Source organism: Equus asinus, chromosome X (assembly GCF_041296235.1).
Source record: "Equus asinus isolate D_3611 breed Donkey chromosome X, EquAss-T2T_v2, whole genome shotgun sequence".
Lineage (NCBI taxonomy): Eukaryota > Metazoa > Chordata > Mammalia > Perissodactyla > Equidae > Equus > Equus asinus.
In genome coordinates, this window is record NC_091820.1 from 121,868,923 (window position 1) to 122,013,101 (window position 144,179).

Sequence of the window (144,179 nt, forward strand, 5' to 3'; positions counted from 1 at the left end):
GTCAATGCTACGAAGCTGCTGAACTGTCTGGGCCAAGGAAAGAGCCATCGTTATTCCCCATTCCTCTGGATTCATGTGAGCACACCAAATACACCATCCTACTCTTGTTGTGTGAGGTGACACCAAGGGAAATGATCCCCTCCTCCCACAGGGACGACCAGGAATTCAGCTAGGCTTCTCCATACTGACTGGGAAGGAGCAATGTGGGGCCCACATCCAAAGACTATTTTCAAAGCTAACACCACAAGGCATTTCCTTAAAACATTTCCCCCCAAAATGTTAGTTATTAGGTTATGCTATGGTCTAACCTCTTGTTAAAATTTAAACCATTCAAACCAAAAAATGGGTTTGAATTATGAAAAATATCTAAAGATCTCAATGCAGACAAGCCAAAATTTTCCCAAAGTTATTTGGTTGTTTATTTTTTTAAGTATCTCTTGGCAACACATATGAATCTGCAAGGAAATTTTAGTTAGAAACATCTGAAAACTTCTATTTCCAGTGGAAACACTGACAGCAACTTCAAAGGCTCTGCCACCTAATCACTGAGCAAACAGTACATGTGTGTACACTTTGGAGTTGGCAGAAAACCATTTCTAATATTTAGAGCTTCCTGGAGATAGAACACCCTCATAAGTAGTGAGATCTCTGTCACAGGAGGTGTTCAAGCAGTGGCTGGGAAACCACTTGGCAGGACTGTGATAGAGGACAAGCAATCATCAAAGATTCAAGATTGACCTGGATGACCTTTAAGGGACCATGGGAATTCAGCTGAGCTGGTATATATCTAGAAGGTAATGAACTGATTTCTGTGTAGCTCTACATTTCAGAATCCCTGAAGCTCAAGGAAGTTTCCTGTCCCTGCCGAAGTTACTGATGGCTAATGCACTGATGTAGTGCTCCACTTCTCCATTTCAGATGCACCAAGTGTGCCCTGCTAGTGTTGCCCTCTGGTAGTACACAGGTGTAGCCAACCCAATTGTTTGCCTACCCAATAGCCATTCCTCCTTTCTTCCTTGTTAACCATCCCCTAATTTGTTCAGTGTCCATCCTGCTCTCTGAAGCCACATCTTTCACGTAGGACTGGCCTCAGCCCAGGGCATGAATCTTGGTTAGCTTTTATACTCAACAGCTTAGAGCATGTGAGCTGATTCTAGGCAACGAGAAGTGAGGAGATGTTTGCTGCAAGAGGGTACCTTCTAGGAAAGATTTCTTCGCTCTTCAAGAGACCTGAGGAAAAAAATAGTCTCTTATAGTTACCAACAGAAAGTGGTGTGTGAAGATGTATTATTACTACAACTATTAGAGCCGTCTTCTTTTTCAGCTTTATTGAGGTTTTACAGACATCTTTCAACCATGAGGGAAGCTATCCCACATGCTGACGTTGGCAGAGGTGCAAGATGGAAAGAATCTGGATCCTTGATAATAACATTGAGAAATAACCATCCCTGGAGCTTCCCTACATCATGATTTCTTGTTATATGAGATGATAAATCCCTTACTGTTTAAGTCATTTTGAGTTGGATTTATCCTTACTGGAGCCAAGAGCGTCTTGACTAATACCACAGTCTTTGATGGGATCTCGTGCTCTCAACATGTTACAGAGATGTGATGAAACCACTCTTTTAATCCATGTGGTCTGGGCCAGAAGATTACAGGAAAAACAGACCAGGGGAGTACCCAGAATTACCCTTTCGCTCCAACACTGGTCTATAAGCAACCCCAAACCAGTATCCTTCCTCAAGCTTCCCTTGTGGTGTGCTCAAGCTCAGGTAACTCCTTGATCCCTCATAAAATGAGACCTCTAGTGGGTCCACCTCACTGGTTTTCCACACTTGCCTGGCCTTTTCTGGAGTCTGGGGTATGGCAGACAGAGCTTGGGCTCCATTTAGGAATACTACAGTCTAACCTGTCAGTGAGGCAAGATGATTGCAGTGTAAGGCAATTCACCTCATTCCTTTCCTCCAAGTGTTTCTCTGGAGATGCCTCTGACTGGCTGCCCAGCAGGGCTGCATGTCCTGCATCAAAGGCCAGGCTCAAAATCCCTTTCCTTAAGGCCAGTGATTCTCAAAGTGTGGTCTCCAGACCAGCAGCATCAGCATTCCCTGGGAACTTGATAGAAATGCAAATTCTCGGGCCCACCCCAGATCTACTGAATCAGAAACTCTGGGGGCGGAGCCTGGCCATCTGTGGCTTGATCAATCCCTCCAGGAGATTCTGACACATGCTCAAGTTGGAGAACCACTGCCTTAGACTTGGCCCCTGCCGTGACTGGTAACTGGGGTGATGGTGCTTCCCATCTTGATTATTTTATACTGTGAGGGCCCCATCTCACTCTGTAATTATACTTCCATTGCTGCGACTATTTGATTGTCTGTCTCCCTCACTAGTGGTGAGCTCCACTAGAATGGACACTGAGTCTATTTTATTGTATCCCCAGTGCCTAGAACAATGCCTGGCACACAGTATGTACTCCATTTACATTTGTGGAATGGGTGGAGAAGGGCTCTCATTGGCCACATCAATTACTGGATGGCATAATTTTCTCCCTACTAAATTCAGCAAATTCCTAAGGTAATTATCTAGTTAAGACATTCAAATTGTACAATGTTTTTCTCTCTAAGCTGGGTACAACTGATAAATTGACCTTCACATTTTCTCAACTTGAAGTCAAGAACGAAGACAATTTCAGGGGGCTGGCCCCGTGGCTGAGTGGTTAAGATCACACGCTCCACTTTCGCGGCCCAGGGTTTTGCCGGTTCGGATCCTGGGCACGGACATGGCGCTGCTCATCAGCCCATGCTGAGGCGGCGTCCCACATGCCACAACTAGAAGGACCCACAACTAAAAGTACAACTATGTACTGGGGCTTTGGAAGGAAAAAGGAAAAACAAAATCTTGTTAAAAAAAAAAAATGAAGACAATTTCAAACTACTCCAGAATGTGACTTCCACTCAGCAAGCTGTCATGCTAAAGAGCCATAGGTATTGGCTACTGCCCATTACAGGATGTGTTTTGAAGGACACTTTCCTTTATCATTTTTGCCAAAGCCTTGACTCAGCAGAACACTAAAAACCCAGAGCCAGTCTAAAAGAAAACATGCAAAGTGTCTGAAAGGCCCAAGCGGGCCTTTTTTTGGCACCAGCCCACCACTACTCACTGCTTGCCCTTCCAAGACCACTTCGGACTCTTTGGGGAATACCAAAGGGAACTTGACACTGGGAAACACTTCTGCATAGATTTCTCCCTTCTCCCTGTCAACTCTGGAACCAGAGGAGCTGGTGCAGCCTCACTGTGTGACCAGGAGAGAACAGCTTCAATTTACAAAGGAGATGGCGATTCCACAGGAATTCAGAGTCTGGGGGGAAACCGGGGAGAGAGGTGTAGTAGGTGGGACAGGGGGATGGGCAATCAAGAGGATGGAGAGGTGCTCACCTGAGCGTCCTGCCTGCCTCCTAGGAAAGAACTTAGTGTGTGGAATTCTTCTCCCCTAGCAGCCACGGCAGAGAAGAGTGGAAAGAGGTGCGTTTTAGAGACGGAAGACAGTGAAAGGGCAGGGTAAAGGGACCATTTGGAGCTTCTCGTGTTTTGAACCCTTAAAACAGGATATGTCATTATTAGAGACTTAGAATCTTTTCTTGCCATGAAGAACCAGGCTTCAACTCCCATCTGTTCATTTTCTATAAAACCTCAGCCATTAGGCTTTGATCTAAATGCAGCCTTCCTGCTATCATTTGGCAATGGCAGGTGTACAGACATCGCCTTTGCAGAGCAGCTCCATTCTAAATGTGTACGGTGTGTAGCCCTCCGAGAGGGCGCCAAGATTGCAGATTGAGCAGGGGTCCATCTGAATCCCTGCAGCTGGAGCTCCTTCCTGCCCTGGCTCCAACCTGCACTCACTGCCGGAGGTGGGGCTCAGTGGCCAGGCCTCAGAAATGCAGTCATCCCTCATCCAGGAGCCTAAGTGGCCATGGAGCCTGGGAGCAAGGCATTGTAAAACAGTCAGCCACTCCTCTGGGCAAAGCCCTGTGATAGAGCAGCTCCTGGTGCCCTAGCCCCCTAGAAAGGCACTCCTTACCTTGGAACACCATTGTGTTTTCCAGCTCACAAAGTCCTGGTGTGTGCACCTTCCCAGTATTTCCTCATAATCGCCCTGTGTAGCAGACAGGGCAGGGCACCTCATTTAAGAGAAAAGCCCAGAAAGAATTCAAGCAGCCGCTATGTAGTTTTCAAACTGTGATCTAAGTCACCCAAGGGGTAACATGACATAAGCCATCTGGGATGGCAGGAGGAAAGCAGGTAGGGCTCTGCCCCTCCCACCCCCTCATCAGAGTAGCTCCTCCTTAACCTGATACAAATATATTTGGTCCCCTCATCCCACTAGCTGGCTTCCTAATGCTTGAAGAGGTTTTCCAACCTTCAAAGTGCCTGTAGGATGGTGTCTAGGGAATCAGACTCCAGGGATCCTTCTCTGAGGCCAGAGCAGAATGGAGTGGCCTAAGATGCCTGGGAGCTCTGGAATGCCAGTGGGGGCGGGGCTGTGTGGTTGAGCCGGAAGCAATGCTTGATAAAATGGAGAAGATACATGCATATGGCTGGCCAGAATTCAAGGACATGATGGGGTGGGAGACTGGAAGGACGACCTAAAGGTCTTACTGAATTTTGAGCCTGGATGTCTAAAACGTACCCCTTGTGTGAAACTAGGTTGTCTTCAACAGAAAGCTCCAAATCAAGATCGCCTGGGGGAGGCTAGAGTATATGGGATATAAAGGGAGCTGAACTCCTTCAGGTTGCATAGAACAGTGCTGAGCACACGGTCAAGGCCAAGGACAACCTCATACAATCCACGCCACATACTTCCTAGTTCATCTTCTTTATACAGCCTAGGCATCCTGTCAAGTCCTGTTCAAGAATTTGCATTAGATCATGCCCACTTGAATTTTAAATTGCCTTGCCTGGCCTTTGAGGGCTTCGCACTCTGACCTCATCCTTCCCTAGTCCTGTACTAGCAAACTCAGTGCCTCTGCTTTTTAGGCACATTTCCTTTCTGGCCCCTCACTACCCACACCTATCCCACGAGCATCCCCAGACGACACTGCATCCCACCTCCCGGCCCTTACTCCTGCTATTTCAAACCAGCCAGTACTTAACTGAGTGTGTGAGGCAGCCTATAGCACCCAAAGAGTACCAGGAACCAAGGACGGGTCCTGCCCACAAGGAGCTCACAAGAGATTTCCCTCTCCTCCCCTTCCATCAAACCCAGCTAGAGCCCTGCCTCCCCCAGGAAGACACCCTGACCACTTTGGTGTGCACTGTTCTCCTTTGACCTGCTGAACATCTAAGAGCTTACATAGTCACTGGCATGTCTCCTGGGTGAGCCTTGTCTCCCCAACGGAATTATGAGCTTCCCGAGGATGAGGACCTTAGCTTACTTACGTCCTCCCTTTTCCTCCCATGCAGAGACCAAGGTCACATGTGTCATAAATCATATTACTGTCTCAACTCCCATGTGGTTTTGGAGGATCACACATTCAGAGCCAGAGTGACTACCATTAGAGATCTCTGCTAACCAAGGACTGGCCTCTCTAGGTATTTCATCTTTGGAGTCTGTTTCAATACACAAGGGATCCTCAAATTGTTGGACATGAAGTACAGTCTCCAAAAAGGAATTTGTTTATGCAACGTGGGGGATATAAGGGTCCATCCAACGCAGACTTGTGTGTGGGCCAATGGCCCAAGAGACAGGTTAAGAAGAGTAATACCAATCTCTGACATCCACCTCAGATGCTGCCTCCCTCCCGGATACCACTCATCCACCTCCTGAGCCCAGGGATTTTGGTCACCATCAGCCTACAGCATCTTTGGTTTAACCAATTACCTAAGTCACTACTCACTGAGTAAGGCAGAACTCTTTGTTTAAAATGGATCGTTTACTCATTCTAAGGGGGCAGCCTGCCTTTAGTTCTAGGAATTCACCCTTCCTACAGCCCGATTCTATAGGTTTGAGTTACATTGTCTCTCAGCTCCTCTCTTTGTGGACTAGGAAGGCATCACGTGGCCTTCCTTTGGAGGCAGAGCTCTCAGTCCCTGTTGATTTTAGCCGTTTCTCTACGGACCTTATATCAAGGTTGAGGTCAAACGCTAGAGTCTGAGTGCTCCTCGATCAGGACCTTTCCAATTTTTTTCCACGTGTACTGTCTGACGGGCATGCTGGGATATGCGTTCAGGAAACAACCAACAAAAGCTCCCAGATTTCTTCCCTGGGTAGGAAATGGCAAGTCAAAATCTCTTGTCCCTAAAGGACAGGTTTTGTCTTTAGATATTGTCTTTTCTAATGTTAATGTGCATCAAGACCAGTCCAGCAGGAAAAACCTATTGTTATATTCCACGTCTTGAGCAGTGCCTGTTGTCTCAGCTCTGTGTGTCCAATCTCTGACCCACGTGTAACTTTTTTTCCTAAAGATTGGCACCTGAGCTAATATCTGTAGCCAATCCTTATTTTCTTCTTCTCCCCAAAGCCCCCCAGTACATCGTTGTATATTCTAGTTGCAGGTCCTTCTAGTTGTGCTATGTGGGACGTCACCTCAGCATGGCTTGATGAGTGGTGCCATGTCTGCGCCCAGGATCCAAACCAGTGAAACCCTGGGCCACCAAAGCAGAGTGAGGAAACAACTCAGCCACGGGGTCGGCCATACATGTAACTTTTAAGGTAGAATCTTGTTGAGGGCTCTTTAAGAAGCCAAGATTACATTCACTGGGTCCCATTTATCCAGATGCATTTACTCCTCACAAAGCTCTAGCTGATTAGTTAGGTATGAATTTTCCCTAGGCAAACCATGGTATTTTCCTCAAGAGTTTGTGTTTGCTTAAGTGTTCAGCGAGTTGACCCTTCCCAACAATACAGCTGCAGGGCAACCCCAGAGCCCTTTCACACAGGATCGTACGGGGCTGTCTTGGAGAGGATGGACAGGATCACTTGACTTAATGCCGGTTCTTCTAGAACTAGCACATAGGGGCCACCTGGTCCCTATGCATTATCATCCAAGCTCTTTCTGCTTTGAAGTTCGCTGAGCAAGGAGCCACTGTTGTGAGGTCAGAAAAGCTTTTCATCATCTAGATTTGTCTCCGGGTGGTCCTTGACTCCTTGACCTGTACTTAGATCCACCAAGTCACCAGTGTCTGTCATGACTTTTAACCTGGCCCTTCTGTAGGCCCAGGACAGCTCTGCTTGTAGCAAGCCTGACAAGGCCCAGCCCTTCCTGATGATTCAGACAAGGTGGAACAAGGGAAAAAGGGTAATCGAAGGAAAAGCAGCACTTGGAATAAACAGGCTCTGGTGACAGACCTCTGGTTCTTGCATTTCTTCCCTGTGACCCCTACAGACAAGTCACCTGACTTCTTTGAGTCTTTTCACTCATCTGTAAAATGGAGCAACTTCTACCCTGCGGGATTGTGTGGCATAATCAACATGGCCCAGGCTTAGTGCCAGGCACACAGGTTTGTCCTGCTTCCCTGCTCAGTTGGGACATTACAGGTGAATAAACAGCAAATAACGACTTTCTTTGCACAGTAAATGTGTCCAAATAACTGTTCATTGCCGCTGCCAGAGCTGGTTGCAAAGTATTCAGAACTACAACAGCAGAGTAACAACAATTTTTCATTACATTTTAAAAGAGAAGTGACAACAGGGGCACTAAAGAAGACCTTTAAAGGCAAATGCCGTGAAAGAGGGTTGACATCCTAATGCGTGTGTTCAGAAAATCACCCACTGACCATGTAATTTCTTTGGAGCCAACCTGGCACCAGTGCACTGTGCAGTGAGTGAATCACCAAGAACAGAGTCATAGTCAGCCTTGGGTTATCAACGGGGACGCAGAAAAGCAAATTCCAGGCTTCGGGAAATGTAAGAAAATCTACTTGGAATGCATTTTTTACGTACGTGTGTGTCTTTCTTTCTTGGCAGGAGACTTACCTTCCTAATTATGTTTCCCTTAGGCTTTTGTTAAAATTAGTCTGCATTCCCCAAGCACACACCACTGACAGCAGGGGAAAGAAGGCCCACAGTGGCAGGGTAAGCTCTACCTGGGATTAAGTGTTTGAAAATACACAAATAAATGTGTGTGTAGGTATGATTGTGCATACACACACAGGCGACATGACTGTCATGTGAGAAACACAATAACATGGAGTAGCAAGGAAGGTGTTGCAAAACTTCCCCAAAGCCCAGAACACTTAGACCATGAAACCCTTTCAAAAAGCACCGGGGGTCGTCACACACATGCTTTATCTTCAGTCTTTAACCACACCTGTCACCTTTCATCAGCTTTTACCTGGTAGCAATGATGCATTAAAATCTTTTCCTTTCCAACAACCTTGTGCTTTTTTCCAGAATTCCTAACATTTCTTGCAGAAATGTCAAAGTAGAGTAACATGCGCATTTAATTACACATGTGGACACCCGTGCGGAGAAATGGATTTCTGCAGATTTTGCTGATTAATGCTGAATTTAGAAGTCTCTTCAAACATTGATGACTGAAAATTCAACCTTGCATGAAAACTGGACTTGGACAACTATTCATACATTTTAATAATGACTCCTGGATCAATGGAAAGATAATTCATGCAGTAACCAAGAAGATCTAATTACATATTTTCCTAATACTCTCATGTCCATCCTGTGTGGGAGTTGATGCTGCTTCAAGGCATCTGGGCTTCAGAAAATGTTAAGAGTACTTTGTTCTACTAGAATATGAGCAAATTCCAGGGCACATTTCCTTTGAACCATTCCCAAGCATTAACAGTAGTATTCACGTGCTGTGTCCTAAGAGGATCTTCCCATTGCTTTGGCCAATGTCTTCTTCACTGGTGATGATATGGAAACAAACTACCAAAAATAAACCTTAACACAGAGAGTATCTTAATCATGCACTCAGGATTACAGCACCATAATGCCAAACTGCTCCTCATTCAATTCAATGTTTGTTTTTTAAAAAATTACCTAGATTAATCTTGGCCAAAATGCAGGAAACATCCAAAATATGGTACCACTGAGAAGCCATGCCCTTAGAATAGGAATCTGTATCTTTAGGACACCTCCTCTCAACACTGGTTTTTTTTGAGGAAGATTAGCCCTGAGCTAACATCTGCTGTCAATCCTCCTCTTTTTGCTGAGGAAGACTGGCCCTGAACTAACATCTGTGCCCATCTCCCACTACTTTATATGTGGGACGCCTGCCACAGCATGGCTTTCCAAGTTGTGCCATGTCCACACCTGGGATCTGAACTGGCGAACCCCGGGCCACCAAAGCAGAACATACGCGTTTAACTGCTGTGCCACCAGGCTGGGCCCTGGGATTTTTTGTGTATGTGTGAGGAAAATCGGCCCTGAGCTAACATCTGTTGCCAACCTTCCTCTTTTTGCTTGAGCAATCTTCTTCTATTTTGTATGTGGGATGCTGCCACAGCATGGCTTGATGAGCGGTATGTAGGTCCCATGCCTGGGATTCAAACCCATGAACCCCAGGCCACCCAAGCAAAGCGCACAAACTTAACCCCTACACTACTGGGCTGGCACCTCAATACTTTTTTAATTAACCTATGAAAACAGGACATAATAGGACATAATACATAAATACGAACACAAAGGTAAATATATATTTACCTTTCATGTGAAAGAAGGGTAAAAGAAAAATCTCTATTCCTATTTGCTTGTGTACATATAAAGAAACTTTGGAAGAAGATACATATATATATAAAACTACTAAGTTTATCTCAGGTGTGGGGGTAACCGTGCAGATGGAGGCAGGAACAAGAGGGAAACTTTCACTCTATACCTTTATATCTGTTTTGGTTTTTAAACCCTGTCATATATTACCTAATTAAAAACTAAATCACACAAGGGGTAAAGGGGCACACTTACATGGTGTCTGACAAATAATAATGTACAACTGAAATTTCACAATGTCACAAACGATTATGACCACGATAAAAAAATTAACTAAAAAAACCAACTAAATTAGAAAAGTAAATATTATATGGCATTTGCCTTACTGATGACTTGAATTCGTATACTACCATGTTATCTTTCAGATATTTTTCCCATATATAAAAAAAGATTTTTAGGAGACAATAATTAGGAGTTTCAAAGTAGAAATTGAATTTGTAAAGCTTATCACAGAACGTCGAGTTATATTTTTCCCCACTCAGTCCTAAGTTGAAAGAAGTTTCTTAGTGCTTTTTTTCTTATTTCAAAAAACACACGAAGTTGCACTTGGTAGTTTGGCATCTGCTCAAGAGTGACAACACGCAGACGCAGACTGCCTGTACTAGGTGGTTATTAATTTACCGCTCTTTAGCTATGCAAATAGACATATTCTGCCAACACAAAAGTGGAAGCAGAATTTTGTGTAGCACCGCCCATCCCGATTTTTATTCTGGTTCTGTAATCACAAATGAGAAATCTGACTTCATGTAAACTGTTAGGCTTCTAACATTCAGGAACTCGAGTTCAAGATGCAAGTTAATTCTTTGTACTTTTTCTTCTATCAGAATAACAGGTGCTAATTACTATTTTTGAAATAAAATATAAATCTAAGAGTCGTAAAATGTTTTTTCTTAAGGTAGAGAGTGGGCCAAGTGTTTGAAAGAAAAATAACTTATAAATGACTTTGTAAAACACGAACACTTCACAGGCTATTAACTGAATCTTTGGAAAAGTCAGGTCTCCCAACAAAGCTTTTATTCTACCTCATACGCTGAACTCTTATGGTTTTAAAATATTCAACTTGCCTTTACTCTTTTTTGGGGGGTAGAGGGGGTGAGCCTGCCAGCTGGTTAGAAGCCAAGAGTTATCCAGTCAGACCTGAATGGAAAAATCTACGATTTGTTTATTTCATAGTTCAAGTTCAAAAGCAAGAGACAATTTAAATAATAAAAGGGTAACAGGAAAAAATGCAAAGAAAGAAAACAAATCAGTAAGAGTCCAGAAGAACCTTCAAGAATATTTAATTCGGAAAATGTTATTGGTTTAGAGAACTTGACTGAAAGAAAACAGCTGGGCAGAGTTCAAGGTTCTAAATTAAAGACAATCTAACAAGGTCTATGGGGATAACTCTTTGAGCCACATTTTGGAGACCAGATTCATTTCTCCCAAGTAAAAGTAATAGCAGTCTAAGCTGAAAAGGAAATTCCTCACAACTGAGGTAGTTACTAAGTATCAGCACATTTTCCAAGTTCTCACAAGGCAGCTTAGCTATTTACAATCCATTTCTCCTCATACATAAATGGAGTGCCTTTTCAATTTTATGTCCTCGGATTTAAAAAAAAAAAAAAACACCACTTATACACACCAGCCAGAATATGCCTATTTTATTAACATCATGCTTTAATAAATAACTGGCTACTTCTAATAAAATTAAGCCTCTGTTTACAACAGCCCCCGATATTTCATTTTGACCATTCTGCAGAATTTGGTGTAAAAACTTGAATGAAATGTAGACCCTGAGCTATCAAGTACTTATGTTTCAATATAAAAATAGAGCATTACTCTTACAACTGAAGGTTGAACAATAACACAAACAACCTCTTTGCGCATTTCAGCTCCTGTAGAATTGGGATCTTAATGGCTGTCGAAAGCAGGAAGAGACTTGCAGAATCTTACTCTTTCTGAAGACTTCTGAGAACTCCTTTTAAAGTGATTTGTCACATTCTCATAGTTTTATGAGCTGTCATTTGGTAAAGACACAAGGAAAGGGTTCCTAAGGGGCCAAGGCAGTTGTTAGTCTTTGGCCTGGGACAATAGATATGGCTTTTGCCAGTTCACCCACGTGGCTAAGGGTCACTGCTAAGATGTAGTTTTCTCAGCTCCACCTGCCCTCCCCTCGAAAAACAACACCACATGAAAAACTCTGGACACCCAGATGTTCCCAAGTGAGCTTCTTGGCTGATGGGGTAGCACAGAGCTGTGAATGAACCACTGCAATTCCTTTGCCTTTCTGATCAGAGGGGGCTGGGCAAGAAAAACACTCAAATAAGACACCTCAGAATCGCTTTAAAACAACTGGGATCCCCAAACAAATGCAAATACACTTGCACAGACAAAAACTTTGCTCGAGTGTTGACAGCTATTCCCTGAGCCCAGGCTGTACCCCAATTCTGGCTAGTCCCCCGACAGCTCCCTCTCTACGGCTGGGTTTGAAATCTGGAACACTGTAACAAGGGAGACCAAATGAGATTGTTGGTCACTTATTTCTGTCGTTGGGATACCAAGTGAAAGAGGGTCAGTGCGGACACAAAGACCAGCACACAGTGGCTTGCTAATTTGCCTGGATAAAAAACAAAAAACAAAAAACAAAAAACCCCACCCCCAAACTAAGTATGAACATGTGATACATGGGACTTTCTGAATGCCTTCTATCTTTCTAGTGAGAATGTATTAAGAATCTTCTTCTAAATGGGTTACACTTTAAGTATAAGCGGGCTCAAGAAATGGACTGATCTTAGTTTATGCAATTCAACTCGACCAAAATGGGTAGTCTGCAGTCTCTTCCAGTCGCCAGCTATAAATGAAGTATAACCTTCTTCTTGTACTGATGCTTCCAGACAACCTGACAAGTGGCTCAGAAGCCCGCCTGTGCCTTCACATTCTGTCCTAACTTAATAATAATAATAAAAACAAAATCACCTCCACTTCTCTCCAGATGAGGCAACTAAAACAACAGGTATAAATGGAAATTTTACTGCTTGTTGGGCTTTTTCTTTTAATAAGATAACATGATAAATAAAACCTGCTTCTGTACAGCTATTTAATATTTCAGAAATACGTACATGTTACATGCCAAGAAAGGACCCTGGTTTTCTTGTAAGAAACAAGGTGAGCTCATAACTGAAGGAAAAAAACCCCACAAACAAAAAGAAAAACAACAAACAAACAAGAGTGATAAATCACAAATGCACAACTACCTACAGTTCTGTACCTACACTGTCAGCCACATTTAACATGATTCTGGGGGAGCAGGAACTGACTTTACGTACAAGTCCCCTTTTCCTGCAAAACTGAATGAGAAAACAAAGTCAGCATTTTTTAAACCAGTGGCCATATAGTAAAAACTGTACATCGTTGTCCATTCATTTAAAAAGCAAAGTCACTAGGATGGTATAAAAGTGATAACCGGTGCCTTTTTAACAGGTCAATGATGAACACGTTTTCTCTAAGATTGAGAATTATCTCCACTCTCTCTGCATAACCAGGAACAAGATGCAGAAGATAGTGAGGAGGTAGGGCTGTGCCCCAGGATGGGCACTAGCGCTGTTGGCTTTATCATTGGCATTCTTCCCAGAGTGGTCAGTTGCATTATACTCAAACTCCGAAGGACACTGCTGATACTCACATCCGCTTCCACTTCCTTCTCCACTGTTTTCATCACCTATTTTTAAAGAAATGGAGTAGAGATTTCATTCTGCCTGTTCTCATCACAAGGCATACAAGAACAACTTGTACTTTAGAACTACAAATGCTTACTGATATCAAAGAAGTCCACATCATTTCCATTGTAAGCATTCTTCATTTTACTGGTCATAACTCTTAGAGCCATGATTTGACGAAGGATCACTATGTCTGGTTTGCTGGTGTCAACCTGGACCTCTGGATTATTGCCCTGGTTGGCTAATCCATTTCCTGTCACTGCAAACAGGTATCTGAAATGAGAAACGACCCCAATAAGATGGTCAGTAAAACAAAAAGTTACAGAAGATCATCAAAGATTTCTGTCTAGATTCTAGTATTTCCACTGAGTGCAATAAGCTGGAAGCTCTTCCATTTCTAGTGAGCCTAATTTCTCCTTTTCCTGAGTATACGTCTTGTTTCTTCAACTTGACTGTGACCTTTTGGAAAGCTACCCCTTTTGCAGAGGATGGTGCGTCAGAGTAAAGTGCCGATAAAGTGGGTACTTATCTAAGTTACTGAGTGTGTGTGGGGATGAGGGGGCGGGGGCATCATCAAATAAGAGAATGAGACCTTTTGAGAAATGGTGCTTTATGAGGCCAGGCCACTAGGCAAAGAACCACAGGATATCAAACATCTGAAAAATGACACTATTGTAACAGCTTGATCCCTGGTTGTAGCCTTAATGCCAGAACATAACTACTATCACAAACTTTTGCCCCAGTACTCTTTACAAGTAGCTGGACGCCTTCCTAATACTTCTATTAGAAAGCCCATTCCTAAAGACGTCTAGAAGCCGTCCATGTTGTTGCCACCTACCGGGAATTGCTTCACAATGCCTCAGTTAACACCTGAGAAAACCCTCTCTGAAGGTTACCCAAGCATGTAGGAAGGGACAGACTGCAAATCTGCTCAGTGGAGGCTAACCTGCTTTTGCCTTTTCCATTCCAGCAGTCATCCTCATTGCCATTTCCTGCAGCCATCCTCTCATCATTGCAAACGTTGCTAGGAAGAGAGGACCAGAACTTCTTGGCCTGCTTCAGTTTCTCCTTGACATCAGTAACCTAATGAAAAGAAAAAGAAAAGACCTCTGTAAAACAATACAAAACCACCTTATAGATGTGCCTTTTGCTCATTTCTAAAGTATCTCCAGAGTGATATGCAATTCATTTTCAACTTCAGTCACAACAGAAAAATGCAGATCAAATTTATACTTAGAAATACAAAATCGCTCAAAGGAGTTAATAGTTGAAATGTTCTCAAGGAGCTGGCTAGATCCACTGTCCACTCTACCTCTTCATTATAACTACCATCTGAGGCCCACCAGGTTCGGTGTCCTAGAGATACAATGACAAGACACAGTCTCTTCTCATAGGGCTTTTATACTCAGGATCAAGCTTACATATTATCCACTCTGAAACTGGCCTGTCACTGTGCTTCCTCCCCACCCACCCCTGCGACCTCAGGCTCCCTCCTCTATGTTCCTCCTCCAACTATATTTGTAGCACGTTGTTGTGAATAAAGCAGTTTGCTTACATTTCTCCTTCTCCCATCCTGCCCCTTACTATACATCACCTAAGTTAGTAAGCTGGGGTATCTGCTTCTCTCTCTTGGTTGGGACTTTCTGAGAACAAAGACCTGTCTTATTCCTCTGAGCCTCGCTGTAACTAGCACAGTGATGCTTAGTAAATACATGGTGAAACAACAGGGAGGTTTTGAGCTAAGACTTACTACATCACGTTTCCTAGACTACGTAGGAACTTTCTGAGCTAGAAAATGAGAGAGGCAGATTCACTGACATCCACACGCAATTTGCTTGAAAAGTTTCACCTAAAGACCCACACTTGAAAGCCTTCCAACTAAAAATGCATTTTGAGCAAATGTTTTCAGTTCTTTGTCATTAAACATGGCCATTCCTGCCAAAGTGCTCACCAGTCGGTCCAAACTAGTGCCAGCTGCTGTGGTTGGGCGTTCCTCGGGGTGATACGGTCTGAAGCGAGCACTGAAGGCACTTTCAGAGAGGGAACGGGTAATTCGTCCAGCTGGGAGAGGCTTGGGGGGTCCGCATCCCTGGAAAACCTGCATTGGAGCAAGCGGGGTCACATTAGGGAAGTCACATCACGAGCTGAAGGGGGGGGTCCCAGCTCTCCTTTCCAGTATCCTGCCTTCATTACCTTCTGAGACACTTGCACACTATTCTCCTGCATGTTCATAATAGCGTCAGAAATCTTCACATCAATGGGATCCATGACCGATTCAATGTTGAAAGGACCCTCTAGCCTCTCCGCGACCATCAGCATAGCATCTAACAGGAGGTTTGGGGAAAAACAATACAGCGTAAAAAGGAAATCATTAGTTCAGCCTTAGATAATCAGTCTGATTATTTTACTGTCTTTGTTTCCCGTGGGGGGTGGGGGGTAGGAGGGATGGCATGCATCGTAATTAATTCATGTTTTCATGTCTATTTCTATTCCACCAAACTGCATTTAGTCACTATGCATTGCTAGCTCTCTAAAGTGTGAAGTGGCCAGATGAATGCTTTGTTCCACAGCAAGGAAACCCAATCAGGAATGTTCAATTATACTGATGATTCCTTCATATGTCAGTGGCTGTCACTGTAAGGCTCTGAGCTAGCTCCCAGCTGACAAACCTAAGGCTGGGGGCAGAATAACACGCCATTTCCCCCAGACTTCCTAGGATCTTTTCGTTTCAGGTTCCACTTACAAGAGTCAAAAACATAAATCAGCTAAAATCCCGGAATACCAATTCCTTTCTTTCATTTTTTAATGAAACCTTTTCAGATCCTTGAGTGCACAGTTGGAAAATACAAATGAAAGTGTGTTCTCCTAGGAATTCTAATGACTTTTCAAATAATGAAATTTTGAAAAATGCAATTTCTGTATTAAGATAAACTTCCCATTTCAAATACAAGGGCCTCAATTTATTTTAAAGCAAATAGACCTCTTTATTCTAGTGAAAAGACAACATAAGACACAGTACACAGGAACCATGTGCTCACAGTGTGTATCATCATTGATTACTTTGCAAGTCACTTTTAACATTTTGGAGGAGTCTAGAAATGTTTCGGTACACACTCAGTAGCAAACAAAATACAGATTTTTTTTGTTTGGGATTTGTTGGGATTATGAGATTTAGTACTTTTGCCTGAAAAATACTTATTGAGCGAAATTAGGAGAAATTGGAAATGTTATCTCCAAATGAGAAACAGGATGCTTCAATCGTGACAAGCAGTGAATTTTTCAACTTGTTCTCTCCCCTTTACACTCCAGTGCTTAAAGCACAGCAGGAAAAGGCTAGGCCCACATTCTCCACAGCCCTCAGGAAGTCCAAGGACAGCTGCTAGAATGAAGGGCTAGTTCCCAGAAGATGGTGTGTCCTTCTCAAAGAAGGCTGCAGGCCACAGCTGAACTTCTACCTCAACACTCTAGTGGAACGAAGTTTCAGCCCCAGCATACCAACGAAATCAAGTGTGGTCATCAACCTTTCACCTTCAACCTAGAACAAATGCAACGCAACATTTTCAAGCACGGGGTCATTTCTCTAAACTCCAACTGCGATGTCACAAACCACAAATAGATTTCCGTGAAATGAAATTTTTTTAAAATAACAAATGAAGTTTCAGATTGCATTGTAGTAAGCTCCAATAAAGTGATGCTTCCAACCTCTAAGTAAAAAGGCTGCCAGCATGAATATACGATTCTACTAGAGGAAAGAAAAAATGCTTTTGATGTGCTAGCAAAAGGAGACTTTTGTAAACAAGTGGAGCACAACTTAAATGTGTTCATCATTGTCAAAGCATCAGGGCTGCCACATACAGAAAGGACATGCCTTCATAGCTGAGAAGTCATCACTTGCTCCAACAAAAAATATTATGAATGGACAGAGGATAAACATCCAAAATGCAGAGGTTTAAACAAACAAACAAACAAACAAACAAAAAAACCCAGACATTTTGTAACTACTTATTCCCCTGGTGGCAGTAAGAGTCCAGATCACTGATGTGTTTGTGAAAGACTGAAAGGAAACATAAACCCCAATTCTTCTGGCTGTTTAGCGTCTTTGTAAACTCTGAGCCGGCTGGCCATACACAAGGGCCTGGGAATGGAGAGTGAAGCCGGGCCTTTGTTGGGGCCGGTGCCATGGCGTTGTGTGTTGCGCAGCTGAAGAATGTGAATGAGCCGCATTCTGCCTGTAGCCTGCAGCCTAGGAGCCCAAGCTGCCTCTAAACCCTGGAGGAAGTCATGATGGGCTATCAGTTGAGTTCTTCTGCAGAAGCAGCCAGTTCTGATTAGAGGCCCCAAGAGAAATCCAAAGATTGTTGGTTTGGTGTTTGGTTTTCTTCTGGTTGATCTAGGCCACAGGTCTCTTATTTATGGGATACATGACCACTTCCTGCCTCCTGCCAAGAACTGGCTGGTGTCCCTGCCAGCAATCCCAATACTCCAATACTAAATTCCTGCTGTCAGCAACATGTGACATTAATAAGGTTGGCTATGAGTCAAATGAATGTTAACACACCTACAGTATGTGATGGAGAATAAGTTGCACCTAAGCCTAATTTATGATTCTTCAGAAACTGACTTGGGGGGCATATTTGGTTTATTTTTCAAACTGAAGGTTTCATGTAACCAACCTCTTAGAAAACCAAGTTCAAGGTGTTTGCAACTATTTGGATCCACCTTGATGATAAAGGTTGATAACACATTAATAGACGCAGTTAAAGAGAGGAAGGGGAGGGCATGGCAGCAACAAGGCTGATTTGGAACTCATCCTTAGTTTCTTAAAGGGTCTAGTCCAACTGCAGGATTTCAGTGCTCAGGATGCTAGCACTGAGCACCCCCCGCCCCCTGCAACAAAGAATCCCCTTCTCACTAGAGAAAGCGATTCCTTTTGCACTGTGCCACCAATAATCAGAAACCCACATCTTCAGCTTCACAACTCGACTGGAAGGACAAAAGGCAGTTTCCCGACTTAACCCCAAGATCTGATTTAAAGAAGTGGGGGGAAAAGCCCTTGACCATTCCTTAACCGCAGCCATTTAAAGGAGAAAGAAAAATTCCCTGCTAAGAAAAAAAACTTCTAGCAGAGGCATGTAAATTAGGACTGAATTCTACAACCACAGAGCAAATTAATTAAAGCCCTGTGAAAATTCATGAGAAAGCACTGGAGATTAACAATGTCTATTACTCCTGGCCTCTTACAGCAGCTTGTTAGAAATAAAAATATAATACCCACTAAAAATGAAGTTTAGATACAATTATATACTTCATCTCTCCAAAAAGTATCATTTAAAATAATAGCAAAATTGATTCCGAAATCCTATCAATTCCCACTTGGGTTTACTTCTGTTTCTTGAAAGATAACAAATGTAATTCTTTAAACCCATACTAAGAGCAGTAACAGCAACTTAAGTTTTCCTTGTTTTAGAGTACCTGGTTGAAAACAGTCATTAAGCAAGCCAGAGTATGGTTTTAATTTAATATGGACTTGCAAGCTCTTGGAAAACTATGCAAAAGAATTTGTATTTTAATACAAGGATATGAGCTAAAGTTTCTGCCAGACATGTCAGAATAACAGAATAGTGCAGGAGACATGCCCCTCTGCACTTGGTTCTTGACTTGTCTGTAGAAAAGTCAGCAAAACTAGATCATTGTGTCATCACGCGTTTTCTGTGCTGTGTGGCCTTTGCCCAGAGAACTAGTGTGTTAGATATTATAGGGGAAAGTGAAAAGGCTAACCAGCTTCTTAAAAAAAAAAAAAAAAAAAAGAATTTAGCAAAACTGAATTACAAACTTGACATTTGGGTATCAGGATGAGAATGGGATTAAAAAAGAGAGAAAGCAAAAACATCAACTTTAGATCTGAAAGTGCCATGGGCTTTTATTTCCATGGGAAATATTTTAAAGCAACCATTTCTCCCGTGGCCTCATTCTCGACACGATGTGCCATTTGTGCGTGTGTGTCTTCACTGGTCTTATGCCTTCCCTTTCACGGCATTCTGCTTTTCTGTGTGTACAAGATTTTTTCAGGTCTTCTAGCTTTGAGCTATTTAGGCTACAATTGTGCTGAAGTGCTTAATATTCACATCTTTTTTTTTCCTCCTGTGTCAGTATTCTCACGAATCTGTTGGAGCCAATTTACTGATGCACTTTCAAAGAGAGTTAATATGGTAATTAGCTCTCATGCACACTAGAAAGTGTTCCCCAGCTCCAACCCCCCCACCAAAAAAGAAGCCAGCAGACTGCATCCATGTTCCCAGGATGCAAACAAACAACTGAAAAATAGGTGCTTATAAAGACACTCAAATTCTGCAATTATGCAAATGTGACTGGCAGATGGGCAAAAATCTGAGTTTCTTTGTGTGAGCTGTTAGTATGTGTGTGTGGCCCCATGAGCACTCAGCATTAGGAGATCCGACACTGGTCACTGAGGTTTCGGGACCAGCATATGCATTAAGTAGGCACCACGGGACTCAATGACAGGACATTTAAATTATCCTTAATTTGTCCTGTCCACAAATCATAATTAACCCTCTCCGAAACTGGTCACTTCACTTATATTGCTGTCTGGGTTCCAGTAATGGTTTTCTATGTTGAAGGTATATGCGAGAACACTTACCTCTAAAATTAGGGCAAAAGTCCTTCAATTCTTACTAGAGCAGTCTCTTGGTGTTAAATCCTCCACAGAAACAGAAGCCCTAATTTTCTAATTGGATCTCACCTGATCCAAATATCCAGCGAGTATGCAGCCAGTGTGCAGAAGATTAGGTTGCAGTGTAACACATATAACATTATTAAAACCACTGTGACAACTCAGCGATGGCTCTACGCCAGTATTTACACGGATACAAGCCTATGATGCATAACTAAAACTGACCTTTAGGGGAAAAATATCAAAAAGTCACTTTCTTGTTATGAAAACTTGGTATTCACCGTGTCTAACGTCTTCAGAAATGCCACCATTAGTTCAAGGGAACATTTACTTGTAAAATGGTCTGAACTTTGAGTACAGTTAGAACTCTGGCAAACACTAAATCATGAACAGAAATTTCATAGTTGACAATTCCAATATTCCTTGTGGCTGGAAGCTGAGCTATCTCCAGCGACACAAATACACTAATCGACTTGCTCACCTATGAAATTGTTCCACTCAAAATCAAGATCCCCTTGGTTGGCCAAACAGCCTCTCATGATGTTGGAGCAGTAGTTGTAACACGGCTTCACAGTCACGAGCCCCTGGCAGTGGGAGCAGTAGATCATCTTCAACAGAGCGTGGGTACACTGGGCTGTGGGATTTACCTGATTCGGGGGAAGAAAAAGACAATGGCAGGGTGAAGAGAGACACAGAATTTGCAAGCCCATCACGTTGACACTGAGGGCTTGGCCATGTATTTAACTTAAGAGTGAGTTGTGATGGATCATATTTAGCAGGCCTGGCCCGCTTCCTGAAGAGGTGAATTAGATTAAGATTAGAGACAGGAAAGGTATGTGCTGGGACAAGGGGGGTGTGGGGACAGGGATGAGCAGCGCATGACCTTAAATAACCAAGTTGTATATTTCTCCCACCCTGTAAACAACTCCCATTCCTCCTCCATCCCCCGTCCCTGTCTCTCAGTCTCTGTCTCTGTCTCTCTCACACACACGCTCTCACTCTTAGTCATTTTAAATGGCTCAATTATTTCACAGTCCTTTTACAAATAAATTTCCTGGATCAGCCATGAGACACACTAGCAGAGGCTACCTTTACCTGTCCATCACACAGGGCCTGCTATGGCCTCTACCATCACTGTGTTTGTCTTTGCCAGCTGGGAACGCAAGCACATCTTCTTTTCAAACACACTGACTACAAAACTGCCCTTTGAAATTTAACCCCCCATTCAACGTTAGAAGGGTACCTAGTGTGTAGTCCATTCTGTGCCAGCAGCTGTGCAGAAGGCAAAATTAGTGCATTTTACAGGGAAGAATATGAAAAAACTTAAATTGAGGGTTACATGAAGGTCTTCAAGGGCTTGGGAGCAGTAAAGCACAAAATGCTCAGGGAACACTTAACGGAAGAGGTGAGACTTCCGTTAAATTTTGAAGAGGTTGGATTTAAGTGGTTAAATGAAGGGAGAACATCCCAGGTGGGGAGAATGAAATGAACAAAAGCTCTGAGAGAATGTACCAAGCACATCATGGCATCTTAGAACGGGGTTGAGAAATTGTGGGAAATAAGGTTGGATGCATAGAGTGTGTGCGTGACCAGAATTTACAGGGGCTTAGACACCAGGCAGAAACCAAGACAAAATATGGTAGGACACAGGGGGCTACTAAAAGTTCATGAGGAAGGGAGGCAACAAGGATGAGAGCAGTACTGAATTCGGACTCGGCTGGCTGTCCTCTGCAGAGAAATTAGACTTAGTTTCATTTTTCTACTTCTAGGAGGTGAAACTGTCTGGGGCATAGAAAAGCTGATTCCATCCTGTCACTCATTTCCATCAATGCTTAGAAAGGATCATGGCCAGGTGTCACATGCTGGCAGCTAACCAACAGTTCCTGTCTTCTCAATCTCTCTGCTCCACCCTCCTCTTTTGGAGTCAATATCAGAGGATTAGTGCATTCCTCTCTATCACTACCAACCAGCGCTGCAAAGACAAGACTTTGGAAAGCAGATACCGCCACAGGGAACAGATGCTGAGAGGCAGGGCAGTCCAGCAGTGCACCTGCTCTCGGGTGCGACTTTGGATACACTTATCAACAGCACCCTTAGGAACAGGAACAGGGGATTAGTACTGTCAGGAGGAAAACCTAACACTATTAGGCTCCGACCTGATGTGTACACACACACACACACACACACACACACACACACACACACACACACATCCTCTTATCTCAAACAGAACTCCAGCCTAAAAGCGGGAGAATATCCAACAACAAGATGGTAATTGTATACACTAAAAATCAACATTCCCTATGAAGAATTAGGACTTTTCCACAGTTTTAACCAGTCCCAAATGTTTTTCTAGGCACTAAATTCATCCTTTTAACTATGTATTAATGTACAGTAAAATCTTGGCTAACCAATACCCTGGAGGAATGACCATTCTGGATAGCTAGATTTTCTGGATAGCTAAAGGTTCATTCCTTTAAAGTCACAGATGGTTAGGCTTTTGATACTTGTCTGCCCTCTCACTTTACAGATGAGCAAACAAGACTAGAGAGAGAAGGTGGCCAGAGAATTATAGGATCATAGAAGTCTTTAGAGTTGGGAGGGGCCTTAGAGATTACTGAGTACAGCTTTCACATTTAAGAGATAAAAAAACCAAAGCCAAAGAGATTAGTTGACTTGCTGACAGTCACCCTGCTACACTGGATTCTAGTACTGCACCTTATCGAACATTCGTGATGAAAAGATTTCCCACATCTATCATGTTTCCCTGCCTTCTTAAACAGAATACATGAAACTCTAATCTTACACATCAGTTGCTTTCTTCTCCATTTTTCTTTAGGTTCCACATCGGTGAGACTGCTAAATGGCTGGATTTTAGGGAAGTAAAGAGTTATTATGTAAATGCTTATGAAAAATCATGGACTACTAAGTGGCATTTGTTGAACATTAACGCTTAAGAAAAAACAATGCCCTAGTAAGAAGAGATGTAGAACACTAAAATGTCAACAAATAGTTACTGAGCACCTATTATGTGTCGGGGATTATTCTACAATGTACGTGATTAGGTAGAAAGGCAAGGAGAAATTTCTACGTTACAATATGGAAACTGTTCTAGAAAACACAAAGAAGTTCCAAAATGGTATATAGGCCATTTGGAAGTAAGCAAAAGTTTTAAACTCAGTAGTTATATTTGAGAAAAATTTTTTTTTTCCAAAGAAGTCCTTTCCTACTCTTTTTCATTTTTAACTCTAGGAAGTGGTCCACTGTAGTCTTAGTTCAATTGTAAGTCAAATCATTTGTGCAGTAGACCTTGCAGTACTCTCAAAATAAGTTGATGGAGGCTCAAATTTTAAAAACAGAGACCAAACTAAATGACAGTAGGGTTTTATTAGAGGGATTATGAAGCTGGGTTTCGTGGGGGGTTTTTTTCCGTTTCATTCTTTGGCTAAGTACTGGCTCAGGCTCTACACATGATTTGTTGTGTAACTACTAAAACTGATCACAAGGAACTCAACTATAACATACCTCAGCAACACTATATAGTACCAGAACTGAGAAGAGAGATGGGGAAGTTATAAGAAAACTGGAATGAGAAAGGACACATGAATACCAAAGTTAGAGAAAATCTGTCTTTCGTCTCATGACCGCTAATCAAGACCACTATGCAATATTTTACATCAAGGGAATTCAGAACCCCGGAAACAAACTCCTTGTGTGGGATGAGGCCCTAGTATAAAGAGAAGGGTGTTAAAACAGTCATGCACCCTAAAGAAACAGTGTTCATCACCCCAGAGGAAGGGCCAATAATGGGACTACTCCCCAGGTCTTGGGTCTCCACCCTCACCGACCTGACCAAGCTCAGGATGGTGAACCCAGAGTGCCAAGGACCAGTTCTAGCTTCTGACTTTGGACTCACCCAGTGGCTAAACAAAATGGCTGCCTCTCTTTCGGAATCTTCAAGGGGTTCATGGTAAGAAGTAATGGTAGGTGAGTAAAAGAGCCAAAGGGGTACCACTGCCACAGGGAAGAAAAAGGGAAACAGTATACAGTACTTCAATCTGAATTCCTTCATGGAGTTTCTGATGAAAGTCTAGCATCTCCTTGATCCAGTCATGGCTCTAGCTGTCGTGATATACTAGGCCCTGGTGAGTGCTCCTTCACAAGCTCTCAACGGCCTCTCCACCATAGCAGGGGCAAACCTTTCACCCATACACAAATGTAATAGTGGACTAAGTCATACTTTCTCCTGGGGAACTACTAATTTTGAAAGGAAATTCAAGTTCATTCACATTCTACTCCCTTGTAACACTCACAATCAATTACTTTTCTTGAGTCTCCAAAAAACTTATTTACTGAAGTAGATTTACTCCAGAAGACCCAAGATCAAGTGGTAGATGACGCCATATGGGGATTAACAAAAGGGGTAACCATACTCCAAGGTATTCCTTTAATCCTCAGTTATGTATTGATTCTCTATGATATGGCATGTCACTTACAATGATCAATCTGATCGCTTCTTTGGGTCACAGCTCTTGATCAACACTGATATGTTTTCCTTTTCTTTAGAAGGATCGTTGAGCCCAGATATAAATGACTTCCAGAATCCTGGGGGCTGAGGTAGGAGTTGGGGTGAGGGTTATGATTGTTCTTATAAAAGTCACATTTTTCAGACCTCTCACAGATTAAATAGTTAATTCTCAAAATGATTCTGAGAAAGAACAGGGAAAGGAAAACTGTACACTCCTCCCTTCCTCCTTTGAACCACTAACACAAGAATTGATTAATGGTCTCAAAGAAAATGCTTAGTTTCCATGGTTTCATGATCATGGATGTCTTGATGTCAAGATTCAAGAGAAAAATATCTTGTTATATGTCAGAATTACTTGTCTACTGATAGCTTTACTGGGATCTATTGATTGATATCATATAGTTACAGAGTACTATGTGCCAGGCTCCGTTCTAAGTACTTTATATGTATGAATTCATTTAAACCTCAAAATAATCATGAGATGAGTATTATCATTGCATTTCACAGATGAGAAGCAACGGCCCAAAGAAATTAAAGGATTCACACAAGACATTCCAGTAAATGGGCCAAGATTTGAATCCAGGCAGTTTGGTTCTAGAGCAGGTACACTTGACTTCCCTGATGTGTTAACAGACTGTAGGAACCTTCAAGGGCAGCACATGAGGCTGGTCCTTCTCCAGAGTGCCGAGACCTAGTACCAGGCATCCATACACAGTGAACACTAAGCGATGGGGCTGGATGTTCTCTAGTGAGAATTTGCAGTTTTCAAATTTATTGACCAAATGAACCTGTTTTTATGTTGGAGGGCAAGCTAGGATGCAACTGTTCTACATGGAACAATACTTGACTGGACACTTGGATGAGATGACACTGATTAATACACAATAATGACTTATTCAGCCAATGCTATACCCTTAGAACGGTTCAAGATGCTATAGGGGTGAGAAATATATAAATCACTCACCAGCCTCGGCTCACAAAGAACTCAAAGGCTCAAGTAAACACGGCTGGACATGAAGAGAAAAAGAGTTCACTTGAACAAAACAAAACAGAAAACAGTATGTATTTTACCAAAGTTTTAACACTTTGAAAGAATTGCAACTAAAGGTAGCAGAGATTATCAACTTCTAATAGAAAGCAGAACACTATTTATATAAGAAAAAGGTTTCGACATTATTTATGTAAGAATGAAGTGGTTTGTTTACTTTGAGGGGGCAGTATGATAGAAAGGGAACATCATCCAGACTTAATACCTTTCTGTTAAACCAAAATCAGAGTTAATGATCCATAATGACAATATATTAATAGCCAATTTCCAAGTCTTATAAAGTCCTTCGAGACTGACTAAGGTCTTTCTAAACGTTAAGGTAACCCCAGGGGGTACCTTAGAATGTAGATTTTAGCAGCCAGTCTGTTTCACGGTAAAACGTAGTGATTGGAAGAATCCTCATTTCCCTTTTATCTTATTAAGACTCTTTTTAAAATACTCATTCCTGCCTGCCTCATGATATATACTTAATATTACATCTGCATGTCATTTCTGCTAGAAAAAGCCTTTGCAGAAAAGTCTCCTTCGCTGCAAAGATTCTTTTAATATAGATTAAGATTTTCTACCAAATACCCTGTGTTTTCTAAACACCACATTAAAAACTACTGCAAGCAGCCTGAAAAATGAAAAAATGCTGGAGCAGAACTCCTCGTGCAGCCTGGATTTCATTTCAGTAATTCAGAATGAGCCTTAAGCCACATTACACAGTGATGGCAGTCAACATGCTGCACTGGAGTTAAAAACACATTTCCTTTTAGTTTATTCCAATTCCTTACATTCGCAGCAACATTTTTTTTCTCCTGCACAACCAATAGTACCAAACAAAGAGAAAAGGTCTAGATTTTATCTGTTGCTTGGTAACATAAGCACCCAATAAAAGTAACAGGAAATAGTTTCCAAAATTATGGTAAAAGAAAAAGATAGGGAACCCAAACATGTCGTGAGATGTGATGAGTTTATTCAACAACTTCCGAACTCGTCTTGAATTCAATGCACACACACAAAAGAAAGGAGCATGCGACGTTCCGATTTGCCTGATGATATAATTTTTAAGTCATAAGGAAATATATGGAATAAACTAGGATTCATTGAGGAATACTTGTAGATACACTGTAGATAAAATTGAAGCTGCATAAATATTTGAAAGTATGTCTTGTTTTGTTTTAAATTAATTATTAGACTCAGTTATGAGCTGTAGGTCGGAGCATCTTTGTATCAGTCCCCTTGTAGAGGGCTCAATTTTTGTTTTGAGAGCATGTGACCTCTATTCATTCAGTCCTTGACAGCCCCCCACTCCCAACATCCCCATCTCCACCCTCCACTATAGCTAGAGTCCCACCATCCTCTGCAATTCTAGTCTTTCAGGTTGTGAGTAAAAATAATATTAAGGGTTGAAGAAATGTCTACGTTTTGCTTCTTAAAAGCTTTCCATATTGGCCATTTTTAAATTTACATTTAAGATGATTCAGGGAAATGGTAAAATAATTTCTGTAGTACTCTTATAGGTGTTGGGGCATTAGGAACAGACAGAAATGAAGGGGAGAAATGGAAATTGTTTTCAAGGCAGGACAGTCATTTAGACATCACAATGGTAGGGCACTGACTCTTAATTATAGTCCCCGTCGTTTGGGGTGGGGGTGTAGATATAGTCCCATTATGTCAGTGTTAATTGAAACCATGAGAATGCAACTCTCTTTGGCATAGGAGCTATTAATTTTCATGGTGCATGTAACCACTTGCGCATTTTTGAAAGACCACAACTTCACCCTTCCAGGCAAAACTGCTGCTACAAGCAGGTAAATAAGAAATGTATCATGAACCGTGACAAGTAAAGATGGAATAAATGATACAAAGATGTGTAGCACCAGGGTATTCTTGAACCATCTGTTTCTAATTAAAGGGACTTCTCTGAAGTATGAATTATAAAGCTCAATGGAATAAGCTGAAATCACTGGGTGTGTGGGCCCAGAAAAATGGAAGCAAGGCATGTATACTTCAACCAACAAGCGACTTTCTCTTGAAGTAAGTTAAGCTTGCTGGTTGCTAATAGCCTTTAAAAGGCTTAGCAAAAATCAAATCATTGCTCAAGGTATAACCACAAGCCTTTTGTTGCAAAATAAACTGGGAAAGCAAGGCATCCACCCGTGGAGAGAAAGTGGGAACATCTCTGAGTTCAGTATGCAGTAACTAGCTCCAAGACCACGATGCTTTCTATACCTGACTTTAAAGACCTCTCTGTAGATGAAGTGAGTCAGGCGACTCTCTTTAATTAGCAACTACATTCTCCACTCTGAAAGGTCTTTTTCAGGCCAAAGGTAATTAATTCTATTGGACATCAAAAGAGGGAATTTTTATTTCTTGGGTTACTCTAGTTCCACCTGCAAACTGCACTTGGACAGTGGTTGGCAGGGGTGGGAACCCACATGAAAATCCATTGCTTGGGTACCCAGACTAGTAGAGAAACTTACATACTTTATTAATCAAATGTAGATTTTTTAACATGTTCAATTTGAAATAAGTTTTTAACAGCCAGATAATTTACTGTCTTCCCTATACCACTGTACCTTAAATTAAAAATCTGTTTAACTGGTAGTTTTACTTCCAAAACTAATGTAACGAATATTTTCTCAAATTTGCAAGTATTCCTTGCATGCTTCTAAACAGAAACATTACACAGATGATAGATTTTTACAGAATCTGTGTTTTAGCATCTTTAGAAAGTGATTTGATGCCTGAGTGTCTTCTTGTGGTGTAATTTAAATAATATAACCCAACTTAGTTGGAGGGTTTGATTTCAAATCAGTCCTCCAGTCTAGAAGCAGCTCAGCAGTGAAGCAAAACATTATTTAAAAAAGTTGCCAGTTATAAACATAACACTTTTTAAAGTATTTTCATAAAACAGTATTTTCAACTAAACAACTGGCAAGTAATGTTTACTCCAAGTAAATTAAACCCTATAGCTTGCATTCATTGTATTCTCACATAACTAGGCAAATATCTCAGGCAGATATGAGAATACGATGAATATAGAAAAGATATCAATTCTAAAAAAAATTTTAGGGTTATACCTAGAAAGTAACTTTCTCAAACAACAATACTAAGGTACACAGGAAATCTCTCTCCTACTTTGACAAAAGAAATCATACCAAAAGCAACATCAGAAATTGATTGTGACTATTTCATTTTGGGTCAAATACTTTATTGCATAGGTAAGGGTGTTTGAATCTTAAACACAAAAGCCAATCTTACTGATTTCCCACAGTTAATTCTGAGAACATGTCAAGACGAATGCAGCACAGGGAAGCCACACTTGCTTACTTCTCGCTACCCTGGGAGGGAGGGTGATGTGGACAATGCTAAGCCTTCTAGCCCTCAATCTTCTAACCTCCAATGAACCGTCTCTAAACGGCCTCCTTGTTTCATCCACTGCCCTCCACTCCAAGCTGGGGGTTCTGGAATCTCAGTTCTCTAAGGGGGCTCCAACCTCACAAAGTGAGGTTAACACCAAGGAAGGCTTGTGTCAGCCTGGTCCTTCTTCCCAAGAACCAACTCAAAAGAAGTGGGTATGGTTAATGGAAAGAAACCACTTTTCAAATGCTTGCAAAAGGCTTTCTACTCCTTGCCTTCCTCTTCAGCACGCACATGCACATAAGACATTAAAACCACACAGCAGTTCCTTCCTGCCTATTCAGCTTAGGATAAACACAGGGACTAGTTGAAGGAGGCCAAATGTGTTGGGTGAACTACAATGTAAATAACTTTGATCTGGATTAACTGTGCATTGTTTAGGGACTCTGACATGAGCACCTCCAAGATGAATAATGGCTGCTGAGGTTGGGAGAAGTTCAGGATCAGATTATGCCTTTAATTATAACCATCATCTCCCCACTTTCTCCTACCTACCCTCATATGCCCCAAGAGATTTTTGCAATTTACAATGAAAATATCAGGAGGAAAAGAAGTGAACAAAATCATGCTGGAAAGAAATGTATGACAGTTTATGGCCTGGAGATGAGAGAGAAAACAAACAAAACTGTAATAATGAATGCAACCAATCAACTAATTTTTATATCACCCAATTCTAATATGAAATATCCTATAAGCACCTAATTTTTCTAACACACAATTCTTCAGAATCTTTATCTTCACTCTGTTGAATGTAAGTTTTCTAACTACGGTGGCTATGAATCCTGGTCTGTCCAGGACAGTCCTGGTTGCTTATTAAAAATTAGTGACACGTTATCTGGGTATGATTGTTAATAAGCACCTCCCGGTTTAGACAATAAGCATCTCAGTTTGGACAATAAATTATATAGTCACCCTAACTCTAAAGGAACTCTCTGATAGGCAATCTGACTGGTATTTTAGTGTTTTGTATCACTGTCCAGTTTCCATTCTGACCACTCGTCCGGTCCTGAAAACAGCCAAATGGCCTAAGCAGAAGCTGCTGTCCCTACGTCTCCAGACTTTTTGGCAATGGACTAAAATTGGGCTTTTCCTTTGAGGGCTTAAAGTAACAACACTAAGATGAGTCTTTGTCCACAAATATTCTATTTCTTCACTGGTGCTGAGTCATGGAAGGGTAGAGATGGAAAGGCCTTCAAATTTCATCTTGGGGAGGGGGGGGCAGTGGTGGTGAAGGAGCCATAGAAACCTTTTCCCCCTTGAAATCTTGCTCAAAACTCCACTACACAAAACTGAGGAAAGCAAAGCTTCTCTGGTGTAGCCATGAAGTAAAGGCACAGATGCTGAGTCCCACCCACTAGAAGACCCCTTGCCTCTCCTCAAGGAGGCCCCTGAAGTACCTCCTCAGCTGGTTCTAAAGAAGATAGTCTGAAAAACATTGGCCTAGTCCAGTTCCGTTAATTTACAAATGAGGACAACGTGGCTCATTTCGTCTGCTCTTGCCCACATGTTATAATTTCATTCTCTCTTCTGGTAATTCTATAAACAGAGTCATAATGCAAGAGCAGGTGGTCCACATTAACTGTCATAGAAAGCTGTCTTCTGAAGAACTCTGAGTACACCTTACAACAAGAAAACATACAGTAATGGATGTTAAATACTTTTCTAGTCTGTAACTAGTAGGCTCAAAGATGGTCACTCAAAACAACCAAATGTGGAGCCTGTCTGTGTAAGTTTCCTTCTCTGGAGGGGAAGTAGAATAGGAGCTGAAAAAGAGTATGGAGGTATTAAACCTATTTTAAAATTAAGGTTCCAAAGTGAACATATATCTCACTTCTAAGAATAGCTACCAAGAAAACCACAGAAAAGAATACTGATCTACAAAGATACTCATCACAGTATTGTTTACAACTATATACTGCACATGTATCAAGACAAAGTGTAGGCGAGAAGAGGTAAGAGAAAGAACACAAAAGAAGACTGTTACTGAGGCAAGAGAATTATAATTATTTTTCTACCTCTCCCAAACTTTCTTTCAAAATGAAACAAAACAAAACAAAAACACAGAATGCAAACAGCACTTACCACGGAGACTTTGCTCACTACATCTCTTGCAACTGCTAAGCCTTGAGCAAAAGTACGGGCTGCTACAAATGCACGCGTGACCTGTAGCTTCAGTTTTCGAGGGACGTCTCCAAAGGGCTTTAGCTGCTCAGTGTACTTGCTCACGCATTCCAGATACTCATCCGTAAAGTGGTACTGGGAGTTCACCAGGCGGAACATCCGCTCCAGAAGGCGAGCCCAGAAGTCATTTAGCATTTCTTCCAAGTTCACGTTTCCCACCACATAGTAGCGCTTCAGCTCTTCGAAGAGATCTTTAAATAGCTCAGAATTTTGCATGTATAAGCGGCCATATGTCTTCACAAACATGTCATTCAGGGATTTCTCTGCATTTTCAAGTAGTTCTTTGAAGAATTCTAAAAGCAAAACAAAAAAAGAAAAAAAAGAAAAGAAAGAAAAGATTTTCAAATAATTAAAGAACTGAACACTTTTCAGGTAAACTTGAAAACTGAAAAATAATCATGAAATTAAATTGGAAAACATGCTTGTATATAGGGGAGATTTCTTTTGGGCAATCTGGCACGTCTGATCATTTCTCAATGAAAAGAAATCGACGGTACAAAGTCACTTACACATGTGTCTATGTCTAAGAGAGGAAAAATGAGATTTTTAAATCAAGAATTTCTCAGGAGTCAATATAAAACACAGTCTCTCTCTTTCTCTCTCTCTCTCTCACTTAGTCACAAGGTAAAGAAAGAAGAACTGGATAAAAACGGGTACATGAAGTCTAAAACACAAGATTTCCTAGAACTTTTTACTGAGCTACAGAGAGAGAAATGGAATGCATAACAGACTCAACCATAGATTTGGCATAGTTATAAGACAACGTGGAAAAATAACTGAAAAAATATGTAAGAATACCTGGTTATTTCAGATTTACTTTTTGGCCACCACATAGCCACAGCCTAAGTGTTAAAGATTTTACTCTCTTAAGTACAAATGGCAAACTAGTGTCTCCTGAAGCTTTTCTCAAGAAGTTCCATGAGCTAACAGTGTATCTGTAAAATTAATCATTCTTAAGGAAGCTATGTCTGTTATAAAAATAAACACTTCATGATATCAAATTTATAAGCAGGAAATGTAATAAATACCAAAGCAAAATACAAGGACCACATCAAAGAAGAAACTGCCTCCAAGTGAACATGGAACAGAAAAGAAAATATGATGCCTCCTTCAAAGCCAGAAGAACATTAGCAAGCTTATCAATATGCCATAGCCCTACAAAAACCTTCTCATGTTGGGTGGACAAACCAGACGCTGAAAACTAATTTCAAATAGTTTTTCAAAACCTGGACTGAAAACACTGAAGCCTTGTGGAGGGAATGTGTGTGACTTTCTGAGAGTCCATACCTGTGCCCTCACTCATCACCATGCGGTTTCTTGAGGCTTGGAGCCGAAGTCCACAGTCTTCTGGGTTCCCGCTTTTCAAATTGTATACGTGTGTCTGTGTTGGGGGTGGGGCCTCTCTCCTTTCCCTTTTGTCTAGTTTTTCTTTCCCCTACCGCTTGCCTTTTATATTTCCTGGGCCTTCTTCAGAGAGAGAAAGGAAAATGGATTCCCTCTGAAGAGTAAATAAAAGTGCAAGTCAACTCCTCGTGCCCATTACAAGTGTAGAGCCTGGCCTTTTTACCAAAGTTCTCTCCCTGGAAGAAGACCAGAACGTACACAAGAAGCTCGGGGAACCATATGAAAAGTGTTATTCCAATCAGGTACTGGGGATGGCCTCTGATCCTCTCCAAAATTCCAAGTGGTTCTCAAGTGTGACCCCAGGACAGCCATGCATCAGCATCGCCAGAGCACTTGTGAGGAATTAAGTTCTTGGGCCCCACCCTAAAGCTACTGGATCAGAAACCCTAGGGTTAGGGCCAAGCCATCTGAGACTCTCCTGAACCCTTAAGTTTGAGACCCACTGCCCTAGCCAATGAAACTTCTCCCATTTTACCTCTCACTAGCAATTACCGCCAGCTCGGGGACTGTGTTGAATGTGAAGCATTCAGGGTAAGCATTAATGTTTTAATTAAGGGAAAACGTCTTTTCAGTGAATTGGGTTTTTAAAATTTTTTGTTGCATTCTTGGGCGTGAGTTCTTTATGATGTTTTGGGGACAAATACTCTTGTGTGGAAGTGTCTCTCACCTAAGTGTCAAGATGCAGGCAGCACTTTTCTAGAATTCAAAGTTGTGGAGTTTTAGGGTGAGAAGAGACCTTAAACATCATCTGGTCCACTTTCCAAACCTTGCTTGAATGACCAGCATCCTTGCCAAGTAGTGCTGGCTCATCGGGGACATAAAAGAAGGCACACTGAGTTGGGTTACTACATGTCCAGTGTGTTGTACACTTAGCTCTCACGTATTGGAAAAATAAAGCCTGGCCATTGAGATCAATATGCAAGCCTTGTGTCAATCCAATGCTATTGATATTTCACAATCAAAAGATAAGATTCCGAAGGCAACCACTGGTCTTTCCCTACATTGGATTTTTATTATATGTGCTCATAAAATTGGCACACATCATTTAGTGTAGAAACGGGATGTTGAGAATTATTTGACTTGTGCTTTCACGACTCATTTAATAGGTAACTCTGAAAACTCACTTGCATTTTTAATGAATGGCAGCGACAGTTGCGCTGTTTCTAAGGATGAGGACAGAGTGGCATGTCAAGCTCAGTTTTAATTTAAAACTTTCATAAAATGTCAGAGTGCATCCTTCAGGCTTCAAAGTGCTCCAGGTCAAAGAAACGCTAACATTTTATGGAAAAAATAAAACATTCTTAGAGTTCCTCATTCAGGTCAAGAGCCTTCGGTGGTTGGTGTAGCTATATATAATGTAGCTACTGCGGAGGACAAGTGAAATGATCTCATGAAGAGGAAAACTGATTTCAAACCGACATGCCCTCTGTCTAACACCACAACGGAACTTACTTTGTTCCCTATGATCAAATTCTGTCTAGGGAGGTTGTGTTTGTGTGTTTGTGTGTGTGTATGTGTATGGACAGATGTATGTTAGTTCATACTTTAAGAGCATGGTGCTATGTACATACTAAATTCTAATTCATTTAATCATTCAGAAAATCAATTTCCTTTCCTTCACATTTTTAAAGACTGTTTAGTGTGGCCATATACATTACGAATATAAAGATCGTTTGAGTGGGCTATATATAGAAAGTCTATAAAACTGATATAACAAGTTAAAATCTGATAATTTAATCTCTCCAAATGGCTTCACAATTTGACAAGTATGTACTGAGTGGCTATTATGGACTCGAAGCACACAACTTTACCACGCATCTTAACCTTCCTGCCCAATCAGAGTGTAATGAAAATTTCTAGAAAGACAGATTTCCTCCATCCAATTCACCTTTACTGTATGGCCACTCTCCACACATGGTTTTATGAGTGCACAAGGGATTTTTAAAGCATCTATAAAATCCTTAATCCTTCAGTTCATACAGCAAGTTTTTAAATAGTCATCTATTTCACCTACGGAAGTCAAGAGAACAAACGTCAAGGGATCCAAAGGACCCAAACTCATTTCTCCTCACACTTACTCTTATTGGCCCTGTTAAAGGGCATTATTCTACCTATGCTTTTTGCTTCAAAGAGACTTTGTAAGGATGGCAGACATAATTTAAATTCTAAACTCCATACCAATTGGGTACAAAATCAACCAAAGCATAGTAATTTGCTGTAAGGAAAAAAGGGAAAAAAAACTTTTGCATCTGTTCCTCCTATCAAACTAGCAGCTCTCATACGTTCTTGTATAATTCTTTCACATCCCCATTCCCCCTTTTCTTCCTACGATATTTCCTTCTACAATGAGGAATAGAACACAAATTAGACATTCAGGTCCTGGTGCACAGCCATCAACAGCAACTTCATTAATTGCTGCAATGCTCATCGCCACTTTTTCCCCCGTTATTCAGAATTCAGGGTCAGAGTCCAATCTTAACTGCTGAAGAAGAACTGTGTAGGCCTGAGACCCCTCGTAATCATCTCTTCATAATCATTCTGCCTGAAGCCAATTATAAGACACTTGGTAGCTAAGAGGAACCAGCCAGGAGCAATGTAAACCAGAGTTCCACAATGATCAGAAGGTGAGTTCATTGGAAATTGGATCTTCCTTGCAGCAATTGCTCGTGTTCATGAAAAGTGCTGCTCAAGGAGTCTGTTTTAAGTGATGCTACTGGCATGTGAAAGAGAGTCAGAGAGGAGATAGTTTACAAGCATTTGAAATATGGTGTCTGTGATCAGTTTATTTCCCCTTCAATTTTCACATTGGAGGCTTAAGTATTTATGATCTAAGGATCAAGCAACTGCTACTCCTAGGGCTCATGAATGACCACTTAACATAGGAATGGAAATAAACACTGTGACGCGCTGCTTATCTAAAGCAGCATGACACAGTGGGAAAGGCATAGGATCTCTCATTTATGAGCTATATGACACTGATTGGAAAAAAGATCTAACCCCTCTGAGCCTCATCCATAAAATGGGGCCATTACTACTCTGACCTCATGTGGACAATGCGTCACACATACTAGATGCTCAATAAATGAACACTAGTCATAATATGTGAAGTGATGTTATTGTCACCTTTAGAGTTTCTTTGTAAGGTTTCTTTATATCTACAATCATTTAAAAACTCTTTTAAGGCTGGTTTTTATTTTTCCTGGCAGAGTCAAATATTATCCATCTGGGGTAACATGAAGCCAAAGCTGCTGGAGCTCAGTTAAGAAGACCCAAGGCCTTATAAAACTGGGAACAATTTAGCCAAAGGAAATGCTTAATGGCTCTAGCTTCCAATGCTGTGAAATGTCCCAGACATCTACAAGGGTGGGAGTGACTACTGAGTGAAAAACACGAAGTGAAGAAAACCTCAACCTAGGGAAGAGATTTTCCATTATGTTAAAAGAGAGGACAGCATACACGTCATGCATACATACAAAAAGATCAGGGCAAAGGATTAGGCAAAGAATTGGGGAAAGGAAAATAAAGAATTAAGCAGCAGATCAATCCCCAACCCTCCCCACGTATTTCATTTGCATACTACCTTCTTTGCCAGAAGTCAGCTCAGTGCAAGGGTTGAGCTAGAGAATTTTAAGTATTTTCCGGTTCTAAAATGTGATTACTCTTAATGTCAGTAGTACCAATTTAACATGGGAAAAACCAGAGTGAAAAGGCAAAACTTTTCCATATAAAAGTTTTCTATGTAAATATCCTGTCTTTTAAAAAAAGAAGAAGAACATCATGTACTTTTGGAACGTCTATCCCCAGCCACTTGTCTTGCATCAAATAAACATTCAGAATTCTTGAAACAGCTCAAAAAGCCCCCAGTTCTGCTATTACATGCCATTAGTTACTCCTTTATAAACAATTGACTGGCTATTGATTAATGAGCTAGAATGCATTCTAGAATTAACCCATGACCTTACGAGACTGGAAGGCCTTTCTATTCAATCCATTTGCTTGGTGCTATAAATTACCACCTTGTGTTTATATTATTAGGAAGCTGCCTTTTACATATAAGGATTCATTTCCTCTTTACTGTAAAGGCTGTATTTCACAGCTCTGGTGTGGCCTGCAAACGTGAAGTTACCACATCAACAAAATTCCTCAGGAAAAGAAGCCTCCTCGTAAATGCTACAAATCATACTTTTCACACTGTTAATAAAAAAAAAAAAAACTCAAGGAATTACATCCATCCATTCTTTCACCCAAGATCAAGTACTTAACGAAGAACAGCGAACACAGGCATCTATAAATATAAGAAAAAAAGGAAATTAAGCAAGCATTCTACTTGACTGAAACCAAACCAAAACTGTGGTTTATAACTATCTCCCCCTCTGTCTTGCTTTTTTTTGGTAAAGTGTGTACAAGTTTTTAACAGGCACTTTCCTCTATCTTGGCATAATCTCAATCCTTAAGAGTGCTTGCTAGGGCATGATGTACTAAAAAGACATGTGCTTGACTAATGTTCATCAACTGACAGCACATCAATAGACCTCTCTGAGGATGACAAAATTGCCGGCTGCAGCCTTTACTGGGGGCTGTGAACAGCCAAAGGGTGCTGGGGATCCTGCCAAAGTAGGAACAGTCTTTTCTTCCCAAGGTTAATTTTATTAGTTAATGGATTTTGAATGCTAAAGCTCCTAGTGAGTAAATACAATGTTTATCTCTCATGGCCCCTGTCTCTTGCTAATGTGGCCAGGGACACAGGCTCAGGACTATAAGGTCCCTTCCACTGGACCCCATTCCATTTTCAGTAAGAGTACTCTCAGCACTAGCTAGCCAGTTCACTTTAGCATATTCCTTCTCATTCAGAAGTGCCCAGAGAAGCCTGAGGGCAGGTTTAAGCAAGCTAGGCAGCTGAAGCAGCCATTCCGAGTGTTCCATACACTAACCTCTATGTGGCTCTACTATATAGCCTCATAGACAAACCTCATAACACAGTCTGTCTGCTCGTGACCTAATTATCAAAAGAAAAATCAGGACACAAAATAGCATAATCAGTTATGATTCTAATTTGCATGTATGTTTATGTATTGTAGACCTGCACAAAAACAAGATGAGGTAAATGCAATGGTGATGGTTGGGTGTTGGGGACCGGGGGTGACTTTTTCAATACGTTTCTCAATTTTGTTCACCCAAATTTTTCAGTGACATTTTATAATCAAGAAAATTATATACCTTCATGTTTTCAAAAATAACTTTATTTCTCTTTATTCTATTCATTCAACTTAACTGTTGGAGGCTTTGATACATTTTTCTACTTTTTCCAAATTGTCTAGAGCGAGCATTGTGATACTTAAGAAAAAAAACCCAGTTTTTTAAACACCACCAAAGCAGTTCTTGCATTTTTCATAAAAAATACATTTTTTCTATGAAGTATTCCTTTCAAAATTGTCGCAATTTAAAAAATATGGAAAGGTATGAAGAAAATATAAATTATCCATAATCCTGCCATTAAAAGGGCAACAACGGTTTACTGAATTTCCTCCCTAACTTTTTCTTAGGAAGATATGTATGGTCACATGGTTGAGATCATACATTTATACCCTGTTCTCATGCAACACTGTATGATTAGCATTTCCTATGTGATTAAAAATTCTTCAGAAGCATTATTTTTAACAACTACATACTATGACATTATATATGGACAGGTCATAATGTAATCATTATGAGACATTTAGGCTGATTTCCTATTTCTTCATTATTATAAATAATGCTGTGATAAACATCCTTGTACATAAATCTATATGCAGATATTTCTTTCCTTGAGATAAATACCTAGAAGTAGAATTACTGAATCCAACGGTATGAATGTATTCAAAACTTCTGACACATTGCCCAACTGACCTCCAGAAAAGGTGTGCTCGTGGGGCACCCTCCCTGTTTGAATCACATTTATTACAAGAGTTTCAACTGCTCTGCTAATTCTTTCAAGAGAGAGGGTGATGGAAATGGGCAGGGACAATACACAGAAAGGTCTGACTGGCTTGAGAATCCTCTCAGTCAATCAATTGGAGTCAGTGCTAGATCAAATAAGCCCTTCTTCTTTGGATAGACAGACGCATGGAAAGAGGGTGGGCAGAGAAGAACAACAATGTTCTAAACATCCAGGCTCAAAGTGCAAAGAACCAACGAAGTGGATAAAAGCAGTTCAGCTGAAGCTCTTCCATTTATTTACTTGCCTCCAAACAGATCAGCTGCTTCTTGCTGGTGCCATGCCTTCTTAAGAAGTTGAAGTTAATAGCAGAGGCCCAAACTGAAAGCGCTCAGGGCTCCCTGGAAGCTGCACAAGCATTTTCAATCCAAGGACATAGCCAATGCTGTGGCCACAATTGGTCACACTTCAGATAACAACTCAAAAGGCAGAAAACCTTTGTCAATACAAAGATGTGTGCGTTTTGTCTGAGCTCTTGATTTGATTACAGTAAGCTGGCAGTGGCTCATTCTCATCAAGTTTCACAGAGAGATCATAAAAGAATTAGCAAAAATACCCAGCATTTTAGTCTCCTTCACATAGAAGGAAAAGAAAATAGAATTGCAAAGAAAGAGTAGCAGTGCTTTCCAACTAAATCAAAGGCCATTAGCATGATGTGGAAAGAATACTGCATTTGCAGGAAGGCCAGAGGGCTTCACATGTCTTTCTCTGTAGTGTCGAACTTACTCATCCTGTGAAATGCTGCCTGCTGCACTGTAGCAGAGGTTTAAAAAAAGCAACAAATTTTTTTTTAAAAATGCCTTAATGAATGAAATCTGAGATGAGGATTAAAAGGCAATCCTATGTTGTATGTATGTCATACATTTCTACGACACATTTATTTTAAGGATGTTTAACACTTTTTTTTTAAATGTAAAAACCTCCCAGGAGGTCTTTAGTAAGCCAGTATGGCCATGCAATGCGCGGTAATAAAACCACGTAGTTAAAAAATAGTTAAGATCAGGGTCAGGAAAATTTCAGAAACTTCAGCTTAGCTAATGGCCATGAAGCTTAGCTGGATCTATTTGTCTTTTAAGGTGAGTGGCCAGCTCACTCCCAAACTGAGTTTGGGCACGTAAATTCTAACGCCTTCAACTCGCTGTGCCTCCACACTGGTTTTCCTACTGGCCTAATGAAGTAATGGCCAGCACGAATGATAGAAAATTTTCAGTCAGTGATTAAAACACAGATTTGGCTAAATCTGAAGAGTGCTTCATGTCCTGCCTTTGTGAAATGATAGAAAACAATGGGGCTTGAGAGCTTAGGGGAAGGCTGGCCACTCTGATTTACACTTGGCCCACGCAGATAGATGGGACAGACAATTATTTCTTTTATGTGCTTTTTAAGCTAATTCAGAAAATTTCTACTATTATTCGAGTTAACAAGCTTCAGGCTCATGGGAGGGTTTTCAAAGACCTGGTGAAAGTAGCGGAGAGTTCAGAAATGATAGGAGAAAAATAGAGGGTACCATACAGATGGCTAATTAACATCTTGTAAGACCTTTGACTAAAGCAGCTGGTCTAGTCACATGTTTAGAAGATTCACAGAATTTTTAAAATTGAAAGGGTCTTTAGAGAGTATCTAAGCTCAAGCCCCTCATTTTATGGACGGGAAAACTGAGACCCAGTTAATTGCTCCAGGTCACAGTGGGTTCACAGCAGAACCAGGCTGACAATTCAGTGTGCTCTGTCTGCCACCTGTGCAAAGTTGCTACATTTGCTCCTAAAATGACAACTTAAAGGAATTTTCCCAATAGACTAGCATCAGACAACATCTCTATTTCCTTAAGATTTCTTTTAACATGCAAAATATCTAGCAAACAATTTCATTCTGGGTTTTAAGCAATAATCTATCTTCTTAATTGTTACATCATTTTTACTATGTAGTTCAGAAATATATTAAACATGGCAGCTCTAATCTTCTTAACCTATTTGGGTTGTTTGATTTAACTATGCTCCTTTTAAAAAGAACTAGTCTCTCACAAAATATGGCATCTTGGGGTGGGTCTTTATGTTGTGGTCCCCAAACACAGATTATGCCCTACATCTATTATTTCTATTCCCTTTGCCAACAATTCTTTCAAAAGCTCCCTGAACTGAGTATCTGATTAGCATATTCACGAGACGATTGATTCACTTATGTTAATTAGCAGTTCTACTTCAAAAAAAAAAATTTCCCAGAACTGGCCAAGAGGGGGAGCAACTCACTCTGTTGCTACCATTTTCTAGCTCGCTCTCTAGCTTAGGATGGTAGATTTCTGGTACTGAACAGTCTAAGCTAAAGAGTAGACAAAAAAGATTACAGTGTAGGAAAATAAAAAGGTGAGTCCTTAAAAGAGGTACAGGTTGAAAATAAGGGAAACCTGAGAATGTTGTTGGGGGAGGGGAGGCATGCTGCCTAAGGAAGTGTTCTCTCGTACTTCATCCAGGTCTGAAAACACACAGACACACACACACACACACACACACACACACACACGCATGCAGTTTACAACTTAAAAACCGACTTATAGACTGTATAGTCCCTTTAGATGTGCAAACAATAGAAAATTAAATGTGTAGAACAAGAAAGGACTTAGAGATAAAGGGAACTGACTCCCAAACGCCAGGGCTGGCATTTGAACTCTGACTGGGGCAGAATGATGGGAAACTGGGATGAGGGGACGATTTCTGATTAAAGAAGGCTAATCCCCTGAAAACTCCCAAACTGTATTTTTATTGAGAAGTTTATGAAAAGTAACTGTTCCTGCCTTAGAAAGAAGTGGTATCTCATAAACATGACTGAAGTTTTGATGATAGAAGAAGTTGCCTGGGTTCAGGGGTCACCACTTTGGATTTATACTGTAAGCTTGGAGATGGCAAGAGATGTTCCTTTGAAGTTGTTTGATCCCACATGTTCCCATGTGTCCCTTTGCTATTTCCTCAGTCTTGTCTCCAGCCTTCTTCGTGTCACCTCACTGCCTCATCTTGGTTCTCCAGCTGCCATCTTGTTACTCTGCCCATCTTCCTCTCTTCCGTTCACATCAATAACCCAATCTTTGGCGTTTATAAAGGCTTGGACAATTCTTTGACCAAAGCACCCCACCCTTGGATTTCTGAGAGTCAAGATAGCCCCTATACAACTTCACTCAGCATCCTCTCGTAGGCCTTCAGATGTGTTGGCACGTCCTAACTGCCATCCTTAAAAATCAGTCAATCAATAAATGCGGCACCCACTTGAGGATTATGGTTTGTTGGATACGAGTCAACTGAGGTTGTACCACATAAAAGCATTTAATTTCTCAGCAAACCTAACTTGGAGGCAATATGAACAGGATCCTAGTTCTGTTCTGATCTCCAAATCAAACACATTTCAGCTACTACTCCTTCCAAAAAAAATTAATCTATGCTCACTACATTTATTGTCTATGCCATATTTTAATTTGAAGTCAGAAGAAACAAACTGGAGTTTCATAATCATTCTTCACGACCAGTTTTAAAACTGATACAGAAACAGTGTTAACACAGTTATTGAATGTGAAGCCTCGTAGGGAAGGGCAAGAGAAACAGTTTTTCTGTCCTTTTTTAAAAAACATATGTTAACACTTACTGATAAAGTTTCTCTATGGCTTTTTAAAAACTACACATTGGAATCATATGAGTAATGCTATAAAACCATGGGGAGCAAGAAGGGGAAAGAATAGCTAAACCAGCAGGCCCACAGACAGGAGAGGTCACTAATGTTTGTGGGCCCCACACCAGAAGGAAGCATGTCTAACGAGAAACTGGGAGGAGGGGACCTTGGAACTTGTGAACAGCTTTATCTCCACTCCATCTTGCTACCAACAGGTAGCCATTTCTAAAAAGTGGGATTTTCCCCTCTAAATTCCATTCTTAAACACCCTCAAGTGGTAATTTTTAAACACCAGCATCTCAAGTTTTCAAAGATGACCATCTGGTTATCTTTCTAAGTTTTCTCCTCAAAGTAAAAGAAAATGCTTTGGTTACTGTCTTGAGTGAGAAATGCCATAGTCAAGAGAACACCATTCTTTTCAACAATCCTACTAATAATTTAGTGACTAAGAGACAGAGGTGGTCTAATGAGGTCTTTTGCCAGTAACACCTATCTTTGTGTGGTGTTAACATATTGTTAAATACTCTTCACAGTTAGAGCATGGGTGTTGGGGGGTATGGGATAATAAAATAAACAGGGCCTACAGATATATAAATTATTTCTATCCATCCAAGGAAAGAAAGAGATAAAATTAAGACTAAACACAATTAAGCATATAGAGTGTTGGGAAAAAATGGTTATGATAAATGGTATGCTACACAGAAAAAATTTTAGTTCAACGACATTAAAAATTAAATATGCTTTCATGGTCTAGCCTGGGAACCTAACTAACACTTATTAAGTCAGTTATCCATTTCAAATAATGAATCTCAAAGCCAACATTTGAAATACAACCTGTTCCTTAGCTGGGGACTGCCTTATCAGCTATATCAAATCTAATTTAGCCCAACGTCTCACCATGGTAACGAGCCCTTCACAGAAATACTCAAAGACATTTCACATCTCGAAAATTTGCCTTGTACTTCTTCACCACACATAATGTCAAGAAAAGCATGCTTCAAAGGTATTATGTAATTAGAATGGCCTTTAAAACAGGCACAAAGGAAATCATTCCTATTAAAATTAAATCTTCTTCATAACAATCTTCAAACTGAGTGAGCAGCACCAGAGAAAATAATCCTGACGTGTTTTGGACCACATACTCTAGTTTTTGAAGTCTGTTATCTGTAACATTGCTTCAGATATGACTGAAGTGCCTCTTGTTTGGCTCATATTGCTATTTCTTCACTATTTAAAGAAAGTGTGCACGTGAGAATCCATGTTTGGCACAGGGTATTGAAATGAGTTTGGTCATGGCTTTACATGGATGACTAAGCCAGAGCCTCAGCTAAAATGAGGCCAGGGGTGGAGCCCAGCTTAATGAAGACTATAGTATAGTAGCTACTTCTGGGTCGTTGCTGCATGGAAACTTGAAAGCTGAGCTTTAATCCTGTCTGTTCCATGGAGCTTCTAGGATTCTAGTTGTCTTTGGAGTATCCATTTTGAAATTTAATTTGAAGCCCAGCATCTGCAGAATCTCTATGGTTATTCTGACTAAGTTTTTAGACGCCTGCTTTTTATTAGGAAGATTTTTTTTAGTGACTTGCGTCAACATCACTATTTTGTGTACACCCAAGAAAATAAATGAAAGCATTTAAATTAAACTACTTTAATCTATTTTTTGCTCCTTTGACCATATTTCCATAATGTCACCACACAGATTCCAGTGCATCCGGAAGCATTCTAGCAATAAAGCTGTGGGGCTAACTTGCCCCTGGGATCCAACAAGGAGAGCATCTAGGGAGAAAACTGAGAGAACAGAGTTCTGAAAATGCAACCACACAAACTTAAGTGTCAGCTCTTAAATGTGACTTGAAGACGTAAAACAAATTCAAGAACAAAGCAAATATCAATTATTTAGACCAACGTTTCAATACATACCATCAAACTTCTTGTAACGAGAAGCAAAGATGGCTTGCAAATTATTGCACTGCTCGCTGACCACACTTATGAAATCATCTTTACTTTGCAGGCTGTACCTCTCCTCCATCTCTTGAGAGCAGCAGGTATAACCCTGGGCACAGATCTTCAAATGATCACCTGGAAGGTAAAATGTAAGACCATCAATCTCCATCACCATTCACCAAGTCCAAGAGGGAAGACTTTAGTTTAGGTGCACGCACTCTGCTTCATTTCCACCTGTGAGCTTCCTGCAAAGGCTTGAACATCGTGTGTATTTGAAAAGTTTCATTAAACTAAAAACATTTATTCCCTTCTTGGAAAAATAAAATAATAAAGTCACCTCCAAAACATAAAAGAACTTTCCAATCAGGAAGACTGCTATCCAAGAGGAAAATCAGCGTGTCCAGTAAACAGACCATCATTCAATATCAACTCAAGTCTCCTTTACATTTCTTTGAGATTCTATGCAAAATACTGAACAAGCCACACAAATAAGACATAGCTTTTCTAGCTTTGAGAGTTAACACTCCAAGAGAGGGTACCCTTAATAAAGAACGATTTATAAAATATGTGACAACACCAAACACTGAGCAAATGTATGAGCACTAGTTATACTGTGGGGAAATAAAAGGGATAAGTGCATTTCAGAGTTGTCGCCCAAGAGGAAACAACAGTTCACGCTGGATAATTTGAGTTTGTGATAAGTCACAAGGGGTGTTATTAAACAATCCTCGATTTTAAGATTTTGTGTGGCGTCTTCTGTGCAGATGGTAGACAATGTATAGACCTTATGATTCTGTGCAATGTAGCCGCTCATCCCAATACAGACTAATGGCTTCCAATATATGTAATCTTTATGTAGTGACGTAGCCCTAAGAGTCAGGAAAAATCAAAGACATATCACCCCACAGCAGCTGAATCCACAAAGCATCTCCTTCCCCTACACCAACTGCATCCTGCTTGTGATTTGGACATGAGGGATTAGAGGGCTTCCTTTTTAGAGGGATCCCAAAGTTCACCCACGCCTTGTTCCTGCTGTCACAGAACAAATATTGTGCTTCAAAGAGACCATACCTCTCCCTCATAATGACCAAGAGATGTGGTGCCACTCAAACATAAACTTCACCAGGTACTATCACTTTAGGCAGTCACTCCAATATTAATCGGAGTGGTATAGGTATCCTAGCATAATCTTGTACAGATGTTTACAAGCATTCACTTTCACTCTTCCTTCTGCTATTGCTGTCCATGTTCCAAGCAAGACAAAAGCAAGACGTTGAAAAGAATCAATGTCTCAGGAACTCAGGACCGAGTATACTGAAGACATACGACCTGTTAACGGTAAGCATGTAAAATAAATAAAGGGGAGGAGAATGAAGAGCAAGTCTTTCTAACAAAACTAGGTATGGGAAATGACCTGGGCCATGAGCTAGCCATTGCTGCTTCTTGGCTGTGTGCTTAGAGGAAATAAGTCTTCACCTAAGATAGGTACCGCAGTGGCTTTGAGGAGGGCGGGTATTTCGGATAAAATTGAGTTGGCAACTTATTTGTACAACACGAGGATTATCAACTGTACATATGCAATAACTGCATAATCATATATATTCCCAATCATTCTTCCTTCCTGGCAATTAAAAAGTAGAGAGAGTGCTACTGCCAGACAAAAGGGACACGCAGCATTCAAGGACTATCTAAGGAAGAGGATAAGGGAAATAATCTTCAAATAACTTCATCATCCAGAAACTGCTAAAAGTTCCTTTTGGCATTTTTTAAACCCTTGGTCAACAGATAATTCTAACCAAAAAAGGGAGGGGGACGATTGTGTAAAACAGTTTAGGAGCTGTGAAGTTGCAGAATATCTTAGATCTCATTAGTGAAAGAAGACGGATTGCTAAGACTCAGTTTTCTGGAAACACCTTTGTTACAACCAAAAACAAAACTCCCTCTTCACTGGCTTAACAAGTTCACAGCAGGCCTTTGGTAAGTGGGACATATGATTAACAGAGAGATAGCCAGTTGTCTCCCGGTTTCAGGGTTGAGGGCTTCCCCCAGTACAGTCTTAACACTTCAAACAATACAAAGGACCCCAACCAGTACAGTGCTTGCTGTAGCTCTACTAAATAATCCATATCACATTCACACCCCACACAGAAAATTAATTGGAATGCTCAGAATGAGAACTTAAAACACGCAGGGCTATTTAAACAAATTCTAATCAGGGAGCAGCTACTTTTTAAGGTTGTCAGAAGCTCAAATTCATCACAGGCTGGTTTTCAAGCCCCTGCAAAGATTCCGTTGAGGTATGCACTGAATTCCCAAGGCAAAACAATTCACGAGTTTAGAAAATAATCTATGTTCACCTAATCTTAACAGACTTCACACATAATAAACTAAACGGTCACTTATTGCATCCTGTCAAAATAGGCTTCTAAGTCCAAGAAAAAGCACCCCCAATGCGCATGCGCACGGAAACACACAACCAGAAGCCTGAAAACTCGAACAGACAGCAGGAAAGAATAATTTTCTACATTTAAGAAGGTGCTAGATGTTGAGGGGTTTAAACTTACCCACAGGAATTTTACATCGAGGAGACACCCTTCAAAACTGGGTAACAGCAATAAAACTTTTACTGGCAACCTGCTGAAAGTAGACAGCACCGTTTCCACTGGCACGTATAAAAGGCCCAGCTCAGCCCGTGTTCTCCGCCCATTTCATGTCCACCAGGAGCCCTCAGCAGGACCTCACGGAGACCTGCTTATACCTGAACACTGGAGTACATCTTCGTTTTGGAGATAACTAATAAAAAAGAAGAGAGTCAACTTTCATTTCAGAGAGTTCTTTCCAGGAAGACTTTGTCTAATCGTAAAAGGCTTGCCTTGTGTAAAGGATGACAACAGGGTAGATACTTGACTAATGTTTCTGCTGGCAGAGTTGTCTTCCCTGCAGTGCAAAAAAGCCCACTCCAACATGTCAATTTTGCCCATAGAGCATTGAACGCACCACTTACTCTGCGTGTCTAAAAAGCACTGCTTAAAAATATAAGCTGACATTCTTGCCAAAAGCCCTGCCTGAGACACACGCGGTCCAAGACACCCTTGAGAGTTAAATCCTAAGACATACTCAGGCTACTGGGGATTCAGTGCCATAACCAGTTTCTGCTGATGACAAGCACAAGGAGGAAAAGGGGGACTGTCTTGGCGCATTTGAAAATGGAATTAGAGCTCTGCATTCTGGTTAAAACTCGAGCAACTTGATTTTTAAACTTCACTATTTCTACTTTAAGCACCAAAAATGGTTTATATTAAAAGCCAGGGCATATATATTATTTGAAAGACATTCTGTTTTGCCTGCTTGAAACTGCTTCTAAAATCTGGGTCCGCATGAGAAACGTCTTCTTTTCTGGAGATCTCCTTTCTAAACCTGGTGATCCCATATACTTCTCATTTAAGAAAGATGTCACAATTTTTTCTTTAGACTGAGAGTTGAGCACAAGGACAACAGAGTCCAATATGGGACAGGTAGACAGCCAGCGCAGGGGGGGCACTGGGCATGTAAATTTATTTTAAAGGGCCCTAGGTGATTCTGATACATATCCTCCCTTAAGAATTATTACTTGATGTGACCTCAATAAAAAAATAATTAAGAATTATTATTTGAGGGGCCAGCCCCGTGGCCGAGTGCTTAAGCTCGTGTGCTCCACTTCAGCAGTCCAGGGTTTTGCCGGTTCAGATCCCAGGTGAGGACATGGCACCGCTCATCAAGCCACGCTGAGGCGGCATCCCACATAGCACAACCAGAAGGACCCACAACTACAAACACACAACAATGTACTGGGGGGCTTTGGGGAGAAAAAGGAAAAAATTAAATCTTTAAAAATAATAATTATTATTATTTGAAAGGCTTAAGCATTAGAGCTGGGAATAGCAGTTAACCAGCTAATCCAATCGTTCAAGTCAACAGTGAGTTACGATTCACAATATGATTGGTCTCCTCTATCTCCCCAACTCAAAGGCCTGCTTCCCAAACCCTTGCTATGGATAGGTGCTTCTCCATGTATCTCTCCTAGTCCCTTAAAACTCTCTCGTCTGCTTTCCACTCTCTTTTACTCTGCCCATACTGTTCTTTCTTACCCCACTCCACCTCTTTTAATTGTACATAATATGAAACCAAATAATTTTTTTTATTTGTTGTACTTGTTGAGAGTTCCCTGTTCTTAATTTAAAAAGCAGGTGAATTGAATGCTTTACGGTTTTCTAAGGAAGCACCTAAATTAAGTTGCTTTTTGTACATGGCCCTTGATTAGTTTTTTTCTTTGTGGGTCAGTGGCCCTCAAAGGAAAAAAGGTCCCCTAGCCCTGTCCTAGGAGGCTTGGATGAGATTCGATGAAGCGTGCTTTTAAAGCTTAACTCTATGGCATTAAAAACAAAAAAGTCACTCCAAAGAGCCAAACTTTTTTCAATCACACCAGCTCCATCTAATTTTTTTTTTAGTCTTAATATCAATGCCTTAGTTTTCAAAGCTAAACAAAGACAATCACAATAAATTACTACTCAATCCTGCCGAGTGTGTATTAGTTCTTTTTTGTTTGAAGCACTTCAAATCAATGGTTAAAGAAGTAGGCACTGAACATGAGGAATCTATTCCATCCGGCTCCCTGGCGAACAATCTGTGTAAGTGTGCTCTCTCAGTTTATCTCTTACTCCTCTCATCAAAGGCTGGCTCTGATGTATGTACGGGGTGCAGCTAATGTCCATTTAGTTCCAGTTGCTCATCATCCACCTTCCCATAGAAAAATGTTATAAATGGTGGTGAGGTACTCAGGCCAGCCCTGAGCTTATTTACTATCACCTTGACTATTTTTAACTATATCTTACAACCATTTTCTACATTCCTCTTGGAAAGTTCATTGTGAAGTCTAACTAGATGCCAAGAAAATGTCTCTCAGATTCTCACACATTTTTAGGGAGATGGTGAGAAAGGAATACTTACACTTACCACCAAGGTGGCAGCTTTCTGTATGTGTAGGAGATAAAGCAAATCTCTAGTGATTAGTCCCTCAGAGTCCTAAATGGAGGAAACAGCAGCCAGAAACCTTTATGGGACACAGCGACAGAGAACCCAGGCTTGCCTGTACCAGCATGCTTTGTAAGGCAGACAGTCTCTGTACCCCAGCTGATTTTACCAATAAAGCAACCAAATGCCTTTGTTAGATAAAAGAGATACAAACCGCACCCTGAGGGCAACAAGGGCTGCAGTGAGGAACATTTGAGAAGAACAGACTGGAAAGCACTTGGTAAACTGCAAATGCAAGCGGCTACAATTTTGCATTGGCCTTTTTTTACAGAAACAGTGTCTCACTTGGGTTTGGAAGACAACTTGGCTCTTTGCCAGCGGTTTTGAAGAAGTGAATTTAAAATGTTCCAAACACTTAGCACGATTTGGATCTTTCATTCTGCAGGGCTAATGATAGTCCAGGGAGAAGAAGACTCATCCGCGGAGTCAGGAGTATGGGTTGGAGTCGCAGCTCTACATGACTCACTGTAGGCTCTTGGGAAAGTCACTTATGCACTGGAGCCTAAAAAAGCCCTTTGTAAACAAGGAAACATTATGTAAATGTAAAACAGCGCAAAAACAAAGGCAGAAATGAAGAACATCTACTATACTCTGATAAGCTACTGAAGTTCTCCATGAAGAGACTTTTCTGACACTTGGGCTAGGTGAGGGAGAGGGGCCGAGAGCAGCACCTCCTCTCTTGCAGCTAGTTCAGAAAACTTTCTTATTGGAGGTAGAATTGAGGGGAGTAAAGATAGTCAGAAAAGAGAGTTATTATCAATCAGGAGTTGAGTGGCATGCATAAGTGATGGTACACTGATGACAATTAAGCACAGACAATTATCTAAGAGGCCATCAAAGCAAAGCCTTGGGGGCCAAAGGAGGTATGATGACGAAATATAATGTGATATCCTGGATGGGATGCTGGAACAGAAAAAGACATTGGGGAAAACTAAGGAAATAACACAAAACCTTACATGCCAATGTTCATAGCAGCATTATTTATAATAGCCAGATGTCCATCAACAGATGGATAAACAGAATGTGGTCTATATCACACAATGGAATATTATTCAGCCATACGAAGGAATACAGTTCTGATATGTATTACAACATGGCTGGATGTCAAAAACACTGTTAAGTGAAAGAGATAGTCACGAAAGTCCATATATTGTATGATTCCATTTATAGAAAATATCTAGCATATGTCAATCTATAGAGACAGAAACTAAATTAGTGGTTGACTGGGGATGAGGAGGTTGGCGAAATGGGAAGCAAGAAGGGTTACAGCTAAAAGGTATGGGATTTCTTTCTGGAATGATGAAAATGTTCTAAAATTGATTTTGGTAATGGATGCACAAACCTGTGAGTGTATTAAAAACAACCGTATACTTTAAATGGGTGAATTGTTTGGGAAATTATATCTCAATAAAACTGTTAGTTAAAAAAAATAAGGAAATCAGAGTAAGGTACGGACTTTAATAACAATGCATCAATACTGGTCTATCAATGGTGACAAAGTACCACACTAATGTAATATGTTAATAATAGGGAAAACTGGGTGTAGGGTATAGGAAAAATCTCTGTGCTATCCTCCCAACTTCTCTAACTCTAACTCTTCTGGGATAAAGTTTTATTTTTTTAAAAAAAGCAAGCTTCAGTTTTCAAAGTAAAAAGGATAAATAACGTGTGCATGGGGGGAGGCGTTCATCAGGCTTTTGATGTAATTCTAATATCGAGGAGCTACATTAAGCTATTATTTGCTGGGGTAATTTTCCTAATCCCTCAATTGCTACTTCAATCTTTTTCTAATTTTTATTTGTTCTGAAAGTAAAACAATTCCTTGCCATTAGTCCAAAGAGTTACCAAAATAGTCTCTGTTCACTTTCTAAATCTAAATTCACGGAGCCACAAAGTGAGCTAAAATGCAGGTGGCTGTCTAACTCCAGAGCTACCTAAGAACCCCAGGAGGAATACACAATGCTCCGCTTCATGGGAACAAAGAAAGAAAATCTCTAAAGGTTTTTAATAATCCCAGGGGGGTGAGGGAACGTATACATTTATCCATCCTCCCCCCTTACAAAAAGGAGTGAAATTACTGCACAGAATGTGTTATGCACATCGAAAGCCTGAAGTCATCTGACCTAAACCTTAATAATAAAGCACATAAATTACAGTCATTATGCAGACTTGAGATCACCTACCAATCAGTAGGAGAAATGCAGCTAGTTAGCATTTTGCAAAACCTTGCCAAAATATAGCTCTGGAGGGCTTAAGACTGCCAATTATTTTTAGGTCCACTAATCCTGCAAGGTAGGACAGAGAAGGCCAATCAGAAACACGTACATTTCAAAAATCAGTTTTATTATATTTTCCTAAGAATGCCTTCGTGTAAGTGTAGTTGGAAGAGTTAGGGTTGCTACTTGAAAACTCCACACTTCATTTCAGTAAGCTTGCAACAGCTTTAAAATCTACTCCAGATAGAAACTAAACAGGGCTTTTTATTGCTTTCTAAATGATAAGCAAATTACGAAGCAAAGTTTCTATATAGCAATCTTAGAACCCCATTTAACCGCACCAAAGGTTTACTAAAGCAAGACACATCAACCAAACCGAGCCAATGGCCTGAAATGCACACTTTGACCTTATGTTACCACCACTTTAGAGCAGCTGGAGCACCTGCATATGTTTTGTACATTTACAACCACTGCATCCAGTTCCAGGACTCAACAGGAATAATAATACTGGTGATCAACCCCAAACTCTTCAACAATTCTAAGGATCCAATAAATACAGTAGTCCCCGTTTATCTGTGGGGGAATACTATACTATACTATGTTTTATCCCATGCATAGATACCTATAATAACATTTAATTTATAAATTAAGCACAGTAAGAGATTAACAATAACTAATAATAAAATAGAACAATTCTAACAATATATTGTAATAAAAGTTACCATAGATTTTAGCAAACAGCGTATGATTTTTTTCTTTCCTTGTTAAGTCGAGAACTTTCACCTTTTCACTTAAAGGAAGCACTTTATGGCTTCTCTTCGGCATATCCGCGTTGCCAACATCACTTTCCTGTGTTCTGGGGACATCATTAAGTAAAATAAGGGTGACTTGAACACAAGCACTGTGATACCGCAACAGTCGATCTGCTAACCAAGATGGCTATTAAGCGACTAACGGGCAGGCAGTGCATATAGTGTGGATACCCCGGACAAGGGGATGATTCACATCCCAGGCAAGACAGAGCAGGATTGTGCGAGAGTTCATCAGGCTACTCAGAACGGTGCACAATTTAAAAGTTATGAATTGCTTATTTCTGGAATTTTGCATTTAATATTTTCAGACTGTGGTTGATTGTGGGTAACTGAAACCATGGATAAGAGAGGAATTACGATACTACCTAAGCAGTCAGTGCTAATAAAAGGCTCAAGGAAATGTGTTCGGGGGTCCTTGGGAGGTAGCTAGAGGCAGGCGGGAAAAGATGGAGCTCTCTTGTTTTACAACTAACAAAAGAGAAGCTCCTTTCTGTCAATGATTCAAGGGTCCATACCTTGGGTAGCATCATTTGCCAGTTTCTCTCAAATACTAATTTATGATTTTCATTGGGCTCATAATTTAATAGAATGCCTGGAGATAAACAAATGATTCCAAATGCCTCAGTTACACATTTACTACAAATAAAAAGTAGCCTAGAGAGGAAACACCATTGGCTAGGACGTTTTTTTCTTTGGTGCCCAATAATATTTCTGGAACCTACATACCCAAGCCATGTGTAGACCAAGGCTTTGGTAGGGCCATCTCTAAGACAGCTAGCTAACAGACGAGGCTCAGAGGCTCATAGGGATTCCCAGGGTAGGGGAATGCTGGCCACCAGCATCTTGCCCTTTCTCTGCACCCCGAGTGTGCTAGTCTTATGATTCCCTCTGTGAGCAGTCTCCTGTGGGCAATCACATAAGATCTCAGAGAAAGCAACCGGAGGAAGCTATCCTCAGAAAAATATTGGAGACTCACTCCTTTCCTCCTTCCCCCCAGGAGGCTGACTGAACACCAGACTTCCAACAGGCAGTGATTTTCCTTATTATTTCCAAATAATTCCTAACAAACCCCCAAGGACCCCCATTGTCAGATAACCTGCCACAGCCATTTAGGGTTCACAGCAAAATCAGAAAGGGTCAGCAGCTGAGCACAGAGTTTATCCCAAGTGTATAAGAAAAGGCATCGGTGGGTAGGGAGGCTCACAGATATCGGGCGCTTGCTCTAATACAAATATTAATACCTTTCACTTTCTATACATTTCACAGGTTCTGTGGGTCACAAACATTTTTAACACTATTTTATCTTTTTTCCATAATACTTCTCTTTACTCTCCCTTTCACGACATACCTAAAATTCTTCCCTCCAAAATACAGTGTGAGAATGAGTAGGTTTTCAGTAAATCTACTATCTAGGAAAAACATACCTGAAGAACAACATATTCATTCATCATGAATTCTCCCTAAGATGTTTCTCCAAATGGCTATCTAGAAAGCCTTTACACTGATAGCAAAGTCTGCTGCTTCACGTAAAGAAAAATGATTCTCTAACAGATTAGTGGTTCCAAGAGGAGAAGGGGGTGGGGGGGGTGGGTGAAAGGGGTAAAGGGCCACATCTGTACAGTGACAGATAAAAATTAGACTATTGGTGGTGAGCACGATGCAGTCTACACAGAAACTGATATATAATAATGTACACCTGAAATTACACAGTGTCATAAACCAATATGACCTCAGTAAAATAATTGGGGAAAAAAAAGAGATTCTCTAATATCAGATTTCAAGCCATTACATACCATTCTTTAAATCTAGCCAGGCATCAATGAAATGGCGAAGGGGAAAGAAACATTTACATTTTCAATATTTGTACTTAATTACATCCTTTACAATCTACTTTCACAAAGATCTTGTTAAAGGTCACAGTAACTTACAGGTTACTCTAATACTAATCTGCACCGAAGGACTCCTAATTAGTCTCAGTTTCCAAGGACATGGACATGAGCCACAGTTGAACAGGGGTTAATTTTTATAACATGAGAGAAAAACTGTTCTGAACCTTAGCACAGGCAGACGGAGGAGGGGCAGAGTCCTCGTTTTGCAAGGCTGTTTCACCAACCCTGAAAAAGTCCCTCCTCACCACTATCTAGTACCACCCTTGGGTGTATACGGTGTAAGGCATACACCTGAATTTATTCCCATTCAGTGGGCTCTTTGCTACTTAGAAAACTTCTGTTGCCATTAAAAAGTAAAGTTTTCAATGTATGCTTCCTCTTCTAGGTCATCTACTGGAGCTTTAAGTAAAATTTGTCTGAATCCTGATTTTGGAGAGAATGCCACACTGTTGATGTTGCCAGCCAGAGAATGATCTATTTAACCCCACCCTTTGCTTCCTGCCTTAAAGTCAATCTTAATATTTGATGGAATAGTCCCACATTTCTGTGATGACGTCAATTATTTTAAGTTTCCTTGGCTTGGTGTGCAATCCCATGAAGAACTTTTTGAAAGCCTAAACAGATCATATTCACTGGTTTTCCTTTGTCCACATATGCTTTAGTCCCTTGAAAAGCACAAGGTCATTAGCCAAGAACAGATTCCCCTGATAGAAATGATATTGCCTTTCCCAGAAGATTGATTTTGCTTAAGTTTTCAGTGTTCCCACTTTATTATAGATTCTACCAGCCTGCCTTTATGAATGAGGCATCTCAGGTCTCATTGAGATTTATCCTAATGGCAATCACGTCTACTAGCTCCTCGGCACCATTCAATTCCCCAATCTCACCCTTCAGAATCTTTTTTTTCCAGTAATTTCATTGGATCATAATGGTTTACAACATTGTGTGACTTTGGGTATACATTATTAGAATCTTTTCTTTAGGATCAGATTTGTTGATTAATTACATTTGATTTGTTCACTAGGATTAGAAAATCCAGCATATTTACCACTTCTTGACCTAGTTACTTCAACCAGTCCACCTCAAGGGATTATCTGGGAATGGAACCCTGCCCTAAAATTGTCCCCAAGTCTAAATCAAAGAATTGATTCACTTCTCCCAAACTAACTTTTGACTCAATTTGGCAACATAAAAACCTTGTTGGTGCTTAATGCACTATTTATCAAGTGCCTCTTACGTGCCAGATGCCATCCACCAGTGCATAAAATACAAAAGGCTGGATCTCTGCATTCTTGAAAAAGTTACAAGATGAGCAGACATGGATTTTATTATTGTTCTATAGGCTTTTTCTCTCCCCCTCTTACTCTATAATCTGAATTCCTCACCCCCTCAAAGATCTCTGAGGTCCTCTGATCTCATCTTGGAACAACTCAAGTTCAAAAGACAGGAGGAGAGGTGATACTATGCCAGGCAAATCCACTCAACTCACGCTTCTCACATTGGCACTTCAACAGATGCGCCTTAGGAGGTGCCTTTGGCACCAATGGGGAGAGATTCACACATTCAAATATAATCTATTCATTGCCAGCTATGCTGTGTCCATTTTTTGAGTCATCCAAAACTACAGAAGGTATTAGCTTGGACTCAAAGTAGAATCTTGCAATGAGGGGAATAAGAAAACTCCTCAAGGACCTACTTCTGCTGCCTTTCTTGGTCAACAAAGCAAAATCCACAAAACAAAAACTTCTCACACAAATGCTATTTAATTATTTGGCTTGACAAATCAGGTCACTAAACGTTCAAACCAATTTTAAAAAACCACCTTTCAGATGATGTTAATGCTTTGTGTTTTGCGTTTTTTTTTTTAAGACATCTGTGGTCATGGTTTGTTTTATTTTATTTATTTTTTAAAGATTTTATTTTTCCTTTTTCTCCCAAAGCCCCCCAGTACATAGTTGTGTATTTTTATTTGTGGGTCCTTCTAGTTGTGGCATGTGGGATGCCACCTCAGCATGGCTTGATGAGTGGTGGCATGTCCGCACCCAGGATTCAAACTGGTGAAACCCTGGGCCACCGAAGCAGAGCACATGAACTTAATCACTCAGCCACGGGGTTGGCCCCCTATTTATTTATTTTTGAGGAAGATTAGCCCTGAGCTAACATCTATTGCCAATCCTCCTCTTTTTTTTTGCTGAGGAAGACTGGCCCTGAGCTAACATCCATGCTCATCTTCCTCTACTTTATATGTGGGTCGCCTGCCACAGCATGGCTTGACAAGTGATGCGTAGGTCTACACCCGGGATCTGAACCAGCGAACCCCAGGCTGCCCAAGCAGCACATGCAAACTTCACCACTGCGCCACTGGGCTGGCCTCAATGCTGTGATTTTTTTTAAAGTCTAAATCTGGTCACTTGATGACGAGTTTCCCCAAACTTATATTCACTGTCATGTCTCCATTCAATTTTTGCAGCTGAGGTCTCAGGAGAACATCTTCTATGTCCTCAAGTGACTGACACACAAAACAGTGAAGGAACTGAGATACTACATAGTTCCTCTCTACCACACTAGGAATAATCCTGTTTGTTCTGGGCTCTGAAACTTGGATAAAGAGATGCTTCAAGTCAAATGTAAGGTATCAATTAGGAAATTGTTCAGCTGGGCTATCATGCCAGCCACCTACCGTTTTCCTCTGGTTTCCTGAGTATCACAGAGGGAATAATAAAGGCAGATCTTGGGGACTAAATTAAAATATTAATGTGATTACATATTTATGACACAAAAAAATTTCCTCCTTACACAAGATGGAAAAGTGATTGTTTCTTTGCCAGCAAGTGACAAGGCAAAGAGACAAACCAGTCATTTGCTCTTCATTCAAGTCCCTACAGGCCTATGCAATTTCTGATCATCCTCAGATACAGGCCTGCCAGATCAGAGGCCTCTTAGTCACCCCAAGGCCACAGAGATAGATAGGAATGTCCCAGAAAGCAACTAGTGCATCGGAGGTGCCCTGGCACTCTTTACTGCAGAACTGTCAGATAATCAAGAACGATGAGGCTGCCTGTTTCCATTTTTGCTTTGGGAGGGAATGAAAGGAGAGAGGCCATTCTAACTTGAGCCTCTAAGAAGAAATGAAGGTTGCTTCCATAGGACTGACATTAGATTCACTGTAGAATGGTGTTGTCTGTCAAGGGCCCGAGAGAGGCACCAGATCTTCAGAAATCCGGCCAATAGACAAGCTTGAGACCTGATGTTCACAAATTCAAAGTATCACACAGCTTCCTATGGCCTGGAACAACTGGGTAGGTGGGTGCTTGTTCTATTATTTCAATATCCAACTTGCCTTCCATAAATCTTTTGGGTTATGGACCAACTGTTCACTCATAAAGCAATTAATTTGATCAAATATCTGATCTCAAGGAAGTTCCAATTATTCCTCCAGTCCTGGAATGTAAGCCAGCATCAGACTCATCAGCTACCTTAGGATGCGAAACCACCATGGTGGGAGGGAGGAGTTTCAAGACTGCAGCTATTAAGGGGCAGGAATGAGAAAGAAGTTAAGAGATATGGGCCAAGGGAGAAAGAAGGATAAGGAACATAGTATATGATCCAAGGCTGAGGAGTGAGAGGGCCACCTAAAACTGATGCAGGTGGCCAGCTGGCAGCAGGGCCTCAGGTTCCACGGTAACTCCCATCAAGCAGAGGGATATGTTTTTTTCTCTAGTTTCCATTACACAGAGCCTGCAGATGGCACACAGCATTACTACTGCAATTATTGACTATAATTATCATGAAAAGTCTTTGATGTGATAGCAAAAATTATTAAAATGGCCCTTCTTAGAAAAGAAGGGCAATAAATACAGCCTCCTTTGGAAAATTCAAGGACCCAATTTCATACCAGGACCTTCTGGAGAAAAGAATAAGTCACTTTAACATGCTTGTTTTCAGCTCCTCTCCTGGAAGATGTTCTATCCTATGTGGAAAACGAATAATGGTATGTGGTTCAGGATAGATTTTAAGAATATACTTAAAGGTACTTCAAAGGAAATAAAAAATAAAGTAACCTTCTCTTTGCAGACACACGTATATTTGCACAAGCTCCTAGTTTTTCCTGATCCCACAGTAACCAACAAGAAGCAATTTTTCAAACTGTCTTGAAGAATGAGAACAAATGACAAGCGACATTAAAGGTCGGTCTTGTTTTAAAGATAACACTTGGCAGTTTTGTGCTTATCTGTTCGAATTAGTAAACATCTTAGTGTACTTCAATGAGTACTGGTAACCAGAAATATGAAAGAACAGAAAATAGCTCACTTTCTTCTCTTTTTCTTTCATAGGATCATAAACCATGCAAGGTCACATTTTATTTTTTTTAACCTACCTAATCTTATGTTTTAACTCTGAGTCAAGATGGCACAATCTTGAATTACATCCAATGTTGCAGGAGCACATATATTACCACAGCATAAGATCTTAAATGATATTCTGGAATCAGTTTCAATGTGGGGGGAAAAGTGCATTTCAAAAGCTGAAGCAAAACTAAATGTCCAGGATTATAAGCCCTGAGTTTTGCAAATGAACTGCCTAAGTCAGAATGAGTCCAACCAGGCTATCTGGAAAAAATACTTACGTTTCTGCCCATGGTGTTTCTATTTTTAATATGTGACAATGAACACAGTTCTATACAAAAAGACCAACTAACCTAACCCAAGCTTAACTCTACTATGATAAGTTCAATCATATGGAATGACAGTACTACAATTAAATAAGCTTGGGAAAAAACCATAGTTCAACCTCAAGTTTCATAAACATACACTCCAAGTGCTGCTCAGTGGCACAAGTCAGAGCTTCCATTTGGCCTAATGACTGGGTGGGTATGGGTAAGTGTGGGGCATACTCTTATAAAAAGACATTGTTTCATTATTGTGAGATGAACCTTCATGAATCCATGATTTGTGGCCGCAAACATAAACAGAAATTATGTCAGGGAGTATTACAAAACGAGCCTATGTTAAGAAAAAAAATCATGATGCATTTTGCTTGTTGGCTAAAATTCCTATAATAGCACTGACAAATTCGGTTGCCCTGGGATAGCATACAGAACCCAAGCTTCTTCTTATCCCACCAGTGAAAACTCAGAATAGGAAAGGTCACACTCTTCAAGAATCAAGAGCCTCAGCTTATTCAGCACCCCCAAGGTTCCTCAGTCAGACCAGCTCAGTACAAAACAAATGAATAAAGTCACAACAAGCAGGAAACTCAAAAAAGAGAACAGACAAGCTTACTACAGACAGTACTTGTTCTGAGTCTTTGGGGCAGGGAGGCACCATGTTACATGGAAAGCATAAGGGATTTGGAGCTAAATAGGCCTGAATTTGAAGTGAATTCTATTGTTTACTGGCTGTGCAAGTCTGGGTCAGTCTCTCCACTTCTGAGACTACTTTGGCTTCTGTAAAATGGGCACAAAACCAGAATCGACCTCATACAGTCAGTGGAAGCATTAAATGCATATCCTGCCTCACTCAAATAGTAGCTATTATTATGAATACTGACATCAGAAGATGCTATGCATTCCTCAGAAGGGGGATCCTTTCTATGCTTCTGGGTTTAGCTACATTTAATCAAAGGAAAAGTTTTATTTTCTCGTGGTTGTTACTACTACTACTATTAGTCTTGGGGAGGATTTATTTCTAAAAAGTACACACCAAATGGCAATTTAGCCAAACCACAAACTGTCCTTTGGTAAAAATTCAGGCAATAGCAATATCACTCTGGGATTACAGGCTAGAGAATCTTTTCTTTAGTTTTGAAACAGCTCTGTTATGACTTTGGAGATTAATGGGAAACAAAATAGTAAAAGTTGATTCACATGAAACTGGCATTATTTTAGTGCAAAAAGGTCAAATATTAGCAATTTCACATAGCCCAGACTAGTATTTTGAGGAATCAATTTTGCCATCGACATCCAAATATTTCTACAGATAAACTATGAATTCTTTGCGCTCTAGAATTCCTGCATTCACTAATACAATTCAAGGCTGAAATGAGATGCTCCTATTTATTTACATATGCATCTTACTTTTTAAAAAATGTGAGTGCCTAGAGTCTAGGTTATGTCAATTGCACTATCCCGACAAATGATTAGCTCCTTCCTGATAGCCAATCATTGTGTTCAAAGGACACAATGCTCTATAAAATGAAGGTGGATGACTGGGAAATTTAGAATATCTAAGGATAAACGCATGTCGAATAAAACAAAACCCACCCTGAGATGAAGGGAATTTGTTCCCTATCACATCAAAGGAAGGAAGAACAAAGATGGAAATGATAGCTCCCTGCACAATTGTGATGCATTTAAGTGCAGATTTTTTGATGTAGCTGATGACAGTGTATCAACCTCAGAGCATCTGAGTGTCTGTTAGCTTATCACCTGATCATCTCCTGATACTCTCTTTAGTTCTTAAATATGTCTATCAAATAGGTCTTCCTTTAGTGTGTTTCAGACTGGTATCTCAGATTTCCCTCCATTACCCCCTTACGATTGTGCATAAGATTCACAGGCATGAATGAGAAAAAGAAAATTCATCAGCACAATACTTATCTGCCAAGATGTGTAGGCAAGGTTTGGAAAGATGAAACATGACTGCTTCCTGAACAAGGGGGGGGGGGGGCAAGGAGGGAGGGAGGAAGAGATGCCTGGGAGATACCCTGGCCTTGGTCCTGAGTAGTATATAGGACTTAGAGCACCAAGTAACTGGGTAAACATGTATGTAATGGTGATCACAGCGCTATTAAATTCAACAACATGATGGGAGAGGAAAAGAAAAGTTCAAAACACATTACATGTGTTTTTCCTATTTTAAAGTAGGAAGCTCTGACAAAACCAGGCATTATTGAGGGGGAAAGAAAAAGTTCAAAAAGTAAACAACATGCAAGATGCCTGGAGACTGGTTTAAAAATAGAGAGAGAGAGAAAAGAAAAACCCTACCTATTGTTACCCCAGAGTAAGTGCTCCCAAGTACTTAGATTTTGAAGAGAGGGCTGGAAAGAGAGAAGAGAACCTTCAGTGTGGCTAAAAGGCATAGTGAAAAGAAGTGAAGTCATCTTTGATGAAATAAAAAGCTAGTCCAGACTGGGAAGAGAGAAAAGCCCATAAGGCATAGCAGGTTAGACACAAAATAAAAACTGGGCAGGAGCAACTTGCAAGAGATTGCAAAGCCAACAGAGTAAGAGGCTCTTTCACTCTATCAAAGGAAGGAAGCCATTTAGAGCATCCAAGGACCCACTTAATCACAGTCACAGGGCTAAAAAGGAGATAGTGGATAGACTGAATGAATTCTCTGTCTTGTAAGGAGATTCGCATTCCCAAACCAGAACACTGAACTCGGCAGGTCAGAGGTACTAGATCAAATAGTGGTAAAGATGATGCTCTGCATCTAATCAACAAACCAGGAGTAGATAAATCACTGGGACCAGATGGTATCCACCAGCTAGTTCTGAAGTAACTCAAGGATGAAATTGTTTTGGCAAACATGTGTAGGCCGTCTTTACAAACAGCCACTGTGCTGGAGAGACTGGTGCTTGTCAAGGCAAGTTCTATTCATAACAAGGGTTCCAGAAGGGACCCTGGGAAGTAGAAACCAGTAAAGACTCATTTCCATACCAAGTAGGCTGGCCAACTCTACAACAAAGGTGAAATCACCGCACATTTACAAAAATAAAGCCTACAGGGGAGCGAGAAACCAAATATTTTGGCAAAGCAGAAAAATCATGTTCACCTAATAAACCAAGGCTAATGGAGTGGGTGGTACACGGAGAATATGCATTTGAATACAGGGCACCCTGAAGATACAATTCATGGAGGGTGCTAAAAACACAACAGAAAAGTATCATCATGTATCTACGCTTCTGTGTACTGGCATTGAATCTTAAAAGATACAAAGGAGATAAGCACAATTCTGAAGTTAGAGAAAAAGACTGAACAATTACTTAAGGGAGGTGGGGGAAATGAAAGAAAATAAATTAAGGTTCAGTGTGGAAAGATGGGAATATTTATTTTAATCAATGGAGAAGCTTTAATTAAAAGTGTTCTTTTCACAGCCTCTTGATATACTAAACTTGTGCAATAAACAACCTTAAAAGTACAGCAGTGGCTCATTTATACACTCCTTCAACTTTGGGGACAATCCAATAAGCGAGGGAAGCCATGGTTTAACAGCAAAAAAAAAAAAAAAAAAAAGAAACATTCAAAGTCTGTGAATTTACTATAGAATATTGGAGCCACCTTCTGGGACATAGCCTTTATTTCGCATACAAATACTCCAGTTGCATATTTAACCAACTCTGCTGTCTGATTTCTAGACATTCAGTTCTGCCCTGGGTTAAAAAGGACAAAGAGTGAACCCAAATCAATGACAGCAGAAGTGACAGCTGAAAAGGGAGGCAGAAGCAACAGTCTGGGGCCATTTAGCTTAGGGGCAAATAGTTCCTCATACTTCAAAGAGCCCTAAGGACATTACTGCGTTACAGCACCATTTATTAAATGATTTTCATGATGATGACCCTGGGTCTTCTTTAACTAATTAATTGTGGGTTTTATCCTTCTGTTTAGTAAGGCAGGGGAACAAATATTTTGGAAATATTTTCATTGAAATGTTTAGAACATTTTTAGAAGTTTGATATACAAAAGGACAATTATCTAGAAAAATCTCTTCCTCAAAATATTTCCTTTTCAGATGAAGCAAGATAACTAAGATGTTATTTTAAAGCTGCAAGTGTAAGGTCAACAGTTGTCACAGGTTGCAACTCAAGAGCTTCAGAGAAGTTCTAGATGTATTCAGAGAGCGCCGATCAATGGTGTGATTTATTAGGGAAAACTGCCTTGTTTTGTGTACATTTAGATCCTTTGAATTTGTGTTTCAAAAAAGAACATTCATTTCCCTTCCACCTGAGTGTAGTGTCCTTGCCAGAGACACAAGTGACCCATGCAGCGAGGGCTGTTTCCCTTTCAAAGGACATCAAACAGCTGATTCATATCACCAAAAATACTAATCCCAGAAGATTCAGAAGAAAGGATTTAAGTAAACGTGAAAATAAGGTTTATTTCTTAGAATGGGCTTATTTATTTTCTCAAACACATATGTTCTCATTTGGGAAGAGAGACTCCGGTAACTGCAATTCACACCACTCTATTTCTCTCAAGACAACTTGGGCTGGGTCAAGGAAATAGATCTGAAACATCCAAGGAGAAAGCAAAAATAAGACCTTAAGAAGAGGCAACTCTCAAGCCACATGCCTTAGAACAAGCCACTGCACGCACCAGAAAAGCACCATTGCTGGCCTTAAGTGCTCCAGAGAAAGGAAATGGAACAAAACCTGGGTAACATCGAAGGGCAAAATAACAAAGTTTTCAGGAAAACAAAATTGCATAACTTCTATCATTCATTCTCCTGTATATCAGAGTACCCAAATGCAAAAGCTGTTCATCCCTCACAAAAGAGAAAAAGTGACAAGGCAGGATTCTAAGTAAGGAAAAGATCCTAAAACAAATTTAATAATGGAAACAAACAGAGAAGGGTAGAGAAGACACGTGAAAAACCAGTAGCTTACTCATTTTCATTCTAAAATGCCCGACTACCAAATGTCACATGCCATATCTGTACCCTACATGTAACACAGACACAATACAAATGTTCTACATTTAAAAGAACAAACTAAGAATGGCATTACAATTTTAAATGGTCTTGATTTGGAGATTGAACTTTGACATAAACCCATCACTGCACCCAGTCTCGTGGGACATTTTATAAATAGACATGCGTGTGGTCATAGATGGCACTTAGCACTGATATTAGGAGATCATTTCTTTAGAACAATACCCTCTTAACATTTCCTACTTCTTAGCAGGATCAGACACTAAAAGCGCCAGAGTAATGCCTTGCTAAAGAAGGGATGGAAAGCTGACAATATTGCCAGCATTTGAGAGGAACAAACATCCTCTGTGAGGGCTGTCCTGAAAACAGCCCACTGTGAGGCCCACACCATCTTTATTTCATGAAAACCTAGACAATGATGACTTTTCAGCAAAAGCTTGTAAACTCCTTGTTTCCTCTCAGAGTGATGAATGAGTGCTGCTGTGGTTCTGGACTCCCTCAAGCTCCCATCCATTGCACAGCTGTCTCCCATTACAAAGAACAGGTAAGTCAAGTCAGGACAGCCAGACTGAAGGCAGAAAGGAGGGGGAGGGGGGTGTTCCTTTTGGTAAAACAAATGGTGGTGACTGTTTGCGATTCTGACAGAAGGCCAGGGCAGGACCAAGAGTTGGGAATGCCACGGCAGACAGGCCAAGGGGGCCCTGGGTAAGTCATCGTCAATACCTGGCCTGATTCAGTAACAGGAATTAACCACACATGCATGCCTTCACCCAATGATCTGAGAAATAATATTTGTTTTTAAACATATAGCTCTGTTACAGACTGAAAGTTTGTGTAGTTCCCCCCAAATTCCTATGTTGGAACCTAATCCCCACTGTGATGGTATTTGGAGGTAGGACTTTTGGGAAGTGATTAGATCATGAGGGTGGAGCCCTCATCAATAGGATGAGTGACCTTATAAAAGAGGCAGCAGAGAGCTCTCACCAGACACTGAATCTGCCTGCACCTTGATCTTGGACTTCCCAGCCTCTAGAATTGGGAGAAATAAATTTCTGTTGTTTAAGCAACACAGTCTATGATATGTTTGTTATAGCAGCCTAAACTAGGACAAGCTCCTTTTTCTCTCACCCTCCCCCAAATATCCCCAATCCTTTTATTATGAAAAGGATATGCCATTTTTCCCACTCCTCACCTCCCAACATCACCCTTCATTCTCTGGGGGTGGAAAACAGTGAAATAAGGTTGCATGTAAGTAAATGCTATCTCATTTTCCAACCACTAAGAACTGGAAGGAACTAATGATCTTTGAAATCCATAATTTCCTCAGTCTGTAGAAGAGACGAAGTTCCCTGCAAACGGGGCTGAACTCGTCCAAGGTGGCACAGAAGTAACATATTCAGTCAGGACTATAACCCTGGGCTCCCATGGTCCAGCCTGTGATTTTTCTATCCCTTATTAGTCAAGTAAACCGTGACATTAGCCATAAATGAGACTTACATGCTGCTAGACGTTCTGCTTCTCACCCCCATCCTGCAGAGACATTTTCCCCAATTATTTTTATAATCAGAATATAATTCACCTACCAAACAGCCCATTTCAAGTGTACAATTCATTGGGTTTTACTATATTCAGAGTTGTACAACCATCACCACTAGCTAATTCTAGAACATTTCTATCATCCCCAAAAGAAATTTCTTATCTATTAGCAGTCACCATCACTCCCTCCCCTCCACCTGCCCGCACACATCAGCCCTAGGCAACCAGTAATCTATTTTCTGTCTCTATGGATTTGCCTATTCTGGACACTTCATATAAAAATAGTCATACAATATGTAGTCTTTCTGTACTGTTTTTTTTTTCATGAAGTATAAAGTTTCCATGGTTCATCCATGTTGTAGCATGTTAGCCTTTCATTCCTCTTTACGGCTGTATAATTTTTGATTGTATGGATATACCATGTTTTATTTATCCATTCATCAGCTGATGGACATTTAGGTTGTTTCCGCCTTTTGGCAACTGTGAATCATGCTGCTACAAACATACTTAAATTATGTTATTTATTATACTATCTGATTTTTATTTTGATGATGGATACAAACACTGATAGGAAACCCTCTTTACAATACTAAAATTTTATTAATTTCCAAATTCACAGTTTTGTTTTTCTTTTTTTTTTTTTTTGCCCAAAGGGTTTTAATTCTCTTAGGCATATACCTAGGAGTGGAATTGCAGAGCCACATAGGCCAAAAAGTCTATGTTGAGCTTTTTGAGAATCTGCCACCCACAGACATTTTGGAGTTAAGAATTCCACTGCACTGGCCTCAGATATGAGCTTAACACAAGTTACTGGTCACCACAAGCTGCTCTGGCCACCAGAAACAACAATGACATTTAAATTGGGAGTGATGACCAAAACAAACCCAACTCGAAAACATGGGTTTTAATCCCTCAAATAAGAAAACACTTAAATTTAGTCACTACTTCCTGTTTTCATGCTAAAACTTAGACAAGGCATTCTGAACTTCAATCCACACACATAATTATAAAAGTAGAATGAAATAGTAAACAAGAATCAGATAAGCCCCTTTTCTTTAATAACTCTCCCATGAATTACATCTTTCAGAAATGGTAAAAAGAATACATAATCAACTCTCTGGATCAGAACACAACAAATTATCCCAAAGACATCTAGGTATGAATGCTCCTGAAAAATCTAAGAATATCCACTGTTCCTAACACTGCCAAAAAAATGTGCTTCCTAGAGTAACTGGGAAATTTAACACCGTCTCATTCTCTATCAAGAGATCCTACTAATGCAAACATTATCAACTCATTTTAGGAGCATGGCTTGAATGGGTAAAATGTCATTCTTGTCAAAGATGGTGGGAGGCAGCAATTGGCCTTTCTGTGGAGAGTGACAGAGCTTGTTGATTTCTTTTCATTCTGAAAACACTTTTTATTCATTACTGAGGCTGCTGGGCAGAGCATTTTCCCTGCTCACAGCTGCAAAATTTTAGCCCCAAAGCCAAATAAGTAATTTTTTTTTACAACTTCTCCAATTTCTTTTTTTATTTCAACTGTAGTTTTGCTGGCTGCCTATAGATAATCCCTGTGGTTTCTACCTAATTTTTAAAACTTCATCTTTTTATCCCAATTTCATTAACCTTTCACCACTACCATGCCTGCTCTACCTATATCCCTACCATCCATCTTTTCTTTCTCTAGTCTAACTCAACAACCATTTATTGGGTACCCAGTATATGTCGGGCATAGTGCCAAACGCTGAGGATAATAAATAAGCACACTTTCTACCCTCAAGGAACATGGAGTCTAGTATGGATTAACCACTAACCCATCCCTTCCCATTTCCATTTCCATCCCAGTTATGACAATATCTTACCAAGCTTCCTTGTCAAAACTATCTTTTTGAGAGGCTGTGTTGAGTTTTAGATCTGGCTATCTTGACCTTCCCTGTTCGTAGGAAACCCTATGACTAGCAGCCTCTGTCATACCTCAAATTATTCAATTTTTATTCTGATGCCGGATACAAACATTGATAGGGACATCTCTTCAGAATATGAAAATCTTAAAAATCTCCACCCTCATTTAATAAACCAAACTTAGACCGATTTGATTTTCAAAGGTCTTTCAAACCTACAGACCGATTTTTTCTTTTATTTTTTGGTAGAAGAGGAAATAAGCCTTTTAAAACCTGCAAATATGCACTATTTTCTGCATTACTCATCTTTCCTAAGTAGTTGCAGCTGTTTCACATGCTTTATGCTGCAAAAAGATGGAGCAACATCCTATACAGTGCTGGACGTTAGGTTAGAGGGCACACTTTTCTGACACTAAGATCAGAAACGGCAAATGACTGAATAATGAAACGTCAATAAGCAATCCCTCAAGAACTGGACAGAAAGGATATAATACTACAGGAGGACATTCATCAGCTCTCCAAGTGCTTACACGCTATCAGAGCAGCCTTCTCAAGTCCTTATCAGTTTCATGGATTTCAGGTCAAAAGTATGTAATGAGGCACGAATCAGGTATGCACTGAGATGACTCAAGTTTAAAAGCATTTCAGATCATAGTATCAAGTTTCAAGACCAAAGCTCCAAATGTTATCATTACATAAAAGCACACACATATGTTTTCAATGGTTCAGTTCAGTGGTTCCCAGCCTGTGAGTCTTAGAGATGTTTCCAAAAGCCTATGGATTTATAAGCCTGCCAAGTACTTTCTGCACACTGAATACTGTGTCACTCATAGAGCAGGCCACAGTTTCCTCACACTACAAAATACTGGGATCCACTGCAGCCAACACTAAGCACAACTATGCATGGACTCATTAGCGAATAGAGCACAGGCCAGTTCATGAAACTGTCTGAGCAAATAAAGTGGCACGTAGACCTCAATGAGCTGGAGTACTTAAGACAAGTTATCAAAATGGTTTATAAAAGGATGGTGAAAAACCTTCTCACTTATGCACTGAGCAAATGGTCACCATAGATGACACCAAACCAATACTCTGTTGGGGCCAAAAAGAGAGTACAACGCTGCACACTATCATTTAAAGAGCAATGCTGAAGATTAGAAACCTTGGTCCTCAAGGTAATTCAGCCACAAAGCAGCTGGGTGATTTGGGGAGAGCATCCCACTCTCTGGGTCTCAATGATCTCATCTCAGAAGTAAAGTGACTTCTGAGCTCTCCTCTGGCTCCAACATTCAGAGGGGCTCTAAGATCCTACATTCCCATGATTCTGTTTCCTGTAGGAGGGCAAAGCTGACAAACATCAGCCCCCAAACTAGCTCCTAGACAGGGCGTTCCTCCGGTAGCCATGTTTATCTTAATCACCTGAGCATCCTCAGAGCCATAGTACCTGGCTGAGTCGCTCTCAGTAAATACTTGTCAGATGAATGTGTTTTCAGATGAATTTGAAGGCTGGAAAGGGCCTTCAGAGCAAGAGATGTAGGCCGACTTAATTTCTTAGTCAACTGAGGTCCTCAGAGGTTCTTAGGAAGATCTTCTGATCATTTGTGATTGCTTCTATACTGCACATTCTCTTCACTAACTCTGCCTCTCTGAATTCAGTGGCGATTCCTACATTCTGTGTTCAGTAGCAGGCCAAACAGGGTAGCTGTATTTTTATAAATTCTGAGACTAAGGCTGTCTACCTCTGCAGGGTGGTTTGGTTTGTGCATTCCAATCTATGAATGATGAAAGCTGGGACACAGCAGAGTTTTCAGTCTATTACGTCTGCAGAGCTGGAGGCCTGCCAAGGCTAATGGAAGAACATTTCTAGAGATAATAAACGGGGCCCCTTTGCAGTCTCTGGCTTTGGAAGCCAATTTCAGCTTATACCACTGACAGAATATGATTTTCATTCTATCAAAGGGTGAAGAACTGAAAAGCAGTAACGAATTAAAGCAAAATATTCTTCCCAGGGCCACTGCCAGACTAACCAACCCTCAGCACAAGCGTGGCAGGAAAGAAGTAAGTCCATAGAACCAACTTCATAAACTGTACCCAAGCAAAGCACTGACCTTTTGGGGTCTCCGTCTCCCCTATCAAACTGGATGTCTTGTAGGCCACTCCCAGCTCTAATGTACCATGGTCTTTCCCTATTTAATTTTTCATTTAAAAGAATCCAGGGGAAATCACTTGCAATTGATTAAGGTAATAAAGTCCTAAGCAATAACTTCTAATAGCCACTGAAACTTAAAGTCAGCAAGACTAACATAACCTGTTCACATTGCCATAAATGTCCACACTTGAAGCCCTCTGACCACGGACTGCAGGACCACAGGGGTCCATGGAGAGCATGTTGAGATGGTCCAGAAACTTCAAGGTACCAAATCTAGACTTCATAAGCTAAGGTACTTTCAAAACATGGGGATCTGTGGTTCCATCCTTGCTACTTGCCCTATTCTCCTCTCTATCGTGGTCTCTCTGAACCAGATTGCTTAAGAAGCACTTAAGAACTGCTACAAAGTAATGCAGTTATCTCAGCTCAGATATTCTCCTGGTAAGTAACTTTTAACTGTCCTACCACTAGTGCCCAAATAACTAATTTTTTATCATCAGCCAGGGTTGGACTGGGACCCGATCCTGGCCCAATTTAAAGCTTCACCAGAGGGGCCCGCCACTTAAGGCTCCAGTTTAACACACTGCCCTCAAAAGGGGGCTGACCCACCATAGTGCCCCCGGAACTAAAAAGAATGCTGCAGGCCTGCAGGCTGGCCAGGCCCAGCCAGGAGCAGCAAGTGTTCAGGCCTTCTTACGTCCCCCTACACTTAGGCTGCACATTCTTGTGAGAAACTCTCCTCCACATTCTAAATCTCATTATGCTCAGGGCAAGGGCTGGAGCTGAAGGCACTTAGAAAGTCCTCCATGACCTCTCCTATATTAGCAAGTGAGACACAGGGCTGAGTGAATGAATACATCTCCTGGAAGCAAGCAATTCACTTCTTTAACCCCAGAAGAGGATTTCCGTAGCTTTGTTAAGCCTCATAAAGTAGAAAAGGGAACTAAGGCACAGAGGGATTAAGTGACTTATCCAAGGTCATCCACTATAGCCCAGGATTCAGTCTCCTCGCTCCAAGTCCACTAAACCACAGGCCATAATAATAAACACATAAATCTGATTCCAAAACACTCATTCTACACTATTTGGACAGTTCTGTACAACTCGAGTATTATAGTGTTCCCTAGGCTGATGATATTTGATCACTGGGCATAAAACCATAATTCGTACTTTAGCCTATAGCACTGTGACCAGTTTAAAAAAACAAAATGCACAAATAAAACAGAAAAGAGCACTTCTTTGCTCCTCTTTGTTGCTCCCTGGGAAGAGGTTCATAAAGAATAAAAGATGCGCTTTATCGGTCATGTCAAAAACAAAAACACTGACAGGCCCAGGAAGAACACAGTTGCGTATTCTGCATTCAACTTCCATGCAGCAGCTATGCGGAGGAAGGCAGATATCTGAGTTAGTCCATAAAACTCCTCCTAGGGTGTTGAGCCCTATCTCTTACCACGCCTGCGCATGTAGCCAGGGCAATGAGGAGTGATACGCATAAATGATGGCCCTGAGGTGCCATCAGAATCAGACTCACTTCTATTCTGTGAGATTCTTTTTATGCCTCAGTTTACATGGCTTTCTTGCCTCTTTGAAAAGTGCTCTTCCAGTATATGCATAACCTGCTTAGTCAGAAGATCAACCTGATGGTGCCTCATTCCCCAACCCTAGGCCAGGTAATATCTAGCAAAGAATTTAAAGTCCGCTTAACCTTTTTTTGAAGCAGAACTATTTTAAATCACTTTTAATTATCAAGTTCTTTTTGTGAGCATACTGTTTCCTGTCCTTAGGGTGACCATAAATTATAGTCCACACCAGGACACATCTGAGAGTGAAAGGAGGAGCTATTAACAATTATGCTGGGACAACAGGTGTGAACCTGAACTGTGTTGGGCAAACTGGAACCATGAACCCCATCTTTACCTATAATCTTTCAAGTATTTGCTGAGATTTTCAAATAAAAGGGTAAAAAAGATGTGTAATTGTTCAACTCCACACCATTTATCTTCCAACTATGAATCATCTTTAAACAGTACCGGAGATGAATTGGATCTGCTATTTTTTTTTCCTGGCAGCATATGAAGTCTTAATTTAATTTCAGTTATCTGGATGGCCAATCTAGCCCTTCAACAAAGATGCAGGCCTCCCTGAACAAGACACCCTGGAGATGTCAACGCAACACATTTTACAGTACTCCAAACTGACTGGAGACCTCATTCTTTCCATCCTCCACACCAAAGTCTAAGGCGAAGTTTTCAATCCAGAAAAGCACTGTTAATAAAATTAACCATCTTTCAACATGCTTTGTACGCTCATGACATATCATCTAAAAGATTTTATTGATTCATTTACAGCTCCACTCTCTCAAGATTTTTAAGAGCATGGTAATTTTTCCATCTAAGGAAATATTGAGAAAATTACTTCAATATAAAGTAACGTAATACTGGGTGAGTGACACATCTTTATACTTTGAAATGGCTTCTTGATTTTGTTCATATATCCAAGCGTAGATCCTACCTTATACATAGATGTAAATGAGAAAGACGTCAAATTACGACATGCAAAACCAGGAAATTTTATCCTACTTCAACTAAATAATTTTATACAAAACCACATCCTTTAACTCCCCTCTCAAAGCAGGACTTACGATTAATTTAATCTTTATTAGTGCTATATGTTTGCTTTCAATCTTGTTACTGCGTTCTTTCATGCAATCAAGTGCTCTTTAAAAACTAGTATATCAGTTAAGTCTGCATCCTCTGAAAGGTTATGACCCTTTTATACCCTCTGTGGCTTTTGACCCTAGTTCCCGTTTTTCTTATATTTCTGCTAAGTTATAGTTCTCACAGAATCACTGTCACTTATATGAGATAACTAGAGTACGTCTTAAATGATATTAAACTTGTACCCACTAGACAGTATATTAGGTTTCTTCACTTAGTTCACACTATTTTGATGCACTTGATAAAGAATGACATGAACACCTAGTCAAGAATGGCAAAATATTTTTTAAATGCTTTGCTTGAACGGTGAATTATAACGCAGTCACTCAATCCATGGTACTATTCTCTTCAAAATGAATTTAAATTGAATTAAGCACCCCAGTATTTACAAAGCTTTCTTTTCAGGATAAATTAATTCTTTCTGCATATGACAGGAGCATTTAAATGAGGATTCTTGAACAGTACGTAACTAGTAAGAGGTACTGTACTGGGCATTTAATTATCCTAAGCGATTGAGGAAAGACAGAGGTCGAGAATTAAGGTTCAAATAAATCATTTTCATTAGAAAATTGTTTAGTGACCTATGAAACATTCAACCAAGGAATCTGGAGTCAAGCGCTCACAGGCCAGCTGTGACTAATATCACTATTAACAACCCACCATTCAAGAGGCAGATCCAAATAATTAACACTCAACTTGATAAAAAAAAAAAACCGGTTAAATTACTCCCATATGATTGCTTTTAAAATAAGCCAGTTATGTCAACTAGTTGATTACTTAGGTAAAAATGAAAGTTGACAAGGTAGATTGAGTGGAGGTGGGAGGTCAGGTCTCTCAAGCCAGTATATATGAAAATAAAATTTCAAAGTCAAGTGTCTTCTTACCAAATGCTCTAAAACAAAAACAGAAGAGCTCCTCAAAACCCACCCACAGGGCTCCAAAAATAAGCTTTTGCCCTGAGAATAGAGGACATGCAATCTGAGGTTTTTGTTCACCTCAGCAGTCAGGGCAGCAAAATCTGTCCCCAAAATTTTCTGGTAAAGTCAATAATCTGTTTTGTCTCTCACTGCTGACCCAAAGCAAAACATGGTTGGAAAGGAGGTGGGGAGGCTATTTCATAAGAGTTGGTTAAGAGTTCCGGGGTTGTTTTATTTGATGGAGGAAAAGCAATTTTCTAAAGAACCACTCAAAATGAAGCCAACAACTCGCCATGGAGCACTGGGAAAGCTCACCATGTGAGGTGGCCTGCATCAATGGACAGTTCCTATCCCTATAAAGTTCTTCAGGGTTTTTGTCATTTCGGGATTATTTTTTCACACCTTCATTGTCCCAGGGGGACAGTTGTATCATCTCTACTTTTCTTTTTTTTTTTTAAGATTTTATTTTTCCTTTTTCTCCTGAAAGCCCCCCAGTACATAGTTGTGTATTCTTCATTGTGGGTCCTTCTAGTTGTGGCATGTGGGACGCTGCCTCAGCGTGGTTTGATGAGCAGTGCCATGTCCTCACCCAGGATTCAAACCAACGAAACACTGGGACGCCTGCAGCAGAGCACACGAACTTAACCACTCAGCCACGGGGCCAGCCCCTCATCTCTACTTTTCAACGTGGATCGCATTTCCAGGTTTCCCCAAGAGATGCTCTAAATGTTCCAGTTGGAATAAGCCGTTTTTCTCCTTGGATGTTCTTCAGCCTCCAGAAGCCACTTGCAGATTTCACTAATTTCTCTTCCAAGGATTGAATGACCACTGGCTCAATAACTATTTGAAAATCTAGTTCTACATTCAGAAAAATTCCACAGAATTGCTACCGAAAAGAGAGATTCTTTTAAGACTGTAGCTCTTGGGGGGGGGGGGGGGATAAAAGCTCGAAGCAGAAAGGAAGTTTCAATTACTTTGTGAAGTGAAGCAGAAAAATTAAGTGAGATCCAAGCAAACTTTATTAGCTATGACAAGCAATCCTTAATGCTTTTGTTTCGTGAGTGCTCTGAAACCTTTGCTAAAATATGTGAAAAATTCATCAAATTATGGCATCCCAATTTAGTTGCAGTGTCTGGATGTGTGTGTGTCTGTGCATACAGACATAGGAAATTCGTCTTTAAGCAGATTTTCATTCAGTGTGTTTTATGAGCACCATTAGGAACTTAAGGAAAGTCCTAAGCCTTCTTTTTGGTCAAATATAAATTAATTGGACACTATGGCCAATTGAAAAACTGTTCATTAGAAGCCTACTTTAATTGTTGAGTTATAGGCCTAGGCTCGACTCGATCTCTCTTCTCTCAAAGTCTGTCATGACCACCGGAACAAACAAGACAGGGTCTAACTCCAAATTGCTAGGAAGCAACTCAGACTCAGTTGTATTCCTAAGGCAAATATACAGTCCTTTGAATCATGGTGTTCATTATTTTAAATTACTTTCAGTTTCAGGGCTACAAACACACATACACATATTCCCATAAACTCTGGTTTTACTCGAATGACTGCTGTCTCTAGGAAGTCAGCAGCCTCCCTGCCACAATGCTGAAATACGCTCAGGTTTTGTAATCTAGGCAAACTCATCAAATAAAAGGCTGCAGCCGCCATTTATCAATATAAATAAAGCCACCTTTATACATGAAGCTTGTCCGTAACGGATATACCACTTCTTGGACAGAAAACAAATACGCTTGAGTTGATTTCTCTTTTTCCGAATTGGTTAATATAAATCCAAGAAATTTTAGGCCATTATACCAGTCACAATGTTTCTCACAGGGAGAGGCAATTACCTTACCCAACAGCAACTGAGGGCCCAAGATAAGCAGTTTACTTGCCAGGATGTTCTAAAAACCATTCTAAAATTGAGCCCAGGCTGGCTGCAGGTGATTTCATAGAAATGAGTGCTGCTCCCACCCTAATGAGCAGATTCATTCCTTCATCACCTAGCCCAAACACCAAGCCACTCCACCCAGACCCTGGCTCAACAGCTTGAAAGAGCTTACACGAAACCCAAATTTTGCTTTTAAACTTCAGAAAATCTTCTGGGGGGCCGGCCCCGTGGCCGAGTGGTTGAGTTTGCGCGCTCCGCTTAGGCAGCCCCGGGTTTTGCCGGTTCAAATCCTGGGCACAGACATTGTGCCACTCATCGAGCCATGCTGATGCAGCATCCCACATGCCACAACTGGAAGGACCCACAACTAAAAACACACAACTATGTACTGGGGGGCTTTGGGAGAAAAAGGAAAAATAAAATCTTAAAAAAAAAATCTTTTTGTTTTGTAAGGAAGTCCAAACGGCATAAGTTAAGGGTAATCACAACATGCTGGTGTTCATTTTCTAGAAGGAAATCTCCTGACACATTCTAAAGCTTAGCACTTAGAGCCCTCTCTCCAGAGTCAGCTACACCTGCTTGTGACCAAGGACCGTCCCCCCTCACCCAGTCAATCAGCTTCAGGGTTACTCCTGACAACCACAACTCTAGCCATTCAGAGAAAACACCAGAAAATGTAGTTTCTGGTTCAATATGAACATCTACTTACTAGATCCTTCAGAATGTTCCAATTTCTTACATTTTCTGGAAATGATTAAAAATCGAGACACAGGACATAAAGGACAATGTGTTCTCTCTCGCTATCCCTCTCCCTCTCTCACTCACAAACACACATACACACAAACAGCCTCCCTCCTAAAAAGTAAATGATAACAGTTTTCCTAAACACCAAAATATACTAAAGATTTTTACTCCATTCCCACATGTTGAAGAAAAACAGCTGTAGTTTCCATTTACTGATAAAGAAACCACTATCCCTTCATCTTTCTTGAGGAAGATTGCATTATTTAAAAATTGTGGTTGCCAACAGTTATCTTTACAAAGTTAGATACTTTGCATCTCCTAAAATACCCCTCTGACCTTCTCTTTTACAATCTACTTAAAAACTTCTCAAGAAATACAGATCCTAATTCCAGGAAAATGAGTTATTACTTATAGGTCACAGACACCCAGGTATGTGTCACTTATTTTCCTAACACGGAGTTTGTCTTCTGGACTGTTAAAAAGTCTTTGATATGGGGGGGCCGGCCCAGTGGCGTAGCAGTTAAGTTCGCACATTCTGCTTTTCGGCGGCGCAGGGTTCGCCGGTTCGGATCCTGGGTGCGGACATGACACCACTTGGCATGCCAATGCTGTGGTAGGCATCCCACATATAAAGTAGCATGGATGTTAGCTCAGGGACAGGCTTCCTCAGCAAGAAAAGAGGAGGACTGTCAGTAGTTAGCACAGGGCTAATCTTCCTCAAAAAAATAAAAATTAAAATAAAGTCTTTGCTAAAAATTAACAATGAGGGGCCGGCCCTGTGGCCGAATGGTTAAGTTCGTGGGCTCTGCTTCAGCGGCCCATGGTTTCACCAACCAGTTTGAATCCTGGGCGCGGACATGGCACCACTCATTAAGCCATGCTAAAGTGTGCTGCATGCCATAACTAGAAGGACCCACAACTAAAAATACACAACTATGTACCGGGGGGCTTTGGGAGAAAAATGAAAAAAAAATCTTAAAAAAAAAACTAACAATGAAAGCAATTTTTTAAAAAGGCTTGATTCCTAGTTGTATCATAGCTAAATGGGGCCTCAGGGTGGGAGTGGCCAAAGTCCAAAGCTTAACAGGAAGCCAGTTTTCACTGATGGGATTAACATTTTTTATCACAAGCTCTCCTGTCTACAGTGCACAGGAGGGACAGTGGTCTTGAAGAGAAACTTGTGCCAGCTCCGAAAAGAGGATCCTCTCAAATCCCCTCTCTTTTCTTATCAGTTCCTTTTCCACTAGCCCCACTGTCTGCTGTTAGAAAGGTCCACCTGCCTTGATAGCTGAAAGTAGAATGAAATGATAATTCCCCACTCCCCACCCTATGACTCAGAGGTTAAGCTCAACTAATACTCATAATTGCCAAACTGGAAGTTTTGCAAAGCCCTTTGATAAGGCCTCTGGTACAAATTAGGAGCATTTGAGGCATTTGCTTAAGAGTGAGCACATGTCTTACAAACTGCTGCCCTTCCTGCCTATCGCTTTTTTGAAAGCTGCCAGGATATTTTAGATAGCAAGCTTTGAAAGTTCAATATGGAAAGTTTTAATATTCTGATCCTTAATGCGTAGCTTTTATTTATTTATTTTTTTAAGATTTTATTTTTTTCCTTTTTCTCCCCAAAGGTCCCCAGTACATAGTTGTATATTCTTCGTTGTGGGTCCTTCTAGTTGTGGCATGTGGGACACTGCCTCAGCGTGGTTTGATGAGCAGTGACATGTCCGCGCTCAGGATTCAAACCAATGTAACACTGGGCCGCCTGCAGGGGAGTGCGTGAACTTAACCACTCGGCCACAGGGCCAGCCCCAGTGCATAGCTTTTAATATCCTACTGTTGGACAACATTAAAACCAAATGACCCTACAGGTGTCACTTTTGAATTTTTGCTCACACCAGAGGGATGTGAACAAGTACTGTGCCTCAGAATGCCATAGCTCCTTGGGCATCCCCATGAACACTATGTTGACACTTTCTCAACTTCTACACCAGGCCCTCTGCTATGGCAATCAGAGGAATTTGAGATAGAATCTCTTTACTCCCACTTATTTTCTGACTGCACAACAAGGTGTACTCGATTGCAAGTAAAAGCATTCCTTACCAGATGCTCATCCTCAGATAAGAAGAGAGAGCTGAAAAGAATCAGAGCAGCTACCTGGAGTACTGATTTCTATAGCATTAGTAGGAAAGAATAAACATAACTGTGCCCTCTAAACCTTTTTTTTTCCCCCTTAAAACAAACGGAGCATCATCATGTTGTTTTCTCCTGGATCGGAATCAGACTCACAAGACAAGAAACAAAAGGTAAAGAGAAAAGCATGCATTTCTAATTAGTATACAAAGTGAGACACACCCAGAATTTATTCTGACATCAGCTTTATGTGCTATTTTTAAAATGATACTATAGCTGGGTTATTTAAATAAAAGAATAACACAACAGCATAAATGAGCTCTATTAATTAACAGTGACAGGTATGTGTCAAAAACCCAGGGTAATTTAACCGTCATTAATATCAGCGCGTAAATTCACTCATTCAATGAACACTGAATGTCTACTATGCGGCAGGCAGGCACTGGGTTCGGAACTGAGGTTACAAAGTCCCTGCCTTGAGGAAGCTTCCAGTCTTGGGATTTCCCATCACCAGGGCTCAGGAGCAAAGGATACATGATCACCTGACAAAAAGGAAGTTGCAGGAGGTCAGAGAGCAGAAAGGGAGCTCACACAGACGTTCTTCAAGGTCCCACTCTGGAGTCTACAGAATAGGAAGGGGAATGTAGAGTACACCCATCTCTAAGTTTACTCGACTCTATAGCAGTTACTGCTATGTCAAGCTAATGAGGGAAAACTGGCAAAAATCAGGAAGGCCACCATCAAGGCAGGTGAGTGAGCAGGCACATGACTCCTCTTATCATAGGGAAGTGACTGTAGCCTGGGCCCTCAAGACATCAATCTGTACACCGAAAGCAGACTGGTGGTTGCCTAGGGGTAGGGGTGGAGGATGAGGGGATACTGACTGCTAAAAGGTACAGGGTTTCTTTTAGGGTGACAAAAATATCTCAAACAGATGGTGGTGACGGCGGCACAACTCTGAATATAAATATACTAAAAACAACTGGATTATACACTTTAACAGGGTCAATTTCATAGTATATGACTTACATCTCAAGAAAGCCGGGGAAAAAAGACTCCAATCCATGATACTGCTATGGCTGCAAGTGTCTGGCATCATGGGGAAGGAATTGAGAAACCAAAACAAACACCGCCCCCCCCCCCCATAGCCACCAAAGGAAAAAAAGCTCTACTCTTTATACAAAAGGGTAATTCAGTTGTGCCTAGAATATCATATGCTATTGTAAATCTCATGAACACTACGAAGAGACTTTCTGGGGAAGGGAAGCAAAAAGAGGGAAAGGAACAGGACGGGAGAAGCCCAGGGGTAGAAACAGACTAAAGGTGGAAGGTAGGTGGGAGAGAGAAAAGGGAAACGCACAAAGTCACAAAGAGTATGGCCAGGGTGAACCAGGAACCTCTTTGATTACGGAAACCTTTAAAAGCCTAAAAGTATCCAATGGGGGGTTGCGGGGAGGGCAAAAGCAGCCTACAGTCTGTTACACATGTTGAGAGGAAACAAGGCCTAGTGAGTCAATCTGCCTCTATGACCTTGAGAACAAATCAGTGACCCTTCTTGGGCTTCCACTTCCAGTCTTCAAACACAATGTGATTCCTAATTATGCTCAAATCCTCTCTCATTAATCAAGTGGAGCCCTTCAAGAACCATGAGTGCCTCATAGCAGGGCGATCACATTCCGCTCTGAGTCCACAATACAGAAACTTACTAAGAAAGTCATTCAACAGGTATGTGGATGACATATAAATGGACTAGCAGTTCACACGAGATATCAAAACCCTCCGAGTATCCATAGGCCTTTAAGACCTTGGCAAACCCTTTGACAAAACTTTGTTGGTTTAGGCTGTAAAAACTCCCCAGGAACCCTCAGGTTTGTTATGAAATTTTTGCAGCCTATTATGAGACTGTATATTTTTTGCTGCCTGGTTGGGTAATGCAGTCTAAAACAAGTAATATAAACACTTCCACTTCCACATACTGCATAATAAAGCATCCTCAAAGCTTCTGACCATTTCAGACCTCAATTTGTAAATATCATCTATCATCCATGACAAAGTATCTCACAGGATTAATACAATCACTGAAATTCTGCCAACATTTCTGTATTGTGGGATTACAGAAACTGAACTGTGCACCCCTGGTATGTGTATATGTAGTCGTCTACAGTTTTTTGATTTGTTAATGTGTCCTCAAGGAAATAATTCTAATGGAAGCAGTTCACAGTAAGGTTCTCCCCAAGTACCCAAAAAAATACGGTAACAAGATGGATAGATACATTTTTGTAGATTTACACCAAAGGGCAGTTTATGGAAAATGTAAAAATCTGCCCACCTATTGTAATAATCAGATTCTCAAAAACAATTTATTCGTAATCATGGAATCAATCTTTTTAAAGGTAAAAGCCACTGACACACTAAAAAAAGCAAGCTTAATAGGAAACCACTTTACAACTGAGGCAATTTCCATTTCTTAAGAATATTAAACTGGAGAAACTACAAGTCATCACACATTCTTGAAATGGCTCACTTGTACTTGGGAATACCATAGCCCTTGGCCGTTTTAGCAATCTAATTCTCAAGCTCTGTTCAGGAGAGCAAAGACTCCCTTCTTTCTTTTTCTTTCCAGTCACTGAAAAGTAGACTTTTTTTTCCCCCAAATGAGAAATGCTAACCCAGGAAAGCAAATAGTGGCTCTAACTGGTGCAACTATGAAAAACAAGCACCTATATTTGAACTTTGCTTCATATTGTCCATTTCAACGGTCCTTAAAATATTTTATTGGTCCAGATACTGGTCTAATCCCCTCTATAGCTGCAGAATCACAAAAAGTACACTAGGGGATTATGCCGTAGGGTTTGCAACAGTAAAAACTCATTTAGGAAGGGAGAGAAGAATGTAACTTGAAATAAGACAGAGAGAAATGGCCCCTCTTCAAATTTCCCAGCACAGCTTTGAGAGCTGTCCTTTAGCCAGGTCTCCCCAGGGTTCTCCTAATCCTCGGCAGCCACTGAAGAGAGCCAGGATGAAACTTTTTTCTGAACAAAGAGAACTGAAAAGGGCCAAGTCTCAAAGTCATAGGCTCCCAGCTCGCCACTGGCTCGAAGCCAAGAAGCAGCCCGTGTGCTCAAGGCCAAAGCCCTGCAGCTGATGGACAGACAGCAGAGGCTGGGGAGGGGCAGGGAGGGGCAGGGAGAAGCCACAAATCTGACCCCAGGCTGTCTCCTGCTAGCCAGAAAAACCTCCCCAGGGCAACGGGGCTGCCCACTCCGGCCCCCAGTCCTTGCCAATGGCATTTCACACTCGCCGAACTTCTGGCAATGAAATCCCCATATCTGACATGATGGCCCAGGCATGTGCTCAGGCACGGTGTGTGCGTGTGCAGCTTCAGCTGACACAAGCATTCCTACCTCCATGATAGAATCCAACACAAACACCCTCGCAGAAGCAGATATCAATGCTGAATGTTCTCTCAATGACAAATTACTTAACATGTTGGTAGCTCAGGGTTTTCCTAGCTGTAAAACAGAATCAGTTCACACACTACACTAGGTTATTGAACGGAGGCACAGAGATGGCAGAAAAGCACTCTGTGAAAATAAACCATGAACTATATTGCCTCGGCACTTTACACACTTGGTTTACAGCCTGTCCTCTTGCACTTGCAAGCTTGTGGTCTTCAGTCCCTTCACATGTTTGCCTTGGGTCTGTCTCCTGAAGTAGCTGGGGGAAGGGAGACTGACTATCTGTGCTTTTGTCTGCCTCTCACAGAGGACGTTGACTGGGAGGTGCCGGGCAGATGCTCAATGCCTGGAGCCCACAACTATGAACACAGATAACAGTGGGGACGCTTTTTCTGGAGGGCCTTCAACCTGAGAGCAACCAGGCAAGCGGAGCGGCTCAGTGTTTTGGCCTTTCTTTTCACTTATAGATCTGTGTCTTTTAGACTCCTGCCTTCCATCCCATTCCAGATTTTTCCTCCTTTTCCCTTGAAAAGCTGCTGGTTTCTTTACTAGTATGAGCACCTACCTCCAGGTTCCTAGAGACCCTGGGGATGGGAGGAATTAGGGAAAGAGAGAGGAAAACATACCCGAGGAAGCTAATCTACACCAGGACTCTTCCAACTGTGGGATCATGACCTCCAAAGGAACCGGAGAGAATTTCAAGGGGGTCAGAAGCCCTGGAGCCCAGAGTCCAAGACCTCCCAACATCTGTTGTCAGTGAGAGCAGAGCAGCCTTTTTAATACAATTTCCTCTCCCACATCAGCACCAATATTCTTTTTCTAGCCCCTAGGTCTACCCAACACCCCCTGCCACATGACCTCATCTCCCATTACTACCCCAATTATTGCCTCATTACATTGTCCGGTATCGCTCATTTCCCTCAGCAACAGCGTTGAACCGAGAATTTAAATTTTAAGTGGAATTCTACCTATTTCCCATCTTCATTGCCCTATCATGAACACCATCTATGAGTTGCATCTTCAAAAACTATTTTCTGATGCTAATATTAATACTTAACAACATGCACTGAGTACTTGTTCTGTGGCAGGCACCATGCCAAGCGCTAGAGTATGCATATCGGCTCCTTTGATCTTCACAACTCTATGAGGTAGGCACAGAAGTACCACTTTACCCCCTTTTGCATATACGAACACTGGAGCAGAGTCACTAAGGAACTCGTCCAATATCAGAGCTAATAAGTGGCAGTAAGGCTCCAGAGCCAACACTGTTTTTAATATTTTAGTGAGATATAATTCACAGCCCATACAACTCACCCACACAAAGTGTACCACACCATGGTTTTCAGTATATTCAGAGTTGTGCCATCACAACCAATAATAGAACATTTTCATTACCCCCAAAGAAACCCCATACCTTAGTCAGCACACCTTAAGTCCTAGACGGTCACTGATCCTACTCTCTCTAGGAATTTGCCCATTCTGGATATTTCATAGAATTGGAATCATACAATTTGTGGTTCCAGAGCCCATACTCTTAACCTGACACTGAGGAAGAGGAAGATGCCCACTGACAAATCTCAAACACTTGTTCTTTCCCCAAGCCAAAGTCATTATTACCAACAACTTCCCCTCACAACATGAGATACCCTGCAATGGGCTTCTCTTGCTGGCTGGAGGGCTGCTGGAGCCTTTGGGGATTTATTAGGAGGCAATATGGCCTAAGAAAATAAGCACAGCCTCTGGAGTCAGAAAGACCTGTGTTCACCTCACACACTGCTGATGGTAGTTGTAAAATGATGCAGCCACCGTGGAACATGGTTTGGCAGTTCCTCAAAAGCTTAAACATAGAATTACCATATGACGCAGCAACTCCACTCTTAGATATACATATACTCAAGAAAATTGAGGAGCCGGCCCAGGGCACAACAGTTAAGTTCACACGTTCCGCTTCTCAGCGGCCCGGGGTTCACCAGTTCGGATCCCAGGTGCAGACATGGCACCGCTTGGCAAAAGCCACGCTGTGGTAGGCATCCCACGTATAAAGTAGAGGAAGATGGGCATGGATGTGAGCTCAGGACCAGTCTTCCTCAACAAAAAAGAGGAGGATTGGCAGTAGTTAGCTCAACGCTAATCTTCCTCAAAAAAAAAAAAAAAAAGAAAATTGAAAATAGGGGTTCAGACAAAAACTTGTACATGAATGTTCATAGCAGCACTATTCACTACTGCCAAAAGGTAGAAACCCAAACGTCCATCAAATGACAAACAGATTAAAAATATGTGGTATGTCCATAGAATGGAATATTACTCAGCCATGAAAAAATAAAGTGCCAAACAGACACAACAATGGGCATAAACCTTGGAAACATCATGCTAAGTCAAAGAAGCTAGACACCAAAAATCAGATATTCTATGATTCCATGTATATGAAATATCCAGAATAGGCAAAATCCATAGAGATAGAAATCAGATTAATGATTGCCAAGGGCTGAGGGGCAGGGGGAGATGAGGAGTGGTGGCTTAATGGATAGCGGATTTTATTTTGAGACGGTGAAAATGTTTTAGGAGTAGAGTGCTGATGGTTGCACAATGTTCTGAGTATACTAAATGCCAATGAATTGCACATTTTTTGTTCAGGTGTACATCACTATATTTCTTCTTCTATAAAGACTATATCATGTTGGCCACCCAAAGTCTAGTTTCCATCTGTCACTGTACACATGTACCCCTTTACCCCTCGCCCTGATCCCCCTTCTCCTCTGGTAACCACCAACCTGTTCTCTATCTATGTGTGTGTTTCTTTATCTTCCACATGAGTTAAATCATACAGTAATTGTCTATCTCCATCTGACTTATTTCGCTTAGAATAATATCCTCAAGGTCCATCCATGTTGTTGCAAATAGCAAGATTTCATCTTTTTATGGCTGAGTAGTATTCCAGTGTATGTATGTATGTTTGTCTGTATGTGTGTGTGTGTGTGTGTGTGTGTACACACCACATCTTCTTTATCCATTCATTGATCAATGGGCACTTAGGTTGTTCCAAGCCTTGGCTATTGTGATCAATGCTGCAATGAATATAGCGGTGCATATATCTTTCTGAATTAGTGTTTTCATGTTCTTTGGATAAATATCCAGAAGTAGACGAGCTGGATCATATGGTAGTTCTATTTTTTAATTTTTTAAGGACTCTCCATACTGTTCTCCACAGTGGCTGCACCAATTTACATTCCCAGTAGCAACAATTATTTTTTAAATGGTTAAAATGGTGAATTTTCTCTTATGTGAAATTTACCTCAGCAAAATAAAAGAGCTATATATATATATAAAAAAGACCTAGGTTCAAATCGCATGCTGCTTGATCCTGTGCAAGTGACTAAGAGAAGTCTCAGTTCCCTTAAGTGGAAAATGGGGGTGGGGTGAGTAATCTGATAATGTTTTGCGAGGATTAAAGGAGATAACACACGAAAATCAGTGCTGGCACATAGCAAGTTCTCAAGTAAGAGACACAATCAGTGAGCCAAGGATCGAAACCACTGCTCTCACTCTCTAAGCAAGGATATCAATTCCTGTTCTCCACCTGAGACAGTGACATTACTGTAGACAATAGACTGGTCCTAAATAGCAAATAATAACAGAGAAATCTGGGGCTCCACAAAAACTGGACTCCTTTGACCCAGAGATAGAGTCCTGAATTTTCTTTACAAAACCTTTTTAAAATGTCAGATCCTAACTCCAAGGATCCATTCCCAATCAAGCACAGCAGCCCCATAAATTTGATGTAGCTCCTGAATGGCAATAAGTTTTAAAGTTGAGGCTCTGTCTCAGCCAATCTACAGAATAACCCAAAGCTTTCCAAGAATAACAGAGCCACTGAGTCCAAAGCATCTTCAGTGAGGGGGATTATAGGCAATGATAGACACAGAGCAGAGCATTTATATTTTGTAAAGAATCCCTCGCTCCAAGCTTAAAATAAGGCATTTATTTCCCAGAACAGAAGGGCAGCATTTTGTTGTTGCTGGAGCACTTGTCTGTATATTTATATGCAATGTGAATGTCTATTTTTGAAAATAAATTCCTCTCTAAGGTGTTGTTTTCCCTTTGAAAACAAGCCTTTAACTAGATCGAAAGTTTCCCCAGCAAGAGACGGTTTTTCTAATGTATAAGGGAAAACGTGCAGAAAAAGAGATGCAGACACAACTGAACACAGTCCTGTTAAGATCCCTGCCAGAGAATGGAAAGAAGACCTGCTTCCAAGACGCTTTTAATTACTCTATGAAGACAGTCCATTTCAAGGCTCAAATATGCAGGCAGCCCCAGTTAGACTGGCTCCAGGCAAGCCTTCTGGCCACTCAGCACTGGCCAATGCTTCATTCATACCTGCTGTTTTGAATAAGCAATAGGTCTGAAACAACCCAGCACTCTCCCCTCAATATAAAACCACATGTTCACTCTTTGCATGCTAACTGGCCCTCCCAAGCAGCACAAGAGGCCCCTGGTGGAGGGACAGACTACTGGTAAGAGCCCTGGTCAGTGGACCCTCAACGGCAGCAGTGCTGGGCAGCACGTCCGAAGGAGGTCATATGTGAGCAGCTACTATGAGAATGAAAGGAACCCACATTCAAGAATGCAACGAAGGATATTAATGACAGTCTTCTATGCTATAATACTTACTTTGAAAATGTGAATTTGTCCCAATGCGATTGACATATTAGGAAACAATTTGACATTAAGGTGAATTTCACATTCTCTTACTTGTGGTTTCTTCTTCAAGAAACACTAGGTGAAAGCAGAAAACTGCAACCAGCTGAAACAAATCACGTAGGAACACACAAAACACACCCCCCCTCCCCCCGCCAAAACATCCACCAGCTCCCTCAGTTCACTGTGCTATGTGCCACATCCATCCACATTTAGTATTAACAATTTTCCATTTGATTCAGATAACCTTCTTTCCATCACTTCACAATAACTCACAAACTGCAACCCTTCTGACCCCCATGTCCACAAACTTCAGGTGTTTTTCAAGGTAAAGTGTCATATTTATTGTACTATTTATGTATTTCTTAACCATTAAGCACAGTATTATTGTTTTTATTAGGTTCCTTACTTTTTTAATGCGCCACTGGTTAAGGTTTTTAGTTTTGTGCCCTAACCCCAATTTTCCCACAAGGCATGTGGTTTTACTGCACGATTTTGCATAGTACAGTGATTTTTTAGGAATAAGTAGCCTGTGTTATAGCAGAACTGACCGTACTTTCCTGCAAGGTTTATACATTCAACAGGTTAATCGGCAGCTACATATTTAGTTGATCACTAACTTTAACTTGCCCTTTCACCAGACTCATGTTAATAGAAGTAAATCCTCAGCAAGCCCAGGGGGACATATACCAGGCATGATCTGCCTTAAACCCAAGTAGCTGAGTGGAATACGTAACCAAAATCAAAATGTCCAGCTGCTAGTTAGAAGAGACCAAATTAACATCTACCATAGGGTGAAAACATATTAATAATAAGAAGAAAGCAAACAACTCGATTAAAATATGGGGCAAAGACTTGAGTAGACATCTCACCAAAAGAAAATATACAGATGGCAAATAAGCACATGAATAAATGCTCCACATCATATGCCACTGGGGAATTGCAAATTAAAAACAACGAGCTATAACTACACACGTATTAGAATGGCCAAAATCCAAAACACTGACAACATCAAATGCTGGTGAGGATGTGGAACAATAGCAACTGTCATTTGTTGCTGGTGGGGCGCAAAATGGCACAGCCACTTTGGAAGACAGTTTTGAAGTTTGTTACAAAACTAAATAAACTCATGCTCCTTGGTATTTATCCAAACGAGCTGAAAACTTATGTCCATACCAAAACCCGCACACAGATGTTTACAGAAGCTTTATTCATAATTACCAAACCCTGGAAGCAGCCAAGACATCCTTCGGTAGGTGAACAGATACAGAAACTGTGGCACATCCAGACAATGGAATATTATTCAGTGCTAAAAAGAAATGAGCTATCAAACCATGAAAAGGCATGGAAGAAGCTTAAATGGATATTACTAAGTGAAAGAAGCCAATCTGAAAAGGCCACACGCTGTATGATTCAAACTATATGACATTCTGGAAAAGGCAAAACTATAGAGACAGAAAGATCAGTGGTTGCCAGGAGTTAGGGGAGGGAGGGATGAATAGGCAGAGAGCACACAAGATTTTTAGGACAGTGAAAATACTCTGTATGATACCATAATGGTGAATATATGTCATTATACATGTGTCAAAACCCACAGAATGTACAACACCAAGAGTGAACCCTAATATAAACGATGGTCTTTGGGTGATAATGATGTGTCAATGTAGGTCCATTGACTGTAACAAATGTACCACTCTGGTGCAGGATATTGATAATGGGGGAGGCTGTGTGTGGGGGGGGGCAGGAGGTATATGGAAACTCTTTGTACTTTCTGCTCAAATTTGCTGTGAACCTAAAATTGCTCTAAAAAATAAAGTCTATTACAAATACTAAGAGTAGTTCTTAAATTTAAAAGCCATTTCAAAAACCTTTTTGCTTATTACTGTACCAGTGCAACATGGGAATTTTCTTCAGAAAACTAAAAATGCACAAAGGATTGCATGTACTTTAATGTGTCCAAATTAACCCATTACCCAGAGCAAATGGCCATGCACAAGATAAAAATGTAAAAGGCCTAACTAATTGTCACAATTTTGACTCCTTTATAAAAAGGAGCCATACAATCTTTCCTCCTCTTTTTCCTGGAAGGAATAGTGCTATCAAGTTTTTAAAAGCTATTACGTCTCAAGGATCTCTGTCAAACAAAGCTACGTCCTTCAGCTGAAGACGGGAGCAGGCCAGACCTTGTTGTTAAATGTGCAGTGAATTAGTCATTTCTTTAAAGAAAAGAAGGGCTTTTCTTCTGAGGATCTCAAAGTTCAAACTTTGAAAGAGGAAATAAAGAGCAGATGAGAGGAACTTTAGGGTTGCTATAAATGTCTCAGTGTTCAGTTTGAAAGGTTACATAAGGATGCACAATTACCTGAGTAGGAGTGAGAGCCCAAGCCAAAAGCAGACTCTGGGCATTGTCTTTGGCACGTGTAAAGCATTTCGAGAAGGCTTCGGACCTTGGGCTACAGAACTACCCATACAAGCAGGGACCTTGAAAGGTCCAGGTCAGGCAGCACTCCCCAAGGATATCACAGACCTCAAGAGTAAACAGGAGCCCTAAGAAGCTATCACCACAGATGTCAGATCTCAGGCACACCCATCCCCACCACCCCTGCAAATCTCTTACTAGCCAGCATTACCCTTTCTGACCTGCCACCAGCTCAAAACAAAACAAAACAAACAAAACAAAAGAATATCTGGACTCAGCTTGAGAATATAAGGCCCTCTCTGCATAGGGTCTAACCCTGCTGGGAAGCTCTGCCCTTCAGGATCCCCCCAGGAGCCCTTAAGAACTCAGAGAAGCCTCTGATCAGGGTCAGAGGACCCTAAGCCAGGATTCATAATAAATGCACATCCGTTTGCATAAAAACATTAAAATGCATCTTAATACAGGTAATTGATGCCTCCAAGAGCCTACTATTACCTCCTTACCACTTCCTTGCATCTTTCCAACTTGTGAGTGAATAAAGGAAATGTATGTATGGGCAACACAGCCTCTCCTCACAGGAACATGTCCTTTTTGACTTCGTAGGAGAGCGTTTACTTCAAGGACTCGGTACTACTTGCAAACAGGGTGACCTGCAGTGATGTTTGTAAATCAATTTTTATGGGGTGGCAGGTCATGGGAAAAGGAGCAAAACCAGATTTGTAATCAAGATGGTCTTACGAGAAATGTCAGAAACACTAAAGAATTCAGTTATTAAACATCAGGAACAGTCAAAAGATTGGGCTCATTTGGTTTTGATTTTCACTTGAAAGTATTTATAATCAGAAGTAACTGTCTTAATAATGGCAACACCTTACATTCCATATGGTGCTTAAAGCATCCTCCATATGTATTATTATATTTTGTCCTCACCAAAAGCCCTGAAGGTATCGTCCTATTTAACAATTACAGAAACTGAGGCTCAGATTCTGATCAGAAAAGTGAAGATAAAAATCCTCTTCCAAGATGCTTGCGAAGTTGATAAAAGATTCATTGAGATAAATGCTTGAAGTGCCTGGCCCCAAGCCTATCCCGGAAGAGACCCTCTAGTACTAGTTAAAATGCAGGGCATCTAACTGCTGAACTCTTTCTGCTGTCCCACATCTACATCCCGAAAAGCAAGGTGGCCAAAACTGACGTTTGATTTGTGGATGGATTATATATGTGTACATACTATTAAGCTAATGCTAAAATTAAAGAACATCCCCGGGGCCAGCCCAGTGGCGCAGCGGTTAAGTGTGCACATTCCGCTTCGGTGGCCCAGGGTTTGCCAGTTCAGATCCCAGGTGCGGACATGGCACTGCTTGACAAGCCATGCTGTGGCAGGCATCCCACATATCAAGTGGAGGAAGATGGGCACGGATGTTAGCTCAGGGCCAGTCTTCCTCAGCAAAAAGAGAAGGATTGGCAGCAGATGTTAGCTTAGGGCTAATCGTCCTCAAAAAAAAAAAAATCCCTAAAAGAACAGCAGTTTGGCAGAGGGCTAGGACTGGGATTTCAGCTTTGTTGAGGGCTGATACTTGGTCTTTGTGCGGCAGCTTTTCTACATGGGGGCCTTGCAGGGAGAAGGGGAGGCTGCTAAACAGCAGTAAGGGCACTGGAGTCCATTTTACTTGGGTTTTGTTTTTTTTTTTTTCAAATCTAAGCAGCTCTTTCAGAGGATTCTATCAGGGACACAAATGGAATTGAAAAATGTTTAAACAAAGAATACATATTTGCCTGTTTAAATTAAAATTACTTCTAGGCACATTATCAAGAAACTTTATCTGGAAAGTAATTGGGCAAAGCACAAGGCCTCTTAATTTTCACATGTAATGTTTTAGAGAGAATGAAAGGGACATGATTTTATTCCCTTTCAAAGAACAGCAATAAAGACCCTGATGATCCTGTATTACACACGATATGCAGCTCTTAATGACATTAATGGAAATGGGAGGCAGGTGCATATACTCAGAGACTAAAGAACAACCTGAGAAGTGGCTATTAAGTCAGAGATCTGTCTATTCAGATCCCCCTTCGCCTCCCTTGTTTTAAGGACCAGCTCAATAACTAGCAGAGTTGTTAAACCATTAATAGTCCTAATTCGCTCTGACACACTTGAAGTAAAAGTACCTATTCTCTGAGTACAAAGGACACCCCCCTCCAGTTTCTAGTCCGTTTAGTTTATGTTTTTGAGACTAGAGCTAATTTGATGCAGAATTAATTTTAGAAAGAATAACTCACATGTTAACCCACCCATGCTTCTGGACCCCAAGCTAATTCTCATGGCCATTAGAGACCAGATTCTGTCTTAATACTTGAGGGCAGCAGCAGCCAGAATACGCCAATCCCTACCCCTGAGAGTTCAATAAGGGAGTTTCCTGCAACGCAGCATGCTGGTGGTAGAAGGAGGAATCTGCAGTACATAAAGGAGAAATACCCAAACAGGCTGGTTAAATTGTGCTATGACTTCTGATCAGATGTATCCTGACAGGATCCTGTTTTCACATATGTCCACTAAATCTTACTTGGCCATAACACTTAGCAGCCTCAGTTCACAAGAGCAAAGTGGGTTTATGGACGAAGGCCTACGGTTATCCTTGGGGTAAACTTAAAGTCTCTCCTTTGGTCTCCCAGTATTTCCTGTTATTGTAGTAATGCTGCATGAAAGACAGCAGTAGGTTTCAATTATATGCTGCAAATAATTGTCCCGAAGCATTCTGTAGTGATATTAATTCCTTGTTATTTATAGTTGTCTGCCAGAGTGGAAACAGCAGCGAACTGGAAGCAATCCTGGTGAGCAAAGGTTAATTTCGGAACATCAAATAAATAAATAAATAAAACTGCACAGAAGGCTAAATGAGATTTCCACCTTGTTAGTGGATTATAGCTTATGGGTTTAAAAATATTCTCAAATTCTTTCCTGACAGGTTTAGGAACAATTATATAGTACTTAAAGGACAGGCATTGCCAGATAAACCTTAAGAAGTCCATAATTTGTATTAGAGGCAGGGTTTCCCGTAAATGAGAGCTGGATTTAATTTTTATCATTGAACTTCAAAATGTTTGTTGATTATTAATCACATGGTCGGCGAGACCTGTGAGGTTGCAGCCCTTCATTTTCCTAACTCCAGCGCAGCACTGATACACAAGGGCTCAAATGCTTAAACTGAGTTCCCCCACTAAGTTCTTCGATTTCTAACTTTGAACGTCCATTTACACACAGTATAAATTATCGCTAGCTATACTATTTTCATGTTAGACTTAAGCTCAAGAACTAGATGATCAGAAGTTGTTTTCCCCGACACCTCTGTGTACTCTTAAAGCCTTATTCTTTCTGGAATGATTCTTCTACTGGGCTCCTCCCTAGAGCTGAGTAGATGGCATCAAATCTTTTCAATAGATACACAGGTTTATAGCTAAAGGCACTTTAGCAACTCTGGGCATAACAAGATAGGTGGCAGGCTGGAATGTGCACTTATCCAGGAGCACAAATGGGCATGAGTTCTTACTTTTGAGGCTTCACAGTGAAAAGACCCTTCCTGTACGTGGAAGGGACCAGTCTTAACCCTCTGTGTTTTTAGTCCACTTGATGTTGAGGAAGAATGTGCTTCAAAGTCTAACATCCCCACTGTTGCTAGATCAAAGCACTATGCCAAAGACAACGCTTCAGAAAGGCTTCTGGGAATGTATGCCCTTTTTTTTCCACGGGAAAGAAGCTGGTTGTTTTTCAAATCAAGCTAATAAACATTTATTGAGCCCCTGTACTGTGTGCAAGGCATGATGGGGGATTATAAAACCTAGGTAGACATGATGCCTAACATCAGGGAGCTTACAACCTTGTAGAGGTAATAAAACCAATAGCCAATTTTAATATAAGGTATTATTTCTTTGAGGTCGGAGACTGTGGCTGTCTTATTCATTTTTATATCCCTAGAAACTGACACTTAGCCGGGCACACAGAAGATATTTAATAAATAGTTACAGAATAAATGAATGAACAATTTGCTATTCCAGTGTCCATTCATTCATCCATTCATTCATTCATAGAAAACTGCTACGGGCAAGAAAGGGAGATGTCCAACCATGGGTATCAGAGAAAATGGATACAAAGGTCTATGAGATGAGCAGAATTTTTAAGCAGCACAAGTAGGGAGGGACAAATTTGGGCATAAGAAGAACACATGTGCAAGGGAGGGGGGCGGTAGGACATGACCGTCCTGGTTGTTCTTGGGGAATGAGTAGTCTGATTTGGCTACAGATAGAGAGGGTACAGGGTGTGGAAAGAGGAGGACATAAAACCAAGAAGGTAGAAAGATGGGGGGTGCGTAAAGGGCCTCTAGCCCAGATGACAATGTTGTGACCACAAAATACATATGTGGTCAGCACCATGGATTGTGGGTACGTACTGCTACTGGTCTGATGGAAAGAGAGACTACTCTGAACGTGATTGATCATTTGAGTTATATTTCGTGCAGGAGCAATTTAAAGAAAATTTGGAATAAGGAAGCATATCTGGATGTCAATGCCTTGCCGTTTAACTTTCTGAAGGAAGAACAGCTTGGTTCCAATTCCCACTGTGGGACTATGCACTGAGACAAGGGGAGCAGGGTCTCCGTGGCCTTTCAGAAGTTCATGTGCAACATTCCGGGCATCAGCCAGACAAGCAAACCATAAACATACACACACTGGCTGAGTGTGGCTGCTTGTACTTCCCAGCACCCTACTTCAAGCAGAAAGGCACACCCAAGCCAGGCTTCCATTTAGAATCCAAGCTACAAGTGTGACTCCAACTTCTCAAACAGCTCCTTACCCTAGCTCTTCACCTCAAACTTCTTTTTTAGACCTTTTACGAAACGAGGTCTCTTCTGACGCATGTCTAGCTGTTTAGCTGGACTCTGGGATAAATACTGTCTCCCCAGCCCCCTCCCCAGTCTAAGTGCGTCCTTGACTCCTCTCATCCACCTACTCCTCTTTCTTAATTAATTAGCACAGAAAAGAAATGTGCTTATTAACCACACTGACGCTTAGCCTAAGACAAACGGGGATACAGCAACACATTGCCTATGTGGACCCTAAAAATAAGCCCCAAAAGGCTCTGATCAGCCAAAGATCACGAGCTGGAGTCATAGGAGAGGCCCTCCCCTCACAACGTATGCATGCTCACTTGGCGTTGAGTTCTGATGAGCTTAATGCTACGGTTTCAAAGACCACAAGGGAAGCAGCCAAGAAGGAGGGAGAGGAGTTGCTAAAAGCGGGCATGCTGACAGCAGCACAGAATGACAGCTGACAGCAAGGAAGGAGACAAAAACCATTCAGAAAGTTCAGTTACCCAGAACTGCTCATTTCAAGGTTTTATTGTATTCAAGAATACATATGCAATGAGGAAAGGGCTTTCCTCGTATTTCCCCTATCTTTCCAGATCATCTCATCAGCTCTCAACACATTTGCAGTGAAACATAGACTATCAGAGCTGGAAAGGATCTTAGTGATAATCTAGTTCAATGCTCTCATTTTATGAACACCAGAAACAAGGCCTTGATATGATGACTTATTGAATGCCCATCACCCAGCTGGTCAGTGGTAGAGAGGGAGCAGCCTCCTGGCTTCCTGACTCACAGTCCAAGGCTCTCTCTCCTGCCTCGCAGTGATATGTTTATGTGCTTCTATTATAGCTGTGTTCACTTAAAGAACAGAACAAATGAAACAAAACAAGTCGGCTTAGAGTCTAATGTAAATATTGAAATCTAATAACATCAAACTGGAAAGAAAGTAGCTTAGAACTTCTGAAAATGTCGGTAACAAAGAATAAAAATTAAGTATACTCTCAAGTTTTTAGAAACCCCTCCATAATCAAATTTTTATTGTTATTATAGTTGTCACTGCTATCATCTGCCTTCACATACGAGACCAAGACATCTTTAATATTGGGGCTCTAAGAGAGTGAATTCCTCAAACGCCATGCAACAAGCATCCCTTCATGATGGAAAGCTTCCTCTGCTCAGCAGATGGCCCATTCCAAGCCGTCTTTGTTACAACAGAGTTCTAGTACAAAAAGGCAATGTGGACTGCTTTCTGCTCCCTCCTCTCACCCTTACTGACCACTCTGCTTCCTCCCAAGAGGCCACTTGTAAGCCAGGACTGGGAAAGAACAAGATAAGAGGCTCTGGAGAGAGAGGAACTGCCTGGAACCCAAAGCCTTTTAGTTCTGTACTATTTGAGCTTTGGTTCTTTCTACTGGTTGATTCTTTAAATCAGTTTGAATCTCACATCTTGTTGTTAATTAACAGGCTTTAGTCTGCTAAACGTACTGTAGTCAACAATACCCCCCCAAAAATTGTTCACATACAGAGGGAGGGCAAGGGAACCAGAAACACTCTCCCACCTTTCTTCAAACCAACTGGAGTATTGTTGTATCATTCTGGGTTGTGCACACGAAGCAAAACATAAACTGCACTGAAGGCTCAGGAGAGGGCAGCTGAAATTATGGAGAGTCAGGAGGTAGGGTGGGATGAGTGAACGGAGTCTGGTACAGGAGAGAAGATCTAAAGGGATATATACTTAGTTCTAACGCTCAGGACATCATACAGGCCCATTAACCCTAGAAGTGACAATCTCAGGAAGCTACCAACAACCAAAGGTTAAAAGAGGTGGGGAGTTATTTCAGTTATAATACAGAAGCACTAGCTTGTCCAGTAGACAGTCAATAGTCAATGTGCTATCCCCAGTAGTCGTGTAAAGTACAGAAAGCATGGCTAAAGCCAATCAAGGCTATTTGGAGATATCCCTGATCACCAAGGTCCCTGGGACCATCTGAGACACCATTCTGGCCTGGACTCTGGCTGTTCCAAGGGACAGCTCCTCCTGATGATACCTAGCTTTTGAATGATTTATCACTCCTGTTCATTACAGAAAATTAATCTACACAATTGCATCTTCTATATCCTAATTCTGTCTCCATAGAAGTTGCCTCAGTAAAAGGCAAAGACCCAGAAATGGTCCTAGAAAGAGTACAGCTGTCTTCCAACTGCAGGCCTTGTTGGCAAACTCCTCTTTCAAGGCCCCATTGAGGAAAAAGAGCATAATAATCACTTGCCATTTGTCAGCCCCCAAAAGAAACGGGTAACCTCGCTCGTCTCCCTGCACGGTATATACCCCACACCCTTTAAGCACCTCTTTCACCAGCCACCTGTCAAAATAAAGCAAGCCACGGATCTTTCAAAAACTGACACTGGAAAGAAGCCGTTGGATGATTTCTTCCCAGGACCTGTTGAAAGATAAAAGATGAAGCAGACAATTTAAAAGGCGAGACTGTACCCTCCCAACCACAAAGCTGAAAGCAGACAAACCATGGAAGCCAATGACACAGGAAACGCCCTTTGACCAGACAGACATTAGGCATAGCAGAGTTATTTTCCATAAAGAATAAGAAGCTGAATTAAGCCATTTCACAACAGTCATAAAATCATTTCATTGTAAAAAAAAAAAAAAAAAAGTGGGAAAGGAGGGAGAATGGAGGGTTATTATGAGCCCCTCCTTTTAGAAACAATGAGACTGCTTTCTAGGAAGCTCTGTTCAGATGACAAATGTTTTAGGAAGGGTTTTGTTTGGGGTTTTTTCCCTTTGTTTTTTAAAGTGAGACATACAGACATGTGGGAAACTATCCTCCAATCAAAGGGCAGAAGAACCAAAGAAAAAGGCACCGCCCTAACTAATTTGTACAGCCTTCAGGTTTAACCCCCTCACCACCAGTCAACATTTTAGCTGTTTCTGGAAATATAGCTGAACTAGGTTTTTAGGAATCAAAGTAGACGCAGGTTCCTGGCAAGAGCTCAGAGAGGGTGTTACTGGAAAATGCTGGGAAAAACACTGGACCGTTAGAGCTGACCAGCTCCCTAGGCTAATTTCCTCAGATTGCCTCTCCTTTCCCTTCCCTGCATACCTGGAAGGGAGGAGCTTGGCATGTGCTGCAGTCAGCCTAGGCTTTAGGCACGGGGAGAACGTTTCCTTCTTTTAAATCTTCTAAAGGTTAAAAAACCAAAAACCAAGAAACTTATAAAGTTTAACTGAAGGTAAGTTATTCAACACAAGCCAAACACATAGGAATGAAGATGATCATTGTTGTACTCAATATAAAACCAAACACAGGAACCCTTGTGCACTGTTCGTGGGAATGTAAATTGGTGCAGCCACTATGGAAAACGGTACGGAGGTTCCTCAAAAAATTAAAAATAGAACCACCATGTGATCCAGCAATCCTTTGTGGGTATATATCCAAGAAAATAAAAACACTAATTCGAAAAGATATCTGCATCCCTATGTTCACTGCAGCATTATTTACAACAGCTAAGATATGGAAGCAACCCAAGTGTCCATCGATAGATGAATGGATAAAGACGTGGTATATGTATACAGTGGAATATTACTTAGCTATAAAGAAGCTAAGCTATGAAATCTTGCCACTTGTGACAACACTGATGGACCTAGAGGGTATTATACTAAATGAAATAAGTCAGATGGAGAAAGACAAATACTGCATGATTTCACTTATATGTGGAAGATTTAAAAAAAAAAAACAACGAACAAAACAGAAACAGACTCACAGATACTGAGAACAAACTAGTGGTCATCAGAGGGGAGGGGGTAGAGGGATAGGTGAAATAGGTGAAGGGTATTAAGAGACATAAACTTTCACTCATAAAATAAATAAGTCACGAGGATGTCACGTACAGCATAGGGACTATAGTCAACAATAATGTAATGACTCTGTATGGTGACAGATGGTAACTAGACATATCGTGGTAATCATTTCGTAATATATAAAAATATTGAATCATGTTGTACACCCGAAACTAATATTGTATGTCAATTATACTTCAATAAAAAAAATAAATTAAAAAATCAAACACGCACACCTACAAACCACCAAAGATAACGTAAACATCCATATGGGGTACATATAATAGATTATATTACATCAACTTCAGGGAATGTTACGCAGCCATTTGAAAATTTTAACTGTACAGAACTACAGAAGCATTTTTATAATATCATGTTATAATAAAAATAGCAGACATACCATGTAGTAGTATGTACTACAATTTAAACCATGTAAAAACATATACATGTGAATAGGGATTGGACGGTATGTATCATATGCAAATGATAGAGGTTACTCTTCATTACTGTTGCTACATCATCTTTTCAATTGGAACAAATTTAACCTACCATAAACCATAATCTCTGGAGGCCAAATAACAACGTGACAATCCTGAGTGCCAGGTACAAAGTCCTGAGAACAGAGTTAGGCAGGGCAGGTAGAAGAAAAATGCCTTAAGAAGCACAGAAGATGCTGTCTAGATGCCCGACGCAGTTTCAATTCCTAGATCTAAAGTGGGAAAGTGGCTTCAGCCCGCAGGCTCACTTCCCCTGGTGTGTAGCTCATTGTGGTTTCCTGGCTACTGCAGATGGCTCTATTTGCTGTTATCACGGTATTATTAGCTACTGATCAGGAGAGCTCTGACTCAGAGACAGAGATATGAATTTATACACAAAAAGGAAGCAGTTGCCAATAAAGATAGGAAGAGTTTGATTCTTTAGTCTGAAGACAACACCATGGACTTGAAAGCCTGACTAAATTGCTCGAATGTTGTTTCTTTGGGGTTTTTGGGAGATCAGTACAAGCAAAGAAATCATGTTAACAGCACCGATTATTACACCGTGTAATGTCTTTTTACATAAGAACCTACATAATATACTCTTTCTAGATTTAGCAATAAGAAAGTGTCTTGCCTGAAGAACTATGTTTCTTTTTATCAGATAAAGGAAAAATGTATAACCAGTTTGGGCGTCCTGTTCTACTTCAGCTACCTGGAAGCCTATTGGTCAAATGACGATGGCTCAGTCACTGTAATAGCCTTGCTTTCAAAATTCTTTATTCCATCCTCCTTCCATGTGCCCTTTTATTTTCTGTTTATATAAAGTGAGTTAATCTACATGATGCGTTCAAAGACCCATAGTGAGTGCTCAGTAAATGCTATCTATTGTTATTAAAATAATTAATAACAATTACCACTAGGATTGTAGTAATCCTATTGAATATGGATTTAAGTGGGTAATGTTTATATTAAAATTAAATTTTAAAAACCTTGGAAGAAACTGATGTGACTTCTTACAGTTTTAGGCCCTACCAGATTTTTAAAAATTAAAGACATATGGTTGAAGAATGGGTCCCAAGTTGCTTTTAAAACTTCGTCCTTGATGTTTAAGGACCCACCAGATTTCCATTAGGAAAGCAATTAGAGGGCTGATGAAATCATGTTAGTCTCTTCTTAGTTGTTTTTTTAAAATGGAAAAAAAATTATCAATATTGACTGATTAAACAAAACAAGTATTAGGAAAGGAAGAGGAGAGAAGATGAGAAAGGCCCGGTGGAGGTTACAATAAATTGTTTAGAAAGGAACATGAGCACAAAGTCAAGTGTTTCAGTGGACAAAATTCAATACAACTAAGAAACATACCTAAGCTATGTGGGATTTGAAGAAATCTCCAACATTTTACATTTACCTCGAGTAAAATGCCCTGCTAGTCTTCCTTATTGAAATTAATGATCAAAATTTTCCTTAATTTCAAAGAATGACTATCACAATTGAAATACTTTAAGTATATTTTAACAGTCCCTTGGGAACTGCCTGCAGCTGAGGTTATACTTTCTTCAACAAGAGCATACACTACTAAATATACAATATTATAAAAATTTAAGGTTTGACATAACTCTCTGATCACACATCAAGTAACTGTTGAAAATGGTGAAAAATTCCCTTACAACCAATTTTTCTTAAGAAAAATACTTAATACTTGAGGCAATTTATATTTGGCAAATTGTAGGATCTAAATCTACATTTCTTAAATGTCACCCCAGGAAGCCACAAAGCATTGGCATAATACTCAAGCATACAGCACAGATTCAAAGACATTTCTGAAATTAATAACTGCGCCAAATGCAATCATTTCCCTTTATTCTTAGTGATCAGCTTGTATTCCTCTCACATTAAAAACACATCTCAATTTTTTGTGGTTGTTTTTCCTTTCTGCAAAATATGACGATACAACAGCTGCTGCGACTTCAAGAAGGAAAACAAATATTCTGTCCTAACAGCAGAGCTGCCATTAGTCTCTCATGTTAATATGGTCAATTACAGAAATGCCTTCTATAAATTTGACTAATTGGAGGGAATATGGGCTGAATTATACAATAATTTTAAAGAAACGCAGACTTACCATTTTTAAACACAAAGTGACCTTCCCCCCACAGGAAGTATTGGAAGCTAAAGCGACTTAGAGATCTACTTTAATAGAGATATATTTGCAATTAACACAATGTTTTCAATTAAAATGGCTGTTCCTGAGGTGTTTAGAAATACTCTCTTCCCCTGTGTAGGTGTTAAACATCTCCTAGTATCTTAGTGACACCACTCATTCGCTTAGCAAATCCTTTTAGGACAGACTCAGCAGAGATAAACAAGCTCTGCCTCAGCCTCCATTATCCCAGAAGCTCACTGTATTTTACTTCATTCTTGAGCTTAGAAGCAACCAAGAAAATCTCAGGGCTCCAAGAGAAACACTAAGAGGTTATTGGTAAAAATGGTACATGCTTTGTCTATTTTAAAAATAAAAAAAGAAACAATCACTTCTCCCTAAACAGAAAGCTATGTTTAGATAGCTATGGATTGCTTCGCCCTATCATGAACTCACACATCTCAGCCCACACCATGAGTACTTCATAGCATACAGACCAGTTGATCGATTAGACAGCAAGAAACAAAATGCTTATTTCTATTCTTTTTATGTTATTTTCTATTTTATTGAGGTAACATTATATAAATTTCAGGTGTACATCATTATATTTCGGCTTCTGTATAGACTGCATCATGTTCACCACCCAAAGTCTAGCTGCCATCCGTCACCGTACATATGTGCCCCTTTAACCCTTTTGCTCTCAGATAACTTTTCCTTATAAGGGGCAACTTTTCCTTATAATAATAGCAAGCCTATAGTATTTGAAATAGGGCATATGCCATAATCTTCATATTTAAAATCATATTTAAAAGTGGGCACACTTTAATCTGCATATCTAACCAAGACTTGGCCCTTGCATGTAAATATATACACCCAATTTACTACAATGCAGCCAGTTCACTGAGTTAAATGGGGAGCTTGAGGCTTCAGCCTTAGTCATTGCAAGGTAGTCTGCCCGTTATGACAGGAGGGGTCTGGATTAGAAGATGGTGAAAAACACCGGCTTGTAACCAGGAAACACTGGGAATACTGGGATCTCATGGCTACCTGGGGCCCTCTAGGTAAAACTCCCAGGCACATTAGGTCGTACCTATATAAACTCCAAGCCTCAGAGTTCCTCATTAAGACTTTGTATTTCTGAACAAACTAACAAAAACAGGGCCCTATTTTATCCACACTATTCATCTAAAATTCTGAAAACTATCAATTATATTTCAATTTTAAAAAAGAAGATGATCTGAAAAACAATCTTTCTTGAAATGGAGAAAATCCTGTTCGCAGAGCCAGTGTATGGCAGAGATGCTCCTTCCCATCCTGTTAGGATAACTGCTAGAACACTTATCATTGCGGCTGCATTTGCTTACAATCCTGCCTCCCTGGCCAGCCTCTACACAGGCTCCCCACAGGCAGGGTCCTCCTCTCTTCCTGGGAACCTGCACACTTGGTTGCCACTAATAAAGGCTTGGGGAGGGAAGGAATCCTGCTACTAACTGGCAGGTGCATCTGGGCCATATTTTGCTGAACCAGAGTTCCACTGTAACAATCATTTCTAGGTCAGAGGGCTTTGCTCTGAGCCACTCTCCCTTCAAAAACAACAGCATTTCTGTGGTCTCTATGGAAATAAAAGTAGACACTGACCTTTCACAGAAACCTGCAGGCTTTAGTACTCACAGTACTGGGGTGATTCCTCTGCAGACCACTCCGAGAACAGAAAACAGCAGCGCAGTGACGCAAGAGTTACTTTGCATTTTCCAGTGCCCATGTAAAATCAACCCCTAAAATGATGGCCAAGGTGGGTCTGGCCCTGTAGCCGAGTGGTTAAGTTTGCGCGCTCCGCTGCAGGCGGCCCAGTGTTTCGTTGGGTCGAATCCTGGGCGCGGACATGGCACTGCTCATCAAACCACGGTGAGGCAGCATCCTACATGCCACAACTAGAAGGACCCACAATGAAGAATATACAACTATGTACCAGGGGGCTTTGGGGAGAAAAAGGAAAAAATAAAATCTTCAAAAAAAATAAATAAATAAAAAAATAAAAATGATGGCCAAGGTATATAACCAGAGAAGACTGCTCCATGTAAGCCTTGCTAACTCAGGCCCATCTCCCCTGCACTGCTCTACCAAGTACTCCAGAATTTTCCTCAGGACCCACGGAGGGAAAGAGACCCTGGCCATTCAAGTACTTAGAGGTGCCCTTACGTAAAAGGCACTACTTTTGGAAAATGAGAAGAGCCCCATGGGCCTGAATGCAGAGTCTAAACGTTGAAGAAAATTATGCTTCATCCTCATCACACTTCACCCAAGACCAAGGGCTTCTCCTTGGAAGCAGTAATCACAACTGTAACTCAGTACTGATTTGTCGAATTCCCCAGTCGATATCTGTGCCACCATTTGGACTGTGAGCTCCAAGAGTGCAAGGCCTAGCCTATATCATTTTTTTTCTTTTAGATTTTATTTTTTCCTTTTTCTCCCCAGAGGCTCCTGGTTCATAGTTGTATATTCTTCGTTGTGGGTCCTTCTAGTTGTGGCATGTGGGACGCTGCCCCAGCGTGGTTTGATGAGCAGTGCCATGTCCACGCCCAGGATTCGACCCAACGAAACACTGGGCCACCTGCAGCAGAGCGCGCGAACTTAACCACTCGGCCACCGGGCCAGCCCCATATCCTTTTTGTTCACTGCATTATTCCTAGTGCCTAGCACAATGCCTGTCAATTACTAGGCACTCAGTAGAAAGCTGCTGAATGAATCAATCTTCAACCTAGGCACTCCCTTTCTACAGATGGGAGTTCAAATGTGCTGCCTCACGCTCACAAGTCCTGAAGAGTCAACTATGCCCCTGAAAGCTTTTTCCTAACCAAGAGCATCCTATTTGCAAGGAATACTCATTCATGCATTCATTCAACAAACATTTTTGAGTGGCAGGCAATGCAGAGGCAAAGTTCCTGCCCTCAGGTCAGATGGTGAGAACTGCAAAGACGAGTAAAGCAGAGAGGAAGAGAGACAAAGTGTACATGTGAGGTGTTCAACTTTACACAGATGTCAGCAAAGTCTTCTCCATTAAGGTGATAGGTAAGCAAAGCCCTGAAACACGTGGAGAAGTGAGCCATGCTGCTATCTGGGATCAAAGTGTTCTAGGTCAAGTACAAAGGCCCCTCTGCTTGTGCCTGGTGAGCTTGCAGAAGAACAGAGACCAATATGTGGGGTGGACGAGGAGGAGAATGACAGAAGAGAAGATGGTATGGGCTGGCATGGGAAGAGACAATAGGCAGATCCTATAAGGGCTCGTAAGCTTTGGCTTCCACTCTGTATGCCAAGGAGAGCCATTGGAGAATTTTGAGCAGAGAAGTGAGATGATCTGAGTTAAGTTTATCAGAAGAGGATTGCACTGGCTGATGTGCTCAGAACAGACTGGTTGAGAGGCGGAGAAGCCAGAGCAGAGACTAGTTAGAAGCAACTGCAATAACCCAGGTAAGAGGTGATGGGGGACGAGACCAGAGCAGTAGTTGTCAAGGTGGTAAGAGGAAGACAGATTCTGGATCTATCCTGAAAGCAGAGCCCAAAGGTAGAGACCATGAAGAGCATATAAACAGAAACATTTCCCAGCAAGTCACCCAAATCTTTGTTCACATCACAAGAAAACTGACAGAGACCTCTTATTTTGGAAGGTTGTGATTTGTTCATTTGCCCTCCAACTTGAAAGATACAAGACCATCTTCTAAGACTGCCACACTGCTTAATGATCAATCGACCTCCCACCAGTAGAACCTTCTTCCCAGACTGTGTCCAGGTCCACTGGACCTGAAGGGGCAGGGGAAAAAAAGAGTTAGTTCCAAACTAGGGATAAACAAGGCAGAATATTAACCAACTACCCAGCTGGGGGCATTTAATTCAAATTCAGTTTAAAGTGAACCCACTGTACTCCTCCTCTTAAAAAAAATTTCTCCCCATAAACACAAAAAACTATTCCTCATCACAGCCTCCAACACCCTAGTCAGGGAGCGATTTTGAAGGACTATTTCTAAAGTACACCACTGAAAAGTTGTCTTGTTTTGCTTTTTAAAATCTTAGCATGGGGAAATATTCTATAATTAAGGCAATTTTAACAATAGTAGATAATAATTTGACTATAAATTGTAAGGAATGTAATGACTGCTTATTCTGGCACCAAAGAAACAGGACTTTCTGTGAAGTGACTGCCAAGAAAAATGATACTCCCACTTAGACTGGACCATTGCAAGTAGTAACTGTTAACCACATGCTTTACACTGCAGTTTGCAAGGACACAGAGCTTTGTTTTCATCTCTAACCAAACACCAGACTGAAAACTCAATGGAGACAAACCCTGTGGTGGAACAGAAACAATAACTGAAGGGAAAAATATTCTGTGGCTTAATGCTTGCTGGGATGCTGACGTTCAAGGGTTTGGAGAACTAAGGAAATCTCTGCAATCCAAAAGAAACCACTTCCAGTTTGCTCCTGTAGACTGAAGCCCAACATGTAAGAAAAGAAGCCAGGCTTGAAGAGGCTCGTGAAAGCCAACCGACAAAGTAGCTGTGAGAAGAAAGGACTAGCATGAAAAGAATGGCCGGGATGAAGCCAGAGACCAGGCGACCTTGAGCTAAACCAGACAAAGACAGCAATCCTGCCAGGGGCAGGACCTGGGTGGGATTCCTGAGGAAGAAGAGGGAAGTGAGCACCTGGTAGAAAAGCTGAAGCAAGGAACAGGAGCAAAGGTAGCCTCTCTTTTCCAAAAGCACCTCTGCAGGCACAGCTGAGTTCCTGTTAATGTCTGGAAGAGACAATGTAAGAAGCAACCATTTGTCTATCAGGATTAAAACAAACCCATGAAAGACTCAGCTCCCACCTCCAAGCAAGCCAAGAAATAACACTACATTCTACATTAAAAATATATTTTATATATATATACACATATTCTTTTTTTTCCCCTTTCTTAGGCATCTAGGAGTGAATGTATTAGAAATTTTAAAATAAATTATCTTAAAATGAATTAATTAAAAAGGGATGAACAGAAATATTCATTCCTAGAAAGAAGACAAAAATCAAAAATCCCACGAGGGACTGGTGCCATGGCATAGTGGTTGGGTTCGGTGCACTCTCCTTCAGCAGCCCAGGTTTGCAGGTTGGGATCCTGGGTGCAGACCTACACCACCCATCAGCAGCCACACTGTGGTCGTGACCCACATACAAAATAGAGGAAGACTTGAACAGATGTTAGCTCAGGGCAAATCTTCCTCAGGAAAAAAAAAAATCACGCTTGAACTTATTTTTGAATGACAAACATTTCTTGAACACCTACCATGTGCCATGCAGTACGACAGAAACTGGAGAAACATGGTCTCTCAGATCAGGCATGATCAGGCAAGAAGGGCTTCTTTATTTTTAAGGTTCAAATAGCCACACGGTCAGAGATATGGACCATCAAATGTGTCCTCACTCTTAATACAGTACTCCTATCCTTAACTTCTAGTGTTTCTTTAATTATGATTAGACATTTACTTAGTTTGGTAAATGTTTAAAAGGGAAACCAGTATTCAAATATTTGAACCTGTCACCTCTAACTAAAAACCAACTCTTGTCTTTTGTGACTTCAGGTCAGAATGTCAGTTTCCCAAGCTGAGCACAGCAGGGGGTAACAGTATTAGGAACCAAATCTAACTTGAATGTTCTACAGGGCTTAGAAGAGGAGGTGCAGAGGCACAAAATCATCAATCAAAAGCTCTGAGGTGAATAAACCACTGAATTAATATATAGTCTTTAACCTATTTTTTTAAGAAAAAGACAAAGTGACACACAGAATTGACTCCATATTGATCCAGCACTGTTGGAAAACTAGGTGCTCTGAAAAGGTAAACGTGTAAGTTAACTGAACTTTCCTCTCTTTTTAAGTTGAATAGTTGACATACAATATCCTATTAGTTTTAGGTGTACATCATAGTGATTCGATATTTATATACATTGCAAAATGATCACCACAAGCCTAGCTACTGTCTGTCACTATACAAAGTTATTAAAATATTATTGACCATATTCCCTAGGCTGTACATTACATCCCCATGACTTATTTATAACTGGAAGTTTGGACCCCATAATCCCCTTCATCTATTTTGCCTCTCCCCAACACCAAACTTTCCGTTTTCAAGAGGAATTTTTGTATTTTGAATATGTCCACTCTTTCTAAAATATACTTTCTGAACGTTTAAATCAGAATATTCCAATTTATCGCCGTGAAATACACTAGTGCCCTCAAGGGTTCCAAAGATGCCTCTGAGCATTCACTCCATCCTAAAAGGTCTCCAACTGCCAAGATCAGCAAGTGCCGGGTCTCCTGTTCAGATTCTGGCCTCCCCACCCTGTTTCACACTGTCATCTCTCACTTCTCCCAGATGTTAAGTCTTGCCTGCCTCTAAAGCCATCCCTTCCTCTGATCCTTCTACTTCCCAACCAGCACCACTTGCTACTTCTAATCAGCCATGGACTGAGAAGCCAGATAACCAAGGCATCTCACATCTAAACCCTATCTATCCATAATTTGGGTTAAGCGCCTCAAAAGCTTGATTCCTGTTTTAAACCTCTTTGAATCCCCAACACCTAGCATTCTGCTCTTGATAGGAAAGCTATTCAATCAATGATTGCTGATGATAAATTTCGGAAGGCCTTTTCTCTAGGTAGAATGCATGGGCTTTATGACAGCTGTTTCTATCATTTAGCTTTTCTGCTTACTTCCACATTCCCAGCTGTGTTCTGGATAGTTGTGCCGGCCAGAAGCCTAGGGATTTACTGTACTTCTATTTCTTGATAAGATACTTGAAGAGAATAAACACATGGCAAAAGGGACATTAAAGTAAGGGATAAAGTTTTTTTTATCAATAGAGAAAGGGAAGAAATATCACCTAACACACTGACACTTAATCAATAAATGACACCAAGTCTGGACTCCTTTCTAATTCTCTCCCAAATACTCTCAATGTCCTAGTATCATTTCTCTACCCTCAGCAAAGCATCACTGGTTATGGCATATGCTTGCATCTTGATTAAAAAATATTTTTCCCAGTTTCACAGACCTTCCTCAAATTCAAGTTAGCCAAAATTAAAACAAGCATGCACTGAGTCTAAATTAAAGCTCTCTACTGAGACAACACTTTGTGATGAATTTCCTTGGAAAATTTAGAATCATAGTATCTCAGAGATGGAAGGGACCTCAGAGATCATCTAGGCGGTGGTTCTCAACCATGGCTGCTCATTAGAACCACTGAGGAGCTTTTGAAAACTTACCATGACCTAGCTCCACTGCCAGAAAGTATGATTTAATTGGTCTGGGGTGGTGTCCAGGTATTAGATTTTAAAAGCTCTCCAGGTGGTTCTAATGTATAGCCAGGGTTGAGAATCCCTGATAGAATCCAGCATTCTAACACCCCCCACTCCCATTTTTCAGACAAAAGAGAAAGAACCTCCAAAGGTATCAGACAACTAATTTGTCACAGAGCTAGGCTAGAACTGCTCTTTGCAAGAAAAAAGATGCCCTCTCCATGTAAACTACCCCATCTAGGACAGTGGGGTTTCTCCCTTCTCTATTATTTTCTCCCTCAATAAACCAACATGCCCACTTATCCCAAAGCAAATGCATTTCCTGAATATTCTTTGTCTTGGAATCCCATTGCATAATTCTTGAAAACCTAAACGATGTCTGTTTCCCTGTATCCACTTGCTTCTTTTCTCTCCAAGAACTCTGGGAGGTTAATCAGGCATGGTTTCCCCTTAAAGCAGCCATATTGCTTTTCCTCTGATAGGCTGGACTCACTTAGCCCACCCTTTTCACCACTGTCATCACATGGGTCGCCTTTCAAATCCCTTGCAAGGTTCACCTCCAATTCTCTCTTGGCTCGTTTAATTTCTAGTTTGTACCTGCCCTGCCATACCTCGTGGACTTCCCTCTTCTTCTGGCTTAAACTCTTTCCATTTTGTGAAAGTTGCCTTTCTCCCTGAAGCAGCCTCTTTTACTCTGCCAGTTAGTCATGCCGGGTTCTTTTTTTCCTCCCCCAAGCAGCTGGTCTTTTTGATGTCTGGCACACATTTATCTGGGCTTCCAATAAGATGTTTTTACATAGTTTCCAGGCTTCCTGGAGGTTACTGACTTTTTTAACTCTTCCATTCAATTTTTTTCCTAATTTCTAACATTTGTTAGAGTTTCTTTTTCAAAAGTTGAATACCTGGCTGATGGATCTCTTTGATTTTTCTCTCCCACTAGATTGCTGAATTAAATGCCTCAGAACTTAAATATAATATTTCAAATTACCTCCAGGATGGAATCGCTTCATGAATTTTCTGCACTTTCATGTTCTCCATAGTAAGCAACAGATGTTTAACCAAGTAGAATTAAAAATGCTAGTTCTTACCTGTTCCTATTTCAGTGTGTCTGCTTATATAAAATATTCAGATATCCTTAAGCCTGTGTTGTTCTGCTTTGTAAAGACAGTAAACTTAAGATTTTATTTTTTAAAAGGTAACTGATGTGCATCGAACAACTCTAATATGCTGAATCTGATGTGTTAAACTACTCTTCTAAATTTGCTCTAAATTGCCTAATCACAAAAGTCTCCATTTTTGTTCCTTAAAGTATATCTCAAAGCAGGAAGAAAAAGAGAATTCTGAAACTTTCTGAAAAATTCCTATGTACTCAGTTATTAATGAAGTGGCAAAGAGAAGTACTCCCCCAAAAGAATAAAAACATTCTCCAGGTTATACCGACATATCATGGAGATTTACTCAAAATTTATTTCACTTCAGAATGTTTGGATCCAGAAGATTCCCAGAAGAGCAAGAGACCACGGGATGACAATCTATCATCAAGGCAGGATAATCCCATTACAGCACTGGTGTCCTGGCAGAGAATGCGACAGAAGTGTCTGTGTCAGCCCCCACTTGTTTAACAAATACTGCATTGAACTTGGGACTGCCGGGCACACAAAACCCCAGGAGCTGCCATCTCTGTCGTCAGGTTGCTTACAGTTGAGGGGAGAAGACACACCTGTGCCTGCACACACAATAACTAATACAAGGCAGTTACATGCAAAGACCATGAGGATCTGATTCAAGTAGGGAACTAGGAGGAAGAGGGCACATAACCTTGGGGAGTTCACAAGTGACTCAATGAAAGTATCATTTGAGATACTTGGAGCCGCTGAAACTCAAAAGCAGACAAATGGCTTCATTCAAAGCACTGCTATCAGGGAATGAAGCTGGCTCAGGATGAAATGGGAGGGTAAGAGGAAGACCAGTCAAGAACTATTTAAAACAGCCTCCTAACCGCTCTCCTTGCCTTTATTTCCCTTGCCTCACCAACCTTTAACTTGAAGTGCCACCAGTTACCTTCCTACAACAGCTTGACTAATGACATTCTCCTTCTCAGAAACCATCACTGACTCCCCACGGCCCAGGGAATACAATTTATATTCCTGCCACTGTTAACACTAGACTGTCTATGTCCGGGTGTAACACTTGGCCTGCAGAGGACATGACTGGATCCTCTCTACTAGAGCATCAGAATACTGCTGTGGGGGCCAGCCCCATGGCCAAGTGGTTAAGTTCACAGGCTCTGCTTCAGTGGCCCAGGATTCGCCAGTTTGGATCCTGGGCACAGACCTACACACCACTCATCAGGCCATGCAGTGGAGGCATCCCACATAGAAGAACTAGAATGACCTACAACCAGGATATGTACTATGTACTGGGGCTTTGGGGAGAGAAAAAAAAAGAGGAAGATTGGCAACAGATGTTAGCTCAGGGTCAATCTTAAAAAAAAAAAAAAAGAATACTGCTGCTATTGTTGTCTTCTGCTAGCCAGTTGATGGTCCTCTCACGGCTTATATTTCTAAAGCCAGCCCTCTATAGGAGTTGGGGAGGTACTTTCTTGTCTTACTACCTGTTGAACATAGCAAAGACTATACTCAGGAGTCAGCTAAGACCTGGGTTCAAATCCCTCCTCTATCATTCCCCAGCTGTGAGACTGAATATATTTCTAAATCCCTTTGAATCTCAGTTTCCTTATCTATAAAGTGGGGATGATGATGAGGATCATGATTCTGACTTCATATGGTTGTTGTGGGCTTTAAATGAGACAATCATGTAAACCCCTTAGTTTGGGACCAGGCCCAGAGAAAGCACTCAGTAGCTATTAGCTTTTTTCATGAAGACAATATGCATCTTCTGGGAACATATATGTGAACCACCTCAGTGCCAAAACAGTTAATGTTACTGGGGAGCCAGAAACTCACTTCCAATTGATTTAGATTAACACTGATGCTGTATCCCTGTAGAGACAACAAAAAACCTTCCTTTTTCATTCCTCAGTCTAGTCTCCAGCTAATCCTGAAATTGCACACAACCCAACGTGAGTCAAATAAAAAAGGAAAATAGTAATTATGCTGAATCAAACATTTTCCATTTGTATGTTCTAACTGGAGATGGAGCTGCATAAGCCAGAACTTCTACAAAGTTCTTTTCTGAGCATGTCCAGGAGATAGTTCTTATACTATCTGGGAGTACTTCTGTACTGACAGGCCCTGTGGTTCAATCAGACCCTCTTCTCAAGTGAAACACAGAGAGCCAAACTAATGATTCCAACAGAAGAGAAGATCACAAGTTCTCTGCAAAATCCAACCCATCTACTTTAAGTGGGGAAGAGGGAATACAAATCTTATATGCTGTGTCTCTCACATACGATAATCAACTCGACATCAGAAAGTATTCCTACCTCTCCAACACACACACATACACTTTTTTCCTTGTAATCCTCACATAGCTTATGTAATTCCCAGAATCCTTTGACGTATACATATGCACATATGTGTGTGTGTGTGCACGCACCTGCACGCATGCTCACAAATGCATTGCTCATGAACATAAATGGGAACAGGAAACAAAAACTCAAAAATCACAACTATGACACGAACTTCTCCTTGGTATCACTCAATGTCACTATGGAAGGAACCCTTGGTAAGCTTAAGAACATTTCTACCCAACTGCCTCAATCTTAAAGACAATTTCAGAAAAGATTAGATTAGTAACAAAATGCCAAGTGTTGCATATTGTTTGTCCTGTCTTCATGGAGGGAGGCACAATGAAAACGGTTTGATTTTTTAGTTTACCATCATTAATACTACTGTTTTTCTAGCGAACTGGCATTACCTAGTTAATACTCTAGTCTCAAATCCCTTCTCCCTTGGAACTCCTTAGGTTCTCCTCTCCCCTCATCTGTATCACTCATATGGTACTTATCACACACCATGTTGTACTACAGTTATGTGTGTGCACAGCTTATCTACTACCTGGAAAGGTCTTGGTGGCAGAGGCCCCTCTTGCTGCGCACAGAACGCTGCACAGAGTAGGCGCTCCAAAATGATATGCCCATTGAAAGCTCAACAAAAACTTATCCTTTGTATTAAAGATCCCTTTTGATCAGGGCATCTGGGCTACCCATTATTTCATAAGTAGGGGAGTCAAGCGGATAGGCGATGCAGGACCTCGGCTGGACGCCCTATCAGCATGATGGACTCCCCGACACCCTTGAGAGCACATCAAATCATCTTAATTATGATCTAAAGACTGAGCCTCCTTAAGAGTGTGAAGTATTCTTAAAGCCTGTTCAAACCTCTAGAAGGCAAGTGCAAGGGCGTCGGGAATAAAAGCTTCAACTTGGGCTAAGCCTGTGACCCTTTGCCTGGAAAACAATCCTGGACTTTTTGCATTTAAAAAAGTATATCCCTCCCGCCAGGGAAAGCGCCTGGCAATTAATTCATTCAGACACAGGCTGAATACAAGTCACTATATATTGACTATGCTCCCCAAAATGACCAAAATTATGTGAGCGTAGCCCAAGGAAGACAAGGCTAATGTATGCATCTGGAGAGGCCAGGGTGATGGTAAAGATTACCCCTGTTTCTATACTGGCCGTCTAAAGGTATTTACTTGGGTCTGTCTGTGTTGTGACAGTGTCCTAGACTCAAATGAATGCCTCTAACACTCCACATTTTTGAGCCATTCAGTCATGCATTTTTGTTATTGTTGAAAGTGGTGCGAAATTGCACTGCATGAGCTAAAGTCCTTGGTGGTCTTCCAAGGATTCCAGCTAAAAAGGCACTTCCTTTGTTCCTCAGGAGAATGCAGTCCAGTAGGTCATTCAAAAGGGGAAATAAAAGCAGCAGCCCTGGGAGGGAGATGAAGGACAAGACAAAAAGAATAAAATGTTTTGGGTGTGAGCACATTAGCTTCCATTTCCTGCTGCTGGTCACTAATAACTCTCCTATCTTTGGGGGGAAAACGTCCAGATAGACATTTATGCAAAAATATTCCTCAGGTGTTTTCTGAGGACCACGACAATCAAAGGGAACACCTAGCACAGTCCTTGAGCACCCTTCAAACTTCCTTTTTCCTGAGATGCTGGCTGGGGAAGATTCCTGCCACTGCAAGACAGCCCAGAGCAAAGCTGGAGAAAGTGGGGAGGGCAATTTCACAACCTACTCCCTGAATGTCTCTAGTCCATTTCAAAGGCAGATATTGTTTGCATGAGCAGAAGATGAAAACTTGTCACATTCCTATTAAGGGCATCGCTGGAGTTATCCCTTCAAAATGTGGGAATGACAATTGTAACCTTCACGCCAATCTTCTCCGCTGGGCCCAGGCCCAAACCATGCAGGGCACAAAGACCCCAGGTCTGACCTGCGGAGCCCTCAAGCTTCAGTGGCTGCTGGTTCACTTCACTTTTTCTGGCGGGGCGGGAGGGAGAAGGAAAAGAAAGAGGGCTTTTCAGGGCTCTACAACCAATAAAATCATACTGCTGTGAGGACATACTTGAGCTCCCAAAAAGACAGGCAGCTCAAGGGCAAACAGTCTCCAATCAGTAGTGTGCGAGTTGTTTGCTAACTGCCAAGGTGCAGTGGGCTCCTAGGCTGCTCCAACAATTTTTTCGGTTCTATTTCTAGACCGATGTCGGTTACACTCACAAAGTGCCCAGCAACTTCCCTCAATTACTTTTGTAATTTATACGTAATTGACGACTGCACTTAATCTCCAAGGTTATTAATAGCTGTTCCAAAAAATGACCCCCAAGTCTTCCTAAGCCTTTGGAAGCGCCTGGTTGAAATTACAGTATTTCCTTTGCTGGCTGCCGGCCCCCTGCCCGCCCCACCCGGGTGACCAACACCGCGACGCAAAGGCGCGCTCCGCTCACTTCCATGAAAGGTTCGGAATGGAGGCTTGGCCCCCAGGGCTCGAATCGCTCACTTCTGTTAGGTTATGCTGGCTACCAGCCAGCTAGATCCGTGGTTCTTTTTGAAGCCCCGGAGCGAACGGGCTACCTGCGCCGCCGCTGCCCCCAGCGCGGCCCGCGGGGCTGCGCGCAACAGTTGGCCTCTGCGAATGAGAGTGCGACCCTGAGGGGACCGCTGCCGGCCTCGAGAGGAGGGGCGAAGAGCGCCTGCCGGAAAGCTGCCTCCCTGGCGATGCAAGAAAGGCTTTCACAAATACCCCACGCACCCCCCAGCGCCGAAATCCGGCGAACTTTTTCACAGGTTAAACCTTCTCTATTTGCATAACCATCTCCAAACTGAGATTCAGGTTTCCTGTAATCAGTCCTTTCAAAGGTTTGTAATTGAATGTGCAATTAACCCTTAAAATGGGGTGAGAAAAAAGGGGGTAAAATACCCGTCTCGTCCCACACCTTCCGGCAAGCAGGAGAGTTCCCAAAAGTCAGGGTTTGGAGGGGTGGAGAGTCGTTTACTTTTTAAAGGCGACTTCTAAAGCCACTGTAGCTACTCAAACTCCTAATCCGTGTCAGCAGTGGAAGAGAGGCAGGGAGAGGGTTTTGAAAGAACATCAATGAAACATCAAATCTTGTTCCACGTTTTGCGCCCCCCCCCCCCCGGCATCTGGCAAGGTCTAGAAGGTTCCCCCACCCCACTGGCGACCCCCACGCCCACCCGGCCTCTCATCACCCACACCACAAAGCGGGTAGCCCAGGAGAGAGTTCAACCCGGAAAAGGCGAGGGAACCGGTGACACGGACTTTGCGGGCTAGAGTCCTCTGGGGCTTCCTGGGACCGGGAAGACCGCGGGGAGGGGCGGAGGTAGGGGGCGGTGGCAGCGGAGAGCGGCAGTGGCACCGGGCAACTCCGCGGCGCCCCTGCGCTCGCAGCGCACCGGGGGCCGCCGCGTCCGTGGGGACCGTTCTGCGCGGGGGCTCGCTCTCGCGTTCGCCCGCTCTCGCCTGCCCAATTCTCCCTCTCGGCTACCTGCGAGCGGCGCAGGGGGCGGTGGGGCGAGAGGGGCTCCGCGGCCCCTTCTCCGGGGTGCCTGTCTCTGCGCTCTCCTCCCGGGCCCCCCCACCTACCGTTGATCTCTTGCGTGGGGGCATCGTCCTTGTCGAAGCCTTTGGACACGTAGAGACGTCGCACTTCCGAGCAACTTTTCGACTTGAGCTCGGCGGCCAGCAGCGCGGCGCTGAGCGCAGCCAGGGTGCAGAGAAGCGCGGGCAAGCCGAACCGTGCCATGCTGCGGGCCGGGGCGGACGCGCTCCCACCTTTGGGACGGACGGAAAGTGGCCGGCGCGGGCCGAGGGGCGCGCAGTCGAGGGCTCGCGAGTGGAAAGGGCGAGGGAGTTGGAGTAGGAGTTGGAGGAGAGCAGCAGGAGGAGGAGACGCGCGGCGAAAAGTGGAGCTGGGCCTCGAGCGTCAGGCAACGGTCCCCGGTGCCAGGCCCCCGGCCGGGAGAGAAGGAAGAGGAGGGCGTGGAGGCGCTGCGCGGCCCCAGGGAGCTGAGGCCGGGCCGGTGACCTCGGGGCTCCGCGGGGGCAGCGAATGAGGCGAGCTGGCCGGCCGGCGGGACAGGGGCGCGGGGAAGGGAGGGAAGGTGGCAGGCGCCGCGGGGGCCGCGGAGCGTGTGGGCGGCGGCGGGCGCTGGCGGCGCGCGGCTCGGGCTGCCCGGCGCTGGTCCGCTCTCCCGGCTCCACCAGACTCCGCTCCCTCCGGCCTCGGCCGCGCCGCTGTGCCCTCCTCAGCTCTGCGGCTGACTGACTGGCCGGCGTGCGCGGCGACGCTCGACAAACTTGGCCCAGCGGGCGGCACTCGGGGGAGGGGGCGGGCGGCGGGGGGGCCGGAGACAGGCGGGAGCACGCAGGGCCGGGACGGGAGAAAACCTGGAAGCGGGGTTGGATCCGGAGCGGCCAAATCCACTTCCTAGGGGGCCGCACCGGGCGCGCGGGCGCTCCCTCGCGCGGCACGCCCCGCTGGGCTCCTCCCTTCTCCCCTCCTCCGGGGAGGGGGGGAGCGTACCCGCCGCCCCCCACCCAGAGAGGAAAGGCTAACTTCTCTGGGGCGACGGGCCCAGGTCGTCGGGTACCGAGCGGCTGGGAACTTGTCCTGAAGCCCACGTCCGAGTCATAGGCCTTCTGCGCACGGCCACCTGACGCGCTGCCCGCGGGCTTAAGCCGGGCAGAGCCCTCCCGCCTCCATACCTGCTCCCCCGCTTCCGTCCCGCAGCCCGGAGGACGCTCGGAAACGCCCAGCTCTTGGGCTAGACGGGGAAGGCGCTGGCACTACTCGCATTGTTTCGCTGCAGGCACCAGGGGGACTTGGGACTTCGAGCTGGCCCTAGAGCCTCACCTGGCTTCCTCAGACCTGCTCCCATCAAACGGTGGTCCTGGAGCGCCGGAATTATTCGGAACCCCAGCAGGCTTTCTCCTCCCCCGCTCCTCCCTCCCCCCCCCCAGCCTGGTTCTGCTTAAAGTTTAACCAAACCCTGAAGCAGGTGAGACACCTCAACCGCGAGGCAATGGGACGAAGTCAGGGTTGACCTTGGAAACCCGGCCCAAACCCTCCTGCATGTAGGGAAACTGAGGCCCAGGGAAGGGAAGTGACTTGCTGATAGCATGCAGCTGGGGGGTGGGTCCAAAATCCGGAACTTGACTCCCAGGTCACATGGAATAATGGTAGCCCAGGACCCCCAATTCCCCTCCACCCTCAAGCCTCTTGAGAGAGACGCTTCTCTGGGACCCAGACTCTACTTAGCCACCAGAAAAATTGAAAATGGGCGAGTCTTCCCTGCTTCCAAGCTTTGTCAGATTCCATTAATGAGTGTTTTTGAAGCTCCCGGGGCTCCTTTAATGAAGGGACCTGTGCAGATTGGAAACTTGTCATTACCGTTGTTATTGTTACAATCTGTTTTAAGAGGTTAGGGTGAGAAGTGCCTCAGACACGTCAGGAGTGTGCTGGGAACTGGGCAGATAAAAGGGGCTGGAACTTATTATTTGGCTAGACTCTCAATTCCCATAAAATTACATAGGGTGAAGATATGAACCATCATTACAATTATCGCCCTCATGGGGTTTGTTGTTTGTAAACCGTATTGGCATGGTTGGCTATGAGGAGCTGTAGAAACTAGCGTAGCTGTTGTTTGGAATGCCCACTGCAAACTCTTCTACATTTTATTAACTCTTGGAGATCATCAGGATAAACAGACAGATTGTGACCCATCTATAAGTGGGACTTACATTTTCTGTGGGTTGGCAGAACATTTAACTCTGTAACTAGGAGAGGAGTTTTTCTAAATATGCAAATTCAACTACAAATGAATTTTCTGCCATTTTTAAGGGCCTTTTAAATAGTCCAGGTTTTCTTCAAACTGATAATCATCAGGTCCTCAAGGCATCGCTAGGGCTTAGCCCAGAGCCCTTAACTTTCATTGATTGATGCATTTACTTAAAGACGTTCTTTACCAGAGAGAATATGATCTGAGATGCAACCAACATTAATAGTGAAATGAAATCCAGTGACCATAAGAAAAAGGTACTCCCAAGACATGAAGCCCAAATCGGAAAGCTTCTTTTCACACCAAGTCCAGGGGGAACTCGTTCCTTGCCCCCCAATTTACTCCTGCTCTTCCTGTTCATGTATTATTAACCAAAACTTGAGCCTTTTCCACAAGAAACAGTAACCTCTGGCTAGAAACGGATCTGGACAAGTCTGAACTTTACCACACAAGGCAGGAACCCCAAGCCCTGTTCAGAGGCGGCTCCCACTTCAAAGCCTCCTTTCATTTAAATACAAACAGGGTGAACAACTGGCAATCTACGAAACAAATACCATCCAGCTTCCCTTTTCAGACGCCAGTAGCGCCTCCTTCCCTTCCCCACCCCTACTCCAGCTCTTCCCTTCGAAAGAGGCTCCTTGGTGGAGATGACCCTACTCTGTAAATTCTCCCAATGCCAAAAAGTAGATTGGGGGCTGCATGTAGAATGCAAGAATCAACAACTTCTCAGGATGATTAACTCTCACATAGCACTTTTTTTGGCTTTTTTTAAATTGTGGTGAAATACACAAACGTAAAGTTTACCATTTTAACCATTTTAAAGTGTACAATTCACTGGCATTTGGTACATTCACAATGGTGTACAACCGTCACCACTTAGTTCCAGAATATGTTCATCATCCCAAAAGGAAACCCCGTACCCATTAAGCAATCAAAGCCCTTTTCCCCTCAGCCGCTGGAGATCACTAACCTGCTTTCTGTCTCTATAGATTTGCCTGTTCTGGACATTTCGTATAGATAGAATCATGCAATATCTGACCTTTTGTGTCTGGCTTCTTTCACTTAGCATCATGGTTTTAAGATCCGTCCATGTGGTAGCATGTATCAGTACTTCCTTTCTAGGGCTGAATAGTATTCCATTTTACGGATATAACACTTTTGGTCATAGAGTACTTTACAGCTTGTCAAGCGCTTCCAGGTACGCTCTCATACTCAGAAAATTTTAGTTTTTTTAAAAATAGATAAGCACACTGAGTCTCAGTGAGGTTATGTGGCTTGTCCACAGCCACAGAGCTCTTAAGTAGCTGAACCAAGACTAAAACATTTAAGACCTCTGACTAAATCCGATGCAATTTTTTTGTTAGAAAACACAGTATTCTGGGTCTCATTTAGGGTCAGCAGTGAATGTGACCTTGTAGAAGTGTCCTTGTTTCAGATTAATAAATGTTCATTGAGCACTTACTATGTGTCAGATGCTGCTCAGCGTAGAGAGAGGGAAGATGAACAAGCCAAAAGGAGTTTACAGTTTAAGGTCCTGGGTAAGACCTATATGCAAAGCTTGCTTGGGTAGGATGTATTTGTGGTATACTTGGTTTCCCAGGTGAGGCCTTTCTCGTGATGCAGCATGAGGGTACATTCACTGGTGGGCAGAGGGAGCAAAGTATGCACTCACTGCTGCTGTCCTCCAAGCCAAGAACTAGTTGAGTCAGCTGCACTCTCTCAGCTTTCGAGGCACTGCTCTTCGCCTTCTGGCAAGCTACCTTGGTTGCCAAATATGGGGGTGGGGGTAGAAGGTGACTTCCTCCCTTAAGATAGGTGGTTGGCCTGCAGCCCTCTAGTCTCTCCCCTCACCCAGTCCATCCCTCCCATAGCCACCAGAGTGAACATCACCTGAACAATGTCCCTCCCCTATTTAACCCTGTCTCCCTCTCCTGTGGTACCCCATTGCTTTCCAGGTCAATTCCCAAGTCGTTCAACAGATTTAGATCTTTGTTATCTGGCCACAGTCTACACTACCAGCTTTCTTACAGGCCCTTCCCAACCATGTATCTTGTGTTTGGCTCCACAAGAATACGTCATCATTCTCCATCATGCCATGGACTTCCTTGCACCTGTACCCGGCTCCTGCTAGGCATACGTTTTCATTCCCCTCCATTCCTTGGACAACTCCTTCATGCTCATCCTTCAAGACTCAGCTGAGGTCTCACCTCTTCTGGAAAACCTTCCTGGATTCCCCCAAGCAGAGCTAATGGCTCCTGCTCCTAGGGCTCGAAAGTACTATCTACCCAAAATGACTACCACACTTGCCCCTCAGCAGAAGTCATGCTTTCTCTCTCACCCCATCCCTCTCCTTTTCAAACAACCAAGCAAGAAGTTTTTCTGACCACTTGCTATGTACAAAGGTTGGTTCTGTGAAGGCCCTAGAAACTTGAATGACCAGAGGGCTTTGAGGATCTGACAACCTGCTTGGGGAAGTAGGATCCATATGGACATGGAGAAAGATACTGGCAAAGATAACACAAGGCAGTGCCTGTCCCCCAGGACAGTCATTCCAGTTTACTCTTTGTTTCATAGTTGCCAGTCTTCTCTTTGTCCTTCTGGAAATTGTTATAGAAGTACCAGTAATTGAAGGATCAGCCACTTGGAAGGAGCTGATGTGGGTAGTCTGTTCCTGTCTCCTAATTCCATACCTCCCTTCGTATTCTTTCTCTCATGGCTTGAGTTTGCCTTATCGTCCCTTCTTCCTCAGACAGCTCAACAGTGTCTACAGCTTCAACCACGAGCTCCAAGTACCCAGCCACCATACGTCCTGTTTGTGCCAGTGTTGTCCCCTGTATTCCCAGGGCCATAGTTGCCACACTACCCTCTCTCTTCATTAATCACCTGGACCGATCGAGTCCTCCTTTCTACTTCACAACCGTCAGTCCTTGTCATGATTGCGTTACCTCTTGTCTGGACTGTCGAGCCAACCTAGCAGGTCTTCTGGCCTCCAACTTCTCTCTCCATCCATTCACCCCAGGTCTGTCACAAAATCAGTCTTCCTATAGCATCATTTGCAAGTGTCGCAGTCCTTGGTTAAAAAGTCTTCCATGGGGAGACAATCTCACAATAATAACTGATATTTGTTTAGTACTGCAGAGTTTAGGAATTGCTTCCACATGTATTATCTGTGAAGTATGTGTTATTTTCCATAATTTATGGGTGAGGAGACTGGTTCAGAGTCTTAAATTGAAGCCCTCTGAGTCCACGTTCAATGACACAGACACTTCTCACTATGCCCCGAGCCCAAAACATGCCCAGGAAAACTTCAAAGACGGTGCAAGGCTGATGGGTAAAGGAGTGGAAAAGGTGGGACTTTCTTTGGGATGTGAAGGATGGGGAGGACTCACTAAGGCAGAGAGAAGGAGTGGGAATGTATGAGGCTAGTGGAAGCCAGTGAAGACACTTGACTGAGTACAGGTTCATCTGGGAGACTATCATGAAATAAGGTGCCAGATAATGGGGGCACATTAACCTGGGATGGCAGTGCCATCTTGATCCTATCAACACTGAAGATTGATCAGCAGAGAGTGAAAAGATGAAAGTAATACATTAGAAAGGATGATCTGGGGACGTGAGAAGGCATCAAATGGACTTGAAAAGAGGCCAGTTAGGCCACTGCAGTCTTCTCAACAAAGTGATGGAGGCCCAACATTTCTTCATCCAGGGATTCTGTATGAAGAGCAGAAAATAAAGACAGACAGAAAGAAGAAAGACACTGTTTCCCAGTGGAGAGGCTAGGCAGTGGGGTCAGGCAGACCGAGAATTGAATCCCGACTCTGCCTTTTACTGCCTTGTGTCCTTAGATAAGTAACTTACCCTCCCTGAGCCTCCCTTTTCTCATGTGACATGCCTACACTGTGAGGATTACCAGAGAAGATAGATGAAAAGCATTCTTCTTGGCCCCGTACATGGCGAATTCCTTTTTGTGCCCTTAGCATCAGGCACGAGGGAGAAAATACATAGAGACTGAAGTAGTTGGAGAGCACTTAGCATACTGCCTGGTACAAAGCATTCACTTATTTATCTATTCACTCATTCCTTCATTCAGCAAGTATTTATTGAGGATCAACACTCTTTGAGGCTTTGGGAATATAGTTATGAATAAAACAATATCCCTTCTCTCATGGAGCCTAAAAATTGGGGCTCGATAAATATTAGCTACGGGCGGGCCCCATGGCACAGCAGTTAAGTTCGCAGGTTCCGCTTCGGCAGCCCAGGGTTCACCGGTTCGGATCCCAGGTGTGGACATGGAAGCACTCAGCAAGCCATGCTGTGGCAGGCGTCCCACATATAAAGTAGAGGAAGATGGGCACAGATGTTAGCTCAGGGCCAGTCTTCCTCAGCAAAAAAAGAGGAGGATTGGCAGCAGATGTTAGCTCAGGGCTAATCTTCCTCAAAAATAAATTAACAAATAAATAAAAATATAAATAAATAAATAAATATTAGCTAATGCTATTGTTGTTATGGTTATTATAAATTCCATCTACTTCACAATTTGCTCAGACCCAGCCCTGCCAGCATTGAAATGCTATTTCGTATGATAGTATATTGGTCCAATAATTTTGTATTGGGTTACATGAATTACATGTGTATTGGTCCATAATCAGCATGGAATTATACAAGTTGTAGAACAGAGAGGAACCTGAGTTACTTTCATACAATATGGCTCTCTCACTACAGGGAAAGCGTTTCTTATTATCCCCATTTTCCTGATGAGGTGACCAGGGCCCGAAGGGTAACATGGACATTCTTATGCAATAATCACATATCTACAGGTATTGAGACTTTCTCATACTTTACTACTGGGGCAAAGGTGTCATGAAGTATGTAGCTTTTGCAAAAATTAGAATTCATGTCTCATGTTGATAGGAGAACAAAAACCAAAGGCAGTATGGGAAGAGAGCTGGTTAGTCTCCTGTACACCTAAGCTTTTATTTATAGTCTGATTTATAAAGAACATTTCTAATTACTGAAAAAAAGAACCACTTTTCAGTGAGTACACTTCCATGTGATGGCAAAACGGTTGCCATAGATATTCATTACTCAAGCTTGTTGCACATAATTTGACCTACAGCTTTAGATGTAAAATGTGCATTTCATTATAATTGGGAGAGAGTGCCTTCTCCACTTTGTCCACTGGACATAAATGCTTTATTCATGGAAAGAAAATTATTTTTCCTATCCTTTTGATTAAATTAAAACAGTGAAATTTTGTGTTTGGCACTTAGATTGTGAAGGCTCTTCTGGAACATTCATTTTTTCAAAAATGTTTTTATTTCTCTTCCACATCTCAACTAGCTGATGAGAAAATCACACAGGCAAAAAGCCAGGGTGGGGGCGGCAAACCCAGCATTGTCCTAGCAGAGGCTACTAGAACATGAGCTCTGAAGGGACCTTGGCATTTGTCTAGTCAATCCACTTCAAACTTGACCTTTCCTTTTTTTGTTTGAAATTTCAAGCGTGTGAAAGACTATCAGAGGCAAAACATAGGTTCTGACTAGAGCGGTAACAGTAGTAATGGTGGCCTGCAACCTTGCTGCTTCTACTCAGGATTTTACCTGAGAACAAGGGCTCCTAGGTATCAGGCACATTGTGGCTCACGATTGCAAAAGACACCTCATGGCAGGTCATACTGTATATTGCATTTTATGTTCATTCTCTGCCTTGTTTGAAAAAACACACAAGCTATCTGGTGGCAGCTTCACGCTCACAGGGCTTCAAGCAGCTGAAGGGCACCCTCCCCAACTCTGGCCCTGAACATTATGAAACCTGTTCCTCCTCTGTGAGGATCAGGAAACTGAGCTACAAAACCAAGGCCCAGTTAGAAAGTGACAGAATATTTTTAAACGACACAAGAAAGTTCTTAATGAAGTGCCAATTTAGCCCGACAGGTTTTTGGACTTGCACTTCAAACCTGAGAAGTCGGAATGAATTCCTTTTCTTCTTTTTTCTTGTCTTCCTCCTCTTCTTCTTTTTCATGTCCTTTTTCCATAGCACCGTCATCCCTGCCTTTATGTGAAGAGACAATGTGCATTTTTAAGGAGACCCAGCAGGGAGTAGGCATTTTTATTCCAAAGAGATACCACGAATAAAAAGAGTTGAGGAGAGTCAGGGTCAGACATAGTTTGACATTTGTCATTTTCTAACCACTGATAGGTGACGTCTACGGAACTGCTACTATAACAATAATGCATTCAAATAAGCAAAGAAACTATTAAACCTGGACAGACGTTCCAAGCATCTAGCTGAATCCAGGCTGCACACACAGCGCAGGGGGCTTGGCCTTTCCCATGTCCCTCTCTGCTGACATATACAAGCTTCCCTTACCCAGACTGACTTTCGATGACTCTAACCGACATTGTCTTAATTCTCGGAGCGCACAGTGCTCTACTGCAGCATGCGCGGGGCTTGACGGGAAGGGGAGGATGCGCAGAAGTTAGCAGAAATGAGGAAGGGGCTCTTCCCCACTCTTCCACTTCCACCACCTCCAAGAGAACCCTGCTTTTCTTTCCTTAACTTCTCAGGGTCAAGGTGAGCAGGCATCTGAAAAATGTATCAAGAAAAACTTGTTTTCGTAAGTCAAACTTCGATTTTAAATAATCTAGTCTGATTTCTATGACCCCTAACTTTATTTCCTTTAAATTATGGATTCGTATGAGTTTGTCTACCTTTAATAAATATGTACAAAGGATATGATTGTGAAAATTTGCTGGTTTTGGTCAATATTTTAGTTACTATGAATAAAGGAATTTGAGAAAACCTCCTGGGGTGCCAGAATGTTCTATATCTTGATCCAGGTGGTGGTTATGTGAGTGTGTACATATATAAAAATTCATCAGGCTATACACTTCAGATTTACGCAAGTTACTGTATATATGTTATACAAAAGGGGGATACACCAAACCACAACTATGATTTTTTTCAGTGGACGGGTTAGGGATAGTATATACACACAAGTACATGTATGTATGCTTATGTATGTATGCATCCTCATATATACATATACGTGTGTGTATATATATGTATAAAATTTGGAGACTTTTCTGTATTTTACAGTAAATATATGTGGCTTTTACAGTCTCAAAAATAATAAACATATTTTTTAAATGAACATCACTGGTGGAGAGAAGCTCCCATTTTTCTTTCCTCCTTAATGTTTCCTGTCTTTTACTTACATCACATCTCAGCTCTCACTTAAACAAAAGTCTGCTTTCTTCTTGCGTTATCCTCAAACATTTACCAAGCCAACACTCCAAATCTGTCACTTGGAGGCCCTCAGGTGGGCCTGGGTATGGGTGATGATTAAAATGCGGTGCTGAGTTATCCAGGCCTGCGCAGGATGCTCAGAAGCTAGAAGAGCTGGAAGAGTGAATGCAACCAAGCCCTGGAGGGAGAGCTGAGGATGAAGAATGAGAAGTGACTATGTACACACGCATCACGGGGCCAAACTGGAGGCATTACCAGCTATGGAACCCAAAGTGGAAAACCAGGTAGAAACTACTAAAGTGCAAAACTCGGTTAGAAACTAGGGAGGAAAGTCAAGAGTAGAAGCTACAAATTCTGTTGAGGGGCATAGCCCATTTTTATTAGTCAGGAGAAGCCAGGTGTCTGGTTGTCACACTGCTTAAAGGTAACAGGATGAGATGGTCACCTACTCTGAGCTGAATACTGTTAGATATTGCACTTTAAAGGCCCAATACTCACTTGGCTCCTTTGTTGTTTCTTTCTGGCTGTTGTAAGAGGTTGCTGCCCTACCTGAGATAATAGCTACTATTTATTGAGCTCTTCTCATCTATGCACCTTCCCTAAAAATGTTTATCACCTTTTGAGCACTGGCTGTGTGTCATTTAATCTTTGTGGCAACTCCACGAGGTAGGTTCTAAAGACATCCCCATTTCACAGATGAGGAAACACAGATGAGGCTCAGGAAGATTAAATCACTTGCCCAAGGGCACCCAGATGGTCAGTGGCGGAGCTGGGAGTTGTGCCTGATTCTTATACAAAAGCCTGTGCTCTTGACCATCATGCTTGCTGCACAACACCATTCCAATCCTAGTGAGACCTGTTTGGTGTCGGGGCAGCCAGCAGTCACTCATGGCCTAGACCCATCAGCTAAGATGCTGAAATGCTTTCTCTCCTTTTTTTTCAATGGAGTTGAAATCCACATAACATAAAATTAACTATTTTAAAGTGAACAATTGAGTAGCATTTGGTACATTCACAATGTTGTACAACTACTACCACTAATTAGGTCCAAAAATTTTCATCACCCCAAAAAGAAACTCTGTACCCATTAAGCAATAACTCCCCCATTTCCCCCTCCTACCAGCCCCTGGTAACCTCTAATCTACTTCCTGTCTCTATAAATTTGCCTAGTCTGGACATGTCATGTAAGCAGAATCCTACAATACTGGTCCTTTTGTGTCTGGCTCAATTCATTTAGCATAATGTTTTTGAGGTTCAGCCATGTTGTAGCATGTATCAATACTTTATTCCTTTTTATGGCTGAATAATAGTCCATTGGATGGATATACTCATTTTATTTATCCATTTATCGATTGATGGACATTTGGGTTGTTTACATTTATTGTGTGCCCAGGAATTTATCATAAGGAAATAACCAAGGAGATGCATAAATAATTCGTTATAAGGATATTCATTGTGTGTATATACCACAATTGGTTAATCCATTCATCCTGTGATGGATCTTAGGGTTGTTCCCACCTTTTAGCTATTGTCAATAACGCTGCTATGAACATGTGTACATATGTATTTGAGTACCAGTTGCCAATTCTTTTGGGTACTTTCTTTATCATAGATTATGTCCAGGTATTATGAGAGAAGTTTCTATCCCCTTGCCCTCTGTGGGGCGCGAGTTGAGTAGTCTGTCTTTGGCAGATCTTGGAGCATGGCATGGCGAGAAGTCATTGGGCTGTGCATCCAGAGGCCTCTGATTGAGTCCTAACTCTGCCACTTACCATTTTCTTGACTCCAGTTTTCTCCTGTCTGATATTTGAGCTCTGGACTTTCTTCCAGCTGTGACCCTTGATTTTTGCCCTAGACAAGATCCTGGCCCTCAAGAAACTTACAATTTTGCTGGGCAAACAAGACATGTCCCCCAAGAGACAATTCATGACCCACCACAGCTTGTGTGAAATACCAGTAATTAGTCTTACAGGTGTTTGGAGAAAGGAGTTTTCCTTTGTGTCTACCTTCTCCACTCAGCAGGAGGAAGCCTTTTCAATGATTTTCAAATTTCTTACTGCAACAGCTGCTGCTGCTGCTTCCAGTAATTTAGATGTCTTGGGCACTGCTAAGTCAGGATATTACCCACAGGGACCAAGAGCAGCAGTGAAAACAGAAATGTTACAAAGGTTGAAGTGCTGAGCTGTCAGCGAAGCCCAATTCTGGCTGCACACAGCTAGCCCTTTACTAGCAAATGAGGAGCAGCTGGCCACAGTCCCCGCCCCCCAACCTGGAGAATGGCTGCTTCCCTAAACTGAAGGAAAAGGGGCAAAAGCTTCAACACTGCCCCAGGCCATTGAAGAAACACTGCTACAACCTGCATTGCAGCATCTCCATTCATTGTCACGTCCCTTCTCTGAATTCCAGTTTAAATGTTAGTTGACAATTGGATAAAATCATATTTCAAAGAATGCACTGGACAACATGCAGCAGGGACCTATTAAAACACTGCTTTGCTGTATACAAAAATATACTCATTTTCACAGATTTAAATACTTCTCAGCTCTCTCCAAAGGACTGCATGACAGATGGTTTCAAAGTGAGTCACATTTACAAACAGCAGACAAAAATATTATTTAGCAGATTCACTAAGAGTTCTTCTGAGCCTTCTAGAGCCAATCTTGTCCCATGGGCTTTTTTATTTCTAATTTGTGGAGGCCCAACGAAAAAGTCTCTCTCTTTCCTAGCAACCTGTGTGTGTGTGTACCCTGGACTTGTAGAGTATAAGAACTGAAAGAAGGTCTAGAGATATGGAGCTGGCTCCTGCATTATTTCAGAAAATAAGACCTTGGCCTGAAAAATAGGAATTATTAGCCCATCACAAACACTAAGTCACAAACGGGAGCGGGGAGAGGTTATGTGGAGGAAAGAGAGGAGTAAGAGAAGAATGAACTGACAGAGGAATTGTCACAGGAGTTATGAATCATGTATGCTGCCATTTAGTAAATTATGCTTTGATTAAAGTCATCAAAACAAGGACCACCTCCTGGGCAACTCCTCTAGTTTTAAAGTTTTGTAAAGAGTTACGTGTTAACCACGTATTATGAACAGGGAATGAACCACAGACCTGGCCTGTCCTCCAGGAGCACTCACTGTTGATAGGAACAAAAACATTAACTCGCAAGGCAGACAGCATGTGAAGATCCAGATAGCCGGTGGTCCTCATGATCAGAGGAGGGATGAGATCACTGGGCCTGCTGGGAGTGGGTCCAGGCAAGGAGAGATATCCACAGTGGAGAGACCTCAAAGGGATAGGAGGAGGCAGAGGGCATGTCAGATAAACAGAATGCCTTGAACAAAACCTAGAGGATGAGGAGCATTTGGGCATGGGCAGGGGGAGAGAATGGAGACATTTCAGCTTGCGAGAAGAGTGGAAACAGAGGTATGGGGGAGCATGTGAGCAGAACCTATGAGGTTAACAGCATGGAGCCCTATCTGGCTGGAAGGACGGGATGCTGGGCAACGTAAGTGTGACCCATCAGCTTATGGGCTCTTACTGTACCAATGAAGACTGTCTTCTTTCTGTTAGCCTTACCCTGGAAGCCAACAGTATTTATACCATCTTAAACATGTATTGACAGGGAGAAGAAGAAAAAGCCTGAGCAAAGCAACAATATATCTAGCCCAGTTTCTGATTAATAGCACAATTGTGGGTTGTCAGAGTGAAGCCATCCTGCAAGGGGTTGGTGCATTTTCATCTCTTACAGTGAAATTTTCCTGTTTATTCCTCCCACTCATGTTCTAGAGTTTTATTTATAACACTTTTTGGCCTGCTCTTTAAAGTGTGTGTGTGTGCCTCGGTGTGTGAGAGACTGACTGAGAAACTAAAGTACTCTATTGGGCTTTGAGCTTCTGGAAAGCAGGCCCCGCATACATTCCAAGTATTCTAATTATGATCCATTATGCATAAGGAGAAGCAATATAGACCGTGCCCCTCTGTTCTGGCTGCACCATCTTGCGTAGCTGCCTCCTGGGCTAATATCTATGGTCTCAGCAAGGCTGCCTGTTCCCAGGGCCATGGGGCCCTGACTCGCTGTGCTAGAAGGGCCTTCAGAGACTCGCCAAGGCCAGTCCCCTGCTATCAGGCAGGTCCAGGACCAGACCACCCACACAGGTGGCTAAAGCTGTCAAGAGAGAGGTCACCAGCTCAGCTGGGCTCCTGGCACAGAGCTGAACCAGCCCAGCAGGCAGGAAGTGCTTCCCCAGATGCATCAGGGAGGAGCAGGCCTCCTTGCCCTTGTTGGAGGCCTGGGGGTAGTGGCATCAGGCTGCAGAGGGACTGGAAGAAGAGCAGGCCTGGCTCCCACTGAGGCCAAAGTGAGCCGGGGCATCTTTCCCGGGACACGGCTGCCTTTTCAGCCTGGCCCCAAGCCTCACAATCACTTGCCCTTTCCCTGGAGTGGGGCTCAGAGCTGGCAAATCCCTCCCTCTGCACCTCTGGCCCATGGAGAGAGAAAGAGCAACTCGGCACTTTCCCTGGGGCCTGGGGCTGGATAGACAGGATTGAGGTTTGTCCTCTGTTTTCTCGTGGTCTGGGTTAACTCATTCAGTGCTAGAGGGCAAAATGATATAGTGGAAAGAATCTTAGATTTGGAATTGGATAAACTTGTGTTTGAATCCTTGCTCTGCCATTTTGTTGATATGTGATCTCAGGAAAGTTATTTAATCTTTCTACAGTTTCCTCATCTGGAAAGTGGGACTAAAAATAGTGCCTTCCTCAAAGCGTGGTTGTGAAGATTAAAAGTATCTTGAACCTAATAGACAGATGACAAATATTAGCTCCCTTCATTTTTTACCTCAATGTGCCATACTGATTTTAAAAAATCCATTTCCAAAAACAGATCTATCTCCATTTCTGTTGATCTAAAGATTGCTCTAAATAAATGTACCACTGCATTTTACAGTGGTACAAATAATAATAATGGTACAAGTAATAATAATAACAAATGTACCAGCCAGCATTTTGCAGTAGGGATATGTGGCCGTGATGACATGTTTTATAGTGGGATCTCATTTGTATATTCAGAACTTTTTATTCCTTTGATTTTTTTTCTGCGTCCTCTTCAAATTTATTTTTCACCATCCTGCAGAAAAGCTCCAGGTTGGACCCAGGCCTCTGAGTAAGGGGCCACTGCCATGTGGAGTGGAAGAATGCCTTCTTGTTTTTGCAGATTAATGTTTCTGAACAAATAAAAGACTGATAGTACTCGTTTTCATTTAACTTTATAATAATCCTTTCTATGATATTAAATAAAATAACATATTTAAAGTGGCTGGTATAGAGTAGGCATTCAACAATTAGCAGCTGCTATTATTATTATTACTTCTATTATTATTATAAAGCAGGAGACGATAAGGGAAGACACTCCAGAGGAAAGCTTTGTCATTCCTATCCTTGACGGAATGCTGAATTCCAAATGGATATACATTACATCAAAGGCCTATTCAGTCATCTCAGCAAGATATTGAAATGCCCCCATCTGAAGTCAATGAAGTCCCCATAGTTGTCAATTTGATCCTTGAGCCTGAGACCAGAGAGAAAGAGGAGGCTGGCCAGCCTAAAGTTCTTTTTAATTGCTCCAAACAAAAGGTTAATGAGAAAGTGGAGAGGCCCTTCCTGGGGGAACACAAAGGCAGGGCCCTCCCCTCAAGGAACTTAGAATCTCCCCTCGGCTCACTTCCCTCCCTATTATACCCACTTGTATGTTGTTTTGTAAGTGTCCTTAAGTCTTTTCTCAAGAGAGTCGCTTGGAGATCGCTAATTAGGCCTGTAAACCCATCGGAGACAAGGGCCCCCGGCTTTTCTTTCTTTTGTTTCCCTCTCCCTCTCACGGTGACTAGAATAGTACTCAGCACATGGCATAGCCTCAATAGAAGTTGCTGACTGTCTGACCTTGGGGACATGGTCAACAGGCTAGTTAGAAGCCCCAGCTTAAGTTGTGTTAAGTGGCATTCACTGGTGACTGTAGCTGGCTGGCTGGCTGGCCCAGACAGAGCAAAAGGAATCACAAAGCACAAGGCTGCCAAGGGCAGTTCAGTGGAGAAAGCCAGGCTGTGAGCAGATGGGGGTGGGGGAGGTGGCAAAGCAGGGCGGCTCAGTCATCTCCCTCAGTAGATTGGATATAATTATCTCTACAACGTGTGCCCAAATACCTTCTGTGGAGTAGAGTCTTTGACAGCAAACTGCCTGTTAAAAGTGATAGAAGCCAAAGGGAACGGAGGTGGGGGCGGGGGCGGGGCTATTTTGAAAAGCCTGACCTTTTAAGATAGTTTAATACTGTAAACATCTGATATCTTCTGCTCGCTACTACCACCACCACAGTAAAGGCACTAGCTCTCTGGGGTTTTGTGTGACTCTTGCTCCTGTTGGCTAAGGATTCATTGGCCATATTAGCCAAAGCACAACATTCTGGTTGATAATGGAAGTTCAAGACAGCCTTTTTGTCTTTGCCTGGTAGAGGAGAGCATACCTAGAGTCAGAGGGATTCCTAGTGGAACCACTGAGATACTATGTGACTTAGGGACTCTCAAGTCCCCTCTTAAGATCAGTTTCCTCCCCACATAGAATCATAGGATGCAAAGGCATCTAACCAACTGAGTATCGCTACAGCCAGTGCCCAGCAAAATCTGAGAGTCAGGGAACAATGTTCCTAAAGCCTGTTGGGAGAAGAGAGCAGATTTAATCCACGTGGTTCCTGAAGGAGGGACTGGGAACAAAGGGTAGAAGTTACAAGGAGGCAAATTTCAACTCTATATAAGAAAGAGTTTTCTTGGGGGCCAGCCCACAGCCGAGTAGTTAAGGTCCCGCGCTCCCCTTCAGTGGCCCAGGGTTTCACCGTTTCGGATCCTGGGCGCGGACATGGCGTCCCACATGCCACAACTAGAGGGACCCACAACTAAAAATATACAACTATATACCAGGGGGCTTTGGGGAGAAAAAGGAAAAATAAAATCTTTAAAAAAAAAGAGAGAGCTTTCTAACCCACTAGAGCTGTGAAAATCTAAATGGCTTGCCTGCTGAGGTAGTGAGCTCCCCATGTGGGTAAGTGTTTAAGTTTCTGATTTAGTTCTCCTAACCACATATCCTGCTTCTCTTCCCGAATTTGCAAAACCAAAGCCCTAACCTTCCCTGATTTAAAGTAACTAAATATGAGACCCTGGCATCCTAACCTCGGTGGCTGTTAGGTCCAAGGCCACTGCCAGTCCCATCTGAAATGAGTATTTCTTCCTCGAGAAATTGAAGTAGGGTCCCCTAAGCCTGTCTCCTGGAGAGGGCATGACTCCAGACCAAGCACTTCCTGGGCTGAGTGAAGAAGCTTTTGCTTTGACCCTTAGGGAGTTGGGTACTCCAGGTGTTCGACCTTCCTTCTGTTGTCAGGCTTTCCGGGTGCTAGGCAGACTCTCTGGGGCCGGGCCAGCCAGGCCAGGCACAGCTGTAGCATCGCACCTGTTCAACCACTCTCTGAGGCAAATCTATTCTTCTGCCCCAAGGAAGAGCTGCCACCAAGCAAGCTTGGCAAGTACATACAAGACGTTCACAAACTCCAAACCAATTTTCACTAGCTTGCCAGTCCCCTAAAGGTACTCTAAGAGTAAACGACATGAAATTAGCATTCTTGACTTTTGACCCTACACAAATCTCATTCCCTGAAAGAGTGGCTCTTCACAAAGCAGAATTTAGTCATTCAGGCCTGATAGACTCAACCTGGAGATGTGCCTTTGAGAGGAAGAGTTATAGCTGAAACTGGAGTTTCACCTAAGTTTTAAGTGTATTCAGCCCTTAAGTGAATATTCATTTTAAAAGAAGCCTTCAAGACTTTTGAGTGTTACTTTCAATAATAATACTTTACATTTGAGGTAGTATCCATTTATAATTTACAAAGCATTTTCAAGCACCTGGACTTAAAGGGGCAAAGACTCAGCACACTCCTGGAACATATGTGCTCAGTGAATGTTAAGATATCAACTGAAAACTCAGATGCCGCTGTCCCATTGGGGTGCAGGCAGATTACGTATTGTCTACCCTCAGTTCACAGATGAGTAAATTGAAACCTACAGATGTTCAGTGACTTGTCCTCTCACGTCATCTGACAGTCTTGAGCTAAACAGAGAAAGCAGAAGCCATGAAGCTGAACTGAGCTCCCGTGCTGTGCTGTCTGCTTAAGGGAAATGCACTGGGGGGAAGTGAGGCTTCGCCACAGTCCCCTCGCGTTGCTCTGCGCCCTGCCTCATATCTAAGCCGCAGACCTGTGGCTGTCCAGGAAGTTTGGAGGCTGAAACATCTTCTGCCACCTTCAAAGCTTGCCGTAGAGGTAAAGGAAAAGCTTTTCATTATTTTAGTAACTCAATAACCCAGATATTTTCCTGAGTTTCTTTGCTGTTTTTGTTAGATTTGAGAAAGACTTCATTGTTGTAAGGTTCTTTTTAGTTTTTAAAGTGTCTTTTTTTTTTATTACGATTATGATAGTTTACAACGTTGTGAAATTTCAGTTGTACATTATTGTCAGTCATGTTGTAGGTGCACCACTTCACCCTTTGTGCCCTCCCCCCACCCCCCCTTTCCCCTGGTAACCACCGATCAGTTCTCTTTGTCTATATGTTAATTTCCACCTATGAGTGGAGTCATACAGAGTTCCTCTTTCTCTGTCTGGCTTATTTCACTTAACATAATACCCTCAAGGTCCATCTATGTACAGTGTCTTTTTTAAAGAGCCTTTCCTTTTTTTTTTTTTTTTAAGAGGGAAGGCTCTAAATCTGGTAATGTCCCAACTTCTCTGGCTGGCTTTTAAATAAAGCTTTCACCTAGGCCCCTTGATTGTTTACTTCCTATTGTGCTGGCTCAGGGCCTGCTTCCATGCACTTCCATGAGTGGGTACAAAGACCCTGTGGGTCCCTCCCAGCCACCACCACCTCCCCAGTGCCCTTGAGGACATCAAGAGCTTCCTTTCCAGGAGTTCCTGTGAGAGTTGCAGTGCTGAGCTGATCACCAACTTGGGCCAAACGCGTCCCAGGGCTGAGCCTTTGAAGGAGAGCTGGGAAGGTGACCACAACCACTTCTCCTCTGCCCCATATACTTATGGGCTAGGAGAGGAGACAGTAATGGGACAACTGTCTCGTGGCATAGCTGGAAACAGAGTCACGAAGGAGAATCTGTGAGGAAATTCTTGCCAATGTGAGCAGCAGAGAGGATGTTTGCGAGTGAGGCATCACCATTTGTTGAGGGCCTGCTAGGTGTTACTTGTTTGTTTCTAGCTGCTTTCTTATGTTACCTCATTTAGTCCTCCTAGCAACCTCCTGAGATAGATGTTACTATTGTACAGATGAAGAAACAGAGGCCCTGAGAGGGGCAGTCACCTGCCCAAGGTCACACAGCTGGCTCTCGGGGTATTCCTGTGTGTCTGACTTCAGCGCTTACACACTCTGGGCTTTGCTGCAGCATGCCAGCTGCTCCAACACTACCTGACAGGAGAGGGAGGAGACAGAAGATGCTTTTCCTTCCCGGGTTTCTGCAGTTTGCATGCACAACACGGAGCTGCGCTGCTCCTCTGATTGGTGACTGTCGGCCTCTTCCTGTGTTGACCCCCCAGGTACCCCAGGAACACACAGTCTTTAGTGTGCATGGCTCCCTCTCCCCTCCCCCGTTCTACAAGCTAGAGCTCTTATCCTAGAATTCAACCCTCCCCGGAAGCAGGAATCTATGTGCTAATGTGTTAATCCTCCTATTCAAAAGGTCGCTACTTCCCTACTGTGGGGACCAGCAGCAGTCTACAACCTGGCCCATACAGTATTTCTGTCCTGGGGTGAGCCTTGTTCCAGCCTAATTATAGCACAAAGAGGAGTTTAGACCCACTCATGCGGTTGTTTAAATTTACTGGGAGCAAATGGGGCTGGAGGATTTGGAAGGTAGCAATACGGTCCCAACTTCCAAGTTACTGGAGACCACGTGATGGCCAGGGCTCTTAGGGAAATTAAGAAGGCACAGAGAGGAGAGTCATGCAGGTGTGCCCTAGCCCGAGGGATCCCCCCAAGGGGCAGGAAAGTGTCAGCAAATTACCCTACCTGGGGTCAGGATGGGCCTTCTAGAGGAATGCGGCCCTCCCTCTGGCATGCCAGGGGAGCCTTTAAAAAGTTTGCCTCTGTTGTGGGAATCTTTCTTCCCTGTGTGGGAAAGAACTGGGCTCAAGTTTCAACCAGGCCTTTCTGAGAAGGCCCAGAAAGAAGGGAATGGTGAGAACAAGCAACCAGGGTCTTTCACAATGGTGGCAGGCACGAGGAGAGGCAATGGTGGCCTTGCTATCCAGCTGGGGCTTCGTGAAGGACATAGGCCAGGTGGAGTCATGGGCATTTGCTTTTACTTTGTTGAGCAAATGAAACAGAGAAGAACTGGGAGAGGGTAAGCGTATCACATTCTGTTCCTCTCCTGCCTCTCTTGAGCAGCTGTGATATGGCAGTACCAGGAGGAGGAGTGAGTCCTGGTCACTGGACCTGGGAGGCTGCTGAAAGGATCAGTGATTGAGGGGAAGGAGCACTGGACTGGGAGTCAAGAGTTAGGCATCCAAGGGGCCGGCCCAGTGGCTCAGCAGTTAATTGTGCACGTTCCGCTTCGGTGCCCCGGGGTTCAATGGTTCAGATCCCAGGTGCGGACATGGCACCACTTGGCAAGCCATGCTATGGCAGGCATCCTACATAGAAAGTAGAGGAAGATGGGCATGGATGTGAGCTCAGGGCCAGTCTTCCTCAGCAAAAAGAGGAGGATTGGCAGCAGATGTTAGCTCAGAGCTAATCTTCCTCAAAAAAAAAAAATAGAGTTAGGCATCCAATCTCTTCCAGTCTCTGGCCCAGTGTCTTTCTTCATCTATACTCTAAGCAGGTTGGACTAGCTCATTGCTAAGGACCTTTTCAGCTCCAATATTCCAAAACGTACCTCCTGAGGAGAGTTTCTAGAAGACGAAAGATAGGATAGGACATGAGACTGGAAAACACAGAGGACCCTTCTCCCTGGTGAGTCAAAACTAGGATGCCAGGGTGTTTGCTGCTGCCGTGGTAAGCAGCCTCATCTCCACTGTTCACTCCTCCTGAAGCACTCCTGTGAGGCCATAGATAACCAGCTATGGCTGCCCCTGGGGCTCCTTGGGGCCCACTGAAGAGCCACGAGTCTACTGTTGCCCTGTAAAGACCTTCTGACTGGCAAAAGGCCCAAGAACCTTATGAACAAGCTGGACAGAGTGAGAAAAAAAAATGCACCAAAATGTATCAGTGGTTGTAGCAGTCCTGAGATTAGGGATAATGAATTTTTCCTCTTTTCCTTGTCCAACTTTTCAAGAAGGTGGTTATATTGATTTTTCTAAAAATTGCTTTGCTAAAAGAAAGTTTGCCAGGGGCCATGATCAATAGGTGGCAAGGTGACTGGGCCCTTGACTGGGCTGAGGTTTACTTTGGAATTGTACCATCCAATGTGCTAACCACTACCCACATGTAGCTATTTAAATGTCAATTAATTGAATCTAAGACAAATTAAGAATTGAGTTCGTCAATTGCACTAGGCACATTTCAAGTGCTTAGCAGCCACGTGTGTTAATGGCTACCATATTGGACAGCACAGATATAGAATTTTTCCATCATCTCAGAAAGTTCTACTGAATAGTGCTGCTTTGAAACATCTATGAAAATAGGTTTGAAAGTCAAAGTCATATCAGAGGTATGCTAACGGTACACCAGCCCTACTAAAGAGATCAAATGTCTTTAAAGCACCGACTTGGAATCCTTTGCTCGTGGTAACGTGATTGTTCTACTTTATTTTCTTGTATTTATTCAAAGAGGTAAACCCAACCTCTTTGGGTAACACTTTATTAGTTGTTACTATTATTGCATGATTGAAAGCAATAAAATCGTAATTCTTCAAGGCATGATCTTATTGCTTTTAAGGTAGTAACTGATCTCGGCTCATCCTTCTGGACTCCAGCTTTCCCCATCATTCTATAAGACAACCAGCCCTTTGAGAGGCTGCTATTTTGCAGGATGGGTGAGATCTCCTGGTAAATCTTGAAATGCCTGATAGGATCCCAAAGTTAGTTGTTGCCCCCACACCTTGCTCACAGAAAACTAGGCCTTATAGTGGGGAGTGGGGGTGTAGGGCAGAGTGGAGGTGGAGTGGAGGGGTGGGAAGTGGGGAGAAGCCCAAGCAACAATGGCATTTGACTATTATCCTAACGTTTCCATGAGATTAAAAAAAATCCTCTTTATAAGGAGATTGGGAGCCCCCAGAGATCCTGGTCTTTCCCTCTGACCCCTACCTTACTAAGAGAGAACACCTTTGCTGGATTCTTGCTGTGGTCTCACCCATTAAAACTCCTCAGGGCAGTGTAACCAGTTTAAAGGGCCAGGCTACTTTGGCCAGGCCCTTTGCTAGGCACTGTGGACTGAAAAATGAGCAAGAGACAGTCCCTGCACTCAAGGAGATGACACTTTAGCAGGGCATACAGACATCTAAGCAACGTATTTCAACCCAGTGTGGTAGGTGCTATGTACAGACATGTACAAGATGCTGTGGGAGCATAGAAAAGGGAATGCTGCGTTCTGAATGTAGAAATAAGGGAAGATTCCTGGAGATGACATGAGAACTAAATAAAGGGTGAGTAGAAGTTCACTAGCCAAGAAGGGGTGAGAGTTAGGTGTTCAGGGGAGAAGCATGGAGGAATCTATCAATCTGACCTTGGGTGGGAGGAGCAAAGACTGAAAACAGTTTGCCTTGGCTCAAGTGGAGTAGGGGACACCTGGGTCATTGGCTTGGCATGCCAGGCTACAGAGGACCCTATGAGGAGTTTGGACTTGATCTTGATGACAATGGAAACACACTGGAAGGCATACTGGTGGGGATAGACTAGAGGGAAATAGGTCTGGATGGAAAAAGTCAGTGGAGTGTCAGAGGCCCTATTTCTACTCCCAAGACACTTACTTTGGATTTCTTGAATCACTCACTCAAGGTCACTCAGCTTCCAACCAAGTTGTATCTGTCTCTATGGTATATTCCGTTGTCTCTGAGACTTTATGGCAGGTAACAGCCTAGGAATTAGCCAATAGGCTAATTTCCATTCATTTAACTGGTTTATATGAATGAGACAAGGTACAAGGCACAGTGCTAAGCAATCTGGGAAATATAAAGAAGAATAAGGCATGGCCACTGCCCACAACTCTCCTGCTTTCTGAATAATTTGGAAACATATCAGAGGGTTTGACTGTAATATAAACAGTAGTGAATATAACAGTACTCTAAGACATCTAAACATGTTTAGAAATATAACGACTTCTAGTAATAACTTCAGTAATACAAATGCTTCAACAAGGAAATAATATGAGTTTAGGTGGAAATTTGTTCTACCAAGACTAAAATATGATATTTAGGTCTTCTGATTGACCCAGAGAAGTGAGAACATGATCAGAAGTCCTAGCTAGCAAGTTCCTTTTATGGCTTTGGGCATATCCGCTCTCTGTACACAAGTTTGTTCTTCTGAAAAGTAAAGACAGATCTATGTCTGACAAGGCTATGCTAGAAAATTTACTATCAAGTCTCATTAACTATTTCAGTATACACTTATATATGCAAGACATTTCCTTTTATGTTCTTTTTTTCTTTTAAAAAGAATTTTCCCCTTACTCTATTTCTCAGGAGGATTTGGTTCTCTTTCCCCCTATGATTTCCAGAACATTTCAAAACTCTTCAAATGAAAACATGCGAGTCATGACTTGTGGGTAGCAAGTTAGGACTTGTGGGGACAGCTGGGGGAGGGCAAACTCTGAGATCTGCCAGCAATTGTTTTCCCCCTTGATTTGAACGAAGGGAAAGATCATGTTATTTATACAGCATAAGGTTCCAGATTTTCAGGAATGAAATCTGAGCCCAGCATGTCAACATATTGGTCTGGTCTGTCTTGGAATCTACAGTAGATGGATTTCTTTGTGCTGGGAAACATTAGGAAGGTCAATATTCTTTTCTGATTTTTTTTCTTTTAAGAAAAGGGTTCATTCTCACACTCTAAAGTGGTGGTATTAGATATCATCCAGATAATACACTCAATGGTTGTGCCGACTTCAGTTTCAAACATAAAGCCCCAGGGCAAACAGCTTTTATGTATTCAGTTACATGTTCTTTACTTCACAGATAATGTTTTTCCACAAATACTCCCAGCTTGGGAGGAAATACAGAAGTGAACAATCAAACGAAATAAAAATAATAGTGAAGTTAATAACGAGTCCCAAATTGCAATGAACCTACAGAGACATCAACCTGTGCTTCTCAATTAACCGCGAGTTGCCCCAGAAAGGTGAACTTGATAGAAGCAAGTTGGGCAGAGGCCACCTGGCAAGGGTGGGTGGCTGGCCCTGAGGGGGTAGTGGAAAGAGCAATGGGCTGGGGATCACAGGACTAGACTTTAAGGCCTGCCGTCTTTCAGATGAGCCCTGCAACAAGGTATAAACACTTCCCCTCGCTGGCTTTCAGTTTCCTCATCTTCAAAAGAAAGGGGTTGGCCTAAACCTAGAGGAAAGGGCACGGCTCTGGAGCCCGACAGCTGGAGGTCTGCCTCCTGGCTCTGCTACTGGCCAGTGTGTAACCTTGGACAGTTATTTTTCTGAGCCTCAGTTCCCTCCCCTGTAAAATCAAGGACAATAATGCCTTCCTGACTGAGCTATCCTGAGGATTAAAGGGATAGTGTTTTTAAAGTGTCTGGCACATAGTAGGCAGTACTCAGGAAACTTGAGTTCCTTTCCGGCTTCCTTTTTAAGTCTCTTCCAGCTCTAAAACACTCTGGCCCCAATCCAGTTCCTTTGTCATCAAAATCCAGTCCATGGCTTAGAAAAAGCCCTAATTCCCAATCACTGCAGGAGCACACACACCTGAATTGCTTCTTTCAGTTTTCCAAATTGCCACTAAAACTTTCTTCCTGGGAAGTATTTGCCCCAATTCACCGTCTCTTAAAGTGTGTAGCCACAGTTTTTCTTCCCTGATTCTACTTCAACTTCCCTTCCCCCCCGGCAGTGGCTGAGGGAAATTTAGGGCAAAAGGGACTGCCCCAGGGCAGAACTCCTCTGAGCCTCTCATTTCCGCTCCTCCAGGTGTTTCGCTGCAAGCCCAAGATTTAGCAAGTGTTTCCCACGTAGGAAGAGCGCAGACCCGGCCCATCTTCCAGGCTCTGGCTTTGGGATTAGTGGGTCCAAAAATAGGGTCCCCTGGGGGCTTGGTTTCTTGGTGGTTTGACTAAAAGGCGTGGATGGCGGGCTGCTGCGAGGTGGTCCTTCTCGGGGAAGGGAGCTCCTTGTTCTGAACTCCTTAATTCCAGGGAAGCTTCAGATGTATGTTTATAAAAGTAACATATATAATTTATATATATTTATAACAGTCATATAACCACATTACAGAACCTTTGAAAAGTAGAGAAAAAGAAAAACCCCTCCCTATTCATAATTACAACTCTTAAACGCACACACTGGTAGTATTTTGCTGGGTTTTTTTTAAAGTTTTTTCCCCCAATGCTTTTATGTATTTATTTGTTTACACACACGCACACGCTTGTTTGTACCTTGCTTTTCACGCTATTAACTTTTCTAGGTAGATACTTAATAGTTATTACTATTTTAGTAACTGCAGACTACCCCTAGAAGATTCAGTATCACTTCTTTTACAGTTTTTCTGTTGTTGGCCTCTTTAGAAGATTTCCAAAGTTTCTCTATTGTAACTAACATTACAATGAATATATATTAGCGTAATGCATTTTCACTCAAATTTCTTACTGTTTCCCCAAAGTTATCTAGAAATTGGAATATGGGGTTAATGAGTATGTTTATGGCCCCGTGAATCCTGCCCAAATGCTTTCCAAAGGGTTGAACCAATCTACACTCTTACGTAGAGTGGGTGTGAGTGTCCTTTCATCACGCCCTTTCCAGCACAGGCTATCATCTTTTTAAAAATGCTGGTTGTTTTTTTCAGGTTAACTGTGCTTTCATTTACAGTGAGAGGAACCCTTTTCCCCCCTTGAGTTTGATTGCTAGTTTTTTCTGGTTTTGTTTTTTTAAGCAAGCCTTTTGAAGTGAGGGGGATTTGAATGAAGAAAGATGGCTTAGTGAATAAAAACTGGGAGGTTGTCCCACTAACGATGTTAAAGGAGAAACGGCAGAGGAAGAAGTGAATGAAAGTTCTCCATGGACAGGAAAGGGCAGGGGGAATAGGGAATGAGTTTGGGAGGGGCTACGTGGTGGAACCAAGCCCCTTGATGTGGTCCAGCCGCAGGTGTGAGAAAGATGTACTTAGAAGCAGCGGTTTGGACCAATTGAAAGCAAAAGAGGCTGGACTCCAGACATGAAATCAGCATCAGGATTTGGCGAAGAGATGAAAGAGAAGTGAATTTTGGATTAAAGAAATGACAGAGTCTATCAGGTAAGCGGGGCAGGGAATCCTCCACTCTGACTCTCATTTATCGAACACTTTCCCTGTGCCCAGACACTTTTTGGAGGCTATCTCAAGGAATCCTCACAATAACCCAAGGGGAGTTGTAATATCATTATCTTCACTTTATAGATGTGGAAACTGAGGGTTGAAGGAGTTCAGTATCGCAGCCAAGGCCTTACATGTATTACAAGTGGGAGAAATGAGAGTTTGCAACCATGCCTTCCTACTACAAACCTAGCACCTTCAGGATCAAGAACAAGGTTTGAATAAAGGACAGAAGAGAAACAGCATTTAGCCAGATCATGAAAGCCTGGGGATCAGGCCTGGGCAGAGAAAAGCGGGAGAAACCAATGGCCCACATCCCCAAATTCTTTTGTGAGTGTGAGCTGAGGGCTGCTGGATTCCCAGCCTGAATTTGAATAGGTTGTCCCCCTGAGCAAGGCCTAACAAGAATTCTGATTCTAATCCTCAGTTATTTGAAGGCCTGGTGTCTTAAAGCTTAGCCACTGCCTCATTCAGGATGCCGACTCCTCGTAGGACCAGCCTAGTGAATGTGAGATTGCCTAAAAACTCTCTACTCTCCCCTAGGTCGATGAGAGAATGTGTCTCCTGCTCAATTTAGAGTCCCTTCTCTCTCCCAATTAAAGTGCGAACTCTGCCGGGCTTAGAGGGTTTGTGGCAGACAAAGCCAGGGTTAAGTTTCCAAAGGCGCTTGTCTCCTAGCCCCTTATTTCAACTCCTCGTTATTTCACTTAAAAATGTCATCAGGTTTGGAACATAGATTGTTCGACTGGTCACCAATACAAATGTCTTCCCATTTTACCAATTTCTATTCTGCACCGTCTTCAAAAGCATGGTTGTGCGGCACACATCATTTGGAGATCTGAGTAACAGAGGAGAGCCATGGAACTAGGGAAATGGCTTAGTTTGGCTGGTTTCGAGGCCTGGGTTTCCAGAACTCCCATACTCAACCCTCAGCAAGGAAGGAAACCCAGCTGGCCCATTGTCTTCAGAGACCAAACAACCTTTTGTGTAAAACAACGGTAATATTGTGGTCTTCACCTTCGTATTCTCTCTATATTTGTTTATTTATTTATGGAAGGGCCCAAAATGTTAGCATCAACATGACATGTTGCTGGGTAGTGCTATTATAGCAAATCTTTTAGATTTTTTTTTTTTGGAAGAACAAAAGCCAAGTTTTTATTTGTTCATTTCTTGCATTTGGACTACCCCTCAATGATACCCTTGGCCTGAGACTCTTTGCTGTGGTCCTTCACTACCGCACAGCTGCAACCAACCACAGTGCGGGATTTTCCCTCTCTATCAGTTTTACATTCTCCTGGTTTCTTGTTGTCATCGACCTTAACTAGGTTGATTTGATGTTTAGTACAAAGGGCCTCCACCAACTTGACACACGCAAGCTCATCACAGTTGGAAACAAGCATTCAAAGATGAGCTTGGTGCTTGTCTAAGGCTTTGGCAGCATCGCGAATCCCATGTGCTATGACGGCCTACATCGTGGATGAGGGTGGGCTTCAGCGCCTTTTGTAAAGCAGTAATAGCTTCCACTCTACCTCCAGCCACAATGCCTTCCTCGGCCATGGCGGTGCCCTACAGGTGGAGCCAAGTCTTGACAGCATCGTGCCTCTACCTTGCTGTGACTTCGCGGCGGCGGCAGGAAGGACTAGATCTTTCATTATACTTTCTCCTGTTTTCCAAAAATTTCCATAGCAAGGATGATTTGCTTTGATATTTGGAAAAACGGAAGAAAACAGTAAGGGTTATTTATTTAAAATGCATTTTATTCAGGCCCATGAAGGTGATCAATCACCTAGCTACTTTTTTTTTTTTGAGGAAGATTAGCCCTGAGCTAACATCTGCTGCCAGTCCTCCTCTTTTTGCTGTGGAAGACTGGCCTTGAGCGCACATCCGTGCCCATCTTCCTCCGCTTTCTATGTGGGACGCCTACCACAGCATGGCTTTGCTAAGTGGTGCCATGTCCGCACCCAGGATCCGAACCGGCAAACCCCAGGCCGCCGAAGTGGAACGTGGGCACTTAACTGCTGCGTCACTGGGCCAGCCCCTCCTAGCGTATTTTTATGTCGCATTTAAAATGTGCTGGCTTGGAGCTAGGCACTGGGGGGTAGGGAGATTCAAAGGGAAAGGCGTGACTGTTTCATTGAGGGCACCATTTACCATATAGACTTTTGATGTTTACTCTTTTTTTTTTTAAGATTTTATTTTTCCTTTTTCTCCCCAAAGCTGCCTGCTACATAGATGTGCATTTTTAGTTGTGGGTCCTTCTAGTTGTGGCATGTTGGTTGCCACCTCAGCATGGCTTGATGAGCGGTGCCATGTCTGTGCCTAGGATCCGAACTGGAGAAACCCTAGGCCGCCAAAGGAGAGTGCACGAACTTAACCACTCCGCCATGGGGCTGGCCCGGTGACGTTTACTCTTTTCATCCTCCAACAATCCTGAGAGGTTTGTCTTCACTAGTACTAGTAACACAGATGAGGAAACCAAGGCTCCAAAACACCATACTTCAGAGTTAAGTTAGTGGAAACTTATGCACAGTAAGTAGGTCTGCCTACTTCAGAACTTGTGCTCATTAAGTATATACCGTTTTTCTCTCGTAATATATAGACTCATACATATACAATATGATTCCTAGCATTTTGAAACTTGTAGTCTAGTTGAGACGATAAATACAAATACAGATACAGATACAAATAAAAATGCAGGCAGTCCCTGGTTTATGGACACTCATCACAGACAGAAGTCCCTTGCGTATCCCAGCTGGAAACTCCACCTGTTGGGTGTTTTGGAAGGGTGGGCTGGGCAGCAGGGAATTTGGCTTTTATCTGCCCCAGCCATGCCTCTGAAGTTTCTATGCTTTGACCATGGCTAGAATCCACCATTGCTGTCCCAAATCATCAGATTGCAAATTTATGTTTCATTCCATTCTGCCTTCAACAATTAAAGCAGTTCTCCTTCTTCTTTTTTTGGTGAGGAAGATTGACCCCGAGCTAACATCTGTTGCCAGTCTTCCTCTTTTTGCTTGAGGATGATCATTGCTGAGCTAACATCTGTGGCAATCTTCCTCTATTTTTTAAATGGGACACTGCCAAAGCATGGCTTGATGAGTGGTGCATAGGTCCGTGCCCAGATCCCAACCTGTGGACCCTGGACTGCCAAAGCTTAACCACTATACCACTGCCATTGGGTCAGCCCCTAAAGCAGTTCTTCTCAAACTTTAATGTGCATACGAATCATCTGGGAATCTTATTAAAATGCAGATTTTAAGTGAGTGGGTGTGGAGCTGGGGCTGAGAGCCCGCATTTCTAATAAGCTTTCAGGTGATGCTGAAAATGCTAGTTTGAGGATTGGGTAACAGGCATTAAGGAGTTAAATGAGCTAACCTGGACCTAAACCTCAATCCTGTCTATCCAGCCCCAGGCCCCAGGGAAAGTGCCGAGTTGCTCTTTATCTCTCCATGGGCCAGAGGTGCAGAGGGAGGGATTTGCCAGCTCTGAGCCCCACTCCAGGGAAAGGGCAAGTGATTGTGAGGCTTGGGGCCGGGCTGAAAAGGCAGCCGTGTCCCGGGAAAGATGCCCCGGCTCACTTTGGCCTCAGTGGGAGCCAGGCCTGCTCTTCTTCCAGTCCCTCTGCAGCCTGATGCCACTACCCCCAGGCCTCCAACAAGGGCAAGGAGGCCTGCTCCTCCCTGATGCATCTGGGGAAGCACTTCCTGCCTGCTGGGCTGGTTCAGCTCTGTGCCAGGAGCCCAGCTGAGCTGGTGACCTCTCTCTTGACAGCTTTAGCCACCTGTGTGGGTGGTCTGGTCCTGGACCTGCCTGATAGCAGGGGACTGGCCTTGGCGAGTCTCTGAAGGCCCTTCTAGCACAGCGAGTCAGGGCCCCACGGCCCTGGGAACAGGCAGCCTTGCTGAGACCATAGATATTAGCCCAGGAGGCAGCTACGCAAGATGGTGCAGCCAGAACAGAGGGGCACGGTCTATATTGCTTCTCCTTATGCATAATGGATCATAATTAGAATACTTGGAATGTATGCGGG

General features: G+C 42.2%; 1 protein-coding gene and 1 pseudogene across 2 annotated transcripts; both read right to left on the reverse strand.

Annotated features, from left to right (window-relative positions):
- Positions 1 to 10,988: 10,988 nt before the first annotated feature.
- Positions 10,989 to 115,493, reverse strand: GPC4 (glypican 4). Of its 2 annotated transcripts, none has more exons than XM_044763614.2 (9): positions 115,452 to 115,493; positions 44,228 to 44,386; positions 31,180 to 31,571; positions 20,595 to 20,760; positions 15,616 to 15,746; positions 15,374 to 15,520; positions 14,369 to 14,505; positions 13,520 to 13,695; positions 10,989 to 13,424 (listed from the first exon to the last, which is right to left on the reverse strand). In XM_044763614.2, the coding sequence occupies exons 1-9, from the start codon at positions 115,474 to 115,476 to the stop codon at positions 13,222 to 13,224; spliced, it is 1,536 nt and encodes a 511-aa protein (XP_044619549.1). In that variant the 5' UTR covers positions 115,477 to 115,493; the 3' UTR covers positions 10,989 to 13,221. The 2 variants fall into 2 exon arrangements, with proteins under 2 accessions (XP_044619549.1, XP_014713939.1); XM_014858453.3 differs by lacking the exon at positions 115,452 to 115,493 and adding an exon at positions 114,182 to 115,083.
- A 25,819-nt stretch (positions 115,494 to 141,312) lies between these two features.
- On the reverse strand, positions 141,313 to 141,706 carry LOC139042797 (small ribosomal subunit protein eS12-like; annotated as a pseudogene).
- Positions 141,707 to 144,179: the final 2,473 nt, after the last annotated feature.

Bases quoted from the DNA above. Each gene is read 5' to 3' on its own strand.
- GPC4 (XM_014858453.3), bottom strand. From the start codon at position 114,341: ATGGCACGGTTCGGCTTGCCCGCGCTTCTCTGCACCCTGGCTGCGCTC. The intron at 44,387-114,181 runs GTAGGTGGGGGG...TTTACCTTCCAG, and splicing joins CCCCACGCAAGAGATCAACG to GTGATCATTTGAAGATCTGT. The intron at 31,572-44,227 runs GTATGTATTGAA...TTTTGCTTTTAG, and splicing joins TCGTTACAAGAAGTTTGATG to AATTCTTCAAAGAACTACTT.